This window comes from Rhinatrema bivittatum, chromosome 3 (assembly GCF_901001135.1).
Source record: "Rhinatrema bivittatum chromosome 3, aRhiBiv1.1, whole genome shotgun sequence".
NCBI lineage: Eukaryota > Metazoa > Chordata > Amphibia > Gymnophiona > Rhinatrematidae > Rhinatrema > Rhinatrema bivittatum.
In genome coordinates, this window is record NC_042617.1 from 501,313,601 (window position 1) to 501,457,779 (window position 144,179).

Genomic DNA, 144,179 nt, shown 5'->3' on the forward strand with positions numbered 1-144,179 from the left:
AAAAAAAAAAAGAGAGATATGTTGAGATTAGAGAGGTAAAAAGGACTGACAAACAAATGTATCTTCTGCATACAAATGTCCAGCAAATGGTATGCCTGCTTCTAACCAGATATAGAAAATTTGCTTGGATTCCATACCCAGAGGGAATGCTTTGCTGCCTAGTAAAGGCAGTAGCATAGAAGTATCATATTCCAGGCCCTATTAACGGACAAAACAAATGCCAAGCCGAGACAGCAGCCCAAAATAATGTATTAGCCATTGCAAACTTTACCAGCTTGCCATCATGCATGTAATAAGAAGAGGAGAGTCCACAGTGCAGGCATGTTCTGTATCTTTAACATATCTTTGTCACAATGCACATACTGTCCTGCATACCATTCCCCAACAAGGTTCAGTTGACCCTGCGCTGTAAAATTTAAGATTTAGGAGATCAAGGCACACCCCCTTCTTGTTATTAATCAATTTATGATATCCCATTTGAGCGCATGTGTCCCTCCAAATAAATTTGATGAACTAGGATTTAAGGAAAGAAACATCAGCCCTAGATAGCCAGCAGTGGATCATGTATATTCCTGTATAGTAATTTAGGAAGAATTGTCATTTTCAGAAGCGCACAGTCCCACATAAGTGATACAGGTAGGTCCTTCCGTATGTATAGCTGGGATTGCACCAGAAATACAACTTCAGTTATGTTAAAAGCAGAGCTGATGCAAGGATATTAGGCACCCTAGGTGAACCTTCTGCCTTGTGCCTGGCCCCTCCTCCCAGGTCCAAGCCCCGACTCTGACCTCATTCACTCAGACAGGCCCCCTCTCTTACATACACTTAGGTTCCTTGTCTCATTCACGCACGCACCCTTACTCAGGCTCCCTCCCTCTCTCTCACTAACACCATTGCTCTCTTGTACACAGACAATCCCTCTCACTCACACACACCCACACACAGAGGTGCCACTCAAGGCCTGCTAAGACTCTGCTTGTCTCAGCCCTGAGCAGGATGTGTGCTGCTTGCAGCCCGCCAAGTCTCTGCTGCTCGTGGTCGTGAGTGGGATGGGCTCCACTCGTGGCCCCACATGACTGCTTTTTGATGCCCCCTAATGGCTGGCGCCCTAGGCGACCGCCTAGTTCGCCTATTGGGATGCGCCACCCCTGGTTAAGAGAATATAAAAGAGTGGGATGTTGTGCTGTCCATACCCCCAGATATTTCAATTTAGAATCAACCCATTTAAATGGAAAATTGCCTTGCCACCTCCTAACAAGATCTTATATCTAAGGATAGAGTCTCAGACTTATTGAAATTAATTTTTAAGCCTGCAAAGGACTGGAATTTTGAAAATAGATCTTGAATAACCGATACGCTGTTACATGTGTCACCAACAAAAAGTAGAATATCAGCTGCAAAGAGGGATATTTATAATACTATAGAAGCCCCCTTAATTCCTCGAAATGCCTGAACCTCACGCAACTTTATTTCAGGAGACTCTTCTAGTGGTTAAGTCAATAAACAGAGAATTGCAATAATCAACAGTAGTAAATATGAAAGTCTGAACAAAAGTCTGAAAATCAGAGACTGGAAAAAAAAAAAAAGGACAAAGGTAGCGAAGCAGTCTAAATTTATAATATCCAACAGGAAGAACCTTCCACAAATGATAAGAGAAGGTTAACTGTGTATCAAAATAAAAGCCGAGATTCCGCACATTTTCCAAAAATTTAATCTTTTCCCTTTCAAATTCAAATTCATGGGGTGGGAGTATGAGCCTGGGATCCTGCAATCCAGAGAACTTCGGCTTTTGCCACATTTAAAGTTAAAGCATTTAGTGTCATCCAGCATTACTGGATTTATTCCTATATTTATATAGTTCATACTTAAAGAAGCTTTAATGACTTCCTGGCCCCCTGAAATAATAGATTATTTAGTGTTGCTCGAGCCTGACCCCATGCATGTTTAGCCTCCTCAGACAAACTAACTTGGTGTTGGGCATGTGCTAATTTAACAGCATGAGAGAATCTAAGGATTTCAGCATTTCTTATGTTATTTTGTCTAGCTACATATGCTATATAATGCGTCCCCTCTCATCACAGCTTTGCCAGAGAAGAAGGAGCCTGAGTCGAAACACTGAAAGACAGACACTCAGTTCATTTATCCTGCAGATAAGTAAGAAAATATTGGTCCTGGAACAAACTAGGACTCATCCTCCAGCTAAAAGCCCTCTGTCCAGTGTCTTCAAGATCCAAAGATACCATTGCATGATCAGAAATTGATATCATACCAATCCCCGAATCTCTCACCACAGGGAACAGCTTCTCTAAGACTAGAAAGTAGTCTAAACTGGAATAGCTCTTGTGGGGATGAGAGTAAAAAATATAATCCTGTTCACCAGGATGCAGGACCCACCAAATGTCCAATAATCCCAACTGACTATATACAAAATTTACTCCTAGCTTTTCATGATCAATTTTATCTTCTCTAGGCAGCTTGCAGTCGGAGCAGGAACCTATTACAACACTGAAATCATCTCCCATCACCAGTCGGTAATCTGGGAAGCATAGCGATTTTGATATGATACTGGTAAAGAAATCATGTGAATAGGAATTTGGAACGTAAAGGTTACCGAGTGCCAATTTCTGATTATGCCAGTGAACCAAACAGTATAATAAACCTACCTTCTGCTTTTTGCAGCTGATGCTCTATTTGGAAGGGTAGTTATCTGTGGATTAAGATCGCCATGCCTCTTTGCCAGTAAGAGAAAGTGGAAAAGTAGCTTTTCTCAATCCAATCTCTCTTCAATTTAGCATGTTCCTCATCTGACAAATGGGTCTCTTGCATATTAATAACAATATAGGCTTTCAACCTTTTAAACATATTCAGTAACTTCTTGTGCTTTATTGGCGATTGGACTCTTATCAACATTTAATGTGATAGCATTTACCTGAATCATAGAGTGTGGGAGGTCGGAGATGAGACCGTACAATTCATCGATACAGATCACAACTGACATCTCGAAGAAGCCTGGATTTCTCCCAGCCCCAATATCCAGGAGTTGATGTGAAAACAAACACAGTTATATGCACAGGTTCCCAACCCTAGCAGCTGAAAAAACCAAAGATAATATCTGTAGCACACTTCCCATGGGCTTACAAAAACACTTATAGCTACAAACAGACCATCACTACATTACAGAAACACAACAAAATATGCGGCCCCCCCCCCCCCCCCAATGCACTACAAGAACATCCAGTTCCTCCACCACTCACCCTTGGGTGTGCCTAAACAAGTTCTCCACAGAATAATTATAACAATGAACAGGATATGCCAAATACATGCATTATAAATTCCCTAAAAACATGGACTGTAGACAATGGTTGAATCGTGTCTAGTAGAGCCACTCAGACTATGCAGCCCACAATGTTACAAGTGTTGGAGATCAACTCAGATAGACACAGGAGCAAATAATTAAATGTCCCTGATGAAAGATGAAAGCAACAGTAGGCAGGCAGGTGTTAATACAGTCCCAAAAAGAAAGGGCTTCTGCCAAATCATGTCAAAAAACAGTAGGCATAGAACATTACCTCCCAAAATAATCTTGGCATCTGTATGACACTTCTCGTCCGCAAAACTGCAGGATAATGTGAAATGTGAAATGAGGGAAATAATAACAGTGATTAATCTGATCACTCCCAAAAGATGTCAGACACACTGGCCATTGGCTGCTTGTTATATACCTGGAAGCTAACAAAATATTGCAAAGTTAATGGTGATGCACATGCCAAGATTTATTATCCGTTGGCCTCATTCAATGAGGCAAGAAACACATTCACTCTTCTGTTTTATTAGTGAAAAATCTCACGCTTCCGGGTATGTCAAAGCAAATTTCACTGTCTTCTGATACAGCACTTAACAAACTGGTGCCATTTCGTTGGGCAGGGCCAAGTAATAAAAAATAATAACTTACTGCCATTGTTAAGTCAGTGATCTGGCCTTCTGGTAAGCATGCAGAATTTTTATCTTGTGGGACCAGTTAAGAATTCTTCGATCTGCCTCCTTGCGCTTTCCATTTGCTGACACGATGAATGTGCTCACAGGCAGGCCTATCGAAAGGTGCAGCAAGACCCAACTTACTCGGGAGCCATTCTTCAATTACAGCAGGTAAGTCGGCATCTGTGACCGACTCTGGAATGCCAATAATATGCAGGTTATTCCTGCAGCCACGATTTTTCTGATCATCGCACCGTTCAATAAGCTGCGTGCTCCTGGCCTGTAGCTCAGCAATTTGCAATTCTGACTGAGTCATTCTATCTTCTTGGCCAGAGATTCGCTGTTCTGCAGCTTCCAGTCTTTTGGTGTGAGCCTCCAGACTGCTTGATTTCTAGCATTGCTGCTTGGAGCTTAATAAACCATTCATCCAAGGCAGAGGATACTCTTCTGGAGATCTGTTGCAGTACTTCCTCTGACATATAAGCCATGACTTCTCCCACTCTGAGCTTACTTGCTGATCTCAAGCTGGAACGTTCAGTAAAACCATTTCACTCCATCTGCAGATCAGAACTCACAGCCCCAGTGCCATGTGACATTCTCTGTTTCTCTCCTCATGGGAAAAGATCTTAGTGCAAGTAAGCTCAGAGTGGGAGAAGTAAAATGCGCACTTAAAACGCAGGTGTAGCCACATGCCTTGGGCACCCGATGCAGTATTTAAATAAGAGGCAGTGTAAAAAAGGGCACACTAAGGGAGAGTTGTTTCATCTCTAATGTTCAAAATAGTTCCTTGCATCGGGCAACCACAATTGCAACGGGCGCTCGATGCGAGCATCTGTTTTGATCCCGTTTTTGGTTATTTTGTTAAGGCTACTGAAGTGTGTTATATTAGGCACTCCTTGCTAAGGGCATCTAAATTGTGTGGCCATAAGAGAAGTGGGTTTCTTTTGTATTAAGTCAATATACATTTATTTTCTCCAGCGCAAGCAGAAAATGAAAGAGTCGTAACGGTACTAAGGAAGAAGACACACTTATTGCAACATAGAGGACCATATTTTTTTGTTTCTCATGAGCCCTTGACTGTGAGTTGACTTTAAATTCCCCACGTTAAAAGGTGTGTGTTGGGCGCCCAATGTTTTCCTGCAGAGGGCAGGAGTAGCTAATGTCCTCAACTACCTGGATTTTACATGGGATGGGCGCTAATCGGGTACGTATTTGTTAAGCTGTGTGTTTTGGGTGCGCTAATCTCCTCTCTGCATCAGGTGCTAGTCTAGATTGCCCAAAACTCGTGTACTAGGCTGGGCGCACTTTATTGCATTGGCCTGTTATTTATTTATTTATTTATTTATTTATTTATTTATTTATTTATTTATTTGTTGAGTTTTACATACCATCATTCGGTGCAGCCATCACAACGGTTTACAAGATTCAAACAGAATACAGATAATTAAACAATTAATTGTTAGTGCTTCATTCAGTCTATGGGGGGGGGGGGGGGTGTCAATTTTCAAACAGTCGCTGACCAGCAATGATTTAGCATAGCTCTTTGTGCAGCTGTGCTGCCCGGCCAAACTTAACCGGTTAGCGTTGAAATCAGTGCAGTCCTTTGGAAAAATGTCCCCAGTACAGCCAACTTCCATGTTGTGCCCTGACATGAGAGGGGACCCTCAGGAATCGTTGATTCTGGAGAGGTGCTAGGCGAGTGGAGGAGGAGTCTGGGGAGGGGAGTGGGGGGAGAGCATTAAGGTACTGGATCAGGTATTGGGACACTTTAATTAATGTCAGGTTTGGGGGGGGAGGGGGCGGCTAAGGAGACAGCTTATTTTACGCTTCGGGATCTGGGAGGGTCTTTCCCCTTCCCAGAGATGAGACGGGATGCTTATGCACCATTTTCCATGCTTTATTTCCAGTCACAAGTGCATGCATCACCACCACACCTTGAGTACTGTGTGCAGTTCTGGTTGCCACATCTCAAAAAAAATATAGCAGAGCTAGAAAAGGTGCAGAGGAGGGCAACGAAATGATAAAGGGATAGAGCTACTCCCTTACAAAGAAAGACGAAAGAGGTTAGTGTTCTTCAGCTTGGAAAAGAGACATCTGAGAGGGAATATGATAGAGGTTTATAAAATCATGAGTGGGGTGGAATAAGTAGGAAGGAAAAGTTATTTCCTCTTTCAAATAGTAATAGGAGTAGGGGACAGTCCATCAAACAAATTGGTAGCAAATTTAAAACAAATGTAACACAAAAGCGCTGGAATATGTTGCCAGAGAACGTGGCCACAGCTTTAAAAAGGTTTGGACAAGTTCCTGAAGGATATGTCCATTAGCAATTATTAGCCAGGTGGCTTCATGGATTACCACTTCTTGCTTCTGGGAGTGACCAAAAAGGAATGTCTCTCTCCATTAGGATCTGCTGGGTACTTCCAAGATACCCAGATTGGCCACTGCAAGAAACAGGATGGTGGACTTGATGGGCCATTGGTCTGATCCAGTATGGCACTTCTTATGTTCTTAAAATTTGGACCAATGTACAGGGCCACTAGCAAGCACCTATGAAGTTTCACCTTTGAGTCTGTGTGTGTGTGTGTGTGTGTAAGCTCCATTCAATCTGTAATCAATGGCATCTATCATTTATCCCCTTTCAACTGTACTGAAAAAAGTAAGAAATAAAGCCACAATGATCTCAGCAACTACTGTAAATTAAACCTAGAAAAACTGCTGGGAAGAAAAGACAGATAGCCTATTATAGCAAGGGAGTGAGTACAGAAAATCCAGCATGATGCCATGTCAGGCCACAACTGATACAGGCAGTCAACATGCACACTTAGAGCAAATACCAGCAGTAAGAGACAGAGGTGGCTGGAAGAGACAGAGTTAGTTCGTCAGCAATCTAATTCAAATAATACACAAAGATTAGGAGCATGGAAGTGAAAATGAACTTGATCGAAGTGGACATTAGAGAAGTACATAGCTCAATTCACACCCTGGATCTGAAAATGAATATTTTTCAGGCTCAGACCAACCATGAATACCTGCAGAATATTTTTCAGGGAGAGCAAAGCAAAAATAAATAGAAATGTATTAAAACAATGACATAGAAGTGATTACAAAAACAATTAGTCCTTAAAATCTTGGGGTTGAGTAGGGAAATGACTCCCTCCCCCCTTAGCCTTCCTGTGGGCAAACATGAGATCAAAACAGAGGTTGCAAAACAGACCAGTGGTCTTGAGGTTAGAAAGCCTGTAGTTAACAAAGAGGTATAATAAACATTAACAGAGAGGTGCAATAAAAGAGTAACTTACATCACTTCTAAATACACAGACCTTGAAGATAGACCAAGGAGATCTGTACTCAAGCTAGTTGGAATTTCAGAGGGACGTGGAAGGGAACAAGTTGATGCTACTTATATAGGAGTTGCTGCAACATTTTTTTTCAGAAGGAAGTAACGCACCAAGTTTTGGATGTAGAGAGATCACATCAATCGCCTGCCTCAGCAAAGATGCCGAGACAAATTCTAATAAAGTGTTTGCAGTTTCAGGATAGTGTGAATTCTCAGGAATTGGAAACTGATATTTAAAAATTTAACCATTATAATTGTCCTGAAAGATAGTATTGAAATACAAAAGCTCCATGTTACATTGGGCTCAGTGAAATCAAGGCTACATACAGTGTTTTTCAGCAGGTTTAATCCTCCTGCTTTGGCAATGGGCATAACATCATGTCCCCAATGGGGTTGGGTGACAGGACATTAACTCTCCATTTGGAAAGGTTTTCAATCTCAGTCAAAAGATCCAGAACGGGCCATGCTCAGTTCATAGTTCAGACCCTGCATGTGGATCTTAGCCAAATTTTAAATTCAGCATTTAAAAATTGCATCATCAGGATGCAAACTCACCCAAAGTGGTGTATATTCATCAAAAAACAAGACTATGTAAGTGGGTATACAGTCAAATAAAAACAAAACTATATTGTAATATCAAGAATAAATAACAAACATAATAGGGCCATGTTATTAACTCATATATAAAAGGGACATATCATTAAATCAGAACAAAACAAAAAACAAACTCAACACAAATAAAACAACCACTCTTACATAATCAAAAATATTTACAATCCATAAAGCAGACATACAAACATTAACTAGACAAAGAGCAAATAGCTGTCATTAAAATGGCAGCACACCTTACAGCCATATTCCATGAAAGATCCAAAAGGAAACCAAGAAGATATTTTTGTTGGTTTATTTTTCTTTAGTAGAAGATTTAATCTTCTTGCATTTGCAATAGTCAGAACATCATCCCAATAGGGCCTCATGGAAGGATGCTAACCTCCATATTGTAGAGAATCTTAAAGTACAAGTTGGGACCATTGTCAGTTTATTGCTCAGATCCTACACTAGGACCTTAGCCAAAAGAGGCTGAGAAGTGGGGCTTTATAATATCTCAGTCATTATGTTACAATACCTGACCAGACTCAAGACACTACATGCATCAAAGCCATATCCCTTTATGGACCCAATAATGATTGACAATTTTTTGGATATAAGTCAGAAAAGTGAAACTGTGATCACAGCAGCTCCAGCATGCACTGTCCAGTTCACCACTCCCTGCAAGTGCAAGGGTATTAGGCGCCCTAGAAAAACCTTCCAGCCTTGTACCCCCATTTCATCACACCCTCCTCACACACAATTAAAAATTATGCATTTATGATAACATATTTTACATGAAAAAGGATATTCAAAGCATAGACTTCTGAGGTAAAAATATCACTTAAAATATGAATATTATATTTATGTGCACTGCTGTGGCGCCAGCCAAAAAATTCTGCAAAAAAGCAAGAGACACTTGGAACTCATATGATATTAGGCCTACTGTAATGCATCTTGGGCATAGGCATTACCTTCATAAACAAACAGAATTACAATGAAATAAACTTTCTGTATCAAAACAACACTAACTGCCAGCACTCAAACAGCAACAACTCTACCTATGAAAGTTAACACTGCAAATATTACACCAGGCCTAAAACATCAATACATCCCCTATTAGGAAAACAGAACAAGCCAAGCTGCTATAGATCTCTACATACAAACTACACACTATTGGAATTCCTTACTCAGTCACACATGCAAACACAGATAGATCCTCAAATACAGAATAAAGAGATCATAAAATATAAATAGAAATGAACAGGCAAAAACTGAACTGGAAACTGCAACAAACTAAATTATATATGAACTGTAACAATGAAAACACAGAAGCATTATCATTTCTCATGAAACAAAATTAGTAAAACATACCAATAAAAAGAATAATTCAAAATTAATGAATACAATAGCATTCAATAATTAAAAGGTCACATAAAATTTTCCAAACATCAATAAAATATTTCTAATAACACATCAAATAATACCCAATAATTAGAACTAATAAGAATGTTTAAAAAATTGCCTGTTATCCATATCTGGAAACTTTTAATTTCCAGAAACCCTAAAATTGTCATGGATTAGCAGGCAGAGAGGAAGTGGAGTCAATTTCCCACATACATGCTCGCTCTCTTTCTCTTCCGCATGAATACACACATGCATGCTTTCTCGCATTCTCATTCTCCCACACACATGCTCTCTCTTTCCCCCACATACATACACACCTGCTCTCTTTGTCTCCCACACACATGCTCTCTCTCTCACTCTCCCATAAACGTTCCCACACAGTCTTGCTCCCCTTTCCCCTTCTCCCCAGCACTCTTGGTCCCCTCTCCTCTCCAAGACACCCCACTTCCCAGGAGTCTTAATCCCCAACCCCTTCTCCCCCCCCCCCCTTCTCCCCCCCCCACTCTCCATCAGTCTTGATTTCCAGATGCCTATCCCATCCCAGAAACCACTCCACAGCATTCTTGCTCAACAGGCCCTTCCCTCCCAGACCTCCACTTCCCAGCAGTCATGCTCCCCAGCCTCCTATCCCCTCCCAGCCCCCGTGCTCCCCAGCCACCTATCCCCCCCCCCAGCCCCCCTACTCCCCAGCAATCTTGTTCCCCAGTCCCCAGCAATCTTGTTTCCCTACCACACCTCACACACTGCAGGTGGCAGGTGCATGATTTTCTGAATGCTGTACACCCCCGCGGGGTGCTACCACGATCTCCTTGTTCACCGTCCCTGCTCCTAAAGAATGGAAGGATTGCGGCCTTGCAGCACAGGCTGCTTCCTCCCTCCTGGTTGCTGGTGCCTGAATGACATCATCAGGTGGAGGAAGCAGCTCGCACTGCAAGGCCACGATCCTTCCATTATTCAGGAGTAGGGAGGTGAATCAGGGGATCACAGTAGCACCCCATGCCACCAATGAGGCTTCTTCCATTTTTGACTGCACCCCCATTCCGATGCCTATGAGTCAAAGAGCAGCGCAACTCTGCCAGAAGTTAGCAAGTAGCACATTTAAGACTAATCTGAGAAAATTCTTTTTCACTCAACGCTCAATTAAGCTCTGGAATTTGTTGCCAGAGGATGTGGTTAGTGCAGTTAGTGTAGCTGGGTTCAAAAAAGGTTTTGATAAGTTCTTGGAGGAGAAGTCCATTAACTGCTATTAATCAAGTTTACCTAGGGAATAGCCACTGTTATTAATTGCATCAGTAGCAAGGGATCTTCTTGGTGTTTGGGTACTTGCCAGGTTCTTGTGGCCTGGTTTGGCCTCTGTTGGAAACAGGATGCTGGGCTTGATGGACCTTTGGTCTGACCCAGCATGGCAATTTCTTATGTTCTCAATTATCAGCGTGGCCGGCGGGCCGCATTGCTTTTCTACTAACTGAGGCCCCTCATGGTGGCAGCGCTATGGCACCTTTTGGTAGCGGCTCCTTTGGCCGTGGCCATATTGGCCATAGGCATGCTACGGCTCTGAATGACAGAACCTTTGCAGAGAGCTGTGGTTCTTGCTTGCAAGCTATTAAAGATACAAAATTGGGAAATCCCAGGGCCAAGAACCCTGGGGGTCCATAGAGATAGGAAGTGAAGCATCAGCAGGAAGGTCTTTTATGGATGGATATGCTACTGTATATGCTGGATTGAATTGCAGATACTGTACTGTAGTACTACAGTACTACAAATCTGTACTACAGTACAGTACTGTACTGTAGTACAGATTTGTTATAACCTGTTGCAATGTAAACTCGTTTAATGTAAACCGCTAAAAGAAGCGATAGTTTGAGTTCCTTGTAAACCTGGGTGATATGTATTCTATACAGGAACTACCGGTCTAGAAATACTATAAATAAATAATAAATAAATAAAGTACTGTAGGCAGTTCCCTGTAGGCAGTTCCGAGTACTGTAGGCAGTTCCCTGCTTCAAAGGTCTGACAATCTAAAGGGATCTATTTATTAATCCACAGTATTTTCCCCCAGAGGGACGATGGTTTAGTAAATTTCATGGGATTATTCCCAGAGGTAACAAAAAAATGTGACAAAATGACCCCACATGATGATGGCTTCAAAACCACCATCTTTTAAAGGACCCAAGCGGCCTGAAGACTACATCCACTTTCAATAAGTAAAAACCCCTCTCTACTGAGAACCCATAGAAGGTCTATTGAGACCTCCTGTCCCACCCCTCTTACTCAAGGCACCTGGAAGGGGCCAAAGTGTAAAAACAAAAACCCTGTACCTCCAATCCCCCCTACAAATGTCCATCAGAGGTCGATTGGTGCCATTTCAGAATGGCACCATTGGACCCAGAGCCCTAGGGGCACTCCTGGACCTACTGGACTAACAAGGACTTCTTGTAAGTACTGAGGGGACTCAGGGGGTAAGAGGGGGGAATGGAGGTAGAGGGGTGAGGGGGCAACTTTTATCACATAAATGGGTGGTTTTTGGCTCTGGAAGCAGAGAAGAGCCGGCACCTTCATACTATTTTTTTTTACTCTTTACAGTTTGGCTGCTTCCAGCTGTAGCGGGTGGGGTATCAATAGTCTCGAAAGACGAGTGAGTCTGTGAGCCACATGGGCCTTTTAAGAAAGATCTCGGGCGCATCAGGATGTGTGCTAGCTCCCTCTTGAAGTGTAGCTAACTTTCGCCAAATAACATGGTTTGTGAATTTTAAAGCAAGCTGCATTGTTTGATTTGCATACTGATTCCCTATTTATGAGCTAATTTGCATGCATGCAGATCAGCTCATTTTAATATCTGCATTGTGCCTTTTTTGGGGGGTGGATTGAAAGTGGAATTTGAAATTCCATCTATTATCCCTGTGCTAAGACATTTATTGTGTGGTTAAGCCCTACCACAGCTTAGCAAATGACCTTCTAAGTTTGTACCCGAGGCAATGGAGGATGAAGTGACTCACTCAAGGTCGTAAGAAGCATAAGTAAGAGAAGTAGGATTTGAATTCTGGCTTTTATGTTTATTTATTTAATTAATTGTACTTGTTAATCACCTAACCATGAAGGCTCAAGGCAATGTACAGAGCAAAAATTACATAAAATATATAAGTATTATATAGCAACAATCAACATATATGATAATAAACCCAGACTTCATAATTACCAAAAGCTAAAAACATAAAATTAGAAAAAATTAATAAGATAACTCAAAACCCTAAAACAATAATACATTTGGAAAAGGAATGCATCATAACTGCCATTAAATTAAAATCAGGTGGTACCCTCCAAAATATAAGCACTAATCTAGAATTCCAATCAGGAGGCATTTTAAGTAAAGGCCTGATTAAAGTAAGGGGCCTTGAGGGTACACCTGAATCTCAAGTAGTCATTCTCCAGGTGCAAAGCCATAGGAAGGGAATTCCGGGACAATACATGTAAAAGCCCTAGCTTTAGTTTTGACCCATCTACCGTCCTTGGCTGGCGGAAAACATAACTGAAAACTGGCCCCTTACCTAAGGGGATGAGCTGGTACACATATTCCTTAGTTTATTGACCAGGTACTGAGGTTCACAAAATCTTTCTGAGTTCTTCGGTTGATCTATAGCCTGTATCAAAAGAGAATGACCTTCCTGAAGTCTCTTAATTGCAGCCCCAAATGAGCTGGGCCCTCCTGAACAACAGTATCCTGCAGGACCGCAGGGTCTGCCCTCTTTGATCCCCAATCCCATACACCAGATCTGGAGGAGTATCCTCTCCTTGTTCCTGGTGAAGATGACAAATCTTTTCACTAAAATTAGTTTTTCTGGGTCAATAGACTCGCTAATAGAGAAGGGATTATGCAAAAGTTCTTTTATTAAAAATAGCATTCACAGTCAAATTTTTTTTTTATATTTAGCTCATGCCTTTTTAGTGGTAGCGCAAGGAAAGTTGCATTCAGTTATAATAGGTATATTCCTGTCCCCAGAAGGCTTGCAATGTAAAGGGTTAATTTACTAAGCCACGTTATCTAGCGATAATCCACGTTAAACACGTTATCCCCATATCGTGGTGATAGCACACAATACCTCAAGTCAATGTATTTTAAAAGATTTCCTCACCCTATATGCATTAACTGCTTCTCATGCATTAGCATGGATAAAATCAACTAATGCTTGCAAAGCAGCTAATTACTAGTCAATCTAAACAAAACCAGCCACATTATTCTATTGCATTTGGAGGAGGTGTAGTTATTTTTTCCCAGGTATTTTGAGATGCTAATGCTCATTCCAAGGTACCAAGGATGCTTTTAAAAGGGTCCATTGGCCTAAAACTAACTACCCCTCCACAAATAAATCCCCTTGGGGAAGTCTAGTGAGACCCCTGCTGACCCCTCGTCTCCTTTTGAGGCAGTGAGGGCCCAAAAAGTTTTAAAAAATAGAACAAAAGCTTGCATGGTGATGCCCTATTCTGTACCCTAATTCTTCCCATTAGATGCAAAATTACCTCCTCCCTCCCCCATACTCCCATGCCAAAAACAACCCACTCACCCCCCCCAGTACCAGGACCCCGGCCCCCACCCCCAGCCCTCACCCCAACAAAAACCATAATCCCTGGGGTCTAGTGGATCTCCTTCCCCCCTCCCTTCTCAAGATAAAAAGCCCTGGGGGCCTTTGGAGCCCCCAGGGCACCCCCACCTCAAAGAAGACTCATTGATGGACCAGTGGGGGCCTGGAGCGCCTCCATGCTCTGGACTCGGTTGATGCCATTGCCCCATCACAACAACTATGACGTTATCAGGAGTTAACTCTTTCTAACATATATCTTGGTCTTCTTTACCTGCAAGAGGAACAATACCTTAAAAGAGATCATAAAATGGTCCGACCAAACCAAAGGGACAATTTCAATATTGTTAATTATCTCTGCAACACCATTAATAGGAAAAAAAGAATAGACCCAAGACATGACCCACTTGATGTACAGCTGATCAATATACAGTTTAAGATCTAATAATTGCATAACATCCAATAAATCTTGCTTAGGGCTTGGCCCTGGACCCTCTGCATCAATATTAAAATCACCAAAAATCAATATGAATGGATATTCTGCCAGCATTGAAGAAATAACTTATGACAAGTCCTCAAGAACCACATGATCATCCCAGGGAGTCCAGTAAATAAGCAGATTTGGCATATTCTTGTCCCCTAACATAAGCAATAAGCATTGAAAGCCAGAGATGCAGAAATATTATTGTTTGCTTATCATAGTAGACTCTTTCACAATCATCCCCACCCTTCCTTCCCTACCCTCTGAATGTAAGTTATGAACAAATTTGTATTAATTTGGAACTAAATCATCTTCTTTTAACCATGTTTCTGAAAGACAGAAAATATCAAATTTCCTGTCTCTAACTAATTCTGCTAATAGCTGAACTTTCCGTTTACAGGAATGAGCATTAACCAGGCCTGTATTAAGCTGATGTAATGTCTGCAAGGATCCCTTCACCTCTGTGCACTTCTTAAAAGGTAGGTTAAAATCCAGGGGATAAATGCATAGTGAGTCTCCATATGGGGTAGGGAGTACCCAGACCTCCCCCTACGAAGAATCACTGGAATGCTACAGAGGTGGCTCCTCTCCTCCTCAACAAGATGCTATCCCTTTACACATTTTCCAAATACAGCCAATTTTCAGATATTTAACACAACAAATTTAATGCACTTCAGTGCACGAATATGCTCAACGGACTACTCCCCTTTGGATCCCCCCCACCCTTTGGAGACAACATGCCTCTGGCGGCCACTGGCTCAGAAATCCTCTTGGGCAGAGTAATGATGTCCGTGGAAGGTGGAGTCATGCTCAGGGAGGCAGAATTTTACCCCAAGAGAATTTGAGAGTCAATGTCTTCAAGCCAGTGGCTCAACCAAGTTTTCCCAGGTGCAAGTGTTTCTCCCATGGGTCTCAATGAAGACGTTGAAAGGCATACATTAATTTACGTTTTTAGGGGGAGACTACAGTGCTCTTTTAAATAACATGGGAGTAGTTTATATCACCACCACCGCTGAGGGAACAAGATCCTGGTGGCAATGCTGGAAGGAGAACACGGCTGGCTTACTACCACCAGAGCCCCGAATTAGGATCAGAGAGACGCTGGCGGGGAACCACGGGAAGGGGCGCTCCCTCCCCCAACAGGTGAGAGAAGGAAGATGCCGATGCCAGCTGGCCTGCATCCACCCACCGACTGCCCCTTTGCCCACTCATCACTGCTGAGGGAACAAGATCCCGGTGGCAATGCTGGAAGGAGAACACGGCTGGCTTACTACCACCAGAGCCCCGAATTCGGAGCGGAGAGACACCGATGGAGAACTGCGGGAAGAGGTACAACAAAGGAGCTTGTCCCTTTGTGTGCCCCAATAACCTTTCCTATTAACTTAACTCACTCTAACAATGGAGCAAATAAACTTTATCAAACCCATACTTGGACAAGGCATCAACTGTGAGCTAAGAAGGCAAACACAAAAACAGAACCAAAAAAGGAATACAAACAAATCTTCCCCACAATGAGTAACAACTCTCCTACAATATCGTACGGCCTAATATTTACACTCCTACTACTGAATGTTCAGTCACTGGCAAAAAAAATCCCACTGATAAATGATCTATTAGAACATATAAATCCAACTACCTTCTGCATTGCTGAAACCTGGCTGAACGACAAAGATAATGTTCTTTTAAATCAAATTGATCATCCCAACTATGATGTCTTCCACTTCCTCAAACCTAAATGTAATGGTGGAGACCTACTAATAATTAATAAAAAAAGAATTCAAACTCACACCGTATAATGTACAGATTAACTCGCCCTATGAGGTGGCAATATAAAATCACCACAACTAATCATAGGAATGGTCTATTGCCCACCTGGAACACTTCAAAAAGATTGCTTACCCCTAATCAAACTATTTACTAAAGCATTTCCATCACCAGACTACAATAATAGTAGGAGACTTATCCGATATGTAGATAGAACACGAAGAAGTGAAATCTTTTTAGATATAATGGAAGCAGTAGGATGGTCACAATTTGTAACCAACACCACTCATAAAGCAGGACATATCCTAGATCTAATATTTGCCAACTACAATAATTACTTAGGGGTAGATTTTAAGATGTGCGTGCGGGCGTACATGTGCACACGCTATCCGGCGCGCACACATGTACGCCCAATTTTATAACATGCGCACGCAGGCACGCGCATGTTATAAAATTGGGGGTCAGCGTGCACAAGGGGATGCACAATTGTGCACCTTGCGTACACCGAGCCCCGCTGCCTTCCCCGTTCCCTACCCCCACCCCACCTTCCCTTCCCTTCCCCTACCTCCCACGCCCTTCCCCCCTACCTTTATCTTTTTTTAACTTCTGTTTCAAAACGCACTTCAGCCCTGGGGCTGAAGTGCGTTTTGAAACAGTGCGCATTCCCTGGCACAGCGGCAAATGGCTGCTGTGTCAGAGACCTCTGACAGGGGGTGGGGAATAGCTGGGCAGGCAGGGAGATGGGGTGAAGGGGGTAGGGAGAGTCAAGTAGGAGAGAGAGGGAACACAGGGAAGAGGATATGGAGGGGGTCAGGAATGCTGGGCAGGAATGTGAGTGTGAGCAGATGATTGAAAGTGAGTAATTGGGAGAAGTGAAGGATGATGGAGGCATGGAAGGGGAGAGACACGGTGCAAGAGCCATAAATCTTTAGTTTTGGGAATATGCATTTCTTCTGTCTTTGTACTTTGCTTAGTGAGGGAGGATTTGTATTTCTGTTTCTAGCTCTCCAGTTTTGCACTGCATGCAGAGTGGCTTTTTGAGGTTTCCACTCCATTTTTTGTCTCCACATTTGTAATTTGTGGTCTCTTGTTCCGTATTTGGCAAAGGTCAGATCTGTAAGTGTAATTGAGGAGAGGTATTTTACTAGTAGGTAGGGATTTGTATCAATCTTTGTTGCATTTTCTCATTCTCAATAGGACATGCATTGGTGCTGCACTGCTTTTTGAGTTCTTGGAATTAGTCTTTCAGTGGTATGGAAGGTTTCCTACATGTGCTGAATTTTTTTTCTTCAGGTTTTTAGCCCCGTGATGGTCAGGTGTTCAGTGTGTCACGCCTGTAAGCATTATCTGCCAGGTGTGTCCCAAGAGAAAAAAGGTTGAGAACCAGGCTGAGTGGTTAGCGCAGCAGGCTGAGAGCCAGGGAAGCCAACGTAGGTGACTTTAGGAAAATAACTTCACGCTTCATTGCCTCAGGTGTGAACTTAAGATTATAAGCCCTCTGGGGCCAGGGAAATACCTCCTCTACTCAAATGTAACTTGCCTTGAGCTACCAAAGGCAAAAACAAGAACTACATCTAAAAAATGAATATTGCAAAAGTGATTTTTACCAAATCAGAAAAAAAAATGTGAGTCAGAGGGCAGTTACATATTATTGCAGGGCTTTCTGGCGGGGAAAGCACTCACCATAATAAAGGGGCAGCAAGATTATTATCACGTTGTAGAGCCTTACTGACAGATCAAAATGCATAAAGTCCTCAGAGGATATGGCAGCAGCTGGGATGTTGCGCTTTTTGGATGTATAGAGAAAGGGTGATTGCTGAGAGCAAGATTATATATTTTAATCAATAACTCACAGCTTGTTTTCTAGAAATGACTACTGGGTATTTATGTGTGACGGATCTGCACACAATGAAAGACTTTTGAAAAGGCAACATAGCATTGTCAGACCATGCATCTTTTCAACTTGGTATCAGCTTCTCCCTTACAATTGCTCTCAGAACATTTCTGGTCACTGCCTTGTCTTTCAGATTTTATTTTTGGTTTATTTCTCACAGTCAATCTTTGACAGAGCTGTGGGGCATTAAAAGCAAGCTCCTGTGTGATTTATGATCCATTATCATCACTTAGTGATAAGAAGGGTAAACGAAACTCTTGTTGCATTGTGTGGAACCTAAGCAATGGCACCACGCTTGTGATGTCAGATGACCAGAAGCAATCAAACACAGGACTACTTTCTAGTCAGATTTTCTTTTGATAACTAAAGATTGCAACTCAGGTGTATTGTGTCAAAGAGGAGCAAAAGCTGCCCAATGCCCTGACCTTCTATGCTAGGCCAGCACTGGTGCTAAAACTAAACTCCGTGATGTCGCTCTAAAACTAGAGATATAATCACTTGAGTCACCTATGTCATTTTTGGCTTCCAGAGGGCAAATATTAGCCAAATATCAGGTATTTCTGATTAACCCTTATCGCAAAAGGGGATATTTGTGTGCTAGTTGACACTTTCAAACACTCAAAAAGTTATTTGCAGGGGTCCAAATAAAGATATTCAGAGTGCACAAGAATCAGAGCTTGCCTACACTCTCAGTCATGGGGCCATACTCCCCACCTCCACTCCACTCACACATGGTGATTAACCTATGTAGATAGCTTTTATTCCCCTCCCCAAGACTTCTACCCTGTTTAGGTTGACCTAGCAGCCTCCCTTTGCCCACATACCACCTATTATTTCCAAGACAAGGAAGAATGCAGAGTATATTTTCTTTTCTTTTCCTCACACTGAAAACCATGGAAGCCAGCTCCTGCCACCCTCATTCCTTTCACTCCACCTGATATTAAGGAGATAGGGACCACGATGGCCACTGCCTCAGCCTGCTGCTCAGTCACCACAGCAAGCTATGCATTTTCCCTCCCCTGAGCCCTACATCTATTCCCCTTTCTCACAACCCCTCACCATTACACACTATTGGGATCTACTCTGTGTACACAGGCACTGAGCCGCCTGCATTCACACCCATCATTCAGGCATATATGTAATTAAGCACATGTATGCCTGAATGGTGTCCTTTATCATCATAAAGGACACCATATGTCAAAGAAAAAGAGGAAGATTCTTTTTTTTTTTTTTTTTAAATTAATGATTTTATTAACTTTCAACGTAACATTGCTAGAACAATATCATTATGAATACAGAATACAGAAAAGTCCCCAATCCCCCCCCCCCCCCCCCCCCTGTCCCCACAGGCGTAGCGGAGCTGTGGCCAGTCTGCTTCAGGATCCAAAGTCAGTAGAAGTAAAGAGTGGCTTCTCATATGCATACCAGAATGTCAAAGTGTGCATTGCTTATAAAAGACACTTCACCTCTAATGCACCATGAAGGACAATTTAGTGTGATACATTAATGTGATACATTCCCACCCAAGATGCAAACATTCCCTCAGATATCTTCTGATAACTGAAAGCAATATCAAGTTACATTTGAGCAATCTAATCAAGAAATGGTTGCCAAGATTTAAGGAAAGAACACCTTCTCCCATATTTGGTGGCCGTTAACCAGGCCAGCCGGTAGTATGTATTAAGTTTATCTATAACCTCCGGTAACTGAGGCTCCTGTGCTGTCTTCCACCGTACTGCTATCAAATTACGGGCAGCTGTAAACGTATGTGAACAAAATCGCTGTTGGGTCCTATGTAGGTCATCAGGATAAACATGCAACAGGGCGAAAATAGCAGAGGCAGATAGAGTAACTTGGAATAGGGTACTTAACCAAGTGAATATGATCTCCCAAAAGGTCTGTATTTTTTGACAAGTCCACCAAATATGAAAATAAGTTCCCCTACTGCCACAGTTTCACCAGCAGGAGTCCGATGCCGCCGGATATGTCCTATGGATTCATTATTTATTTTTACTAAGAAAGCATTTACATCTTTTGCCCATTTCTGGCAGGGTGGGCCGGAATGAGGATAGGATTCTGGAGTCTCTGGGTCTTCCCTTGATTTCAAGGGTGCTTTCTTCTCTTGCTGAAGATGCAGCATGAGTTATGTCTAGGTGAGGATGATAAAGGAAAAAAAAGGGCATACGTCAGACAATACAGAAGCCAGTAGGTTCAAAGAAGGAAAGATGGTGGCACATGTAACTATATTTCCAATAGGGCCCCTTGGAATACATGTGTGCATGAATTTGCTGGTGGCATTCCTGGTCTGCAGGATTCCAGCTCTTTGGAGAGAGTGCTGCATACTCAGGGTCAAGAGGGGAGACGGCTGAGAGGGGATAGGATAGAGGTGTTTAAAATCATGAGAGGTCTAGAACAGGTAAATGTGAATCAGTTATTTACTCTTTCAAATAATAGAAGGACTAGGGGCACTCCATGAAGTTAGCATATGGCACATTTAAAACTAATCGAAGAAAGTTCTTTTTCACTCAACGCACAATTAAACTCTGGAATTTGATGCCAGAGCAAATGGTTAGTGCAGTTAGTATAGCTGTGTTTAAAAAAGGATTGGATAAGTTCTTGGAGAAGTCCATTACCTGCTATTAATTAAGTAGACTTAGAAAATAGCCACTGCTCTTACTAGCAACAGTAACATGGAATAGACTTAGTTTTTGGGTACTTGCCAGGTTCTTATGGCCTGGATTGGCCACTGTTGGAAACAGGATGCTGGGCTTGATGGACCTTGGTCTGACCCAACATGGCATGTTCTTATGTTCTTATGAGAAGAGAAGAAGTGGGAAGAAACTCAGATTCAAGAGGACTGTATTTACACCAAGGAGCAAGAACAAAGAAGGGAAAATCAGGATGCACAGAAGGGTAAAGACATCCAATGTAACCAAGAAAGACAAAGATAGTCAGGGAACATAGAAATAGCACGTCGAGTGGATCTTCGACTAACACGTCTCAGGGAGAAAGCTGAGTTCTGCCCTCCTCTGTGGGATGTTTTAGGGTAATGATTCGGTCAGTTTGTAAAGTTTCCTTGCGTTATGTTGGCGGTTTCTCTTATTTTCATGATGGCTTGTTTCAGTCAGGTTTTTGGGGGTTGGGTGGGGATGGAGAGGGGGGGGGGTATGTATGCAGGGAATGGAGTGTGTATGGTGATGTGTCTATTTAGTGTGTTTGTAATATGTCTGAGGAGAGTGGGGGGACATATATACAGGGCATAAAATGGAAAGGAGGAGTTGTTCTCTGCTTCATTATCTTGTATAGCAGACAAGGAGTTGTTTCTATATATTTACCATGTTACATTGTCTATGTATCCCTTTACAGTGGATTGTATTCTCTTCCTTTTGGTCAATAAAAATCATTTTGCAAAAAAAAAAAAAAGAAACAGCATGTGTCTTCCTACTCCATATAGGAGAGGGCGATGCCCAAAGAACATAAAAGAAACAACACCACAACACACACACACACACACACACACACACACACGCTTATAAAACAGAGAAGCACAGAAGGAGAATGTGTTAAAGTTGGACAAAATGATACACACAAACAAGACAGGAGAACACAGCAGGTGGCAGACTAGCATCAAGAGATACTTGTAGAAACACATGATTGACAATGACAGATATACTTGGCGTGGATCACCTCCACCAGCCAGAGCTGCTCCTCTAATCCCGCATACACCTGATTGTCCTTCATCAGCTGTCATGGCACTCTTGCCCCTTCTATTAAATCTACCTCTATTTGTACCTGCCTGCTGTGCTGCCACAGGTCTTATTCTATCTGTGTTTTTCCCCCCCTCTCTCCGCCACTAAGGTCTCTTTGTGTCTAACCCATGCATGCTTGAATTCTCTCACTGTTTTGACTCCTATAATCTCCATGGGAAGTCTGTTCCAGCTGTCCACCACTCTCTCAGTGAAAAAGCGTTTTCTCACATTCCTTTTCTGCTTCCCGCTCTTCCGATTCATATGATGACCCCTTGTCCTTGAACTTTGCATTCTATGGAAAATTCTTTGTGATACTTTATCGAAGCCTGCTAGATAGTTGAATGTTTGTATTATACAGAATCTTCCCTTTCCCTTCTTTTTTCTAAGGAGAACATCTTTAGCTCCTTCTTTCTCTCTGTGCATGGCTTATAGTGCAGATCATGCATCATTTTGGTGGCCCTTCTTTGAATTTTCTTTTGTAGATATGGTCTCCTGAACTGAACATAGTACTGAAGATGGGGTCTCTCCAGAAACCAATAGAGAGTTAATATTAATTATTTATTTCTTTTAGCGATACCTCTCTGTATACTATGAGGTTTCCCAAGTGCTTTGTCTGTCACAGTGCCTGGCTACCTTGAGCTAATCAGACATGACTGTTTCCTGTTTTGTGATTGCCAACTCTTCAACTCCAGACAGGTCTTTGGAGTTTTGCATCCTAAATACATATTTTGCATGTTCTTAGATTAAAATATAGTTGCTATATATTTGAGCATTTTTCCAATGTTTTAAAGTCATTTTTCATTTTTTTTAATCCCCTCTGGCACACTTTCCCTTCTAACCTTTTCCCAAGGGTTAGAAGAGGACTGGGCCTAGCATGGATCCTTGCAGATGTTAGAGTTGTGGACCCTTGTGTGGTGGTGTAGTTGACACAGCTGGACGGGCAAGCCCATATTGCCCATACCAAATGTTGGCGAATGTACCCCGGATGGGATTGGCTGGAACTTCACCTATACCAACCACCGTTCCCGCAGATTGAGCCCTTGGATTGGATGGCTGGCAGGTCTTAGGAGGATCCCTGGGGTAATGGCAAGAGAAAACATCCAGGTCCAGGCAAAGGTCGGACAGGCAGCACACAGCACAATCCAGTAGATGAACCAAGGTCAGGAATAGCCTAGTGGTTAGAACAGTGGACTATGAACCAGGAGACCAAGGTTCAAGTCCTGCTGTCACTCCTTGTGACCTTGGGCAAGTCACTTTACCCTACATTGCCTCAGGTACAAAAACTTAGATTGTAAGCCCTCTGGGGATAGAGAAATACCTACAGTACCTGAATGTAAACTGGTGTGATATCTCAATTGAGATGAATGTCGGTATATAAAAATAATAAATAAATAAATAAAATAAATAAACAAATGTAGGTCAGGTCCAAAGCAAGGGTCAGGTCCAAAAGGCAAACAGAGAAGTCCGAGGACAAGCCAAGGTAAACCAGGAAATCAAGCTAAGGGAGATAGGGCAAGACAAGAGCAAGGACAGGAACAAGGCACAATGGTAAAGGCAGGGAGTGGGCAAAGAGGACATACCAAAACACAGGACAACTGAAGAGGGCAGGAATACAGGTATAGGAGCAAGGAGAACACAGGCAGACAAGGTAAGGAAAAGCAACATGTACTGAGGAGCAGATCACTCAGGAGACCTGTTGCCGACACAAGAAACATGGGGCTGAACAGGTTTAAATAGTCAGAGGCGGGTAACATCAACCAAGAGCAACTACTGTAATTTCCCACCTAGGTGCACACACCCAAGTGCATAATATGTGCACTTGGGTGTGTGTTGCCAGGTCCCTGCTGTGGGCACATTTGTATGTGTGTAATGGTGGCATTCTGCTAGATGGAGGGAGATTGACACCAGTGAGTTGGGGAACATTGCTGAGGTCCATGGGTTTTAACAGTACCTCCCTTCCAAAGCTTCCTCCCCAAGTTCCTGGGCTTGGATTTCATGGAAGGACCAACAAAACAAGAAGGGAGGCGATCTATGAAAGCCGTAGTGGTATCAACAAACAAGATAGATGCCAAAATGTCTTTTATACGTATTTATTATGGTGGAGACGTAAAATTGCCCAAGTGGCTGCCTCAGGGGCTGACTAGTTCAAAGATTTGAACATGCATATATCATTTAATGTGCAGGTATGACAACACCAATCTATATCTATCAAAATATTGAAGTTCATACACATAGTCTCCACTCTTGTGTTTCTCAGATCTGTATCCCTTCCAGGCTATGAGGTACTGTAGCTTATTACGGAACCTCCTTGAATTAGAATTTCAGCAACCTCTTATTGCGTATCTTCTTCCATGAGGAAGACATCAGGTCGAGGCGGAGGTCTTGAAGGTCAAGAGAGGACAGCCAGCTTCAACAGGGTTACATGGAACATATTATGCATTTGAAGCTTGTGGAGTAGGTTCAATAGGCTACATTCCCCACTTGATGTACTTCTGGGAAGGGTTTGATAAACTGAAGTACAAACTAGAGGGAAGGCATGCAAAGCCTCAAGTTATGGGTGATTAACCAAGCTAAGTCCCCAGGTCGGAGCTGGGGTGCTGGCCACTGCTTCCTGTCTGCCCTTTACTTTCGAGTGTGCAGCAGCTTGTTTTAGAAGTGGGCGCATTGAATGCCATAGATCAAGTAACTCCTGCCCTTTTACATTGGCAGCTGGGCACTTTGAGATGGCTAACGGCATGGGTATCTAGGAATGCTGTCCATAGACCAGGTAAAATGGGGAGGAACCAGTAGATTTGTTGATGTGGTTATTATGACAGGCTTCTAGGATGTGGTTAAGGTAGCTAGTGTAGCTATGTTTAAAAAAGGTTTGGATAAGTTCCAGAGGAGAAGTCCATAAACTTCTATTAATCAATAGGAAATAGCCATTAGTAGCATGGGATCTATTTAATGTCTGGGTATTTGCCAGGTACTTGTGACTTGGATTGGCCACTGTTGGAAACAGGGTACTGGACTTGATGGACCTTTGGTCTGAATCAGTATGGCATATCTTATGTTCTTATGTTCTTAGGTCCAAGGAAGCAGGGAGGGTTCATTTGATCATCATCGTCTCCTGCAGGGGCTGCATTTTTTTTCATGGGGAAGAATGATGTTTCCCTCCACCCATGTATAGATTACCGTGGCCTGAATAAGATTACTAAGAAGAACCGGTACCTGCTATTCATGACGGACTTATAGGATTGACTCAGAGGGGCTCAAATTTTCACTAAATTGGACCTGCGAGGGGCATATCATTTGATCTATATCTAAGAGGGTGATGAGTGAAAAACCACCTGTAATATCCAAGACAGATAATTTGAGTATCTAGTCATGCCCTTTGGACTATGCAATGCCCCATAGTCTTTCAAATGATGGCCAATTAAATCTTTCAAAATCTTCTGCACACTAGTGGTTGTCTATTTGGATGACATCCTTGTTTTCTCCAAGACATTAAAACAGCATTCATTACAAGTGAAACAGGTCTTGTGGCATTTGCAGGAGCAACAACTCGACGCCAAGATGGAGAAATGCTCCTTCATGCAGATAGAGTTACCCTTCCTGGGTAACATCATGTCATAGACTGGGCTCTGTATGGACCGGAAAAAATTGAAAGCTATCCTAGACTGGCCTTGACTGGTGGGACTCAAAGCATTGCAGAGTTTCTTAGGCTTTGCCAATTATTACCACCAATTCATCCATGGCTACTCTTCCTTGGCTGCACCACACACAGCCTTCATGAAAAAGGGAGCAGACCCCTGTGTCTGAAATTAAGAAGTCCTGCAGGCTTTTTCACACTTAAATTCCCTTCCTAATAATTCCTAATATTCTGTTTGCTTTTATGACTGCTGCAGCACACTGAGCCGACGATTTTAAAGTATTATTCACTATGATGCCTAGATCTTTTTCCTAGGTGGTAGCTCCTAATATGAAACCTAACATCGTGTAACTACAGCAACGGTTATTATTCCCTATATGCAACACCTTGCACTTGTCCACATTAAATTTCATCTGCCATTTGGATGCCCAATCTTCCAGTCTTGCAAGGTCCTCCTGTAATGTATCACAATCCACTTGTGATTTAACTACTCTGAATAATTTTGTATCATCCGCAAATTTGATAACCTCACTCGTCGTATTCCTTTCCAGATCATTTATATATATATATATATATATATATATATATATATATATATATATATATATATATATTAAAAGCACCGGTCCAAGTACAGATCCCTGAGGCACTCCACTGTTTTCCCTTTTCCACTGAGAAAATTGACCATTTAATCCTACTCTCTGTTTCCTATCTTTTAACCAGTTTGTAATCCACGAAAGGACATCATCTCCTATCCCATGACTTTTTAGTTTTCGTAGAAACCTCTCATGAGGGACTTTGTCAAATGCCTTCTGAAAATCCAAATATACTACATCTACTGGTTCACCTTTATCCACATGTTTATTACCCCTTCAAAAAAATGAAGCAGATTTGTTAGGCAAGACTTTCCTTGGGTAAATCCATGTTGACTGTGTTCCATTAAACCATGTCTTTCTATATGCTCTACGATTTTGATCTTGAGAATAGTTTCCACTATTTTTCCTGTTGCGATATTGTGTTCAAATGTAAACCAATGGGATGTTCCCAATGACCGTCGGTATATAAAAATACTAAATAAAATAAATAAATAAATAAATAAAATAAATATTTTTCCCAGCACTGAAGTCAGGCTCACTGGTCTATAATTACCCAGATCGCCCCTGGAGCCTTTTTTAAATATTGGGGTTACATTGGCCACCCTCCAGTCTTCAGGTTGTTGCATTCGTGCCTGCTTTCGCCCTCGTTCCACCCTCTCTACCTGTGTGGCGAATCCCTCTGGGCCTGATGGACAGCTTGCTGCTGCAGCGTCTCCATGCCGCTTCTCCCTGGCATCCCTGGGCCGGCTCGACGCTGCGGATCCGCCATGTTCCTGATGACATAGGGGGCGCGCGCACCCGCACTCCAAAGTATGTACCAGCAAGGGCGCGAACCTCAGGGGCGTCTCCTGTATTGACGTCATCCGCTTCCAACATTAATGGTCTTTACTTTTGCTAACAGATCGAATTAGCAAGGACTTGCTTCGGCTGTCCAAGCTACTCTGCAACCGAAGGATTGATTGCGGGGATTCTTTGGACCGCTTCTCTCTATGCTATTCTGCCCTCTTGGACTTACCAGGGGTACCCGCTCCTCGGGGGCCCCGCTCTCTTTTCTCTATTTCAGATTACAGATAGGAACCGGTACTCACTCCTCGAGGGTCCATGTTCCTAAACCCTCTGAAGATTCTCTATTGCCTGGAAGCGATCGCAGATACGGACATTGTGAGTTACTATTTCAGAGTACAGACAGGAACCGGTACTTGCTCCTCGAGGTCCCATTTTCCTGAACACTCTGAAGATTCTCCACTGCCCAGAAGCTACCGCAGGTACAGACATTGTGAGTTACTATTTTCAGATGGCATATAGGAACCGACACTCGCTCCTTGAGGGCCCATGTTCCTGAATACTCTGAAGATTCTCTACTGCTTGGAAGCCATTACAAATATAGACATTTGTGAGTTACTATTTCAGATTACAGATAGGAACCGGTACTTGCTCCTCGAGGGCCCATGTTCCTAAACACTCTGAAGATTCTCTACTGTCTAGAAACTATTACAGATACAGACTATTGTGAATTACCACTGCTCTCTCAGAGCTTTCCCTGGAACCAGGTACTAGCTTCTCGAAGGCCTAACTCTTTCCAGCTACTGAGCTTCTCAAGACCTTGTGTGAGTTATTATCTAAGTACTGGCTATATATATAGATATCCGCATACCCTGTCTATTCACTATCTACAGTCTCTTTACAGCTCAGCAACCCTTGGGATCGCAGTTCCAGCATCTGAGGGACTTCAGCCCTGCTGGGCATATCAGCTCACTACTGCCACTTCTAGTTGTTCTACTACCTGTCTAATAAAAGAACAATCTGTGTCTGTCTCCATATTCAAGTCTAGCCGGTGGTCCCTTTCAGGATATCCTCCTGGGGGCGCTGTCATCTGCCATCGGCCCAAGGATTCACCAATTTACATTCCTGGCCAGCTGAGCACCCTCTCTAGTACTCCGCTGATACAGTTTGCCAACTCAGCAGTCTACATCATAATAGATTGCCAACTCCTTAGCAGATCTGTAACAGATTGCTGGCCCCTCCTTCTATAGGAGCCAGTTCACAACAGACTGCCAACTCCTCCTTCCATAGGAGCAGAATTCTGACAGATTGCTAACTCCTCCCCCTTGGGGGAGTAGATTCTATCAGATTGCTACTCTCATCTGCTAGCTCCTCCCATCAGCATAGCAGATCCTCAACAGATTGCTAACTCTTCCCATCTTGAGGAGCAAAGCCTAACACAGGTACAATGGATGATTTTAATGATAGGTTACAAATTTTAACTAATAGATCAGAAATTTCATTTTTTAGTTCCTTCAGTACCCTAGGATGCATACCATCCAGTTCAGGTGATTTGCTACTCTTTAGTTTATCAATCTGGCCTACTACATCCTCCAGGTTCACAGTGATTTCGTTCAGTTCGTCTGACTCATCACCCCTGAAAACCATCCCCGGAACTAGTATCTCCCCAACATCCTCATTAGTAAACACTGAAGCAAAGAATTCATTTAGTCTTTCTGCAATGGCCTCTCTGATAGGCACACAGGAGAGTTGCCATGTTGAACTAGGGTGGCCTCTCCTACCATCTCTGGGCCCGAGATTTTCCTGGCTTGTCGAGGCAGCAAATTGTGAAATGCCTGGAGCCTGTGCATTATAAGCACAAGTTTAGACAGCTACGCTGCTGGTGTTCCTCTGGAGCAAACCTTAGATAATCCACTTACATGCGTTCTTCAGGAGGATTGGGGAGCACCAAGGTCCTGGTGGTGCTATTGGCTGCTGGAAGTGGGAGGCCAAATATACCAGACATTGGGCCTATCCTCATTCCTTAGCTCTTTCTTGAAAACAGAGGTCTAGCCAGATAGCTAACCTGTTAAGGAACTTCAGAGCTTCTGGCAGGTCCTGCCTGACCAGCTCATCTTTAATAGGCTTTGATAGACCATCAAACTGTCGTCTCACCACTGTAGCTCAGAGGCCAATGTCTGGAACTGGACTGCATATTCCCTGACAGTCAGGGACCCCTGGCGGATCTGTAGAAGATCAGAGGCAGCTGACAAAGCTCATCATGGCTCGTCAGAAGTCTCGGAAAAAGTGATCCAGGTTCTCCAAAGTTGGGTCCTCCCAATAGAGGAGAGGCCCAGGCCAAGGCAGATCCTCTCAGAAAAGACAGTATGAATGTTACCTTGGTCTTGTCCATTGGAAAGAGCACTGCTTATATGGTGAAGTGCATGCAACACTAATTAATAAACCCTCCGCACATCCAGGGATCACCATGGTAACTGAGTCGAGGAGCAATCAAGGAACCGGCAGTATGGGGGATGTTGGTGCCGGCAGGCGTGAAGCTGCAGGTGGAGCTGGTTGAGTTAAGATGGCGTCCAACCAGACCGTGAGCTTTTCCCAAACCCCCATTACTTGGTCCAATGCGTTCTGTTGCTGCTGGATTCATTGTGCTATACCTGGAATGGCCTGTAGCACAGCCAATCCTTCCAGGTCCATTGCCTTGGCAAACTGGTAGAGTTGTGGACTCTTTTGCAGTGGTGCAATTGATACAGCTAAATGGGCAAGCCTTTATGGCCCACATCTACCGCTGGTAGATATACCCCAGATGGGACTGGCTGGAGCTTCAACTATACCAACCCTCGTTCCAGCAGGTTGAGCCTTTGGTTTGTATGGTCGGCAAGTCTTAGAAGGGTCCCTGGGGTAATGGCAAGAGAGAAAGTCCAAGTCTAGGTGAAGGTCAGGGCAGGCAGCAGACAGCAAAATACAGTTGATGAACCAAGGTCAGGGCAGGCAACAGACAAGCATGGGTCAGGTCTAAAGCAAAGATCATGTCAGGAGGCAAACAGAGAAGTCCAAGAAAGGCTGAGGTCAACCAGGAAGTCAAACCAAAGGAGATAGGGTTAGACAAGAGCGAGACAAGGGCAAGGACAGGAACAAGGCACAATGGAGAAGGCAAGGAGCAGGCAAGGTAGATAAACCAGAACACAGGACCACTGAAGAGGTCAGGAACACAGGAACATGAGCAAGGAGGAACACAGACAGACAAGGCAAATAAAAGCAACATGTACTGAGGAGCAGATCGCTCAGGAGACCTATTGCAAGGCTGAGCAGGTTTAAACAGCCAGAGGCGGGTGACATCATCCAAGAGCGACTGCAGTGGTTTCCCACCTAGGTGCATACATAATATGCACACTTGGCCATACGCACATGCCTTAGGCACCTGTCACCAGGACCCTGCTGTGGGCACTTAATGGTGGCATTGTTCTGGGCAGAGGGAGATGGAGGCTGGTGAGTCAGGGAAGACAGCTGAGATCCATGGGTTCTAACAGGGCTAGAGAAGCAAGGCTTACATAATCCTTTGGCACTTAGTGCTTTTCTGGTCAAGGAATCATTGTCCATAGTAACTTACCGGCTATAATTTCAGTTGTGTTTTAGCATCATGGACAGTAATCTCAAGATCTTTTCAGCCTAGTTTCTGAAAGAAAAGGCAGCTTATGAGAGTGCTGTCTCTTTGTGTATGTGTGCCTAATAACTTTTGTGTTTGATGTCCTATTTATTTATTTATTTATTAAAACTGATAATCAACCTTTCTTATCCTCCCTCACAAGAGGAGTAACTGAACTCAGGTATGTGGTGGTGGTGGCCTGGATTGCAAACTGGTTGATGGACAGAAGACAATGTGTGATGGTAAATGGAACTTACTCTGAAGAGAGAGCGGTGTTAAGCGAAGTGCCGCAAAGATCGGTATTGGGACCAATCCTGTTCAATATCTTTGTGAGTGACATTGCGGATGGGATAGAAGGTAAGGTTTGTTTTTTTTGTGGATGATACTAAGATCTGCAACAGAGTGGACACACCGGAAGGAGTGGACAGAATGAGACAGGATTTAAAGAAGCCGGAAGAGAGGTCAAAGATATGGCAGCTGAGATTCAATGCCAAGAAGTGCAGAGTCATGCATATGGGGTATGGAAATGCAAAAGAACTGTATTTGATGGGGGGTGAAGGGCTGATGTGCAGGGAGCAGGTGATAGTGTCTAACGATCTGAAGTCGGGGAAACAATGTGACAAGTTCATAGCTACAGCCAGAAGAATGCTGGGCTGCATAGAGAGAGGAATATCTAGTAAGAGAAAGGAAGTGATGATCCCCTTGTACAGGGCCTTGGTGAGGCCTCACCTGGAGTACTATGTTCATGTTATAATTAGTGAGGTTTGGGTGGATCCTTGGATACTGTGGCAGCTGACCACACCCACGGGGGGAAGTCCCATGAGGGCCACAGGTCAGGCTCAGCTTAGGACACACAAACACAGAGATTGATCTTTTACTAGACAATGTGGAGAAGCCACCAGAGATGGCAGTGGTGAGCAGTAGAAGTAGCCTGGCTGGACTAGTATCCTTCAGGCGCTGGAACAGCAACTCCTCCGGTAGCAGTGCTGTAGTAGAAAGAACTGAGAATAATGAGTACAGTGGAATATGCACCAAGCCCCAGTATGGAGACCCCAGGATAGGGAGAACAGGCCCTTGAGGAGCGAATACCTGATCCCTGAGAGCTGAGAGGCTTGAAGGTAATGTACTCACACAGCGGCTCCACGGAGGAGATGGCACTAGGGCTGGAACGGAGGCAGGCCCTCGAGGAGCAAGTACCTGTTCCAGGGAACAACTCTGAGGTGAAGATGGTAGTACTCACTGGTGTTGAAGATAGCGAATCCTTCCAGGCAGAAGAGAAGGTAGGAGCAGGCAGCAAGTCAAGGAACATGGGCCTTCGAGGAGCAAGTACCGGTTTCCTGATAGTGTCCTGAAAAGCAAGTGAGGCCCCCGAGGAGCGGGTACCCTGTTAGCGTTAAGAGTCCAATGAAAGATTGGAGAGGCAGAGTAGCTGGGTACGGAGAGCGAATCCCATCTGTAAGAATCCCCTTGCTAACTCAAAGGCTAGCAAACATTGTAGACTTTAAATATCCGGTCAGCATGAAGTCATCACAGGGGGACGCCCCTGAGGTTCACGCCAGGTAGGAAATAAGAGTGAGGGCCGCGCGGTGCGCACATCCTAAAGTACCAGCAGAGCATGGCGGGAGGCAGCGCCCAAGCCGGTCTGGGGACACCGGAGAAGACAGCAGGCAGTTGCCATGGCAGCCAGGCGTCCATCCATAGCGAGAGGAGGTGCAAAGAAAGAAAGGTAGGCGGAGTGAAGCCGTCAGGAAGGGACAGTTGCAACAGTACCCCTCTTCAAAGGGCGATCTCCTCTGCGGGTACTAGATTTTGATTTCCAAGGATGCGAGAGATGAAACTGATGGAGCATCTCTTTGTCAAGGATATTAGCCAGAGGCTCCCAGGAATTTTCTTCGGGGCCAAAACCTTCCCACGAGAGACGGTATTCCCAGGTTTTGCCTCGTTTGCGGACAACAAGGTCATTTTCTGCATTGATAGGAGATGGTTCCTGAGATTTGGAAGAGAATTCATTGATGATGAGTGGTTTCAGAAGTGAAACATGAAAAGCATTATGGATGTTCAATCCAGGTGGTAACTTCAGACTGTAGGTAATATTGCCAAGTCGTCGGAGGATTGGAAATGGTCCAACGTAGCGAGGAGCAAATTGAGAGGAGGGTAATTTCAGTCTAAGATGCTTAGTGGATAGCCAGACTTTGTCACCAGGTTGAAAGACAGGCGCTTTGGAATGATGAGTGTCATAAAACCTTTTGGCTCGATCACTCGCTTTGAGTAGCATTGCTTTCGTCTGAGTTCATAATTGATGGATTTCTTCAGCAGTGGATTGAGCTGCTGGGGATGTCACTGAGAGCTTCAGTGGAAGTGGCGGTGATGGGGAACGTCCATATACCACTTCAAATGGTGTTGATCCAGTTGATGTTGCTGGATGAAAATTAATGGCGAATTCAGCCCATGGTAACAATTCGGCCCAGTTATTCTGATGGCAGCTCACATAGGCCCGAATGAACTGTTTCAGGGTCCTATTCATCAGTTCTGTTTGGCCATTAGATTGAGGATGATAGGCAAATGTATAATCTAGAGAGATGTCGAAAAGTTTGCACAGGGCCTTCCAGAATCTTGCCGTGAACTATGATCCTCGATCCGAGACTATGTGCTTCGGTAGGCCGTGGAGGCTAAAGATATGGACTAGGAAGAGCTTCGCAAGTTCCAAGGCTGAGGGTAAGCCAGGTAGTGCCACGAAGTGGGCCATCTTGCTGAAGCGGTCGACTGTGACCCAGATGGTATTCATACCTCCAGAAAGAGGTACATCAACTACAAAATCAGTAGCGATATGCATCCAGGGCAGTTCTGGAGCTGGAAGCGGTTGCAGCAATCCCCACGGTTGGCCAGAAGTAGGTTTGTGCTTGGCACAGTTGGCACAAGATGCCACATAGGAGAGTGTATCTTCCTTGATAGTTGGCCACCAATAATACTTCTGTAGCTTCAGCAGGTTACGGCATTGACCAGGATGGCCAGCCAGCTTGGAATCATGTGCCTGATGGTCTTACCAGTGGGCACAGAATGAGTAGCCGCTAAGACAACTATGTGCTGTGGCTCTTCTGGAATATCCTCCAAGAGAAAGGAGCATGATAGGGCATCAGCTCTGGTATTCTTGTCTCCAGGGCGATATTTGAGCATGAAGTCAAAGTGGTTGAAAATAAGGACCATCTAGATTGTCTATGGTTAAGATGTTGCGCATGGCGGAGATACTCTAGATTCTTATGGTCCATAAACACGGTAATTTGATGTTGAGTGCCTTCAAGCCAAGACCACCATTCCTCAAATGCCAACTTAATAGCCAGGAGCTCTTTGTCACAGATCCCATAATTCTTCTTTGCCGGAGAGAAACGTCGTGAGAAGAAAGAGCAGGGACGTAAGGACTTGGAATCTCCAGTCTGACTCAGAACAGCCCCCACACTGACGTCAGAGGTGTCAACTTCTACGATGAATGGCTTGTTGGGGTCCGGATGACATAGGCATGGTTCCGTGGAAAAGGCAGTCTTTAAATCTTAGAATGCGGAAATGGCCTCCGCAGACCATTGGCCCCTTTCCGGATCATAGCAGTCAAGGGCACAGTTAAAGAAGAATATTTATTTATAAAGCTTTTATAGTAATTGGTGGACCCCAAAAATCGTCTCAGGGCCTTCAGGCTGGTAGGTTGGGACCAATTCTTGATACTTTTTAATTTTTGGGGATCCATCTGAAAGCCAACTTTAGACACAATGTAGCCAAGAAAAGGCGCGGAGTCTTTATGGAATTCACACTTAAATAGCTTGGTGTAGAGTTGGTGTTCTCGGAGTCTTAGTAGAACTTACTTGACGTCTTCTAGATGAGTAGACAGATTCTGCGAAAATATCAGAATGTCATCTAGGTACACTATGACACTCTTGTACAACAAATCCCACAGAATGTCATTCATCATGTTCTGGAACACAGCGGGTGCGTTGCACAGGCTGAAGGGCATTACTAAGTACTCAAAATGACCATCTCGAGGGTTGAAAGCTGTTTTCCACTCGTCACCACTGCGAATCCAGACTAAGTTGTAGGCCCCCTTCAGGTTAAGTTTCAAAAATATCTTGGCTCCCTAAAGCCGGTCAAACAGCTCTGAGATTAAAGGCAGGGGGTAACAGTCTTTAATCGTAGCTTCATTCAGACCTCGATAGTCAATACAAGGACGTAAGGTTCCGTCCTTCTTCCCCACAAAGAAGAATCCTTGAGGCAACTGCCATGACAACCTGGGCCCCAGTGGGAGAGTTCCAAAGAGGACCAGTTGAATTGAGGCTGATGCAACTGCAACCAGGGTAACCCCAGAACGATAGAGTGCATGGCCTTCTCTAACACAAAAAAGGGAATTGTCTCCGTATGGAGGGCTCCAGTGCGAAATGTCACTGGTTCGGTGCGACAAATCACATCACCGGGCAAAGGTTCTCCATGAATAGATGACAAGAGTAGTGAAGCTTCTAAAGTAACGAGGGGAATCCTCAAATGTTCCACTAGGCGTCAAAGTATAAAGTTGCCTCCTGCCCCTGAATCCACAAGGGCAAGAGTTTGGATTGTAGAAGGTCCGTAAGTCAGGGAAACTGGTAGAGAGAGAGGAGGAGAAGGCGTGGTAAGGCCTAAGGACAGTCCTCCTGCAGGACTTAGACCCATCCATTTTCTGGACGAATAGGGCATGTTGGGACATCGTGACCAGCTTGTCCACAGTACATACATAGGTCGTGCCTCTTCCGAAGTCTTCTCTCCTTTGAAGTCAAATGACTGCGACCAAGTTGCATCGGTTCTTCTCCATTGGCAACAGGTACTGCTGGAACCATCTGAAGTGCAAATTTAGCATGAGTTTCCTTCTGATCCGGTCCTTTAGTAGGCTTGAGTTCTTTCACCTTATCATGAAGCCGGTGGTCAATCCTAGTAGCCAAAGCCACTAGTTCATCCAGTGAGTCAGGTGTCTCATGAGCGGCAAGCTCGTCCTTCAAGCAGGTATTCAGACCTCTGAAGAAGAGAGTTTTCAGGCATCTAGGTTCCCAGCATAATTCTGTAGCAAGAGTCTTGAACTCTATTGCAAAATCAGCCAGTGGTCGGTTGCCTTGCTTCAGGCTCACCAGGTCAGAACCAGCAACAGTCACTCGAGCAGGATCATCAAAAATGGATTTAAATAATTCTAGAAATCTATCAATATCCTGCAGGATTAGATCCTTACGTTCCCACACCGTTGAAGCCCAAGACAAGGCCCTTCCATCAAGATAAGATAGAATATAAGTAATCTTGGCGTAGGCTGTGGGGAAGTGCACAGGCTGCAATGCAAAATGTATGCAGCATGGGTTTAGGAAACCTCTAGTTCTTTGAATCTCTCCAGAGAAACGAACTGGAGCAGCCAGAGGTACCATAGTCTTTACAGTTACTTCAGGTAACTAACCTTCATTACTGGAAGTAGCGCCTTGCATCTTCTGTGCTTGTAGCTGATGAAACGCTGAAGTGAGTTTCTCCAAAGCGTCTCGTTTAGCAATGTGCAGGGCCAGGCCAGGGACGGTCTGTAAGGCATTGAGCTGTGCCGGATCCATGAGTTAGCAGTCTGTTATAATTAGTGAGGTTTGGGTGGACCCTTGGACACTGTGGCAGCTGACCATGCCCATGGGGTGAAGTCCTGTGAGGGTCACAGGTCAGGCTCAGCTTACGACACACAAACACAGAGATTGATCTTTTATTAGACAATGTGGTGAAGCCACCAGAGGTGGCAGTGATGAGCAGCAGAAATAGCCCGGCTGGGCTAGTATCCCTCAGGAGCTGGAACAGTGACTCCTCCGGTAGCAGTGCTGTAGTGGAAAGAACTGAGAATAATGAGCATTTATTTATTTATTTATTTATTTATTTAGCGTCTTTTCTATACCGTCGCTAAGTTATATACCATCGCAAGGGTTTACATGTAGGCACATAAGTAAGTTTGGAGTAAGCGTACTATAGTACATTCTAACTGGTGCCATTACGTTTCGGTTACATTAAATCATAAAAATACGTACAAATGTTTAGTGATGTAGGTTCTGGCCAGGTGTACCTATAAGGTACTTTTACAGATAAAAAAAAAATCACATTTACTGTGTTATCTTATTACATTCATTGTGTACTCAATATGTTAAAATATTGTAATGCACATTTATGTGAATAGTGCTGTGTGCCGGTGCTCTTCTGTTTATTCCAATGTATTTTCTATTCTCCGGTCTCTTTATAAAAGGCTTGTTTAAAAATCCATGTCTTTAGACTTCTCTTGAATGTTTTGGGGTCTCTCTGTAATCTGATCTCCAAAGGCATTTTGTTCCAGAGTGTGGGTCCTGCTAAAGATAAAGCCCTCTCTCTTACCTGTGTTAGTCTCACTGTCATGACTGAGGGAATGGTTAAGAGTGGAATATGCACAAAGCCCCAGTATGGAGAACCCCAGGATAGGGAGAGCAGGCCCTTGAGGAGCAAGTGCCTGATCCCTGAGAGCTGAGAGGCTTGAAGGTAATGTACTCACACAGAGGCTCCATGTAGGAGATGGCACTAGGGCTGGAACGGAGGCAGGCCCTCGAGGAGCGAGTACCTGGTTCCAGGGAACAGCTCTGAGGTGAAGATGGTAGTACTCACTGGTGTTGAAGATAGTGAATCCTTCTAGGCAGAAGAGAAGGTAGGAGCAGGCAGCGAGTCAGGGAACATGGGCCCTCGAGGAGCGAGTACTGGTTTCCTGTTAGCGACCTGAAAAGCAAGTGAGACCCCCGAGAAGCGGGTACCCCGTTAGCGTTAAGAGTCCAATGGAAGATTGGAGCGGCAGAGTAGCTGGGTACGAAAAGTGAATCCTATCCGTAAGAATCCCCTTGCTAACTCAAAGGCTAGCAAACATTGTAGGCTTTAAATACCCGGGCAGCGTGATGTCATCACAGGGGGACGCCCCTGAGGATCACGCCAAGTAAGAAATAAGCGTGAGGGCCATGCAGTGCGCGCACCCTAAGGTACCAGCGGAGCATGGTGGGAGGCAGCGCCCAAGCCGGTCCAGGGATGGCGGAGAGGATGGCAGCCAGGCGTCCATCCATAGCGAGAGGAGGTGCAAAGAAAGAAAGGTAGGCGGAGTGAAGCCGTTGGGAAGGGAAGGTTGCAACAGTTCAGTTCTGGAGATCGTATCTCCAAAGTGACAGAGACAGGATGGAGGTGGTCCAGAGAAGGGCGATCAAAAAGGTGGAGGATCTACATAAAATGACTTATGAGGAGAGATTGAAGAACCTAAATATGTATACCCTGGAGGAGAGGAGGAGCAGGGGTGATATGATACAGACTTTCAGATACTTAAAAGGCTTTAATGATCCATGGTCAACAACAAACCTTTTCCGTAGAACTAGGGGTCACGTTTTGAAACTCCAGGGAGGAAGACTTAGAACCAATGTCAGGAAGTATTTCTTCACAGAGAAGGTGATGGATGCCTGGAATGCCCTTCCTGTGAAGGAAATGAAAGGGGCATGGGATAAACACTGTGGATCCATAAAAACTAGAGGATGGGAATGAAGAGAAAAGCCAAGGGGGTGGCTTGCTGAAATGGTAATGGCTACTACCTGGTGATTACTACCCTTACTCAATAAGCCTTCACACGGTTAATACAACTCTAACATTGCTCTCTGTATCAACAGCAAGGGGAAATGTGGAAAAGAAAATTTGCATTCAGACATCAACCAACAAAGACTGAACTACACAGACTGGGTAAACAAATAAGTATGGGGGTAGCTTGTTTATTGTGGTGGTTATTACCCTAAACCAATTAAGCCTGATACTTAACTTTGAATGCATATACAGCGTTGCTCTCTGCTTCAACGGCAGGGGGAAATGTGGAAAAGAGGATTTACATTCAGACAACATCCAACAAGGCATTGATCTGTGCAGTCTGGGTAAACAAGCATCGGGGTTACTTGATTGATGCGGCATTAAGCCTTATGCTTCACTTCACTTTTGATGCAACTCCAACATTACTCTCTGCATCAATGGCAGGGGTGGCAGTAAATTCGAATCAAACACTTACCAACAAGGACCCTGAACTTGGTGAAACAGATAAGTATGGGAATATATGTGTGGGAACTTGCTGGGCAGACTGGATGGGTCGTTTGGTCTTTTTCTGCCGTCATTTCTATGTTTCTATATGTTTCTATGTTATAGAGATGAGGCATTCAAATTGGGTTTTTTTTTCGGGGGGGGGGGGGGGGGGGGGGAATGGTGGCAGAGTATGAGAAGGGAAACCAGTTGCAACTAGTATGATGACCTCTGCCACTACTTATCACTTGACATACGCAGCTCTGCACATAAACATATAAGAAAGTCACTGTTCTGTAGAGTTTGCAATTGAGTTTGCAATCTAATCAAGACAAACATAACAGAAAAGCTGAGGCATTTAGCTCAGAAGAGGCATACCTTGCATCCTCAAGCAGCAGGAGACCTAAAGTTGTCTAGGTAGACCATCTGAGAAGGAGGAGAGGAGATTTAAAGTAGTGGAAAAGAGCATAAAAAAATGTAATCCTCAGGGAAGTTAAAATAAACCGTTTTTCAACAGTTTTGTTTGTCTGGTGTGACTGATTTGTGCTCTCTCTGCCCGATCCTTCTTTTCTTGCTTTTCACCATCTTTTTCTGTCTCCTTCCTTATTCCATCTTCTCTTTCTAAGCTTTTTTTCATTTCCTCGGTTTCTGTCTTTTGTTCCCTTCCCCTTTCCTCTATCTCAGCTGTTACATCTTGCACCTTCTCTACAACCCCGTATGTTTATGTACCTGAATAAATAGTAATGCTATAAGCCATCTTGAGTATTATTTGCAAAGGTGAGCTGAACATTCCCAATTTTTGTTATTATTTCCTCACCTCTTTCCTCTCTGCCCAATCCAGCTTCTCCCAACCAACCTGTACCCCCTAACTTTTCTCCCCTTCTTTTTCTTACCCTCGTCAGAGCCGTAGCCAGGCACATATGGCCAAATGAAAAAGTGCGCCCTCAGCCTGAACACAACATACAGCACTACGATCTTGGAGAATCCTGTTACCTGTAGGGGCTTTGATTTTTATTTTGACCCAGCAGTTTCCTCCTGCTCCTTTGGGCCTCTAGCTCAATTGGAACCAGTATGAGGATCCTAGCGCCAGGAGCCTTATTTATTTATAAAAATGTATAACCCGCTCTATCTGTAATTCTAGGCAGGGTACAAAATGACATGCATATTAAAATGTATAACCATCAAAAGGCTCACAAACAAGAAAAAGAAAAATATTTACACATCCATGCATCAATACTGCTGTTCACCGTGTTAAATTAGTTAGGCTCCTAACGTTGAAATAATGGGCATGGACAATATTTGTATCTGTATCTTATGGATAGATCAAATGATTCAGTATCATCAGATATACCCAATGTACCTAATGTAAGAGGCTGGGAAACTGCCCATGAAGTTTGTCTGAAAACCTGGGGACTAGCCGGAGCTGTGGGTGCTTGCAGATACAACGTCAACACCATAAAGTACCTGCCAGAATTTCAAAATGAAATGCCAGCATGTTGTTTGCGGTTCCACTCTCACCCTTAAAGCCTTGAGCTCCCCCTCCCCACAGTCATACCTTCCATATACAATTAAAAATTATACATTTAGAATACTTGAAAAAGGGGGGACAAGCGAAGGAGAGAGGAGTTGGCCGTTCGCTTGCTGAGGCTCCCAGGTATCGCGAACCCGGAATCGACATCTTTCCCGAGAGAACAGCTGAGTCGTGGCGAGTGACGTCAGCTGGGCGGGCCTACCTCCTATAAGACGGGGGCAGAGCAGAGCCTCGTTGGGGACAAGCGAAGAGAGAGAGGAGTTGGCCGTTCGCTTGCTGAGGCCTCCCAGGTATCGCGAACCCGGAATCGACATCTTTCCCCGAGAGAACAGCTGAGTCGCGGTGAGTGACGTCAGCTGGGCGGGCCTACCTCCTATAAGAAGGGGGGCAGAGCAGAGCCTCGTTGGGGACAAGCGAAGGAGAGAGGAGTTGGCCGTTCGCTTGCTGAGGCCTCCCAGGTATCGCGAACCCGGAATCGACATCTTTCCCCGAGAGAACAGCTGAGTCGCGGCGAGTGACGTCAGCTGGGCGGGCCTACCTCCTATAAGATCCGGGGTAGGGCGGCGCCCCGCTGCCGCTGGCGCGGCTTGGTCCGGCTTAGTCCGGGTGTCCGGTGACCGGGACATATTTTTTATTTGTTACCCCAATGGGCAGGAAAAGGAAAGCGAAAGTTGCAACTTCGTCTCCGCTGCCATATCATCGCACAGGCCCGATGGACCATCAGTGACGAGACGGATGGAAACGCCGAGTAAGGACAATATGGAAGCTTCATCTTTGGCTTCCTTAAGTCCTGGCGAAGGACAGAGATCTCCACCGCAACCGAATCCAGAACTGGTAGGAGCGGTTCATGCAGATTTAAGCTTGGTAACACAAGCAGTAATCGCACGAACTGGAAATAATGATTATGCTATTACTCAGAATGCAGAAATTAAGCTCCCAGTTGAATTGAAAGTAATATTAGTCTTAATGAAATATCTGACAATATTACACTGTTAGATCTAGGGCGGATGATATCGAGGTTGGATAGTAATGTATTGAAAATGAATAAGTCATTGTCAACGGTAATTAATAGAAATGTTGTAGTAATTGAGGAACAAGGGAGGAAAATATCTAAGTGAGAAAGAAGTAGATACCTTGATAACAAATATGCAGTTAATACAGGATTCTGGAAATGTATTTATTAAAGATAGTTTAGTAATGCATAAAGAGATGAGCATCTTGAAAATTTATATAGATTGAAAAACCTTAGGATATTGAACTTTCCCCAGACCCGTTTGTTATCGCCTTTTGAAATGCTTAAAAAGTATTTGAAAGAAATTTTACTATATGGGGAAGAGGAAATTCCAAAGGTGTCTAAAATTTATTACTTTCCAAGGAAAGTTGTAAGAAATATGGAAGAACAAAGGAATGAAGAACCTACTTCCCACAGCATAGGTATATCAACTTTCCTAGAAGAATCACTAGATGTGATTACTAATAGGGCAACTCTTTTTGTTTCATTATTGGCCGAACAAGACAAAGACACATTATTCAGAAAATTCTTTAGAAATAAAGACATTTTATTTTGTGGTAAAAAATCCAAATATTCCCTGATGTGGCTCGCGCCACTCAGGCCAGGAGAAAGTATTTCCTTACTTTGAAAAGTCGGGTGCTCGCACTTGGGGCTACCTTCTTTTAAAGTTTCCATGTATGCTACGTGACCTATCAAGGGAAGAAATTTGGATTCACTGACCCTACTCATTTGGAAACTTTTTGATTGAAAAAATCCAACCCAGATATCAGAAGAAAATGTTCAAGAAAAATGAAATAAACTCCCTCTCCCTAAAATGGATTTATCCCAAGAATACCCAGTAATGGGCATAGCTTTGGAAAGTTGATATATGTATTGATTTATTCATACATTGTATTCTTGTTGTCCTTCATTTTATGGGAATGTGATATAAATAATGGAGATATGGTTTGTAATTACTTAATGAGGTGGTGATGATTTGTACCACATTTTTCTTGTATTTTCATGGTTAACTACTGTAGAAAATAATAAAGTTTAAATAAAAAAAAAAAAAGAATACTTGAAAAAGAACATTCAAAATATAGTCTTCTGAATAAAAATATCACTAACGTATTATTATATTTACATGCACTGTTGTGGTGTCAACCAGAAAAGCAAAAAAGATGCTTGGAACCCATATGGTAATACATCTATGGTAACGTGTGCTGGGTGTGTGCTTGGTCCCGAGAATGCCATGAGTAAACTAAATTACAATAACAATATAGTAAATCTCTTATACCTGAACAGAACTAAAAGCTACCACAAACATTAACCTACCTATGAAAAGATGACACTGTAAATATTACATCAGGTCTTAGGACACCAATACATCTCCTTTTAGGAAAATGGAATAAGCCAGGCGTTTATAGATCACTACACAGAAACTAAAAGCTAGCAGAATCCCCCACCTCAGTCACACATGCAGAACATAGACCTTCAAACATAAAATAATGAGATCATAAAGTATAAATAGAAAAGGGCAGACAAAAAGCGAACTGGAAACCACAACAAGCCATACTCTGCATGCAGTGCAACAATGGAAAAATAGAAACCACACCATGTCTCATAAAGTATCAAATAAAATCAAGAAATATAAAACAATCATAATAATAAAACCATATCAATAAAAAGAATAAATATTTCAAAACAGATGATAAATAAAACATTGAATAATGAAAAACTCATAAAACTTTTCCAAATGCCAATAAAACATTTCAAAACAGCAGACACATCAATAATAAAAACAAATAAGGATTTTTTTTTTTTTTTTTTAATCACTTGCTTTCCATACCTGGCAACTTTTAAATTCCAGATGCCCTGAGATTGTTAATGATTAACAGGGAGAGAGTAGAGGGATTGTTGTGCAAAAATGTTTTCTTCTCTCTCCCATACTCAATCTCACACACACACACACACACACACACACACACACACACACAATTTCTGCCATGTTCAATCACACCCACACCCTTTCTCTCTGCCATGCTCAATCACATTCACACCCATACTCTGCCATGCTCAATCACATCCACATTCACTCTCTGCAATGCTCAGTCACACCTACACACTTGCTCTCGCTCTCTCTCACTTGTTTCCCCCCTCTGGAAGCAGAAGGAGCAGCAGCCTCCTCCCTCAGCCCCACGGTTCACCAGACTCCTCTTTCTAGCGTCAGGGCTGTGCTGCACCTGCTCCTGCTTCAGACTTAGAGAAGGCCGATGCTGTATCTTCTAGCTGGTGGGCGGTTCTGCTCCTCCTGTGCCTGACTGCCAAGAGAAGAGGGGAAGATGATTCTTTTTCTTGCTGAACCACAGGCTGTGTTGCTCCTTAGTGTGCGGGGCAAAGGAGGCTGATGCTTCTCGTGGCCCTGTGTGCCGCCGCTCTAACTGGCACTTGGGGGGAAGGGAGGCCAAGGCATCTTCTTCAAGCCGGCGGGAGCCCTGCTTTTCCTGCTCCCAAAGATTCATCTCATGATCGCGGACCGCACTGTTCCAGACTGCAGAGGGAGGGGATCCTGCTCAGGCCGCCTCCATTGGGCATCAGCATTGATATTTTTGTCCCAATTTCCCCGCTCCCTCTTAAAGGATGGCTCTGAGGGGAGAAGGGACAACAGAAGCAGCATTTCATTCTCTCTCCCCCCCTCCTCCCCCCCCATGGCAGCAAACCTCTGGGCTGTATCGGGAGGAGGGGCGCCAGCTTTTCCACAACATTCAGGCCAATTCAGTAAAAGTTGCGCGACGGGGGGGGAAGAAGATGCAAATGAGGGCCCGTGTAAAAAGAGGCGCTAGGGACTCTAGCGCATCCCTAGCGCCTCCTTTTTGACAGGAGCGGCAGCTGTCAGTGGGTTTGACAGCCGACGCTCAATTTTTCCAGCGTCGGTTCTCGAGCCCACTGACAGCCATGGGTTTGGAAAACAGACGCTGGCATAATTGAGCGTCCGTCTTCTGACCCGCAGGCCATGGGCACATTTAAAAAAAAATTTTTAATTTAAAATTTTTTTTTATTTTTGGGTCAGAAAAGCAGTTTTTATTTTTATTTTTGGTGTACAGAAAAGCAGTTTTTTCTGCTTTTCTGTACACTTCCCCGGTGCTGGCCGAAATTAGTGCCTGCCTTTGGCAGGCATTAATTTCTGAAAATAAAATGTGCGGCTTCCCTGCACATTTTGAGGTAGATCTTAAAACAGTACTCGCGCGTGTACTTTTGTTGGCGCAACTGGCGCCAACAAAAGTACGCCGGATTTTATAAGATACGCGTGTAGCTGTGTATATCTTATAAAATCCTGGGTTGGAGGGCGCAAGGTTGCGCAAAATCGGCAGCCTGCGCGCACTGAGCCGCGCAGCCTGCCTCCGTTCCCTCTGAGGCCGCTCCGAAATTGGAGCGGCGTCGGAGGGAACTTTCCTTCCGCGTCCGCCCACCTTCCCCTCCCTTCCCCTATCTACCCCACCCCCCAGCCCTACCTATATCCCCCTCCTACCTTTTGTTGTGCAAGTTACGCCTGCTTGAAGCAGGCGTAATTTGCCCGCGCCGCCTCGGCATCCCCCGGCACAGGCCGCAGTGCCGGGGGACTCGGGACCGCCCCCCGCCTGCCCCCGAACCATCGCCAAGCCCCCGGACCCGCCCCAGACCACCCCCTGATCCCGGACATGCCTCCAGGACATGCCCCCTGACTGCTGACACGCCCCAGACACGCCCCCTCCCGGGGCTTTGCACGTGCCGGCGGCCTATGCAAAATAGGCGCGCCGGCACGCAGGGCTTTTAAAATCTAGCCCTTTGCTTTCTGTATCGCGCGGGAATGTCTAATAGGCCCATCAACATGCATTTGCATGTTGCGGGCTCTATTAGTTTTGGAGGGGTTGGCCGCGCGTTTTCGACGCACTATTACCCCTTACAGTATAACGGCTAGCAGTGCGCTCCACCAGAGCACACTGTACTGTATTGGCCCGATTGTGTGCGAGCATGGCACCTTAGGATGGATGGCGCCTATGGCCGTGGCCATTTCGGCCATAAGCTCGCTACAGCTCTGCCCCTTGTTGCTTCCTTCTCTGTCCTCTCTCCTCTCTCTTGGATTCCTTCCATTTTCCCAGGCTTCTCTCCCTCTTCCGCTTCCTTCCTGCCTCCCCTCTTTTACCCTGCTTTTTCTCTCTTCTTTCTTGTCCCTTCCCAACCCTCCCCGTGCTGTTTCTCTTTCCCAAATTGTTGTGTTCATCATCGGACTGGAGGAGGAGGTGAGCTGCTGCCTGTAGGTGGTAGAGCACATTAATGTTACTGCTGGTGAGGAAGGGATGGTTGAGAGATAGTAGGAAACTGAGCGGTGCAAGGGGGCATTGAGTGAGAGAGAGAGGGAGATTGCTGGGGATGAGGTAGAGTTTGAGTGGGAGACTGCTGGGAATGAAGGGAGGGATGAGTGAGAGAGAGGAGACTGCTGGGGACAGGATGGGAGACTGAGATAAAGGAGGGGGAAGTTGAGAGAGTTCTCAGCCACGGGCTCTTCCTTTACTTCCCGCTGCCCACACCCATTGTCTGGTGATGCCTAGATCCAGGCCTGGATTTGTCAATAGGCACACTAGGCCTGTGCCCAGGCAGCAGAAATCTGTTGGGGGGGAGGGAGCAAGCTGGTTGAACATTTGCTACCTTCCAATAAAAAAAAATTATAATGTATACTAATAAATATAGTGTAAAAGTACTTTTCATAATGTAATATAAAAGATGGAAAGTTTGCCAATTTGCTTCAGAATGTTTACATTTTTGCCACAGGATCTACCCCTGAACTGCCACAGGAAACTAGGGGGGGGGGGGGCACTGTGCCTTTGGCCTGCTCCCTGTTGTTCAACGTTGGGAGGGAAAAGGGAGATAATGGAGGGGGGGGGGGTGTGTGGTGACAGCACCAACAGTGCCTAGGGACGTCAAAAGCCTAAATCCGTCACTGCCTAGATCCAAATGTCAAGGCCTACTGTGATGAAAAATGTGTTTGCTGATTAGTTAAAGCTGCTGTTTGTTTTTAGCTTAACATAATGCAAAGCTGGCTCTGTTTAAGAGCCTAAAAGCAATTGAACCATGGCTGCTGGTTTTCCTTTCTCCCCACCCCCATACCTGCTACTGTTGAGCCACACTAAGGAATTGGGGGGGGGGGGGGGGGGGGGAGAACAGCACAAGGGTTATCAGTGAGGTATGGGTGGGAAAACAATAGGATGGGAAATACCTGGAGCAAAGCAGAGCTTTACAAGGAGCAGAGAAGTTAGGTGACTTGTTTACAAGATTGCTGCTGGAAGTGAACATCAGAAGGTGAGTGTGATGCTGGTGCAGGGGGGGAGATTGAATGTATTTTTAATGCAGGGAAAAAAAAAAAAAGGTTTCATGGCTTAAGCAGGATCAACAGTAGTAAGAGAATTTAACCGAAACAACAGTGAAAAACTTATTGCCTTGCAAGTGCATTATAACTTTGTAAAAGGACTTTTCCTACCAAATGAACCCTGCAAGGAGTAGTGTGCTCCCTACAGTGGCACGTGTCCTCTGTGTTCCTGCAGTGGCTTCTGTCCTCTCTGTACAGTGGCTGCAGAAGGACTGGTCACACAGCAGAGTGCACAGGAGTTCCCTGGGAGTACAATACCAATAGCAATAATTCATAAATAGAGCAGGAGCCATGTCCTCCTTTCAATAATATTGAAATACATAGATCAGTAGCACAGATGCACTTTCAGAATGACATCATATAGCTAGAATTTGGCAAAGCAGTAAGGGCAGTGTCTACCCATAGTTTTCTAAATTGTCACTAATTTTAGTATTACACCGGCATCACATCTGGTTAGAAGTCTATTGTAAGTTCCTTTATTATTTAGGTAGAGTTGTTGTTTTGTTTTTTTTTAATATAAAAAGCCCCTGCGTGCAATGATGTAAAACCAGGACTGGATCAACCTATCCTGAAAATCTGGAGCTTGTTGGCAGCCCTACAGTGTGCGGTTAATATGACCTCAGAATGTACAAGAACACCCAGCAGGAGGGCGCTGCCAACAGCAGAAAACTGCCCTGCCTCCTCCAGCCCTTTTTATCTCTTCCCTTGGAAGACATCAAGCAACGAGCTGGCTTTTCAGTATTGCAGCCGCTCATGGCCTGCCCCTACCACTCTGGCTCAACCTCTCTGTTGGGCTACATGGTAGCAGGCCAGTAGTTGTAGCTCAGAGCAGCATATGCTGCTGTTGCTCGAGCAGCAGCCTCTGTTCCACTGGTCAGCTCAGCAGTGTGATGCCACCTCCTGGTATTGACACCCTGTGCAAATGCACAGTTTGCACACCCAGTCATAACCACCCTGTGTCTCTCCCATTCTTCCTTCTCCCCTCCCGCACATGGAATCCCTCCCCAGTCTTGATTGGTATTGGGGGATTCCAGCCTCCCCCCCGCCCCCCCCGCTTCATCAACTTACCTTTTTTGTGCTGCTCCATTCTTGCTTTCTGACCCTGCAGGTCTTATGCTGATCTTATGAGATAGCTTGAAATATGAGACTGGAGAAATCTACCGAATTCAGCTTTATTAACAGATACTGTCCTGTAAGGTTAGTTTTAATAAACTGGGCAAAGATTTCAAGCAAACATCTTACATTTTCTCTTCCTCTCTTGGAGTAGCATGTGATGCCATACAGGGGTGACCTCAGGGGAGTGCAGAGCCAGGGGCAAATCAACCACAGCGGGGTTCTGGAATGCTGATGTATATGGCTCCACCTTCGAGCTGACAGGAAATTGTATTGTATTGTATTGTATTGGGGATGGAGCTACCATGAAGGTACGGGCCCCCTAAATGTAGGGCCTAGGGTAGTCACCTTTATTCACCCCCCCTAAGGACAGCCCTGATGCCATAATGCCTTTGAGGAACATGAATTATTGTCAATGCTATAACAGAGAATAAAAACACTATAGGTTTGAATAAGTTCCACAAAATCTTAAAATAATCACTATTTGCCATAGCATGTGTGGTTATGTTTTTCAATGCTATCAGTCACTGAAAGGAATGAGGAGGGGGAAGAAAGGTTAAAGCATTGCAGGGAACCTTTGGTTTCCTTAACTAAAAGGAGTGTATCAATTGATTGGGGAGGATCTGTGTAGAAATAAGTGAGAGAGGTTTGGGTTTTGCTCCCCCATGTGGGAACAGTAAATGGTGTGTCCTGGCTGTTTATCATCCCAAAGCACCATCTATCCTCATGGATTTTTAGGTAGCCTTTCAAGGAAACAGGAGCTCTCTGCCTTCTGTCTTACAATCTTCTCCTAAGTTATGGGAAGGAAGTAAGGAAGTCTTCATCTGTTGACTCATCTATCCAGCTGTTAAGCTTGCTTTGGACTCTTTTTTAAGTCAATTTTTGAGAATTCCCTGTGAGAGCCACCCCCCTTGTTGCAGTGGATTGCGACGTCCCTGTGTTGAAGGCTGGATTTGGGGTAAGGAAGATCTGCAGTGCACTGTCTCTCCTTCAGAGGATAGACCTGACAGTGGCCTGATACAGAGGAAGAATATTTTGAAGTAACTGTCTTTTGCACTGTCTCCACTGTCTCCACTCTTCCTAATTCTTGCTTGATTTTTCCCCCCTTTTTGGGTTGAAAGACTTTTTTTGTTCTACTGGGAGCTGATGACTCTTGGTACCCGGGACTCAGTAACCAAACCATTGGGTGTGTGGAGTCTAAGAAACAGAAGAGGAGAGAAGTTCATCTGAGGGAAGGAAAGTAAAGGAATAAAAAAAAAAAGGAAACAAGAACTTTGTTGCTGCTGTGTGGAGCATTACAGAAAGGGAGAGAGAGTGAGGTGCCCAGCAGGCGCTGCATGAGGAGTTATAGTATTTCAAGAGGATTCCGGAAGAGCATTAAATCAGGGACCAAGTTCTGATAAAACGATTGGGTGTGATTTCTGACCTCCCTCAGTGGGAAGTGCTGGGGCAATAAATTGGGAGTTAAAGGAAGACTGAACAAACTTCAGTTTGATAAATCAGAGATCATTGGAGTAATTGGGAAAAATGAATTCTGTGTATGTAGATGTGCTTCCAGAGGAAAGCAGAGACCTTGCAAAAGAAATGGAGTCACAAGTTTATTAAATCTTTCTGCTGTCTTATTATTTATTGACTTGAACCAAGAAAGAAACTGAAGCTGTAAATGTTGTTCAGTCATCTAATCAACTATCGGTAAAGAAGTTGGAAATCACCATTCTTCTCATAGGTGTTTATTGGGTGCAGAGACAGTGTTAATTATCAGTGCTGTGGACAGAGGAGGGAGAAAGGGCTCGTCTTGCAAAAAGCAGGTTGTAAGAACAATTGTTGGTCCCCACATTGGATTCTTGGGACTCGGAGAGTAAAGCTATCTGGCGGGATGAAGGGGAGACTGAGAGACATTATAGGAGTGTAGTCTAGACAGGGTCCGTCTTTTTCCTATGTGTCCCTAGGTGCAAGTAAAAGGATCTGTCCCGCCCAGGTGCTACGGCATAAAGAAGTGGTGTGCAATACAAAGTAATAAATAGAAACATTTGTCCAGTAAAAAAATGCACGATTACAGAAGAGTAATACTGAACGTGATTAGCGTATAGCTGAGGGATGAGATACATAAACTATTTCATTTCAATAGGGCGCTCAGAGGATACCTTAAAGAAGAAAAGAGGCACCCAAGCATCACAGTTTACACAGCGACATCGGGGGTCATGCTGGTGATATCAGCAAAAGGTACAAAGAGAACATGCAGATGGAATTCTGATGGGTGATCTTGTAATCTCCCTGATGTGAATGTCCTCAGAGAAGCCTGGAACTCAGCATTTTAATTTTTATATTTTGGGGATGTAAAGGGAGGAGCTAATATCTAGGGGAAGCCCTTAGGCATACCCATTGAACCTATTAAAGGGGCATGAGGTTGGATGTCCTATATTAAAGGGACATTTCAACCAGGGTCAGCAGTGCTGCTTGCTGATTTGGGTGGTAGTGATTTGCTTAGACCGAATAGGAAAGAGCTGATATTAAGGATTAAACAAGAACTGGTCTTCACAAAGATCCTGTGGAGTCCAACATCATCCTCATCATTTTGTCCTGCTTTGTCATTTCTTGTGCACAGAAAGATACACAAGAAATGACAAAGCAGTAAGAAGGAGCAATTACAAATATTCAGCAACTGAACATAGGATTTTCTCAAGCTTCAGGGGGGATTGACAGACTTGATGGCGCACATCCAACAGAGCAAGGCTGTGGCATATTTAACTTGGCCTGGCAGTCAGCAACAGAAGGCGGTGAAGTCAAGGTTTCTTGATCGGTCCTCATGGTGCATCCTCACCAGCTGAGCAGGCAGCTGTGGAAGGCGTTCAGGCCCTGAGGACTTCAGAGGCCACCTGTGAGTTGATGTGAAACAAGAGGAGTGGGGGCCAAAAGGGAGAGGCAGCATTCCTGGATGGGAATGACTTCTACTCATGAGGAAAAGAGGAATGCAGTCATTCAAAGGGCATCTCAGCCCTGGAATGAGAGGACAGTAATAGGACGTCCTCAAACTACAAATGGAATGGGAATTTAATACTGACGAAATAGTTGATTTTTTTTTTTTTATCAGTGAGCTATGATTCTAACCTGTGCTTGAGCTCTGTAATTTAATAGAAAAATGTGAAACAAATCTAAATTCAATCTAATCTAAATGTTATGTTATGCTAATAAAGCTATGATCTGCATTTTCAACTTAAAATTAATGTTTTCTGCTTTCATAGCATGGTGACTGAGCAGGATGAGAGCCAGCAAGGAGTTGGGGGGAGGGGAATAAAAAGGGAGGCAGTGCAGAGTGTCAAACTTATGCGACCTTTCAAGAACTGATTAAAAAACAGCGATGTTCAGCCAGCCCAGATAGATCACTGCAAGTGCTGTGCACTGCCATGTACAAGATCTGGGTTCTGTTGCCAAATTTGGTTTCTGTTTCTTGAGCAAACCAGTGCTGGGGATGGTACAGAGGCAGTGGCACCTGGGGAGAGAGAGTCTCAGTCATTGCACAGCAGTGACACCGAGTGGACAAACTCTGGGTGCACGCTTTTTATTTTATTTATTTAAAAGTTTTTATTACCTCCCCTTCCAAAAGACGTTCATAGCAGGGCACAATAAAACATACACAGCTAGTAAAACAATAATAAAAGACAAAATAAAATGATAAATATCTTCGTGGTACCAAGATGCCACAGATACAATTACAATAATAATAGCAAGGGCTTTAGCCAAGGCAAAATAATAAAGGCGGCTATTACAAGTGTTGAGGAGGCCAGAGTGATACATGAAGAGTATTGTTTGATGGTATCATTCATTGGGGAAGGCCATAGTGAACAGGCATGTTTTAGTAATTTCTTGAAATCTTTGCCATCTTGGGCCAGATGAATGTGCCTGGGCAAAGAGTTCTAGAAGGTGGGGTCATAGTTGGAGAAGGAGCACTACTCTGGGAGAGGGAATATACAATAGATATTGACCAGAGGAGCGCAATGAACGTGATGGAGAATGAGTCCTTAAGGTGGACTCAATCCAGGGGGAGGAAGCATTATAGAGATGATTGTGTATAATAATGGCGGTTTTATGTTGCATGTAACCAGTGTAACGATTTGAGAAAAGGCATAATATGATCTCTGATGTGTGTTCCTGTGAGTAAAACAAGCTACTGAATTTTGTATTATTTGGAGAGGATGTATTGTTGAAAGGGGCAAACCAGCAAAGAGTGAGCTGCAGTAATCAATTCCAGAGAGAAGTAAGGCCTGAAGAATGGTACGAAAATTGGCTGGTTCAAGAAGGTGTTTGAGATGGCATAATAGCTTTAATTTACAAAACGACTCTGTATGACTGATTATACCTGGAGTATTATTGATATTTTTGGATCAATATATATTCCAAGGTCGTGTACCATACTTGAGTGCTGGCATACTGAGTTCTGGAACGAGTTGTGGTCTTTGTCCCTGCTAGAGGATTCTTCTTGCCATGGCTCAACTAGATGTGGGAAGGCTATAAAATGAGGGGTGAGAGAGGGAAAAAAACCTGGGTAGACCAAAAGATGCTGGCTTCAACTGAGCTGGAAACCCAAAGCAGGAGGAGGAAACTACCCACCAAAAATACCCCAACAACAAAAACACCACATCTATCATCATTGTACTGTGGCAGTGACCCTCAGTGTGAGCTGCATCCATAATGGCCATTGAATTTCACACTATTTCTTATCGTCAACTGATATATTAGAATTAGGCTCCAACCTATATGGAGCAGAGGGGCGGGGTGGGTGCTATAGGGGGAGCAGCAGCACCATCACCAGCATGTCTGGAGCAGCTGGGGAAGTGGAAAACAGAAAGCTCATTGGGGTTAACATGAGTGTGAGTTATTCATGTTTTGGTGATTAAATCTTTCAACTTTGCTTCCTATATCCTATTTGTATATCATCCTGCGCTCTACATGGGATACCTGCTCTGTCGTCAGGCTGGCTGCAGGGATTGGTTCTTGGATGGATGGTGCTTGCCGTGGCGGCTTCTGTTCAGGTGAATCCCTTGGGGGTATTTATAACAGAACTAATAGCAAGGGAGAGCCTTCTGCTTTGCCAGTAAATACCTTGGGGGCTCCTCAACATTTGATTTGTAAGAAAGTATCTTCAATTTATATCATAGCAACAGATCATGACCCTATTATGCCCCTGACAGCACCCTTTCATTATAGTTTATGTAGACGAGAATAAGGAAGTTGTACAAATATTCCAATGATAATATTAAATTATAATTTTTTACCTCCTCTGATTATTTTACTGTTAAACGGTTGATAAGAATGTTACCCTTTCGTTCCATGTAAACCGATTTGATATGACTCCCGTCATGAAGGTCGGTATATAAAAGAATTAAATAAAATAAATAAATAATTAGTAATCACTTTATTGATTATAGACAAATAGATCATGCAAATTTTTTGGTGTACTTAAATTAAAATATGTTTGAACAAATGAAATTGCAGTGTGAAGCAATGTCCACTAGTATATTATGCAGCTATTAAAATGAAAGAAAAAATATTTCTTTTAAAATCTTTTCATTCTTGCAGCTTGGCTTATTGGATACAAATTTAGCCACTGTCCAAAATGAAATTGTGAACCGCCATAATGCCTTAAGAAGATCCGTGAATCCAACTGCTAGCAATATGCTAAGGATGGTATGAGAAATTATTATTTTATTGTGTTTCATAAAGCACCATAAGTTTATATAACACAGTGTATCAACAAGAGGAAGCATAGGGAAACCAGCAAAAATTGTAGCAATATGGTGCCAAAAATCAAGTTAGCCACTAGAGCACAGTATGCAGGGCTGAAGAGGGACAGGATACAAGCAGGAGTGATAAGAAGACTGGGGAAATTCTTCCTTACGAAGAGCAAATGGTACAAGAAGGACAAGAAATGTTCTGGAGAATGGAACATTATCCAACCCTATATATACTGAGGTCCACAAAGAACAATCCAGTGAGCAGGAAAGCTATACGGGTAAATTCAATGGAGCACACCCAGATAAGGCTTCCGCTAGCACAGGTACTTTTCCCACTAAACTTTTTGGGCTAATTTTGTCCGGGCAGCACTGAATATCAGCAGTCAACGTGAAAATGCTCCCCAGAAATGCAGGTAACGAGCTGCCTGGACAAAATTTAGCTGGGGAGCCAGGGAAAAATATTCAGATCTTGTAATTTTGCCTGGATAACTCTAAAAGTTACCCAGACAAACTCTTTGAATATTGACCTTACTATTTACCGGTAATTCATTTTATATTTAAAACAAGGTAGAGGCAATTATTAAGGAAATAGCATAGATACCAGGATGCCTATTTCAGCCCATCAAATTTCCTAGCCATCAAGCTAGTCTCCAGCTACTGTAGTGGGAGGAAAAAAAATCTAGAAACTTGCCATATCTGTGCCCTGAGCCATCATCCTAATCTGATAGTTTACTGCATGCAAATTGTCATAAATTACAAAAATTCCCTATATATAAATATAGGCTCATACAGATATTGAAAGACACATACAAACACACACACACACACATATATATTCTTATATGAATCTATATAGTCTGTTTCTGTAGATCTATATTACATTCTCTTTATCACTAATGTAGACCTTGCTTGGTAGGTGGGGTTCTAATCCCCATGTGAGTTAGGTTCTTAAATAATCTCACTTGAACAGATGGTGAATTGACTGTTTATTAAAAAAAAAATTATAGACTGCAATATCTGATGATCCATGAGATGCATAAAAGGAACAATCATACAGTCACATTAAAACATACCACAATAATACAAATAACGCCCTGCAACTGACTCATAATAACATAAAACATTGTGACAGATCCAAGCAGAAATGTTATAACGCATGACAGACTCAAAATTAAAGCTGCAACCCCTAGTGAAGCTGGAAGGGCTGACTAGACCCCCCTGGCAGGCTCCACTATAAAGCTCAGAATCTGGACTTACCAACAGATGACTATTGGTTTCTTCTCTTTCCGTAGGCAATAAAACTCTTACTCCAAGAAGTTCAGGCTGAAACTTTAGTGGCGATTCCGCAAGTTCTGTTTTATTTACAAGACTTTTAGATAGTGACCAAACCCAACCCACTGGCAGCTCACAGTGAATGGTAAAAGCATCCTCTTACAAAAGATGATCCCAGCATTGCATACACAGTTTCTGGCAGTTTTTGTTTCTGGAGGACTATAACACTCCTGTGGGATAGAAGAGTGGTGGAGCTGATGCCCCTGTCTCTCTGAGCTGAGTTTTATGCCAGTTACCCAGTTTTAGCATAACATAGGTCTTACTCACAGTTTTCTGTTACCAGAAATTGTTCCCAAAAGGGGGGAAAAAAATCCTCTAAGTTGGTGCTGCATTTTCCTCCTATGGGTAAGGTGGAAAGCCCAGTCTGAGAGGGAGGTGGATGGAAAGAGGATTTTTTTTCATCACTTTTTGGGAGCTCATCCTGGAGCCTGTTTACTAGGGCATGGCAGTATTTCAGCAGGGAAAACTACTCGGGGCTTTCCTAAACTTTAGCACAGAGTACCGCCGCTTGATGAATCATGCAGTACTTTTCCAGATGTTGCTGCGGTCGAGAATGTCATGCGTTCCCAGCTGCAGCCACACTCAGTAGCCATCCTCCCATTCCAAGGCTGCCATTTTAAGAGTCAGCTGGCACCAGTTTGAAAAATGGCACCGGTGGGACAGAAACAATTGGGGTTCATTTCTGCCCCCACAAGACCACCAGCATTTCAAGTAGAGCTTTTGAGGTTGGGGGAGGGGGCAGACCTTCTTACCAGGGGAGGGGGCTAACAGCCCTAAACTTCAATTTTTTTTTTTTTACCGGGTGAAGGCATATGGTGGGGGGGGGGGGGGGGGGGGCGCCATGGTCCCACTAGATCCCCAGGAACCTTTTTTTTTTTTTACACAGGAATGGAGGGGGTTCTGGTGCTATGTGGCCCCTTTAAAGTCCAACCCCAGGAGCCTAGTATTCCGATGCACCTCTTGAGTTATAATTAACTTTCAGTGAATAACGCGACTTGTAAACTTTAACACAATCTGTGTTATTCAATTTGCACGGTAATGAGTTCCTTTGCATGCAGTGTAGTTCATTGGCATTCCTGCGTTGTACCGGGATTTGTGAGCCATACATTATTTCTGCACTATGAGTGTTTTCTTTACCGCACACTAACGTGCTAGTGCAGCTTAATAGGCCCCCAAGTTACCCCTTTCAGCTTCCTCCTGCAGACTTTTACCTCTCTAGCAGGCCGATACAGTAAGGACGCGGTAGAAAAAGTGCGGCAGTGCCGGGCGCCCGCTCGTTTGCCGCACGCACAGTTCGGATCACCTACCGCTCGATACAGTATTTAAATGGCATGCAAATGCAAGCCGCGTCCAAAGCGCGTCCAAGAAGCGTCCATGAAGCACAAACCATTTTACTGTATAGAGCACTATACAGCGCCTATACAGTATCCTGGGTGCGCTGGTACCTGTCATTAGCCGGCCTAAACTCTTGCCTGCCCAACCTAAAATCCAACGCACCAGGAAAGCCACGCTTCAGGATCGGGCAAACTTTCCCCCAGCCCCTGCTCACCTGCCCTGGCCGCGTCCATGGGTGTCGGTCTCCGGAGCAGCCCCAGTCCTCTCTCCCCTCCTCCCGGGGGCAGCCGGCGGCGAGAGCGAGAGCGGCTTCAGCAGCCCGGGGCGGATTGGGCGCTCCCCATTCGAGGCGGCGATGACCTCGGACGTCCAGCCGGGCGCTCAGGTCACGGTGTGCGTTCATGCACCTTTGCTGCCATGAGCGCATGCCGTGACCTCGGACGTCCAGCCGGGCGCTCAGGTCACGGCGTGTGCTCATTCACCATCGCCGGCGAGGGCTGCTGGAAGCCGCCTCGCATGGGGAGCGCCCGATCCGCCCCGGGCTGCTGAAGCCGCTCTCGCTCTCGCCGCCGGCTGCCCCCGGGAGGAGGGGAGAGAGGACTGGGGCTGCTCCGGAGACCGGCACCCATGGACGCGGCCAGGGCAGGTGAGCGGGGGCTGGGGGAAAGTTTGCCCGATCCTGGCTCCTCTAAAGGTCTTGTCCCGGGGGTGAGGGGGTCGTTTGCCCGTGAAATTTCGTCTCTCTGACGTGACGCTCCACACTAACGCAGGGGTAAGGGTAGGCGGTAAATTAACAGGTTAAACACGCGGCAAAACTGCAGGTTAAAAAGGCAATAATCGGGGCGCACGTTACTGTATGGGAGGGAATAGCTAATCCGATCGTTTACATCTCATATACATGCCGTGGGCGGAAAGGGTTACCCGTTGATTTAAAGAAGCGGTAAGGATGGGTTAAAAGGGATAGTTAATCGCGGGTTGGACTAACGCGGCCAAATTGTGAGTAGAAAGCGGGTTAGAAGCAGGGAAACCGCGGCCGCGCTTTACTGTATCGGCCTGTAGAGGTCTTTCACTAACACATAGAAAGGTTCTACCACGCTATTACTCTGAGTGTTAAAGAAATACCCACTCTGTTACAAGGCACGGAGCAGCGGATCACAATGTGCCACAAGGTTACACTAACATACATAGCAGATTAGGCAGAAGTGACCCTACGAGTTCATTATGTTCAGCAGGGTTTACCCTTGCAAAGACTTTCTTTTCATTAGATATTTTTCCTGTTACATGTTTAATGTACTTATTTTATGTATGTTCTCTTTTGTGGCTGATATGTTTATTTTATAATCCTGCATGTTGTGTGTGTGTGTATGGGGGTGGGGGTAAGGTGTGGGAAGGGACTCAGTGGCAGATGCTGCGTGCTGATCTGCAGAAGAGCTGGCTTTGATTCTGGAGTCAGGTTTTGGGGACCCTGGTCTTGGGGGCACGGCAGGGCAGGGGATCCCAGTCTTCCTGCAACAGTGTCATGCAATGGCAAAGCCTCAGGCTCCGTGTTTATTTATTTATTTATAATAATTTTCAAATAATTCATTACATAAATATCTTCCATTTCAAATACACCATTTGAAATTCATATTTCAATTTCTTCACTTCAACATGAAAAAGAAAACCTATTTAACAATATTCATGTTTCAAAAATATTTATGTTGAAATGGAAACATTCTTAAAAAGAAAAAAATTTTTGTAAATTTTCCATCAGGAGTATTAAATACAAACATCTGAGAATCAAAGTATAAGAAAAATAATTGGAGATTTTAAACCAGAAAATTTTTTTTTTTTTTTCAATTTTAAGGTACATTTCCCAGTATATATATTTTTTTTTTGCCTGACTCCTAGGCTACCACTGGGGAGGAGGTGATTGGTTCTCTGGCTACGATGAATTGAGTCAGATGTTCCACATGATTAAAGCAAAACGATTCATTACCTCTCTTAATTAAACATCTACATGGATATTTCAAAAGAAAAGAAAAACCTAAAGTAGTTACTCTGGGTTTTAATAATAGGAATTCTCTACGCTTACTATGAGTAGCTGGTGCTAGATCAGGGAAGATTTTAACATCTTGTCCCATATAAGCAAGAGGAAACTTTTGGAAGTAGTGTTTCATTAGCTTAGTAATATCACCAGTAGTGACAAAAGATACAATTAGAGTATTCCTGTCTAAAACCTGTAGGGTTGAATCTTCCAAAAAACCAGTTAGGTTATCTGGAACGGTTATTACTGGATCCGAGGATCTCTTTTTTTTACAAAGAAACATGTATTAATATTAGGCATTTCATTTTCTGTAAATCCTAATATCTCAGACAGGAATCTCTTTAAAGATGTAAGAATAGTTTCACCTAAAATTTTTGGAAAATTAATAATCCTGACATTTAAATGTCTAGCATTATTTTCTAAATATTCTACACGTTTAGAACATACAAGATAGTCACTAATCAACTTATTTTTCACTAATTTTACTTCTTCCATATTTTTCTCAATTACATCCACTCTAGTAGAAAGACCAGTAACTTGATTCTGTATAGTAGAAACTTGTTGTTGTAAATTAGAAGCTACGTTATCAAGTTTCCCTTCCAACCTGTTCACCGTAGCATTCAAGCCGCTCACCAAGTCCCAGATAGCAGCCAATGTTACAGTCTCTGGCCGTGTTGTTAATGGCCGTTCTTCCACGGGGATATCGAGTTGAGGAGGTCGAAGTTGTGGACCTACTAAGGGCACTGAGGGTTCCCCTATTTCAAGAGGATCCTCCTCAGTTCCTTTTACTCCCGATACCAAAACGGAGGTTACTCCCTCAGGTACAATCTTTTGCTCCACATCTTCAGTGGGCAGAGATTCAGTTCCTCCGCTTGTTCCGCGTTGGAAGGGAGACAAACGGTAGACAGGACTGAGAGATGCCTCTTCCTGGGAAGCTCCTTGCTCTCCTTGCAAGAGGCCTCCAATGGACTCCTCGGCATTATCTTTTTTTAACTGGGACATAAAGCGGTCTATCTCTAATTGCATTAGGGGAGGCAGGGGTTCTGAGGGAAACACCCTTACCTTACCTTTTCTCTTAGCAGGCATTTTTTCAACAAGCAACAAACAGATATGAGATAGACGCTTTAAATAGTACCTGTTTCCTTTGATCTCAGTGAAGGGGCTCAGACGCGGGGTTTCTTCCTCTTTCCGACTTAATCCGGACTAAGCCGGACAAAGCCATGCGCACCCCTTAGGTGCGCACGGCTTTGGTGACGCACCAGCGGCGAAGATGCGCCGCCGCCGCGGCGTTCTTATGGTTCACGGCTCCTCCCCCTCACAGCGGCAAGGGCGGGTAGTTGGTCCGGTCCCGGAAGAGGGACCCAGCGGTCTGGTCTCCGGCTCTCAGACGCCGCCGCGGCGTTCTTATGGCTCACGGCTCCTCCCCCTCACAGCGGCAAGGGCGGGTAGTTGGTCCGGTCCCGGAAGAGGGACCCAGCGGTCTGGTCTCCGGCTCTCAGATGCCGCCGCGGCGTTCTTATGGCTCACGGCTCCTCCCCCTCACAGCGGCAAGGGCGGGTAGTTGGTCCGGTCCCGGAAGAGGGACCCAGCGGTCTGGTCTCCGGCTCTCAGACGCCGCCGCGGCGTTCTTATGGTTCACGGCTCCTCCCCCTCACAGCGGCAAGGGCGGGTAGTTGGTCCGGTCCCGGAAGAGGGACCCAGCGGTCTGGTCTCCAGCTCTCAGACGCCGCCGCGGCGTTCTTATGGCTCACGGCTCCTCCCCCTCACAGCGGCAAGGGCGGGTAGTTGGTCCGGTCCCGGAAGAGGGACCCAGCGGTCTGGTCTCCGGCTCTCAGACGCCGCCGCGGCGTTCTTATGGCTCACGGCTCCTCCCCCTCACAGCGGCAAGAGCGGGTAGTTGGTCCAGTCCCGGAAGAGGGACCCAGCGGTCTGGTCTCCGGCTCTCAGACGCCGCCGCGGCGTTCTTATGGCTCACGGCTCCTCCCCCTCACAGCGGCAAGGGCGGGTAGTTGGTCCGGTCCCAGAAGAGGGACCCAGCGGTCTGGTCTCCGGCTCTCAGATCCCGCCGCGGCGTTCTTATGGCTCACGGCTCCTCCCCCTCACAGCGGCAAGGGCGGGTAGTTGGTCCGGTCCCGGAAGAGGGACCCAGCGGTCTGGTCTCCCCAGGCTCCATGTTTTACTCCTAAAACTACTCAGGCTTCTTTTCTTATCCCAGTTCCTGCTTCCCCTGTTTTATTGTAACTTTCTTGCTTCTCTCCACCTGTTAAATGTTAGGTTTTTTTTCACTCCCCTTGTTACTTGTAAACCGGCATGATGTGATTCTATCATGAATGCCGGTATAAAAAAAAGCTTTAAATAAATAAATAAATGTCAGCTGGGTTTCCAAAGAAGCAATGTTTTTATTGCTGGGTAGACTTGGGAGGAGATATAAAATAGGGAACCCTGCCTCCCCCCCAAAAAAAGTTCCAGGTGGTTGTGAATGAAGGCTTGTGACACTGTAGTGCACCAGTCGTCCGTTTCAAAGGAAATGGAAACTCAGAACTGCAGGAGGAACCTGTCCGGCCAAAAATAAATGCAATAAAATCCTGCACATGGTTACCACAAATGATTATACGGAGCAACATTTTCATGTTTCCCTGTATTTTCTAACCACAACTGAGCTCCAAAATTCTCTTCTGCCACAGGCATGCAGCTCTGTCAGTTTCCAGACAGCAAAGCGTTAACACAAAGAGAGAAACCTCCAAACATATCTATGCAATCATTCCTTCATGCTAGGCCCCTGCCTATCTGGCTGCAATCTTCAAGAAAATTTGTGACTTTCCACAGCATGGCTTGGTGTGATGACATAAAGAGGGTAAACTTTCTCTTAACGGGGCAAAAAGGAAACCAGTTAAACTGCATGTCATTAAATTGAGCAGCTGCAGTTCCTGCAAACAGGTAGATTGTCAGCCTCAAAGCTTTCCTAGTTTTTTTTAGATAGGAAAGCAATAAAAACAAATGGCGCATGGAGAATGTATGCTATCCCTGACTAATCTCCCTATAATTTCTGCCATTTCTGGAAGGATGCTGACATCTTGTGGCCATGAGGAAGACTTTCATTCTCTTTCCTGGATATAATTTTACCCTTGTAATGTTTATTTAGAGGTCCATATTCAGTAGGCCAGTTAGTGACTATCCCGCTGAATATACCAGCCTAAATTAATCAAGCTACCTCTAGCCAGATAACTAAAAATCTATCCAGCTGTTTGATATATCCAGACTTTTTCAGTTTTCCGGCCTTGTGTAGCCGGATAGCATGCTACCTAACTGGATCTCATTAAAAGATATTTGGCTAAGTAGTGCTGTCATCACCCATGAACATAAGGTATCAGCGGGTCAATTCCTTTCCTCCACACCCCAAAGCCTAATAGTAAGGCCCTGTCAGGCCGTGCTCTTCTAGCCCCTCCCTGTAAAATGACGTAGGAAGCAGCTGGCATTGTATGCTGACCGCTGACCCGATTTGATTCTCATTTAGAAATAGAATTGGGCTTCCTCCCTGCCTTTTCCCCACCCACCCACCTACAAGAAAACGTAATGGTGCCTGCCCTCCCCCCCTCCTCCTGCTCCTCTCCATCTCCTCCAATACCTTTGGGAGCGGGGTAGAGAGTTCCTCGCTCCTGGCTCGCATAAAAAAGGTATTGGAGGATGGGGGGCAGGTGCCACTATTCTTTCTTGTGGGTGGGGGGTAGGCAGCCCAATTATATTTCTAAGTGACCATACAATGCTGGCCCCTTCCTAAGTCGTTAAAAAGTTTGTGTGTATGTGTGTGTGTGTGGGGGGGGGGGGGGGCTAGAACAGCACAGTTTAACAGGGCCTTACTGTGAGGGGATTAACCCGCAGATTTATTTATTTATTTATTTATTTATTTATTTCAGATTTTTATATACCGGCATTCGAGACAGCAGTCACATCATGCTGGTTCACATAAAACAGGGGTGCATAGTAAACATAAACTATAACAATGGTGCGGAAAAGGCAGTTACATATAACAGGGTGAAAAGAACTTGGCGGAGAAGGAAGAGAAAGGACAGGTTATTAATTCACACAAGTAAACGATAGAAGATATGGTTCACCATGGTATATGTGGAGATAAGGGGTGGCGTGGAGGTGATAGTTCAATTGGCGTCCGGGAATGCTTGTATGAATATCCAGGTCTTTAGTCTTTTTTTGAAGGTTGAGATGCATGGTTCTATTCTGAGATTTGGGGGGATGGAGTTCCATAACGGTGGAATAGCTGTAGAGAACGCCCGGTCTCTTAGTGTGCTGTGTCTGGTAGATTTGGACGGTGGTACCTGTAGCGATCCCTTGTATGCATCTCTTGTCGGTCTTGACGAATTATGTAGTCGGAGCGGGATCTGTAGGTCAATGGGAGCCAGTAGGTGGATGTTTTTGTATGTGGTAAGAATGGCCTTGTATATTATTCTAAAGTGTATAGGTAGCCAATGGAGGCTCTTTAGGATGGGGGTTATGTGGTCCCTTCTCCTGGTATTTGTCAGTATTCGTGCAGCTGCATTTTGCACCATCTGAAGTGGTTTGATGTATGAAGCGGGAAGGCCAAGTAGGATGGTGTTACAATAGTCTAATTTTGAGAAAATGATTATGTTATAACATAACATAACATAACATAATTATGTTATAACATAAATGATTATGTTACCTTATGTTCTTGGGTGATGACCACGCTACACAGCTGAATATCTTCTAAAGTTATCCGGTTAACTAGCACACTGGGGCCAGTGTAATACAGTGCGCTCAACCGAGCCACTGTATAACCCGCAGTCAGATGCGGGTTGAATAGGCACTAATGAATCCCCTAATGCAATAAGGGGATTAGCGCCTATTCAATGTGCATCCAACACGGAGTCAATCTAATAGCGCTCATCACATGCAAATGCATTTGAAGGAGGCTATTAGGTATTCACTCCCGATGCAAAAAAAAAAAAAATGTGCCTCTGAGATGCACATTTAGCAATCAGCTATTAACGCCTGCCTGGATCAGGCGTTAATAACCGAGCGCATTTAAAACAAGTACAGAAAAGCAGAAAAAACTGCTTATCTGTACTTCCTCCTACTTAATAGAAGGAAAAACAGAAAGAAGTTTAAAAAAAAAACAAAAACACTTGACGGTCGGTGCAGGAAATGGATGCTCAACTGACAAGCGTCCATTTCCTGAACCCCCGGCGTTGATTTTCCTAACCAGCAGACGGCCGAGTTAGGGAAACCGATCAGGTTCTCGTTAGCAAGAAGGCGCTAGTGGCTGACTGTTCAGCGCCTGTTTTGTACGCACATTTATTGCATTGGCCCCATTATTTGGCCACACAAGGCTGGATAACTTGGAAGCAGGTCTAACATTATCCTGCTAACTTAGCCAGATATACCCAATATTCGCTTAGGTTAGCCAGATATCTTTGCCCCCCCTGAAAAGGCCCCAAAATGCCCCTTTTTATCTGGCTAAATTATAGCCGGATAACTACTTATCTACCTATAATTGAATTATCTGTCTAAATGACAGTCACAAAAATAAAAGTCAACAAATATAAACAAAAGAATATGGAGTAGATTTTATACATTTACGCGCGCGCATACTTTTGTTCGTGCACCATCTTATCTTATAAAATCCGGGGTCGGCGCACACTGCCTGTTCCCTCCGCCTCCCCTCACCTTCCCCTCTCTTCCCCTACCTAACCCACCCCCCCCCGGCCCTATCTAAACCCCCCCCTACCTTTGTTGGCAGATTTACGCCTGCTGAAAGCAGGTGTAATTCTGCGCCAGTGGGCTGCTGGCGCGCCATCACCCGACCCGGGGGCTGGTCCGGAGGCCTCTACCACACCCCCGGGCCGGCGCCATGCCCCCGGTCCCACCCCGAACCGCCCCCCGGACACGCCCCCTCCCGCCCCTTTTACGAAGCCCCGGGACTTACGCGCATCCCGGGGCTATGAGCGCGCTGGCGGCCTATGCAAATAGGCGCGCTGGCGCGCGAGTGCCCTGCGCGCATAAATCCGTCCGGATTTACACCGCAGGGCTTTTAAAATCCGGCCCACTATCAGGTCGATACAGTAACGTTCAGTTAAAGATTCCCCGTCTGTAACGTGTTGGGAGCGCACAATACAGACGAGTAAGGCGGTCCAGCAATACAGTCTCCAGTTTCACGCGTCCTTAGCGCTTCCTAAAATAAACACATAACCCTTTCCGCACCCAGCATGTAAATGAACGAAAAAGCTGTATAATGAAGGAATTAGCTATTCCCCTCCGATACTATAACGGGCGCTGATATTATCTCCTCAGTAACCCGCTGTTCTGCCGCGGCCTTAACGTGCTAGTTTACCGCCTCCCCCTAGTAGGTGTTAGTGTAGTGTAGTGTAGTGTAAAAAATTGCTTACCTGCCCTGGTCCCCGGTCCAGCCGTCCGGTGTAGCCTCAGTCCGGTCTCCTGCAGCCCCGTCCGGTCCCCTCCTCCCGAAGCAAAAAAAAACAAAAAACCGAAAAAGTAGCAAGGCTCGGGCCTGCTACGGTAGTCCCTTCTCCCTTCCTCCCGATTTCGCGGGTAAGCAGCAGCAGCAGCGGGGGGGGGGGGGGGGGCAGCGGGATCCGGGGGCAGCAGCGGCAGCGGGGGGGCAGCGGGATCCGGGGGCAGCAGCGGCAGCGGGGGGGGGGGGGGGGGGGGGCAGCAAAGAAGCAAAAAAAGCGGCATCCGGGATCTGGGGGCAGCAGTGGAATTGATGCCCGTGCGATTTTGGCGCTCATGCCATGAGCGCCAAAATCGCACGGCCATTCATCCAGGCAGAGGGAGCCGACGGCGAACGACCTCCGGCTCCCTCTGCCTGGATGAACGCACGGCCCCCGCCGGAATGAATGCCCGTGCGATTTTGGCGCTCATGCCATGAGCGCCAAAATCGCACGGGCATTCATCCAGCCGGACATGCGCCCACCCATCCAGGCAGCGGCGGGAGCCGGACACGCGCCCACCCGCCCCCCGGGATCTGAAGCCATCAGCAGGATCGTAGCTCCCCCCGACGAAGACGAAGATGGCCGCCTGCACGGGGGAAAGCGTGCAATTGGCCGCTGAAGACGTGACGTCACATCCCGTGACGCCAAACGTCGTGACGTCACGTCTTCAGCGGCCAATTGCACGCTTTCCCGTGCAGGCGGCCATCTTCGTCTTCATCGGGAGGAGCTACGATCTTGTTCCTGATGGCTTCAGAAAAGTAAGTTACTTTTGCGACTTACTTTTGGGATCTTGACAGATCCCAAAAGTAAGTCGCTTTTGGAAAAAACCAAAATTGTCGCTTTTGGAAAAAAAAAAAAATTGCTTTTGGTTTTTTTTTTCTTCTCTGCCGCCGCTGCTGCCGCCTACCCGCCCGATCGAACACGCGCCTTTGGTTTTTTTTTTTTGCTTCGCCGCTGTGTCCCACCTCCTCCCGGAGCAAGGCTGCTTTCGCGCCCTGCTCCGGGAGGAGGAGAGACACAGCAAGAAGTAAGTCGCTTCGCCGCTTCCCTCCTCCCGGTGCCTGTCATTCCAAATGTCATTTGAAATGACATTTGAAATGACAGGTACCAGCGCACCCAGGATACTGTATAGGCGCTGTATTAAGCGCCTATACAGTAAAATGGGTTGCGCGGGCATAACCCTTCCCTATCGCTTCACAGCCGCGGCATGCATTTGCATGCAATTAGAGGAGAGTATCGGGGACTTAGTGAAGAGAACTATGCGTGCGGGGAGGAAGGGTGCGTCTGACACTGCCGCACTGTTTCTACCGCGGCCTTACTGTATCGACCTGTATATAAGGTAATACCTTTTAATAGACTCACTTAATACATTTCTTGACTAGCTTTCAAGAGTTAATATTTTCTTCTTCAGGTCAGTTTGTCCAATAAAAAAGTATCACCTGATATATATATTTTTTGTTTTTATTTGTTAACCTTTATTCAAGTGGATTAACACGGCAGCCAGACTGCTCTATTTAGTAGCCAGTAAATCTGATGGGATGTTTTTTTACATTCTCTCTCGTTTTCTTCTTTCTTTCCTCCCCTTCTCTGTAACATCGGAGGGAAGCAGATAATTGAGCAAGCATATTTATTAGTTTCATTATTTTTTAACCGATCCCATGATCTAATATTAATTTTGATACTCATCAGCTTTAGCTTTCAGTGACTTCTGCTTGGATCCTGGGAGAAATCATTGATCTCCTGACCTGAAAATATTTTACTACATTTTGCATTTTCTTTCTTTCCATGGTTCCATTTCTTTTTACCAATGTTTTTCCCCATATACCTCTTATCTCTTAATATATTCCTAAAATATACGGCCAGTCCTCGTCTGACTTTCTCTTAAGGGGATTTGAAGTTGGATACAAATGCATTCCAGTATGGTTGAAAGCAGTCCCTGTGGCAGTTTTAAACTGTATACTAGACTCGCTGAATTATTTACCTGTATGTAGCTGGTGCCTTTCATTGGTAGCTCAAGGCAAGTTTTATTCCGATGCAGCAGGTTAGGTAATGACCGCAGGCTCCTTTCCAGGGATTGGCCCTCGGCCTTAGTGGCGTGCGCCGTGCACTTCCATATGGAGGACTTGGGGTTTCATTCCCAGCCCAAGCCTCATCAAACCCGTCCCACCCCTCCACCCCATTCCTTCCAGGGCCAGGGGTGAGGAAGTCTTGGATGTAGGGCCTGCAATTGCAGGGCTTCAGATGGAGACCTGGTGAAGGGTCCTTGGCCAAGGACTTTCACTGCAATGACTCAGCTATGTGAATTTGGAAGGAGAATACAAAACAGGAGAAAAACTGGCAGATGAGAGTGAAGATGCATGGTGTGTCATCGCTCAACAGAAGCCAACAAATACTCAACCCCCATCCTTAAATCCCTTCAGACTATATTGTTAACCATCATTACCGTGACACCTACAAAGAATAGGAGAAAACTGATCGAAAAAAGGGTGGAGGCCAGAAATAATAATCAAGAAAGGAAGAAGAGTGCAATTAGTAACTCTAGTCTAAGTATCAGGGCTGGTGCTGGCTTTTTTGCTACCCTGTGTGAGCAATTATTGTGCTGCCCCCCCTCCCCCACACACACCACCACACTTCATTCAGTCTCTATCTCAGGCCTGCCAAAAAACGCCCAGCTCCTTCCAGCAACCTAAACTTTAAAAACTACCCCCAAGTCTTCACCCCCTCCCCCGGGACCCATTGCTGGTGCAAGAGTGTTAGATGCCCTAGGCAGATCTTATACCCTTGCACCCCTGCCTCCTGCTCTCTCCACGTACACATTTAAAAATTATGCATTTATAATATCATGTTTTACATGAAAAAGCATATTCAAAGGACAGTCTTCTGAGGTCATTAGTATTTGCATGCAATTCCTTGATGCCAACCAGAAATCCCTAAAAAAAAAAAAAGACACTTGGAACATTACAGTATTAGGACTACACCCGACCCTCAGAAAGCCATGAGTAAATTACAGTTAAAATATAATAAACCTCCCACACCAAAACAGCTCTAACTGCCAGCACTTAAAAAAGTAACAACCCTACACCAGGCCCTAAAACGCCAACGCACCTCCTTTTAGGAAAACAGAAGAAACCAAGTTGCTTTGGATATCTACACACTAGCAGAATACCCTTCCTCGATCATACATGCAGAACACAGGCAGACCCTCGCCAAATACAGGAAAAGAAACCATAAAGTACAAATAGAAACATGCAGGGAAAAACTGAATAGGAAAACCGCAACAAGTCAGACTCTATGCAGTGCAACAATGAAAAACAGAAACCATCACCAATGCTCAGATATTAAATAATAAAATCAAGAAATATAATAAATCCATTATATACATACTAATAAGAAATATTTCAAAACAGCTGGTGAATGGAAGATCCAATAATTAAAAATTCATAAACAATTTGTTTTAAATTTCTCAAACACCAATAAAATATTTCAAAACAGCAGACACAACAAACAGCATCCAAAAATTTAAACTAATAAGGATAAAATAATTCAAGCTCTCCATACCTGGAAACCTTTGATTTCTAGTGTAGAATAGTGCACTGCATATATCCTGCACATATGTAGTTATAGCACTATGAAGCACTGATCACTGAACTTGCCAGAGAATCATCCAGCACAGATGACATCATTCCTGGAAGGATGGAACTAAGTTTGTTATTCTAACTGATAAGAAGAGGCCTGTGGCCTATAAGTAAGAGCAAGCTAAAGTACACATGTTAAAACATATATTGATTGGCTATTAAAGGTAAAGGGTGTGGATTATGCAGATGACTGATAATAGCAGACCCCAGACCCTTTATAAGCTGATGCACATGTTAAGATCTCTGAGCAGATTTTAAACAGACCTTGTACACCTTTGCTTGTACTAAATTCTCTCTGTATTTTTCTGCTCCTAGAGGAATTATCCGCCTTCCTCTATATAATTACCTGTATTAATAAACCCCTTTCTTTATTACCGTCTGAAGCTGGTATTTATTCTGTAATTAGACACAGGGTTCGCCCCTCTTTTAACACTAGTCACTCTGAGATTGTCATGGATTAGTGAGAGAGGGATGCATAAACTTTCTCCTCTCTCTCTCTCTCAGATATATATCTATACATACATACATATGCTCTTTCCTTCTTACACGCACATGTTCCCTCTTACATCACATGCTCACATGCACATGCTTCCTCTTTCTCACACACATTCTCTCTCACATACATGCTCACAGATGCTCCCTCCTACATATACATGTTCATACACTCACACACGTTCCCTCTTACATACACATTCACACACACACACACACACACACACACACACACAAGATCCCTCTCTTTCTCACATATACATGCTCAGATACAAATACATGCTCATAAATGCACACACATGCTCAGACAAACACACAAAGACAACACCTTATGCTTCAATACCTCAAACTTTCCTGATATAAACTGAAGAATTTACTGCTCAGAAGGACTTACTACTATTTAGACCTCTTATTCCATCATCCCTAGAGCTTGCATCTGTCTCAGTGCTCTCTCTCTCTCTCACACACACACCCACCCATACACACACACACACACGCTTCCACTTTTACACACATGCCTCCTCTCACATGCACATGCTCTGACACCCACATATACTCCGCTTCTGCTCAGACACACACACACACACACACACACACACACACCCACACCCATACATGCTCAGACAGACATACACAGGTTTCCTCATGCTCATACATACACCAAGGCCTCTTCCAGGAGCCCTGGCCTTCAACGTCTGCCGTGGGGCAGGTTGGGAGCTGCCTCTTGCTTGTTTTACCCTTCTGGCCGCCTAGGAGGTTGGGAACTATGTGGTAGGATGTCTGCTCTCACTTGACCAATGAAAGATTGATGTGTGCTTATATATAAATGGGCTTTTGAGACACCTTTACCATAATCATGATGGAATATCTGTAGCCTCAACCTGCAATTTGTTGCATAATATCTGATCCAGCTCATTGACTGTCATCCCCTTCCAAATGATACCATGGCAAGGTTGTGATAAGAAGCACTTGTCAGCAATGTCACCTATTTGCACAGCATCATGGAGAACATGTTCCTCTATATTTTACTATCAAAATGCCTAATTTCTGTTGTGCTCAAAGAGAGAGTAGATGATAAAGTCCAGGACCTCATTCACATATGAGCTAAGTGATCCTTCTATTGTCACACAAAAATGATATTTATATTCCACTTTTTGCAGCACTTCAAAGTGGATCACATTCAGGTACCATAGGTATTTCCCTATCCCCAGAGGGCTTACAATCTAAGTTTGTACCTAAGGTAATGGAGGGTAAAGTGACTTGCTCAAGGTCACAAGGAGTGATAGCAGGACTTGAACCTTGGTCTTCTGGTTTGTAGCCCACTGCTCTAACCACTAGATTACTCCTCCATGCTGCACTATGATAGCTGTAACCCCATTTATCTTCCCATCCCCTTATTCCTACTCCCTTTAAAATTGTTTGATGTGTGCTATGCAGTGTAGAGGTAACACACAAACATAGGATTATAGAAGTATAGCAGGAAAAGAGTAGCTGGCCTGTCTGCTTAATTATTTCCATTGATATTGCTAAGGTCATTTTTCCAGCTGCCAGCCAGCTGCAGATTTCTCTCCTCATTCAGGACAGTTTTTGCCAGCTACCTCATTTGTAAGAAAAGAAACGCACCCGCTGACCACTCCAAAACCGACTATTGTAATTCCCTCCTCCTTGGTCTACCGAACAACGCCATCCAACCCATTCAAATATTACAAAACACAACAGCCCGGATTTTAACCAACTCACGTAGAAATGACCATATCACACCAGTATTAAAAGACTTACACTGGCTCCCAATTGCATCACGCATCCAATATAAGGCTCTCTCCCTTGTCCACAAGGCTTTATACAATCCTGAAATGAACTGGTTCAACGAATCCTTCCGCCTCCACCAATCCAACAGGCCCATCAGACACCAACATCTCGCCTCCATGCCTACACCCACCCCCAAACATTACAAACTTACCTCCACGAGAGCCCGAGCGCTCTCTACCCTTTGGAACACTATGCCTGTCGAACTACGACAAGAAGAATGCACAAAAACATTCAAACGGAAGCTGAAGACCTGGCTCTTTACCAAGGCATACACCTAATTTCCTCTCTTTCCCCTCTCATCCCCACCTACCCTCCTCCCCTTTCTTCACCCCCACCTTTAGGTACTTCCTCGCCCCTTTTCTGCTCAGCCGTCCTACATGCCCCTTATCTCTTAGCTCGCTTACTCCTTTAACCCCCCTCCACCCCTCCTTCCCTCTTATCCGCCTCCACCCCCTCCCCATCCCCTCCCCTCCCTCTTCCAACTCTACACAATTGTCCTTTTAGGACATTGCTATTTTTATGAATACTTTGTATATATTGATACTATATATATATATTTGTAAATTTTTGTAAATTTTGCTCATTACGTTTTGTTTGATTTTCTCCCGCCCTTATCTCCCCCCCTCATTTGTTCTTATGTTAACTCGTTATATCTGTTTGATGTAAATCGCATCCTCATTTGTTTATATGTTACTTCGTTATATCTGTTCGATGTAAAACGCCTTCCCAGGCGCCAATTTCAGTTACACTGTAAACCGATGTGATATCCCTGATGAACGTCGGTATATAAAAATTTTAAATAAATAAATAAATAAAATAAATTTAGAGGTCAATTGGGCATGGTAATGGGTTTGGGGGCTCAGTTGGTGGGTTGTGCTGTGTCTGGGGATGTGTTAGGAGTTGGGGCTAAAAGGATGGATAGGCTGAGTTAGAGGTGCATTAGGGAGTTAGGGACTAACAGGCCGATAAAGCTCCAACGGAAGGGTAAAAAAAGTAAAAAAGAAAAAGAAAAAAAATTTGAAGTCGACCGCCGGCTGTCGGGTCGAAAACCGGATGCATAATTTTGCTGGTGTCCAGTTTCCGAGCCTGTGGCTGTCAGCGGGCTCAAGAACCGACGCCGGCAAAATTGAGCGTCGGCTGTCAAACCCGTTGACAGCCGCTGCTCCGGGTCAAAAGGAGGCACTAGGGATGCGCTAGTGTCCCTAGCGCCTCCTTTTGCCCGTTTCTACTGCCAGCCCTAATTTAAATACTGCATCATGCGCACAGGCTAGTGGCCTGTGCGTGTCGGGAGAGGGACTTTACTGAATCGGCCTGTTAGTGGGCAGAGAATCTAGAGTAGTTGTGAAGCTCTCTCTGGTTGAGGATTCTGATGTGAGGGCTCCAGAATCAGGTTTCCTGGGTAAAGTGACCCTAGTCTTAGGCTCCCCTAACCAGAGATCTTAGATCGGAAGTAAACTATCTTTTTGGGCAGTAGTTAAAGAATCAGCACTAAGAGGTCTACTGTGAAAGCCTAGCTGGCTAGCTAAGTTAGCTGGGATAGTCAGTGGTATGGCTGTGCCAATAAATATACCTGAAATCGTTTAAAGTTAGCCAGATAAATTTATCTGGATAACTTTACACCTGCTATCAAGCAGGTCTAACTTATCCAGCTATCTTAGGCCTGGATTCACCACTCTATTGCAGAATGATGAATCCAGCGAAAATGGGGGGGGGGCGGACCTGAGAAGCCGGCAGCCTTCGCACCACCGCGGTGTTTTCGCTGCTGGTTTTCGCACCAAATAGCACCACCGTGAAAGGTGGTGATATTGGATGCGCTAATGGCGACAATAACGTTGCTTACCTTATCACCGCCCCGATGATGCTGCCAAGTCTGCCTCCTCACCACCCCGATTCCTCCCCTCGCCGCCCCGACTCCTCCCCTCGCTGCCCCGACTCCGCCCCCAGCATGCTATCGCACGTGATAAGCATTTGAAAATGACCCCCTTAATCGGATAAGTCTGAACATTGGCACTTATCTAACTACGGTAGCCAGATAAATATCACCCCCGTTTTATTGTAACTTTTTTCTTCCATGCACTTGTTTTACTTTTTAATGTATACTCTTATGTTATTAGTTATTTACGATATAATGTATTTCTCACCCCTTGTTTTATGTAAACCGACATGATACGAACTCCGTGAATGCCGGTATAGAAAAAATACAAATAAATAAATAAATAAAATCACCTACCTCTTAGCCGGCAAACTACTTAAGCCGGTTAAGCAGCTATCCAACTAAGTGGTGGGCACTCAGCACAACTGGAGATTTAATCGCTGCCACTTAGCCAGATAGATTACCAATTATCTGGCTTAATGGCGCTGAATATCGAGGCCAAAAATCTTAGCACACCTTTTTAGCCTCGTAATCAGAACCAGTGTCTGGGACTAGATTTTAATTTACCTCTTGCAGAGAGAAAATCCTAGTAAAACAGGATTCGGGTGAAGTTTTAAAGCAGCAGATTCTATATAGGCAAAATGGTGTAAATAGGAAAAAAAACAAACAAACCCTCACACATCAGAAATTAAAATGGCAGAGTAGATTAACCAGCAAGAGATTTACAAAGGTTGCAATCACTTAGCAGATTAAAGAGAACAATCAAGTCCCTCTGTTAGAGGCAGCAGACAGAGCAGTGTTTTGTTAAGGAAACCTTAAATATTTGTTTAAACCTGTGGATAAGATATAAATAACCAGTAAAATGACTTATCTGTTGAAATGGATACATGTATGAAAAATGCATTAAGATTATTTTTTGCAAACATTGAGCAATTAGAGCTTGAATATTTCACATTTTGAATTACCAGAGTAATTATAAATAATTATTTTCACAAAGGAATGGAACAATCAAGCAGCATCAAATGCTGAAAAGTGGATTAAGAAGTGCATTGTGTCCAACAGTCCTAGGGAGGAAAGGAAAACTGACAGTAAGTGAAATATTCTCTTAACTTTTCTTCAGATTGCTTTATCACTGACCATTCGAGGGCCGGGTTACGACCAAGCTTCTTACTTACCTTCTCTATATATAATTCTCAAAGGTCCATCTGTTCATCATGTATTGTTTGGGAACTCCTAGATAGAATTACGGCACGAAATTTGGAGGATCATTGGTTATAGCCTGAAAAAAATGTAAATCATGGAAGAGTGGTATGGAGTTGGGTCTAGGGGCAATTTTCCCTCTAGTATTTTCCCCATCGACAACAACAAATAAGAATTTGAAAATGCCACCAGATAGACCAATGAAAAAGAAAGTTCAGTCCAATTACAGCTGCCAGGAAAAGGAAAAGAAGACAGAGATCAAAGAATGTCGAAAGTGAAAGGAAAAGCAAAGAAATGCAGCTGACTGCAGAGCAATCAAAATCTCCGGGGAGGTTATATCGAAGCCAATTGGACTTCTCCTTAACTGTGACTCTGTATCCAGCCATTTCTGGAGTGAGTACCATGGCTTGCACTAGACCAGTGATAATGAACCTCAGTTATTGAAATGTGGATATCTGAATGTGATGAAATTAATTTTAACATCTCATGGTGCTCTGTCCAGGATCTGATGGCTTGAAGTGAAACAACAAGCCTTTGCTGGTGAGATATTTTCGGTCGCGCTATGTGTTGTGAAGAAAATTGAGCAGGATGTTTGGACTGAACTGGAGTGTGCCATGTGTTAGCTGAAGTGCACGAACATGTGTATTGCAATAGAACAAATGAGAGGAAGGTCACCCAGGACCTATCCCCCCCCCCCCCCACCAGACTTCAAGATCTAATGAAATTAGGGTGATACAGGTTATACCTACACATGCAAATAGGGACGGTAACTTTTAAACGCGTGCATGGGCGAACTTATACTGCGTGTGTGTGAACACACGGCCGGATACGAGGCAATTTTACATCCTCTGCGCACATTCGCATGCATGTAATAAAATAGCCCTGGTGCATGTACGTGTGTTCCTAATTTTAAGCTTGTATGCGCACAGCCAAGTAATATCAGGTTTTAACCGCGTGAGGGAATTTTACAGCAGGCGCACGTCCATGCCATGAACAGTTTCACCAGTTTGTCCACCAGTTTGCCCAGCGTAAAACTAGATCCTAACACCCCCCCCCCCCCCCCCAGTTCTTTAGCTTGCATGCCACCCAGTTAACCTAGACCCTTCAAACACTTCATAGATGCCTGGAAATAGTTTTATTAAGATTTACACCTCCTCCGTAGCAGAAGTAAATGTGTGCTCACCTATACCTGGGCACGCGTCCTGATGCGTAGGTACTTGCACGAAGATCTCTTGGCCCTGCTCCAAAATGCCCACGTGCTGCCCATATTCCGTCCCTTTTCTCCCAAAGCGAGATATTTGCGCATTGGGACTTGTGCACGCATGTGGGCGGTTTTAAAAATCGGGTGGACGCACACCTGCCCTACATGCCCGCCTAACCCCCTATTTTGGCATTCGCCCAGCTTTTAAAATTCACCTTAAAGATCTCAGAAGAGAAACAAATGGGTACAGAAGCACATAGAGTTGTCTCTGCAAACGAAGAGTGCAGAAGAGAAGTAAAACAAAGATATATAAGAGCATGAGACCCCCGTTACAACTGATTATTTGGTTTTCAGAAAAAGGTTAACAAACAGGAAGGTGGTATGCTCAGGAGAGGTTGTTAAGGCTTCTAGGCAGGGGTCTTCACTAGATTGGGGCTAGTATTTTATTATTTTAGTTGTGTTTAGGTTTTATTTCACCATTGCTTTATATTAATTGTTTTAACATAACTCACTTTGTGTACTAGCTTGTAGATACCCTGGAAGGGAGGAGTCCATTAGACAACTCCACCGCCTCCAAAAAACATGGTCAATGGCCACATACTAGAGCCAATGTGATAAGACCCACTTTGAAATTGGCACTATTTTTTTGCTCACATTTTTTTCAGCGCATGCGTCAAAAACAGGCAGGAGGAGTGTGCTAATGAGATATACACAGAAAGTCCGCACAGAAACAATTACATGATCCATTATGCGCGTGAAATCACATGCTCAATGCCCTATGTGGCAACGCGCGCGGAAAACCCGCTGGTGTGTGGCGACCCGCGATTGATGATTACTGGGGTGAAAGCCTTTCCCTTTCAGGACAGTTAAGTGATCTGGGAGTGGGACTGAAATTTGGACTCCTCCTCAAATCTGCCTCCTCTCAGGAGCATGGATAAAATCCTTAATATTTCACTGCATCATTCCTGTTTTCTGGTTCTCGTATTTTTCTGTTTTAGATTTTTTCTGTGGTGAAAATCTATTCTTCACAACATATCCTGCCCCCTGGTCAGACGTCATGGAAAGGTGGTTTAATGAGAGTTCTAATTTCATTTATGGAACTGGCGCTAAGGAAGAAGGTTTGCAGATTGAGGGTTATACTCAGGTATGAATCGTCATCACGGGATGCACAGACGTGAGCGCAGGTAGCAGTCTATGGGACCGGATTTACTAAGGCTTTTCTGGGTCTATGGGGAAAAATGCGTAGTAACTGAGGCCGATAAGTTTGTAAAAGGGAAAGCGCTTTATAAAGACGTCCGTTGCTGCAAAAATGCTTCATGATGTTCGGGAGCAATTTTAAGACTGTGCGGGGAAGAGTAAAGTCTGCAGGTATATTTTACCTTCAGGCTCTATGTCGATTTTCAAAGGGAAAAGCTCCCTTTGAAGATTGAATCAGAAAACGTGCCTGCACAATCTTGCATCTGCCACCTGTGCGGGCAGCTTTTCGGGCAAAATGTATGCAATTTCTTTTTCAAACTTAAAAGTATACATGTAAATTCTGATTTCATCCAATATTTGCCCCCAGACCTCTCTGTATGCGCACACGTTTACATGCATGAGGCTTTGCCACATAAATGCCTTTGAAAATTTATTTAGAAACTTTTATATACCGGTATTAGTGGGGACATCATACCGGTTTACATTTGAACAAAAGACTTGAAAGTACATATTAACAGGGTAAAAGAAAAAACATGGAGGGGGTTAACCAGAGGCAGTGTGGAAGCGAAAGATTAAAATAAATAAGAACAAAAAACATAACATAGCAATATAGTAATATAGTTAAATCCTTAACATAAGGAATATGCGATGACCATGAGGTGGTGCAAGGGTATTGAGGGGTATACTATTCTGGATAGGCTTGACCTCCAGTTACTTGCTGCTTAACCTCTCATACCAAAAGAATGCCATCACTGAATTTATATAGGCACATGTTTGTTTGTAAGCAAATGGTTACTCTGGCCAGCCCTCAAACCGCAAGCAAATAGATATATCACGAAACAAGCTGCTCCTGACAGATTGCTCTTGGAGTCCATTAATAACGATGTACAGACCCATTTCCAGCATACACTATCTGCTCTTTTGTTCACATATTTCTAAATTTTCTCTATATTCTAATCACCCAGACTATTGTTGATTTCATATATATATGATGTTATATTATCTGTTTTTTTAATGCATATTAGTTTATGTTTGTTATTTTCTTCCCTGCCCTGAACTTTGGAGGGCGCAGGTTAGAAATATTTTAAATAACTAAATAACGAGGCTGTTCATCACGTGTAATATATGCTGTGTATGAGATTCAGTGCAATATACTGTATCACTATCCTCAATCTCTCTTCCTGCCTCGCAGAATTTAATGTGCCTTTTCCTTATCTCCCTACAGGCGGTTTGGTACAATTCTCACCAGATTGGATGTGCGGCGTTTCGCTGTTTGAACAACACATATCAGTACTTCTACGCTTGTCACTACTGTCCTCCGTATGTATTCACTGTGGATTCTGTTTTAGCAAACAGTAAAGATATCTTCACATCACAATGTCCTGACAATTTGTAGGCCTGCTGCTAAGGAGGAGTCTTAAATGAGTAGCTGGCATTGCTTTGATTTGACTTGGTAAAAGATGAGAACCATATAGTACATGCTGTATACTGTGGTATTCAAAGTCATTCTCAACTGTCCTTTGTACATACTTTGTTGTTTTTCCACCTTGGTTTAAAGTTCAAACTTTCAGAATCTTTCCTGTAAAATCAGAGGGAATTCTGAGTTAAAAAAAAAAGAACTGGGGCTGACCTAACAACAAGAAGTTTTACCCAGAGCGAAAAGAGCCCAGGGGAGGTGAGAAGGAGAGGATCTGAGGGGAGAGCCGAGGGAGGAACACCATCCTCGCCTTCAACACCCCCTACACCCCAAGATCCCAGAGCCTGCTTCTTCCCCCTCTGCATCCCCCTCCCCCCCCATATCCCAGACCCTCCCTCACCTCACCTCCTCTTCTCCTTTCTCATCTCTCATCCTGATCTTCCCTCCTTCTTCTTTTCCACCCCATCTCCAATCCTCCCTCTCCTATCTTCCTTTTCTTTCCCCTCCCCCTCCCCCTCCTTCTCATCTCCCCATTCCTGATTCTCCTCTTTCTCTCCTCTGCCACATGGCTATCTGAAATTCCTCATCCATAAAACTCTCAAAAGAACTTGCCTCATTTACTAAGTAATGTTCCCATAGACACAGAATGGGAGAAAAGCCTTAATAAATTAGGCCCTTAATGAATTATTCAAACACAAAGCAAGGTTGAAAAACAACTTTATTTTTATGATGCAAAATTAACTTACATTATATAATATGCAAATAATTAAAAATCTATGCAAACATACAGCATAATTGCTACAGAATGTAAGAAACTTTGCCACAGAATTTTCTTTCTGCAGAATCCACCCCAAGCTGCCGCTGGAAATTGAGGGCTGTGACTAATGTTTATGCACTTGTACCTGGCAGAAAAGGTTTTGGGTTCTAAATATTGATCTGCATAGGCAATAACGCTGGAGGACAACTCTCACTGAAATTTCCTGCACATGAGTCTGCAACGCTTTCTCTGTAGGCTTCAAATCTGATCTATTGCTTTTTAACATGAACTCAAATCTATTTCAAACTTTCTGTGAAAGTTTAGTGAGGAACATTCTTTAAGTTACTTCTTTTGAAACAAGTGGACAAAGCCTAGACATTAGAAAAAACTAAATTCCAAAACATTGTAGGGATCCTTTTCGTCCTCTACTAGAATAAAGCTAGAAGAATATACAATTGTGTGGGGAGAGACTTAGTGCTAATATCGTGGGTTGAGCTCCCCCATGTGGAACCTGGTAAATGGTAGGTCCCAGTGGCTCCGCCTCTCTCAAGCAGGGTGCCATGGAACCCTGGGATTCCTCGAGAGGTCGCTAGAGGTTCCACGAGAGATCATGACTGAAAAAACAAACATTTTTTGAACTTTGCACGCTAGCCTGCCATTCAGAGGAAAGCAATCAACGTATTGCTGCAATTTTCAACTTCTTACATGCGTGGGCAAGGTTCTTCTTGTTTAACAAGTATAAAGAGTAAGGACAGAAATCACCTCATTTCAGCTGTAGAAGAAATCCGAGTGCGCTTATCTCATATTCGACACAGAATTAAGTATATGTGCAGCAACAAACAAGCACAGGTTCCATGTTAAAGAAGTACACTTCAGTCTTTATTATTAGTTTCAGAAGTAACACCTTTTCTGCATATATTGGCCTATAAAAGAGGCCAAGAGTTTTTACAATTTATGGAGGGGGACCTATACAAACAGAGGAGGCTGACAAGTTGCCAAAATAAAAAGATCTCCAGAAAAATCTCCTTCCTTACTCAAAGGAGCACAGACAATTAGTATTGGATTATTATTATCAGCAATTTACTGAGCACGCTATTGTACCATGAGCTGTAGATATAAGAATTTTTATGAAGGGGTTCCCTGAGACCCCAAAATGATTTCAAGGGTTCCTCCATGTTAAAAAAGTTGAGAGAGGCTGTTCTGGCTTATGACACCTTGGCACCATATTACCTTGTGGATTCCCCTTGAAAATTGTGATACATTACAGGAGGACTTTGCAAGACTGGAAGATTGGGCATCCAAATGGCAGATGAAATTTAATGTGGACAAGTGCAAGGTGTTGCACATTGGGAAAAATAAGCCCTTGCTGTAGTTACACGATGTTAGGTTCCATATTAGGAACTACCACCCAGGAAAAATATCTAGGCATCATAGTGGATAATACTTTAAAATCGTCAGCTCAGTGTGCTGCAGCAGTCAAAAAAGCAAACAGAATGTTAGGAATTATTAGGAAGGGAATGGTGAATAAAACGGAAAATGTCATAATGCCTCTGTATCGCTCCATGATGAGACCGCACCTTGAATACTGTGTACAATTCTGGTCACCGCATCTCAAAAAAGATATAGTTGCAATGGAGAAGGTACAGAGAAGGGCAACCAAAATGATAAAGGGGGTGGAACAGCTCCCCTATGAGGAAAGGCTGAAGAGGTTAGGGTTGTTCAGTTTGGAGAAGAGACGGCTGAGGGGGGATATGATAGAGGTCTTTAAGATCATGACAGGTCTTGAACGAGTAGGTGTGAATCGGTTATTTACACTTTCAGATAATAGAAAAACTAGGGGGAATTCCATGAAGTTAACAAGTAGCACATTTAAGACTAATCGGAGAAAATTCTTTTTCACTCAACGCACAATTAAGCTCTGGAATTTGTTGTCAGAGGATGTGATCAGTGCAGTTAGTGTAGCTGGGTTCAAAAAAGGTTTGGATAAGTTCTTGGAGTAGAATCCATTAACTGCTACTAATCAAGTTTACTTAGGGAATATCCATTGCTATTAATTGCATCAGTAGCATGGGATCTTCTTGGTGTTTGGGTAATTGCCAGGTTCTTGTGGCCTGGTTTGGCCTCTGTTGGAAACAGGATGCTGGACTTGATGGACCCTTGGTTGCCCCAGCATGGCAATTTCTTATGTTCTTACATATATATGTATAGGGTAGCTGAACAACTTTCAGACTGGAGATAATTCAGACAGGGTAACAAAGTGGATTAGAATCCAAAATGTCCGATCAAAAACTTTATTGAGACGTATTTCCTTCTAGCAAGCCCGACTCAGGCCGAGTTTCGCCCCCACATTGGGCCTGCCTCAGGGACTGTATATAGTCAATCTTAAGGATCAGTCTCGTATGCCAGATTATATCTTATGGTCTTTTCATGTATCACCATTGCTGCACGGAGACAGTCTGTGCAGCAGACTGTTTCTGATCGGACATTTTGGCTTCTAATCCACTTTGTTGCCCTCACGGCTTTTTTAGATAGCCTTCCTTGTTGTTTCTTTGACAATTCAGACAGAACTCCAGCCTGTCTTCTTAAAGATTCTAACTTTATTCTTTATAACAAACAGCAAACAAACAAACAAACAAACAAACATGTAGACTGCTTACGTCCAGCAGTGTACTCTTGCTATTACCTTATAACAGAGAGAGTTCAGGAGCTGGCTCCTCCTGGACACACAGGGCCTCCTGCTCCCAGCTGGACTCACCCTCTTCACCTGCTCAGCTAGGGTCCCTCCCATGGAGTTCTCTCTCTCTATCTCTCTCTGTAGGATTTAAGGTGGACTAGGCTAGATGTCTGGTCCCATACAGTTTAAAGGGGGTGTAGGGCCACCCCTTCTGTGCTGTTCTCTAATTTTTCTATTGAATAACTTATGCTCCGTGGAGATTTTTTGATTTGGATGACAGTTTCTTTCCACTATCTCAATCCATCTTAAAGACTTTAATTAATTTATTTAAATTGGAGTTCCCAGTGATTTGGGACTCGATTAAACTATTTTGATTTCCACCTTTCTATAAACTGGTAGAGGTAGATAGGGCTGAGATCACCAGGATCTAAGGAGAGGATGACTTCCATCCATCCTAAGGAGAGGATGAAGGAGACAGGGGAGAAAGGAGTTGAACTGGATCCCAGTCAGGCCCTGCACATATACAGAAGAAGAGGAGAAAAGGAGCTACATGTATCTTCATAATACTGAAACAGGAGAGAACGAGAAGGACTTGTGCCTTTCAGGTACAGTGAGGAAACTAAGGAGTTCCAAGGAGAAAACTGCAAGGAGGAGGTAGGAGATAAAATTGACGATGCAACATAAATTCAATTTTTGATATGTCAAACTACATTGGGAGGGAAACCACTAACTTGCCCTATATCCAATGGGAGGGAAGATATAAATCATTTTAAGAAGTGACAAATTACTGTAATATCAAGGACTTGTGAGAGACTATAAGAAGTCAATGGCTTAAAGAATCACATCAATTGGCTTTAAGTTACGGTGGTATGTGCAGAGTGTCAAGACAGCCTCTTTCCCTATGCTGGAGATCTCGGGGAACCCTTTCTGAGAGCTAGACACCATCTGAGGCACTTACCACTGGGTCCATCGAGGCGGTGGGGGGGGGGCATCAAGTTGTGGCGGTGTGCAGTGTGCTGGTGCACCTCTTCCCTATCTTCAGGATATCGGAGAGGAAAGAATGAAAAAATAATTGCATCCTTCTTTATATCCATTTTGACAATTGGCCCAGGGATTTATATAGGTCCAGAATTCCTAGATAGTATTGAGCCTTCATTTGATTGTTGCATGAATACATTTTATTTTTCTGGAGACAGCTAGAAGTCTGCCAGTCAGCTTGGGACCATTTAGTTTTGTCCCTAAGCAGGTTTGTCGATTGACGACTGAGCCTATAAGTGGGCCACCCTGCTAGGGAAGGTTAGTAACCCTTGGAGAGCACTGAGCACTTTAAACTTGCTGCACGTATACACTTTGTTTCCCCTGGTAGCAGTTGTAAGTTTGCCAGTTAACCTGGTGATCGATTAGTCTTGCCCCCATGTAGGATTGCCACTGTTACTGTATCTCGATGGCTACAATCGATTGAGCCTATGAACGGTCCCTTGGACAGCACTGAGTACTTTATGTTTGCTGCAGGAATGCACCTTATTTTGTTGGGCAGCAGTTGAAGTGTGTTGGTCAGCTTGGGACTTATTAGTCCCTCCCCCAAGCAGGAGCACTGAAGTTACTGTTCCAATGATGATCCATAAATGGGCTGCTTTGCTGGTGGGCCTGCCAGAGAGGGATTGCTAGCAAATTGCCATTGGTAAAGGGCATGGCCTTTTACGCATCCCTCTGTGCAAACCTCGGGGTGAAGTTTGGGGGATGCTTAGTTGTTAAGATGATAGAAATCATTATTTGCTGCTTTTTTATTTATTTGATTTTTATCATGATTTCCCAGATCCCGGTACTTAGTGGGGTGGGGAGATATGGGAGGGCTGAGTCGGGGAGGATGAGGGAGGGTCAACATGGGATCTGTGTTTCAAATTTGTATATGAGCAAAACTTAGATCCTGGATTACAGTTATTAATTGCATATTATGTTAATGTTCAATCTGTTAAGGCAAAAAGGGATTTGATTTTTACTTTTTAAATGAAAAAACAACTAAATATTTTATTTTTATCAAAGACTTGGCATTCGCAAGCTGATATCATCATCTTGAATCAGGTGTTGCGGTCTCCACCGCTTCCCCTCCTTTAGCTCTGAACAGGACTCATCTCTGCTGCTGGAAATGCCGCGTTCCGCATGCCCGGGACGCATACGGCTCTGCTAGTTCCTCGTGGCGGCCGCCATTGCTTGCCCGTCTCCCCACTGCCTCGCGCACGCGTGAGGACGCACACTATGTACGCACAGTTCCCGGAAGTCTGGCCCCGCCTGTGCTAATTATACCACGCCCGTAGCCTGATATAACCGGCGTCCAGACGCCTACTCTTTGCCTTGCAACGAGGTTCACCGCTGCCTAGTAGTTCTGAGTTGCGCTTCGTCTGTTCCTCGTTCCTGACTGACCTTTGGATTGCCTTTGACTTCGCTTCAGCCTGCCGCCTGCCTCCGACCTTGGTCCGTTCCTGACTTCGCTTCAGCCTGCTTCAGTTCACAGCCAGCTACAGACTCCATTCCAGTCTACAGTCTGTTCCGGTTTACAGCCAGCTACAGGCTCCATTCCAATCTACAGCCTGCTTCAGTTCCCAGCCAGCCACAGACTCCATTCCAGGCTACAGCCTGCTCCAGTTCACAGCCAGCTACAGACTCCGTTCCAGTCTTCAGCCGGTACCCGCTTCAGCACTCTACGAACCCTGCCTCACAGTCTGGCTTACTACAGGTATCGCTGCTGCCCGCTGTCCAGTCATCAGCTGGCCCTCGACCTGCACTGCCAGCCTAGAGATTGTTCTCTCTTTTGACTTTTCTTCTACACCCTCTGCCCAGGCTTGTCTGCCATTGACTCTGAGCTATAACCCAAGTCCCAAGGTTCCAGGACCCTACGGGCTCCTCCTGGGGGGCTCCTGGTTCCCGGGTGAACACCACCAGCCTGTGGCTCCACCTCCCGGCCTACCCGGTCACCCTGGGTAGTCCGGCCCAAGGGTCCACCATCCTGCCTGCAGCACCCAACTGCAACATCAGGCATGCCCACCGGGTTATAGGTGGTTTGTGCATGACAGAGAAAATCGTAGGGGGGGAGGAGTCATGTTTATTATAGGGATAATTTGGATATTCTGGAAACATCTCATAAGATGGAAAAAGGGAGTGAAAGTGTGGTGGCTCTCATAGGGGAAAGGACAATTGGGTTAATAATATATAGACCCCCAGGACGTGAAGGGACGTAGATAGCGGACATGGTGGATTTTATTGCCTTGCTACACTTAATCTACCCCAGACTGTTAGTGATAGGGGAATTTAATGTGAGAGCTGATAATGGGGGTGAAGACCTAGGTAGGGATTTTTTATATGCTATATAATCTACTGGACTGTCGCAGTTCATTTCTAGCTCAACACATTGAGGAGGCCATATTTTGGACCTCTTGCTAGTTCCTTCAGAATTTGGTACACAATAAGGGATATGCAAGTAGATGACATAATTTAGTCTGACCATTATATGAGTTTATTTACCTTTACTAGAGTGAACACCCTAGGGAAGGGTTTGGTGAAAGGTATTAATCGTACCACTAGGGGTGAGATTGTCTTGGATTTATTTAGGAAGGAATGGGAAGAGGAATGGGAAGAGGGTCAGCAGCTGAACCCTAAGGGGCGGATTTTCAGAGCCCTGCTCGCCTAAATCCGCCTAAATCTGGGCGGATTTAAGCGAGCAGGGCCCTGTGCGCCGGTGCGCCTATGTTCAATAGGCCTACCGGAGCGCGCAGACCCCAGGACTCGCGTAAGTCCCGGGGTTTTCCGAGGGGGCGGGCCCGATCCGTGCGGCGTTTTCGGGGCGGGCCGTAGCGTTTCGGGGGCGGGCCCGGGGGCATGGTTACGGCCCGGGGCGGTCCGGGGGCGTGGCCGCGCCCTCTGGACCTGCCCCCAGGTTGCGTCCCGGCGCGCTAGCGGCCCGCTGGCGTGCGGGGATTTATGTCTCCCTCCGGGAGGCGTAAATCCCCCGACAAAGGTAAGGGGGATTTAGACAGGGCCGGGCGGGTGGGTTAGGTAGAGGAAGAGAGGGGAAGGTGAGGGGGGAAGGTGAGGTGAGGGGAGGGTGTTAGAGAATTCCCTCCGAGGCCGCTCCGATTTCGGAGCGGCCTCGGAGGGAATGGAGGTAGGCTGCGCGGCTCGGCGCGCGCCAGCTATACGGAATCGATAGCCTTGCGCGCGCCGATCCCGGATTTTAGCGGATACGTGCGGCTATGCGCATATCTACTAAAATCCAGCGTACTTTTGTTTGCGCCTGATGCGCCAACAAAAGTACGCCAAATCGCGCAATTTGAAAATCTACCCCTAAATGCTCAGGGTTCAGCTGCTGACCATGTAGAATTATTAGAAACTACATTAAGGAAGATCTTAGATAAAATTTCCCCAGAAAAAACTGTGTATCTCCCAAATCTACGGAACTAGGTTCCGTGGTATTCCTTAGTTTTGGTAAGGAAAATAGAGAGATGCAAATAGATGAAAGAAAGTGGCATAAGACAAAAAGGGATTACAATAGGAAGCAATATGCTTTAATTAGACAGCAATATAGACAGGAATTTGAAAAGTAACATAGACAGTACAATAGGAAACAGTTGCAGGTCTCCCTGAATCGCCCTCCAGCTTTGTTTGATCTAATTTCTTGATTAACAGAGCAAGTGGATGTTAGTGATAATGGGGGTAATTTTCAAAAGGAGTTACGCGCATAAATGTAACTACTATTGTAGCAATTTTCAAACGCTATTTACTCACGTAAAGTGCATTTATGTGAGTAAATCCTATGGACAATTCAATGGCATATATTGTAGCAATTTTCAAAAACCCACTTACTCGAGTAAAGTGCATTTACTCGAATAAAGCCCAGTTTTACTCAAGTAAATGCTTTTAAAAATCAGGCCCTTTGTGCAGAAATTAGATTGTAAAAGTTTTGCATCTTAATGTTCAGGCAAATTATGTAAAATTGAGGCTGAATTACAGTTGGCCTCTCAGATTGAGGAAAATGAAATCTTGCTGCAAGAAGATCTTTTCTGGTGTGAGTTTGTGTCAGTGACGCCCCTAGAGGTAGAGGAAGGATTGATATTATTAAACACTTCCTTTAGCCCTTTGGATGTGTGTCTGCTATAGATTCTTGAGAATTTGGGAGAAGATATGATTAGAAGTATTACTGATGGAATAAATAGTTCCATGATAGAAGGATTGCTACTGGCTCAGTTTAAAAAGGGAATTGTTCGACCTGTTGATGAGCCAAGTAATTATTGCCCTATCTCAGTGCTTCCCTCATTAGGGAAAGTATTAGAGAGGGCTGTATTAAATCAGTTGAATGATTACTTTGAAAGTAATAATATATTACACCAGAGTGGTTTTTGAAGGGGCAAGGAACTGAAATATTATTGTTATCAGTTTCCGATTATATGTTGAGATATTTAGATGTGAAACATGCAGTTTTGGTTGTTCTACTCGATGTGTCTTCGGCTTTTGATTCTTTATTCCACTGTATCTTAAAACAAATGAGAGAGATGGGGATAGTAGGCATAGTGTCATTGGTTCAGCTCTTTTTTGGAAGGGTGGTTTCAACAGGTATGGGTGGGAGAAGATTATTCTCCCTGGAGTTTGGTCTCTTCAGGGCTGCCCCAGGGCTCATGATTGTCCCCAGTATTGTTTAATTTGTATTTGCTTCCCCTTTGCTGACTGCTGCAGGCACTGGGGGTCTATTTTATGGTATATGCAGAGGACATCCAGTTTGTTTTTTCAATTGAGGGGTCTATTGAGGATACAGTTAAGTTCATTTAACGGGTGTTCAATGAAATAAAAGTCTGGATGGGTAAGAATTGATTATTTTTAAATGTATCTGAGGTCTTGCGTATTACAAGAGACATTGGATATAATATGCCCTTGCAGCTGGTTTTAGGAAGGGGGTGTGCCTTCCGTTTCGAATATGATAGGGGACTTGGGTGTGCACCTGGATACAGAATTTTCTTTTAGGCCTCAGCTGCAGACAGTGGTAAGAGCAGGGTTCTTTAAACTTAGGAAATTGTGGTGTTTGTAATATGTGTTAGATAGGAATGATTTTAGGACCATTATACAAGCCTTTGTATTTTCTACCTTAGCCTATTGTAACACTTTATATGTAGGTTTACCCAAGTGTTATTTGCAAGCTTTACAGTTAGTTCTGAATGCAGCTGCTCATCTCCTATCTAGGATCCCCTTAAGAGACCATCTTACCCCAGTATTGAGATCATTTCATTGGCTCTCCATTACTCAGAGAGTTAAATTTGTTGATTACTTTAACATTTAAAGTGTTACATGAGGAGGGTCCAGTGTATTTGAAAAATAATTTCCTGGTATAGACCCCAGCAGGCATTAAGGTCAGAAGGTACGTCGTTGTTAAATGTGCCAGAGCTCAGAAAGGCTAAGTTACAAGAGACAAGGAATAAAGCCTTTTCATAGGCAGCCCCAGACCTTGGAATGAGCTCCCAGTAAGCATCCGGTGGATGTAAGATTATAAATTGTTTCAAAAGCAGGTTAAGGCCCATCTGTTTAAGGAAGCTTTCAATTAATTTAATTTTAAATATGCTGTAGCTAATTTTAATTTTGTATTTTGTATTGTTTTTATGTTGTTTGTTTATGATTATGCATGTTTTGTGGAAACTGCCCAGAACAGTTGATTGGTAACTGGGTGGGATAGAAATTTTATAAATAAATATTAAAAGACTTGCAACATCTTAAAAGAGAATACATCAACTGTAAAGAACTTTATGTCATCAATAACAATTTTGTCAGTAAAAAGAAATGTTGGAAACCAACACAACTCTCAAGTGTTTCATTGAGTTGTGACTTAATTGCTTATCAGTGCTGCGATCATCACTGCTCTAATCAAGTACTTAAAATTGGGACTGAAAGCTAGCAGTGTGAGCCCTTTGAAAATGATCTTTCCTCTATGCAGGAAACCCTGTATCTGGTGATAAAGTCACAGTGTCCTTCTAAATAGAAATATGAGATATGGCCTCTGAAACTGTTATTCGGCTTTAACCATAGGGCCAGATTTTCAAAGGGGTACGCGCGTAGATACGCGCATACCCCTGAAAACCTGGCCCAAACTCCCCCTGCGCGCGCCGAGCCTATGTTGAGTAGGCTCGGCGGCGAGCGCAAGCCCCGAGACGCGCGTAAGTCCTGGGGCTTTCCTGGGGGGGGGCGTGTCGCGGCCGGCGCGTCATCGGGGGCATTCCGGGGGCGTGGCCGCGGCCTCCGGACCAGCCCCCAGACCGGACCATGGCGGCCAGCCCAGCACGCACAAGTTACATCTGCCTCGAGCAGGCGTAACTTGTGCAACAAAGGTAGGGGGGTATAGATAGGGCTGGCGGGTGGGTTAGGGAGGGGAAGGGAGGGGAAGGTGCCGGGGTGTGGAAGGAAAGTTCCCTCCAAGGCGTTCCGGGGGTGTGGCCGCGGCCTCCAGACCAGCCCCCAGACTGGACCATGGCGGTCCGTTCCCTCCGAGGCCGCTCCGATTTCGGAGCGGCCTCGGAGGGAACGGAGGCAGGTTGCGCGGCTCGGCGCGTGCAGGCTGCCAATTTTGCACAGCCTTGCGCGCGCCGATCCCAGACTTTAACAGATACGCGCGGCTACGCGCATATCTATTAAAATCCCGCGTACTCTTGTTTGCGCCTGGTGCGCCAAAAGTACACGCGGGTGCAGATTTATAAAATCTACCCCTATGTATTTATTTATTTGAGTGTTTTATATACCGTCATTCCATGTGAGAATCACTAGATCATAACGGTGTACAGGTTTAACACTCACAGACGAAGGGCGAGTTACTAAGGCAGGCTTATTACAGGTAAACATTCAAGGTAAACATTCCAAATCTAAGGGGGTACTTCAAAGACAGACATAAAAGATTCATTTGTAATCATTATGGGGGGGAGGAGAATATGGGACATAGTTGGTTCTCAGAGTGAGGGGGAATTGGTTATATCAGTCAGAGAGTAGGCATTATTGAATAGCCAAGTTTTCAGTTCTTTCTTAAATTTCTTAATGTTGGTTATTCGAAGATTCTCTGGCATTGAGTTCCATAGCATTGGGCCTGCAATTGATATTGCTCTGTCTCTCGTTTGCCTTAGATGAGAATTTTTTATGGTCAGGATTTCTAGCAGGCCTTTGTTCTGAGATCTAAGCGCTCGTGTGGGAATATGTGGACTAAATTTTATTTTCATCAAATCATTGTTTGGAGTCAAGTTGTCTGACTTTGAATGCAAAGTTCTATGTTTGTGTAGGGACCATTTAGATTCCCCACTAATTAAATTTATCCTTTCTTTACAGGCCATGTTTTTTGTGAAGTGTTAGGTTTGGTCTGTTCTTAAGAGCACTCCCTGGTGAGGTTGCCGGAACGGGTTGATTTTAGAAGGCGTAGTGTATTGTAGTGGTGAGGGGGCGATCAGCTTTAGTTTTTCTCTATACCGCAAACCTACAGATAAGAACACTCTACTTCGATTTGAGAGTTGTCATCCGTACCATTTGAGATCAAACTTGCCTTATGGTCAATTTTTGCGGCTTAGAAGGTTATGCTCTGATGTGTTAGATTACAAATTGAAAGCTAAACAATTAATGTTTAATTTTCAACAGCGGGGTTACCCTGAAAAAATTATTAAAAAGGCGTACAAACGTGCTAGGTGGATAAATCGTGACCTTTTATTTTTGCCATCTCAAGACAGGTCGTCACCTGCAAACACTACATGTGTACTTCCTTATTCTTCTCAGATTTATTTGGTTCAGAATATTATTAAGAAGTACTGGCATGTGCTTAGTTTGCATGCAGCATTACAGCACGTTCCTCGTTTTGCATTCAAGCGCAATAAAAACCTAAGAGATTTGATGGTTTGTTCTGATCTCTCTGATGAATTTTTAAGAGTTGACGCTGACAGTGCAGAGCCTAAGGGTCATTTTCCTTGCAAAAAGTGTAGCGTCTGCAGTCAATCATTTTCAGGAGAGGTTCTTCCTTTTTTTGCTAAAGGAAAATTTGAATTCAAATCGCACACAGACTGTCAATCTAAAGGAGTAATTTATGGTTTATGGTGTCCTTGCCCTCTATTATATATTGGGAAAACCAAACGCAATTTAAAAACCCGTATAATTGAACATAAGAGTGCCATTGCGAGACAACGGGTGGAAGCGCCTGTTGTGCAACATTGTCTACAGCATTGTCATTCATTTGATACATTGCGATTTGCGGTTATTGAACAGCTGGCACCTAGCAATAGAGGGGGTGATTTTGATAACTATCTCCTACGGAGAGAACAGAAATGGATATATTACTTCAACACCGTAGTCCCTAAAGGATTAAATCGAGAAATCGATTGGTCTGTGTTTTGAGCAAGATTGACCTGACGGAGCAATGCAAGATAAGTTCATAGGAAGTAGTTATTCCTTTGGACCCATGTAATGTGGGATTTGTAGTTTTTTTCAACGTTTTGTAGCTATGGCTTCCGGTGACGTCAATGACGTCAATGACGTATAAGAGCTTTAAAAGGTTGTGATATCAAGAGCAAGTTATAGACGCTGTGCGCCATTTTTGAAATTATAGGTGGAGACAGAGTCTGTCCGGGTAAGTTTTCTTTAGCGATATGCAGCAGTGTGAATTACTCTGTGACTGGATATAGTGTTAGACGGTTGTGGGTTTCTTATAGCTGAAGACAGGTGCACTTTTAATATGTTTTGTTTGTTTTTAGAAGTGATTGAAGAATGTTGGCCGTTTGATGCAAAAGAATTATAGAAAAAACATCCCCTGAAGAAGATTGTTTTCTACAATCGAAACATGATTCATGTCGGGATTCTATTAATAGAGATTTGACAAAGCATGGGCTAAGTATTCCTCTCTCAAAAAAATTTTTTTGAAAAAGTTTCTTCAATTTTTAAGTGTGGTGGGAAATATATTTTTTGTTTTCACATTCAAACCTTTTTTAGGGTAATTTTGGCAAAGATATAGTGGTAAAAAGTAAGAGATCGTAATAAAGGTTAATACCAATATGGGCAAATGACGATAGATGATTATATATCATTCTGCTTTGTAAGCTGATTAAGGCTTGCGGCCCATTGCGAGGCGAGAGGCCGCGGATTGAAATTTCAAAGCAAAGATCGTTTATGATATTGTCATTTGCCTTTATTCAGTTGAAGGTTTGTGGATTGGACTGTTGATCCTTTTCCCTCTCTTTCTGTTTCTGGATTATATTAGAGAGGTGGTCTGCTTCTTTGTTTGTTGATTAGCAATTTAAATATGTCATCTTTGGGAATGTGCATTCTTATATTTTTGTATTTTGCTCTTTAAGTATTCCACTGTTCAGACATTTTAGTTTCTCAGGCTTTCTATTTTGGCTTTATCTACATGTTTCTGTTTCTAATTTATAGTCTCTTATTTCTATATTAGGTAAGGGTCGGTCTCAGTTTTGCCTGTTTGTGACAGAAACGAGTATTTCTAGCATATAGTTTCTCTGTAGTAGTAGTCCAGCCTGTTCAGTTATTCCCGTAGGTGATGTATTAATGTTCTAGGGCCTGGTGTAGTATTTGCATTGCTGCTTTTTCATAAGGTTGCTGTTTGAATCCTGAGAGTCAGTGCTGTGATTGTTTGGCAAGGTTCCAGATGCCTCTTTCTTTGCAAGAGTTTGTTACTTCACAAAATAGCAGTGGAGGGTTATTTTTTGCTGAGATTAAACCAGAATTTGAATTTTTTTTTTCATGTTACTTGTAATGTGACTTGCCCTAGCTCTGCGCTGCACCTGTTCTGATGATTAATTATATTTTACTGTATTTATGAAGATTTCTGGGTTTCTGCAAAGATGGTTCATGAAAGAATACATTAATTTTTGTTTTATTATATGATTGGATTTGATTGTTTTCTATACTTGAAATAATTGAAGTAAATTATTTTAAAGTTTCATACATGACACAATAATGGCTGTTGCAAACTACTTAGAAAGCCATTCTAGGGTGCAGTATATGGCATTATTTATCAGTAAGAAAACAACTAGTAGACCTGCATGCCTTGTGCCCACCTATGTTAACCTTGTGCCCACCCAAAAAATCAATTCTGGCTACGCCACTGGTGTGCAAGCGGAGTAGCTGCAGACCTGTCAGGGGTCTGTAGACCAGGGCTTCCCAAACCTGTCCTAGGGACCCCACAGCCAGTCGGGTTCTCAGGATATCCACAATGAATATGCATGAGATAGATTTGCATACACCATGTCTCATGCATATTCATTGTGGATAACCTGAAAATCCAACTGGCTGTGAGGTCTCCAGGACAGGTTTGGGACGCCCTGCTGTATGTTCTTTCTCAATTTTGGAGAGCCAGGCAGCAAAAAGCAAGTCTAAAACTTTCCATTCCTGTTTTTCTTCTCAAAAGTCCCAAGGGCCATGGACAGGAGAAGGCGAAAGTTTCCCCATCTGCGGATGACATCTCTTGCTCTTGGGGCTTTACGAGGGAGAAAAGAATCCTAGCCTGGATTGAGAGAGGTTCAGAAAGGATCTGGAAACCAGCTGTGATTTTCTTTGAGGCATTGGCACGATTTAACAATGGCTTCAGTGGTGAAAAGTCAGGAACGTTTGCAAATTGCCAGACACATTCATGGGTTTGCTGCAAATTGTTGCTGGTCTGAAAGAGTCAGCGCGCGGCAGTTCGGCTCAAACACGCATCCCTGGGGTATCCAGTCTGCTCATGTGCGTTGGATTCAGTGACTATAATCTGCCTGTGCCACCTGCCCATGCTCCCAGCCATTGTGAAAGATCACCAGCCTCCTAAGATGGCATTCCAGGAAACATTTCTGATAGAGATACATTGCACTGAATCTGAGTGACGTAGCCCCCAAGCCTCATTGTCCATGTTTGTTTTCAATATTGGAATTTGTTGTCAGCAAAAGATGATCTATGCCTTTATAATTTACTTTTGCAATCATTCTAGGGGGAATTACATAAACTCAATGAAAGAACCTTACAAGAGAGGACAGCCATGTGGAGATTGCCCTCATCACTGCGACAATAAATTATGCAGTAAGTGTGTGCAGCAATGTTAATTGCAAAGTTATCTGTATGACTGGGTAATTGAGCTTTGGGCAGGGCAATTTTCAAAGTTAATTTGCAAAGTACAATAGTGCTGTACCTGCAGAAATGGCCAGTTTGAAATTCCCCCTCTCCCTCAGGAGGCAGAAAAAGGAACAGGTTTAGGTCAGGCGAGGGATTTCATTTTGAAAGCCTTGCGCATTATTTCTCTGGGGGGAATTCTGCACTTGCTTTAATGAAGGTACAAAAGTCGGCAGGCTTCCCACAGCTGCTCAAATTTTCTAAAGAAAACTCCACAGAGAAACAGAATATGATGGCAGATATGGCCCATCTAGTTTTCCCAGTCTCTTTCCTGGTGCAAAATCATAGACTCCAGTTGATCTCTCTGTCTTACTCATCACATCATTGCAACTAGGGATCCTCTGTCCTTATGCTATACTTTATTGAATTATGTTAATTATGTTGCTGTTTTTTGCCTCCCAAGGGAGACCATTCCATGCATTCACTGGTCTTTTCCATGAAGAGTTATTTTCTATTGTTGCCTCTGAGTCTATCCCCTTGGCCTCTTGTGGCCTTTTTATTTCTAGAGCATTCTTTCCTCTAAAAAAAGTTTGCTTTTGGTTCATTATTTATGTTTTAAAGAAATTTAAATGTCTCTTTCATATACCTCTGTCTTGCCTCTCTTCTAGGGTACATAAATTTAGGTACTTAAGACTCATCTCATAGACGTTTGGAACAGACTCTTCAAAATTCTTTCCCTGGAGTGCATCCACTCTTTCTATATCCTTTCAGAGGTACAACCTCCAGAACTGGACACACAGTTCTAGAAGATATCTCATCAATGACGTGTAGGCATTATCGCAGCCTTACAACTTTTTTTTACTAGTTATGCCTCTTCCTCTGCACCCTAACTTCCCTCTGGTTCTCGCCAGCCCAAGATGCCTCTCTTCATTGGTGCACATTATTATCTTATCCCCCATTGTATACTGCCTCCTCAGATTTCTGCCACCCAAAAGCATGGTTTGGCATTTTTTTGCATTTAATTTTACCTGCTAAGCCAAGCACCCCTTCAGCTTTCTTAGATCACTTCTCATTTTGTCTACTTCCTCAGGGTATCCAATCTGTTGTAGATCTTAGTGTCATCTAAAGAAAGGGAATTGTTGTTTCCAACCTTGCCATGATATCACTCACAAAGAATATCAAAGAGAACCGGCACCAAGACTAATCCCTGAGGCACTCCACTAATTACCCTTCTTTCCTCACAACAAGTTCCATTTATCACCACCCTGTGTTGTCTATCACTCACTTTCTAACCCTTTCCACTACTTGGGAACGCACGCCCAGGCTGCTGAGTTTATTTATGAGCCTCCTATGTGGGACAGTATCAAATGTTTTGCTGAAATCCAAGTATACCACATCTTCCATAATCCATCTAATTCTCTGGTCTGCCAGTCAAAGAAATTGTTCAGGTTAGTCTGACACAATCTCTTTGGAATGGAAAACTTAAAAACTTTATAAATGCTCACAGGACCATATATTGCAGAGCCTGTCTTGGAATTTAGTAATTACTGGCAATAATATCCTCTTGCAGATCATGGGATCTTCATAGGTGATCTCTAAAAATGACATTAAGCTATGCAGTTGTTTAATAACAGGTTCCTACAGCGGTGCACTCTGTGGTTGTGATGTCACTTACTTTCCTAGGTTTCTGCTGCATGTTGGGGCATAGGTTCAGAGGGAATCAATCTCCTGCCCCCTCTTCCCTTTCTGCTAAGCCATCAGTGCTCATGGTGGCAAGCAATGCTGCCAGCCGGCTCCAGGATTCCTGGCTTTGCTCCACTATCTGCATGGACTTGTAGTCGTGTTTTTCTTAGCGACCTCAGTGGGGACAGCAGAAATGCAAATCTATGCGGGCAGTGTGGCAAAACTAGGACCGGATTAGCCTGCTCTGAAAAAATGGAGCCAGTTGACAACCCACATGGAAAGGGTGTCTCATTAGTGATTGTTTTTTCTGTGAGAAGTATTTCCAGATATAATTATTAACAACTACCTCTTTAACATTTTAATCATGTTTTCTATTCTCTTGCAGCCAACCCATGTCCATATCAGGATTTTTGCACAAGAAACAGAGCGCTGTGTATATATAAAAGCTTCAGAGACAACTGCTTGGCTACCTGCAACTGTCTTACTGAAATCATTTAGAAGCTTTTTTCAGTTAAAGATGGAAGACTATTAATATGAATACATTATCAGCTATTATTTCATGGACTTATCATAGAGTTGATATTGTTTACAACATAAATTCAAATTGCCACATGTCTGAAATTCTGCACGATGATACTACTTCAATAAGTTCTAATGAATGAAGGTTCTCTTCAGTGCTTCATTGTCATCTTTTACGGTTTCTTTCTTCTGCTGTCTAATGTGTCAATGGATTCACATTTATGGTTAATAGAAGTTTGGGATGGAGTGAAATAAAAAGAGAATCACAGAAATGGCCTGGCAAAAATAAGTCTATTTTTAATACACATACACAGAGAAAAAAATATCTATAAGAATTAGAAGTGCCTTGCTGGGTCAGAGCAAAGGCCCATGGAGCCCAACATCCAGTCTCAGACAGTGGCCAGTGCATGTCCTTAGGAAATACCTCATGTATTGCAAAAATAGATTTATCAAATAATCAATGACAACTGACTTTTGGACCGATGATTATACAAGATCCTACTGGTCTCCTTTGAACATTGTTATTTTCTAAAACTAAAGGGGTAGATTTTAAAAAAGAGCGCGATCGCGTACTTTTGTTCGCGCAGCAGGCGCAAACAAAAGTACACTGGATTTTATAAGATACGCGCATAGCCGCGCGTATCTTATAAAATCCTGGATCGGCGCGCGCAAGGCTGCCGATTTTGGGCAGCCTGCCTCCGTTCCCTCCGAGGCCGCTCTGAAATTGGAGCGGCCTCGGAGGGAACTTTCTTTCGCCCTCCCCTCACCTTCCCCTCCCTTCCCCTACCTAACCCACCCCCCCGGCCCTATCTAAACCCCCCCTTACCTTTGTCCCTCGATTTATGCCTGCTAGAAGCAGACGTAAATCTAAGCGCGCCAGTGGACTGCTGGCGTGCCGTCATCCAACCCGGGGGCTGGTCCGGAGGCCTCGACCATGCCCCCGGGCCGGCGCCACGCCCCCGGTCCCGCCCCTGAAACGCCGCATCCTGCCCCTGAAACGCCGCGTCATTTGGCCCCGCCCCCAACACGCCCCCTTTAAAAAAACCCGGGACAGCTCTGTGCATGCCGGCGGCCTATGCAAAATAGGTGCGCCGGTGCGCGAGGGCCCTGCTCGCGTAAATCCGCCCGGATTTACGCGAGCAGGGCATTTAAAATCCGCCCGAAAGGGTGGTATGATGGTCCCAGTGATGTCAATTGTTGCTGATTATTTGATAAATCTGTTTTTGCAATACGTGTTTGATTTTGAACAGATAGTTTCGTTTTGCTACACATATTGGGCTCATTAGATTGTGCTTAGGAAATACCTGGCAGATCCAAAGTATAGAGTCAATTCCTTGTTGCTCTGTCATTCCCTCGAGGCCATCTGACTAATGATTGTTTCTGAACCTTTCTGCCAGGAGCTTGTCAAACCCCTTTCAAACGCAGGTATGCTAGAGGCCTCTTATCAACAAATTCCACAGCTTGACTGTGCGCTGAGTGAAAAAAAAAATACTTTCTTTTATTTTAAATCTGCTACCTGTTAATTTCATTGAGTGTCCACTAGTCCTTGCACTATTTGTAAGGGTAGATAATCATTCCCTATTTACTGTTCCTCCCTTCTCATGATGTTCTAAAGATCTCTCTCCAAGGTGAAGAGCCCTAACCTGCCTAGCCTGGATCCATAAGTTCCATCCTCTTTATCATTGCTGTTGTCCTTCTCTGTAGCTTTTCTTTTTCCTTTTTTTTTTTAAGATTGAGGGACCAGAACTGCACACAATACTTAAGGTGCAGGGAACAGGTTCCCAAACCTGTCCTGGTGGACCTCCAGCCAGTCAAATTTTCAGGATATCTACAATGAATATGCATAAGATAAAATTCACAAGCCGTGGAGGCAGTGGATGCAAATTTATCTCATGCATATTCATTGTGGATAGATTGAAAACCCGACTGGCTGGGGGTCCTCCAGGACAGATTTGGGAACCACCGATTTACACAAAGGCATTATGATACTTTCACTTTTATTCTCCATTCTCCATTTTCGACTGCCACCACACACTGAGCTAAAGATTTCAATGTATTGTCCACAATGACTCCAAGGTGTTTTTCCTGAGTGGTGACTCCTAATAAATGTACCTATAGTTAGGATTCTTTTTCCTTATATGGATTAGTTTGCTTTCTAGATGTCCAGATACTTAGGCTGTTTTACCAGCTAAAATGCCTTTGAATATTATCCTTTTTTTTGAAGTAATGTGCACAGTGGTCGTGTGGGGGTATATTTTATATTATGTCATAAAACACTCTACACGCAATCTGGCAGAGCAAAACTTAATTTACTAACTTAGGCCTGGATTTTCTATTCTCGCAAAGAATGGTGAATCCCGGCGATAACGGGGAGCGAGAGGGCAAAGGGGTGGGGGGGGGGGTGGGCCTGCGAAAGCCGGCAGCGATTGCACCACCGTGTTTTGAGTATAAGAGTCTAGCCTAGTGCTGTGGCTCCTCACGGGGCTCCTCCCCGTGGGCGTGGTCATCGCCACAGCACCCAAAGATCCACCAAAACACACGTAATCACAACACCTGCTCCATGACTTCTTTGATCTGCTCTGTCTACTCTAGCCTCACCCCTGCCCCTTCTGTTTCCAACACAGTGTTTGGGAGGGGAAGAGCTGGAGCAGTTAGCAATAGACCGGGCACTGGTCAATAGAGTCAATGAGGCAAAAACCTGTGTAATCATGCATAGCAAAGCCCCAGTACCACCCTCAAAATTGTTGTGCTCTGGGTGATAGCCTAGTTTGCCTAATGGAACAGCCAGCCCTGATCAAAGCAAAAAATTAATTTCGTTTTTATGCTATGGCCTTATCTACCCTGAGTACCCTTTTTATAATTCAGTCATCCAATTGCCCAACTAAATCCCTCCTAGGTTTCTTATTTTTAACATACTTAAAATGAGCTTTACAGAGCTGTACAGACACTGGTCCACCAACCCCGCTGGAGATATGTTTTGAATTGTTTAGGCTTTAAATTATACTTCTTTTGCTAATCATGTTTTGAAGTTCATTCCATTGGTTTCTCTGTAAGTTTTCAGTTTTTAACTACTGTTTCAATGTATCCGCCCCTGAGGCGACAGTTCAGTTCTCTGTAAACCGGTGTGATATGTATTCTATACAGGAACACCGGTATATAAAAATTAAAAATAAATAAATAAAATTGTTTTTTTAATTCGTTTTTGCCTCTTTGGCAAATCTCTCTTTAAATTTTCTCTTGGTCTGTTTTATTAATGTTTTATGTCTAATTTGCCAGTGCTTATGCATTTTCCTATTTTCTTTAGGTCTTACTTTCCATTTTCTAAAGGATACCATTTTGATTTTAATTGCCTCTTTCACAGCACTATTTATCCAGATTGGCAGATGCTTGTTCTTCTTTTGACCTTTTTTAATTTCTGAAATACATTTTATTTGGGCTTCCAAGATGGCATTTTTAAACAGTCTCCATGCTTGCATCTGCTCATTTTAATACAAAAATAGAAAAATCCAGGAAAACAGTTCTTCACACTGTATTCAAATACTAGATAGCCTCAATCAGTCAGAAGAGAAAAAAATCAAATCACACAAGAAGTCAATTTCTCAGGCTGTTTGAGTAACAAGGGCAGGAATTAGGACCTCCTCTGTTCCCTATAGACTTCCTCTGCCTTAGGACCCTGCTTGGAAATCCTTTTCTCCCATTTAGAAAAGAAGTACTCCTGTTCCTTGTCGCAATAAAAAATGTTTTGGGAAATAAAAGAAAAGAAGTACTCAAATACTTTGTTGAACAAGGCAGCAAGGACAGGTGTCTGTCCCCAAGACCTGGGAATATTCAGCCTTCTAGGCACTGCTCTCAGAGACCCCCTGGAACTCACTCCAACTGTCTGAAGGAAAGAAACTCACTCTCCAAAGGGAAAGGAAACACAAAATACCCTTCCCCTTCCAGGAGCCCTGGAGAGCAACAGCCCCATACTGCCTCTCCCTTACTCCTCTGGCCAGTGATTCCCTTGGGGAGACACCTATGTACATTTTAGACAGAGACGCTCCCTTTTTAGGATGGACAAGTGAATGTAGCCCCTGTGCCAATGCCCCTGGGGTGCGCTGGAGGTACTCACCCAGCGTGGGGTATATACTGTCTCTCAGGGGGCAGGCTGGGGACAGGATCTCCTGTTAGGCCAAACTGACCGAAGACACATTTATAAAAATTCCACTCTCCACAAGTCTCTTGTGCTCCCAAAATAGATAACTTTATTATAACAAGAAATGATAGCCAAAACAGATTTGTAGTTCATCCAGAATCATAATCACACCACTTAGCCATTATGTTCAAATCACATAAAGACAGTCCCAAATGCTCTCTTCTTTTTCAAAGGTATTCTTTGGGCTGTGGGTTACTTTCCGAGTCTTTAAAAACCCCGGTTCATCTCCCCTGTGGTCAGTTTTTGTAGAGGTTATTCCCCACGCGCACAAGGCCAAGTACACCTTTTCACAGCTTCTGATTTTCTTCACTTTTTCCCACAGAAGCAAGGGGGGGGGGGCATGCTATATTATAATTAGGGGGTCACGACCTTAGCACCTCCTTGCTAACGCAACCCCACGGTTACCGGCGGTCTGCCGGTTTTGAAAACCGATGCCGAGCAAATCCGATGCTGAGCGATAAATGTGCTTCTCAGACGCACATTTATTTTTTTGCATTGGAGTGAATGAGTAATAGCCTCATTCACATGCATTTGCATGTGATGAGCTCTATCCCATTCACTCCGCGTGGGATGCAAGTTAAATAGGCGCTAATCCCCCTAGTGCATTAGGGGGTGGATTAGTGCCTATTTAACCCGCGTCCGACTTCACTGTATTGCATCGGCCCCTCTGTGTCTCCAAATAATCCTTGACTTCTGCAGCACTTCTCAAAATCCAAGCAGATGGTACTCTCAGCTGATCTTTCACACTTATAGTCCACTTGCATACTTCCAACAATGCTTTTTTCTGGGTGAAGCACCAGTTGTTTCCCTTTCTTCCTCTTGTGGACTGGATCCTCCAGACACTCACCTCGAATTCCTTCCTCAGTGACTGTCCCCTTTCACAGGCCACACACTCAGATTTATACCAGACATAAAACTTCAACCATTGGTCCAACTTCATACTTACTACACACTCACAATGCACACACCTCTACTGGGCTGTCTTAGAATCCTATGTGGAATTTTCCCAGGTCAGGAAATAGGAAAAACTTTTAGCCTTTATAAAAAATCATACTCTGAACATCCTCTAAGAAGAAGGACTACACACAAGTGTACTCCCACCAATATCCTTTGCTCAGACTTGCCCAGCTCGGAACTTCCCCAAATTTAAAGATTTTTCAACTTTTTTTAACTCTCAAACACAGTAAAGCATCAGTCCATAGAATACATAGTCCCTCAAAAATAAAGGACCAGATCAGCACATACAAGTAAAATCAATCCAACAATCACTCTACACACTGGGAACCTCTCTCACTGCTAGAATATTCCTCACTTTTGTTGTGCCAGGAGGTGGACCCTTGGCCTAGTGCAGGATTGGTAGGCTCCCTGGTCAGACCCAGAGAGCGCCTGCCACCAGGAGGTGGAGCACAAGAGGAGACAGAGGCTGACTGGAGCTTGCCGATAGCAACCCTAGGTACCCCTGGGTTGAGCCCTTGGGAACCCGGGCCGCCTGGTCTTAGGTGGGCCTCGCAGGATCTCCTTGATAGGAAGTTCAGGGGTATGCCCACCATGATCAAGGGTGCGTGGTCGATACTCAGGCCGGAAGTCATGACTCCTCGCTTCAGCCCCCTCTTACAGCCCAAATTTCTCATGCTAGAGACTTCGGAGTAATTCTTGACAATCGCTTAAATTTAAAGAAATACATTAACAACACAACAAAGGATGGCTTCTACAAACTGCAAGTCCTAAAAAGGCTTAAACCCCTACTGTTTTTCCATGACTTCAGGACTGTCCTCCAAGCCACGCTCTTTGCCAAGATTGACTACTGCAACACTCTTCTTCTGGGGCTTCCACTCTCATCCACAAAACCATTGCAGATGCTCCAGAATGCAGCAGCTAGAGTCTTGTCCAATACAAACCGCAGAGATCACATCTCCCCCATCTTAAAGAACCTACATTGGCTGCCAATAAATTATTGAATCTTACACAAATCCCTTACCATAATCCACAAAACGATCCACAAGCAACAACCGTTGGACCTCCAATTCCCCCTCAAACTTCATTCCTCATCCAGGCCCATCAGAGAATCATATAAAGGATCTCTCCATGTACCTCCTAACAAAACTTCACGCCACACCGCAACCAAAGAAAGAGCTTTCTCTATAGCGGGACCCAATATTTGGAACAATTTACCGCCAGACCTCAGACAGGAACCCTGCCTACAAACATTTCGAAAAAGACTTAAAACCTGGCTATTTAGCCAAGCTTTCCCTTAATCTATTCAATTTCAGAACTCCACATCTCAAGCCTACTGGACAACTTACTTAGTGATACCTTTTATCACAATGGTTATTCCTCTGTCCTTCTCTTTCTTCTTCTCCCAAGTTCGATCTCCTTGTTATATGTAACTTTATTACCTCCTCTGATTATTTTACTGTTAAATGGTTGATAAGAATGTTTACCCCCTTGTTACATGTAAACCGATTTGATATGATACCTGTCATGAAGGTCGGTATATAAAAGAATTAAATAAATAAATAAATAAGTCCTGGATGCCTGAGAAGGCTAGAAGAGGGTCTCTGAATGTATAGCAAGGATCAAGGCCAGATTCAAGGAAGCGTGGTCAGCTAATGTGAGGGTCAGAGCAAGTAATCAGTCCGAGGATGGTCAGGCAAAGCAGAGGTCAGTTACCAGTAGTCAGTCCATGGGTGGTCAGTCAAAGCAGAGGTCAAGTTCCAGGAGGCAGTCAGATGAGGTCGAGTTCAGGCAGAGGTCAGTTCCAGGCAGCGTGCAGATGTGGTTGGTAATCAGGCAGGAGGTCAGTTCCAGGCAGTGTGCAGACGTGGTCGATAATCAGGCAGAAGGTCAGAGGCAGGCAGCGTGCAGACATGGTCGGTAATCAGGCAGAAGGTCAGAGGCAGGCAGCGATCAAACGTAGTCAAGGGAAGCCGAGGTCAGTACCAAGAAGACAGTCTGAAAGGTACTACCTGGGGAGACGAGGAGACAGAAGGACGCTGGAACAGATGGACACTGGAACAGGAGGATGCTGGAATGGAAGGACACTGGAACAGATGGACACTGGAACAGAAGGCTGCTACAATGGAAGGACACTGGAACTCTCTAAAACAGTGGTTTTCAACCTTTTTTCTGTCGGGACACACCTGACAGATGGTTCTCACATGCGTGACACACTGACCCATGATCGTCACGGGGCTAGATGTAAAAGTACAGTTTGCATCCACGGGAACCCCCCTGACCCACAATAATGGATGTAAAGCAGAATTATGACATTCCCCATACAATTCACCCTACAAAAAAGATATTCTGGTTCTGGTGTACTTGTGGGCTGCTCAGCTGTCAAGAATGGGTGTCTGTGGGTCACAGGTCTTGTCCTACCTGAGCCCACTGTAAATCTCATTTTCTTTGACTTTTGGTGTTTATGTGATAATGGGGAATTAATTCCCGAATAATGTAAAGTGGGTGAGGCTTTCTTTATTGAAGCTAATTCATCTTTAACTTCAGCCAGCTCCTTTTTGAAGGAAGAGAGTTCTGCACAAATGGGGCAAGCCCTAAGTTTCCAGATGATTTCTCTCAGAATAAAGGCTCCACAATAGTTACATTGGATAGTCCTCATTTTGGTAAATCAATTTGATGGATAACACCTAAGGAAATATCAATTTACTAATTCATCTTGTTGCCAATTATATTTTAGGCAGATATTTACATGTACTGCTGCGGTGCCAAACAGAAAACTCTGCAAAAAAGACACTTGGAACTCCTATAGAATTTGTAATGGAACCTGAGAAAGCCATGAATAAACAGAATTGCCATTACAATATAGTAAAACTCTCATTCCAAAACAATCCTAACTGCCAGCACTCAAATAGTAACAAATTTATCTGTGAAAAGGCAACACTGCAAATATTACACCAGTGTTGCGTTCGTGCCTGTTCTCGCCCTTGCTCCACCCTCTCTACCTTAGTGGCGACTCCCTTCGGGTCTGACGGACAGATGCTGCAGCGGCTTCTCCTCGCCGTACTTCTTGGAATCCCCAGGCTGGCCTGACGCTGCAGATCTGCCATGTTCCTGATGATATAAGGGCACGCGCACGCTCCAGAGTTTGTACCGACAAGGGCACGAACCTCGGGGGCGTCCCCCCGTAGTGACGTCAACCGCTTCCAGCTTAAAAGGTCTTTGTTTGCAACTATGAATCGAGTTAGCAAGGGGTTTGATTACGGGGATCATTCCAACCCGCTTCATCCTCCGCTGCTCTGCCTCCACCACCTTACCTAGGGGTGCCCGCTCCTCGGGGGCCCCGCTCTCTCTTCTTGATTTCATATTGCTAAGACGGGATCCGGTACTCGCTCCACGAGGGCCTACGTCCCTGAATGCTCAGAAGACTCCTTACTACCTGGAAGAGATCGCAGACGTGAACACAGTGAGTTCTATTACAGATAGGAACCGGTACTCGCTCCACGAGGGCCTATGTTCCTAAATCCTTTTTCAACTCTCTTCTATATCAGAAGCTATCATATACCTATATCTTGTGCACTACTATTATAGATTGCAGATAGGAACCGGTACTCGCTCCACAAGGGCCTATGTTCCTAAACCCTCCAAGACTCTCTTCTATTCCATAAGCCATCTCATACACAGATATTGTGAGTTCTCATTCCAGACTGCATAAAGGAACCAGCACTCGCCTACGGCTCCTGTTCCTGAATATACTGAAGACTCTGTTGCATAGAAGCCATTACAGATATCTACAACTGTGAGTGTATCATCTACTACTGGTTATGTATTCAGCATACCCTGTCTACTCACTACCTATAGTCTCTCTCTACAGCTCAGCAACCCAGAGACCGCAATTCCAGTATCAGAAGGATTTCAGCCCTGCCGGGCACATCAGCTCACTACTGCCACCTCTGGTGGTTCTACTTCCTGTCTAATAAAGAACTATCTGTGTTTGTCTCCATACTCCAGCCTAGCCAGTGGTCCCTCTCAGGATATCCTCCTGGGGGCGCTGTCATCTGCCATCAGCCTTGGGATTCACCAATTCACCTCAAGTGTCATTCCTTACACTACTAGAGCGGTATTGTACGACTGCCACTCTGTGGGAAGCCAACCCACCACAGATCATTAACTCTGCCTACAGAGTATTACAATTGTTAGCTCTTCCCCTTGGCAGGGTGACCTATAACAGATTGCTAACTCCCTTGCGGACTCATAACAGATTGCCACTCCTAGCAGCAAGGATTGATAACAGATTGTTAACTCCTCCCTCTCCAGGAGGAGATCCATAACAGACTACTAACTCCTCCCCCTACAGGAGGAGCTCGATAACAGATTGCTTTCTCTGAGCAGCAGAATTATAAAAGATCTCTACTCCTCCCCTCTGGAGGAGCAGATCTACCACAGGTTGCTAACTCCTCCCCTCTGGAGGAGCAGATCGATGACAACCAGGCCCTAGAACACTAATACCCCTCCTATAAAAAAAATAGAATAAGCCAGGCTACTATAGGTCCCTTCACAGAAACTACATGCCAGCAAAATAGCTCATCTCATCACATATGCAGAACACAGACAGACCCTGACCAAATACAGAATAAAGAGACCAGAAAGCCTAAATAGAAACATGCTGAGAAGAACTAAACTGGAGCCCACAACAAGCCAATCTCTATATGCAGAGCAACAAAAGAAACACAGAAACATTACTATTCTTCATAATACGTTAAATAATAAAATCAAGAAATATAAAACATCATAATAGTAAAATCATATTCATAAAAAAAACATCATATTCATTAAAAAAAACCTAACTTACCCACCTCAGACCCAGCAAACTTTAGACCCATAGCAAACCTCCCGTTGATTGCCAGAGTTATGGAGAAAGTTGTAAACAAACAACTTACAGAATATCTTGACGAAAACAACATCCTCACCTCAAACCAATTTGGCTTTCGCAAGTCTATGAATACCGAATCATTATTAACATCATTATCAGACACTATCATTTTCAACCTAGAAAAGGGCCAACCTTGCCTCCTCGCTCTCCTTGATCTTTCATCAGCGTTTGATACCGTTAACCACTCATGCCTCCTGCAACGCCTAATAGACATTGGCATTACAGGAGTAGTTTTTAACTGGTTGAAATCATTTTTGGAGAACAGAACATACAAGGTCAAGATAAATAACAAAGAGTCCCACACCATCGAATCCAAAAGGGGGCTACCACAAGGATCATCCCTCTCCCCGACTCTTTTCAATATTTATCTACTCCCACTTTGTCAACTTCTCACTAACCTTAAGCTAAGACATTACCTATACGCGGATGATATTCAAATCCTCATCCCTATAGAAGATTCCATATACAAAGCTATATCATTCTGGAATAAATGTCTGTCAGCTATCAACAATCTACTCACCAGCCTCAACTTGGTTCTAAATAAAAACAAAACTGAAATCCTCATTATAACTCCGGAAAACTATACCCCTTCCTCACATTCTAACACTAATCAACATCCGGTCACCACAGGGCTCTCCACCACACAACAAGTTAGAGATCTGGGAGTCATCATAGACAACAGACTCAGTCTCAACAAATTCGTCAACAACACAACAAAAGAATGTTTCTTTAAACTTCAAACATTAAAGAAACTCAAACCTCTCCTCCTATACAGAGACTTCCGCATGGTTTTACAAGCCATCATACTCCCAAAGCTGGATTATTGTAACTCTCTCCTCCTAGGCCTTCCAGCATGCACCATCAAACCACTTCAGATGGTCCTGAACGCCTCTGCAAGAATTCTATCAAATGCCAAAAAGAGAGATCATATCACCCCAATTCTCCACCATCTCCACTGGCTTCCAATTAAATACAGGATCCAGTTCAAGTCTTTAATGATGATACATAAGGCCTTACACAACATCGCACCTCTCAACCTAACATTCCAAATTCAATTACACACATCTGTGAAACCAACCAGAAGCGCCTATCAGAACAGACTAATCACACAACCTGTGAAATCCGTTCTGAGGAAACGTGCATTATCCACAGCAGGCCCTTCACTTTGGAACTCGCTCCCTCCAGACCTTCGTTTAGAACCATGCCACTCTACATTTAAAGGGAAACTTAAGACTTGGCTTTTCAAACAAGCTTTCCCCTAGAGCCAAGAACACGAAGAAAAGTCTTTTCAAGCCCACAACGAGTTATTCAGATCTATTTTTTTCTTCCTTTGTTAATCAGAAATTTACACATGCTGACTTCAATGTAAAACTTATTACTTTGTTTTTGTTCAATATAAAACTTCTTTTATTCTGTTCTATGTAAACCGCTATTTGTAGCGATAGTTACTGTTCTTTGTGAACCGGGGTGATATGTATATTATACAGGAACCTCCGGTATATAAATTAATTTAAATAAATAAATAAAAATAATAAATATTTCACATCAGTTAGGGGTCCATTTTAAAAGGAGCGCACACATGTTCATGTGCGCGTGGTTCCCAGTGTGTGCACATGGACGCACCAATTTTATAACATGCATGCGCCAGCACACACATGTTATAAAATCCGATGGCCATGCGCAAATGCATGCCAAATTTTAAAATCCGCAGAGCGGACTGGGAGGGAACTTTCCTACACCTAACTCTATCCTTCCTTCCTCTTCCCCTCTCCTCCCCGGCCCCTAAACCTACTCTAACTATCCCTAATTTTTTTATTTTAATATTTACTGCTCCTCCAGAGCAGAAGTAATCTGCATATGCCAGCTGGCTTCCAGGGATAGCAGCTAATGGTGCTGTCCTGGCCTGCCCCGCCCATCCCTGTCCAGATCTCGACCCCCGGGCTGCCCCTTTTCCCCTGGTTGGCACTTTTGTGCGTACCAGGATTTACGCGCATTTCTGGGCCTGTTGTAAAATGTGCGAGGCACTTGCATGGCCCAGCCACGAATAAACCCTGAAATTTACGCGCGTAGCCCTTTTAAAATCGGGGCTATAATGAATAGAATATCCAAAATTTCCCAAACACCAATAAAATATTTTTTAAAAATCCAATAGTTAAAAAATGTTCTAACATTTATCAAAGAAACTACAAAATATTTCAAAACAGCAAAAACATCAAATTACACCCAATAATTAAAACTAATAAGGATTAAAAAAAATATCCTGCTCTCTATACCTGTAATCTTTTGATTTCTAGTCACCCTGAGATTATCGTGGATTTGGGTAGGTAAAGCCGAACAAACTTTATCTTCTCTCTCTCATATACACTCAATAACACATTCATTCCCTCCCTGTCTCATATATAGAAACATAGAAACATAGAAATGACGGCAGAAGAAGACCAAATGGCCCATCCAGTCTGCCCAGCAAGCTTCACACATTTTTTCTCTCATACTTATCTAAATGCCTATGCTTGCACACATACACTTTCTCTTTCATATTCACAGACTCTCTCTCCCTCACAGACAGATATGTATATATACATGCTTGTGAGAGCACACACACATATACATATACACACACAGGCTCTTACATAGACAGGCACAGGCTCTCACACAGACACACACGCACATACATGCTGTTCTGGATTAGACTGCGGAGTTAGCAATCTGTTCAGGATTTGCTAGGGAGTTAGCAATCTGTTCTGGATTTGCTAGGGAGTTAGCAATCTGTTGTAAATCTGATGCTTGATGGGAGGAGCAGTCAGATAGGAGGAGCAATCTATAGAGAAAGCTCTATGTAGCGGGTTCCTGGAGAGGGAGGAGTCAGCAATCTTGTAGTGTCTCAGATCATCTTGCTAAGGAGTAGCAATCTGTAATGAATCTGATATAGTTGTGGGTGGATCCCTGGGCTGATGGCAGATGACTCCGCCCTCGGGAGGATACCCCGGCTAGGCTGGAGTATGGAGACAGACACACATTAGTTCTTTTATTAAACAGTTTTAGAAACCACCAGAGGTGGCAGTAGTGAGCTGATGCCCGGCAGGGCTGTAGTCCCTCAGGTACTGGAAAAACAATCCCAGGATGGCTGAGCTGTTGAGAAACTGTAGAAAATGAGTAGGCAGAGTAGGCAGAGTTCATGAACAGAACTAGATGACAAAGCTCACGTAAGGTATCAAGTACGCTCAGCAGCTGGAAAGGATTAGGCCCTCAAGGAGCGAGTACCTGGTTCCAGGGAAAGCTCTGAGAGAGCGATGGTAACTCACAATTGTTTGTAGCGGTGCTAGCTTCCAGGCAGTAGAGAATCTTCAGAGTTTTCCAGGAACATGGGCCCTCGAGGAGCGAGTACCAGTTCCTATCTGTAATCTGAAAATAAAGAAAAGAGCGAGCCCCCGAGGAGCGGGTACCTCTGGTAAGTCCGAGGAGGCAGAGTAGCTTAGACGAATCCTTGCTCACTCAGTTTGTTAGTGTTTTCACAGACCATTAAATATTGGAAGCAGATGATGTCATCTCAGGGGGACGCCCCGGAGATTCGCGCCCTTGCTGGTACAAGAATCGGGACGCGCGCGCACGCCCTAGGCATCAGGACAAGATGGCGGAGTTGCAGCGTCATGCTGGTCTGGGAATGCCGGAGGGAGGCGGCATGGAGACACCGCGGCAGCCAGCCGTCCATCAGACCCGGAGGGAGTCGCCACAGAGGTAAAGAGGGCGGAGTGAGGGCATCGAGCAGTGACGGACGCAACACATGCACACAGGCTTTCACACAGACACATGCATGCGACTCTCACATAGACACACAAATACACACAGGCCTCACGCAGACACTCACATGCATACAGGCTGTCAATCAGCCACACACACACACAAGCTTTCACACAGACACACACATACAAGATGTTACATGCGCACACACACACACACACACACACACACAGGCTGGCACACAGACACACCCAGGCTCTTACACAAACATACACATATATGGCCTCCTGTTCTCTTTGGACCTGGAGGGATGAGCTCCACCATGGCCCACAGACTCCTCTTCTCTTCAGGCCATGGTGGGATGAGCCCCACCATGGCCCTCTGGCCTTCCTGCTCTTGGAGGGGGGGGGGGGGGTGTTAGAGCTGAAGCTGTGCATGTCGGCGCCCAAGCTGCAAATTACAGAGAACACTGTGGTGATGTGGTACTTCCTTATTTTTGGCCACCGGCAGGTTGAACTCTGTCAGCGGCCCACAGCCTCTCTTCCTTTTCAGCCACTGGCAGGTTTGGCTCTGCTGGTGGCCCTGTAGCCTCTCTTGTTGCCACTGCCCTCCCGGATGTGTCGCCCCATGCAAAGGCATATTATGCACACCTGCTCATGTCGGGCCTGCTTACCTGGGGGCGGGGGGGGTGGGGGTGGGGAATGTTCTGCAAGGATATGAGAGGGAGGATAAGGGAGGAAAGCTGTGGGAACAAAGATAGAGAGGCAATAGCTAACTGAAAACAGAGGATGGAAGGGAAGAAGGCATAAGAGCTTGCAGGGGATGGAGAGAAAAGACAGAGAGGAAATGTGGTTTGAAGAAGTTTCTGGGAGGACACATCCATAAATAGTTATTAGCCAGACAGACTGGTTTCTCCAGCTCCCCATTCGATGGAGAATTAAATTCAAACTTGCCATGCTTGTTCATTAACTATTAAATAATGCCCCATCACCATGGAATACATCAGTTTTACATTTCTACAATCCCATGCGCACCGTAAGGTCCACCCACCAGGGCCTACTGGAGGTTTTCTCATTGCACTCTACCTACTTGACTGAGACACGAGAACAGGCTTTTCCCATTGACCGTTCTCTTTCTTGGAACCCTTTACCTGAGCAAATACAGTCTATAACAGAGACGCGAGCATTCAAGAAGCCATTGAAAACTCCTGTCCCATCTCGCCTTCAGCTCAGAAGTTTAACTTGTTCATGTGCAGACTGCGGATCCGGCACTTATAGCCACACTATTGTCTGCATTTTTTTCATCGCTTGTTTGTGTTTGATATTCTGAACGCTTTACTTTTTTCCCTGCCGCGAACTTTAGAGAGTGTGGGCTACAAATCATTTAAAATAATAAATAATTATTATTGGAAAGAGCCACATGGAAGAGACTTTCCTACTGGGATTTACTAGGTACTTCCAGGTGACCCATGCTGGCCTCTGCTGGAGACAGGATGCTGGGCTCGATAGACCGCTGGTCGGATCCAGCGAGGCACTTCTTATGTTCTAAAACAATGGGGAATGGAGGCAGAAGAGAGGAAATTAAGCAACTTGTTTTTTTAGAAGGAGAGACTGGATGTAGTGAGAAAGGTTGGGATAAATGGGAAGTGGGAGAAAAAGAAAAGAAAGCAGATTAGCAGTACATGCGCAGAGGCACATTTCCCTATATTAACCTCTCCCACATCCCTTCCCCCCAGTTTAGCGGCAGAAATATTTTTTTTCTTGGCTGTGAAGTCCCCAAGAAGGGCTTCTTCTTGCCCATGACCTAAGGCTCCTCTTTTTCTGGGATCAGTCATGACTGTAACTTGCTGGTGGAAGTGATGACTTACCAGAACATGTGTGCCGGGCTCCATATTTGCAGAACAAACTGATCCAGTCCTGTTTTTACTCCTCTCCCTGCATGGACATGTAGTCAGACTATTCCTGGGGGAATTCTGCACTACTGTGGAGCACAGAATTTGCCAGAATTCCCCCTGTGCAGAATTTCAATTTTTGGCGCATAATTTGGAGAAGGCAGGCCACGAGCGAAGCCCATCTCGCTCTCGGTAAAGATGTCACAAGCCCAGTGGCCCACAAGCACAGCCCATCCTGCTCACAGCAAAAATGTTACAGGCCTGGCGGCCACGAGCAAATCCCATCCCACTCATGGCGAAGATGAGTGAGGCCCGGCAGCCATGAATGGAGTCCACCCACTTGTGGCAAAAACGAGTGAGGCCCAGTGAGAGAAGTCTGCATGCAGAGGAGATGTGTGTGTGAGAGACAGGGAGTCAGTGTGCAAGGGTGTGTGTGTGTGTGCGTGTGTGTATGTGTGAATGTGAATGTGAAGAGAAATTGTGAGGAACTGTGTATATGAGTGAGAGACCGGGAACTGGTGTGTGTGTGTGTATGAGGGAGTGAGGGTGCGTTTGTTTGTGAGAGAGAAAGCCTGTGTCAGGGTGTGTGGGTGTGTGTAAAAGAAGGAGCCTGTGTTCAGGAGTATGTGAGAGAGAGAAAGGTAGGCTGTGTGAGGGTTACGTGTGCAAGAAAGAGAGGGAGCCTATGTGAGGGGTGTGTGAGCGAGAGGGAGCCTTTGTGAAGGGACAGATGTGTGCAAGAGAGAGAGGGATCCTGTGTGAGGGGATGTGTGTGAGGGGCAATATGAGAGAGGGGTCAAGCTCTGGGATGCAGGGTTGGGGAGTGAAGATAGAATAGAAGGGGTTGAGCCTAGAGTGGAAAGAAAAAGAGGGTGAAGGGTGGAGAGGGCAAATTAAAGGGGTCTGGCCAGGGGAGTAGGGAGAGCGGGTGGAAGGGACACTCTTACAGTGTACTTCTAGGGAAATTCTGCTCAAAATATTTAAAACTCTGCATCTTTGAGTAATAACGTTTTAAATTAATTACTCAGAGTGTGATGTTTATTTTGTTATATTGACCAATATAAAGTATGCAGAATTTTGCAGATTTTTACATTTTTGTCCGCAGACTTCTCCTAGGAGTAATAGTCTTTACTTTTCTTAAGGAAATCAATAGGGACACCAGAACTGCCCATCCATGGAGGCAGTGAAATAAAAACAGGACTGGATCAACCTATCTTGAAAATCATTTGGCAACCCTATGTGTGCCTTGCCCAACTTGGTCCAGGACCAGTGGGGGTCGGTGGCTCTGGGCACCTCAGTCACTCCTTGCTGTCACTGTTGGCCCGCCAGTAGCCCCAGCACCTCTGCCCTCGCTCACTGCGCATCTCCTTCCGTGAAAGGCTGTCCTTTTCCCCATCTCCTACTGATCCTTGCGACTCCTGTTTTGACTGGCTAATGTGATGAATGCACAGACACATGCACATGGACAGATGGACACGGTCTCCACAATAGGCACTCTCACTTTTTTTTTGCAAGGAATAGAAAAAGGGAGAACTCCTGAAATGGAGAAAGAAACATAAAAGAATAGAAGAAAATATCCAGACATAGGTAGAAAAAGTTGGAAAACTTTAAATTTTTTTTTTTTGCAAGGAAATTCTCTCTTGTGAATATTAATTGGAGAACATGGTCTGCAAATATAGGCAAATAAGCCGCCAGATGGCCTCGGAGCCTTGAAAACTGTGCAGCAGTATTTGTGCAGCGGCAGCCAGAGAGCACTGGAGGCCTGGACTGTATCGGCGTTCTCTCTAGAACATATCCCCAGTGTTTACCCAGCACAGTTCTTCATGCTGGTGAATCTCCAGTGGTAAACTTCACTGAGCGCCAACAGATTGCAGCTGTCCAAGACAGCCCGAGATCTGCTTCCAAAACAGTTCTTTCACCTACCCACAGAGTGAGAAAGGCCCTTCTAAAAACAAAGGCCCTTATGATTTGGATGCAGCTTTTCTGTTTTGTTAGGGGGATGGATATTGCGCACACACGCACACACACAAAATTACAGAAATAAGAGGCAATTTGGACTCTTAGTATATTTTCCCCTTTAATTTAATTATAGCGATGATCATTTTTCCCTGCCAGCCTGATCCTGAAGGGAAAAAGCTAGCCAGGGGTCAGCAGCCATTATGGAACTAGATCACTTAGGAGATCACCCGTCCATCTCAGGATAAGCTGCCGTCCAGACTGACAGGCAGTGGAAAGGGCCTCCCGTTTTTTTTCGCCCTTTGAAGTCAGAGCTGTGAAGTTTTGCAGAGCCGGGTCTTTTTGCCAAAGTAATCAAGCTCTGGCTCGCCCCGAGTGCTTCCCTCCTCCGGAGCACGTAAAGCTGCGTGGGGCCGACCCAGCGAATGGGTCACAGATGATGTCATGTGTTTTTGGTGCCGGCGAGGAGAAAGCTCTGACTGAGGGTGAGACCGTCTGCCTACCCCAGCCTGGCGCCAGGCACAACTGCAAGCCTTCTTTTCACAGCCCCTGCACCTTATCACACAAAATGACATCTGCAGGATTGCCGTAGCCCTGGCAGGAGTGGCAGAGATGGGGTGAGAGACACGTACAGGCTGTCGTGTGTATACGATGCTTGTAGGAACGTAAGCGTTTGAGCCCGGATGTGAGCTGAGGAAACAAAGGAAAATACCATAAATCTGGAGCAAGCAAATGGAAATTCAAAAAGGAGGGGGAGAGCGAGCACAAGCAAGTGAAAAAGCTATAAGAAAAAAGTTGCGTGTGTTAGGATTTTTAAGATGTACACATTGCTATACTGTATCTATTAAAAATAGGGAAAATCTACCATCACCTAGTGAGACAGGAAAAAGTCATCTCAGACGCTAATATCTACTGCTTCTGAAAACTCCAGCTAACATAACATTCAAAGTTAGGAGTGCTTCCTTAAAGTCCACTTTTTTTTTCCAATGTAAATCTATGCAATATGATGGAATCCTATGACATTGAGCCAGAGAAGGCACTACATATGCACTACAACACTGCATCCAGGAGTAATGTACTATGCATTATCCCTTCTTCCAGCTCCGGTTATTGGACTATGGCCCTCAGTAGGCTGTAGATTAAATGGATGCGGACTAACAGATGTTACAGTTGTCCCTTAGAGGTGAGCCTGGGTTTCTACCTAGAACAGAAGCAGTAGCTAAAGAGTCCAACAAAAAATGTAAAAATTCAAACCAGAAATGTATTATCATCCACTACATACAGTCTAACTGGTTCAAACAGAATAGAAGAGGAGCATAAAAAAAATCAAAATGTATAAATTGAGCCAGGTCATGGAATCTGGTAGAATGGAGTTGACCCAATTTCCATCCCAAGGTAAGGGAGGAAGCATCTTCCAGACAGAACACAGCAGCTACATAATAGAGAAAACCACACTTCTGTCAAGAAGGGACATTCAAATAACCATAACTTCCTGAAAGGGAGCAATTTCAGGAACCTGTACTAATAAATGACTCACAATTCTACTTAAATCCAAAATTCCAGAATCACGCATGCTGAGGAACATCTTGATCCCGCCATCTGCTGGGAGCCCTCTGGCAGAAGTCTCTTCACAGGGATCCAGAAAGTGAAGGGCTGGCCAAAAGCTAACCACTTCTGAAAGATCCTATACCAGCCTCACCTCTACCTCTCTCTCTCTGCCATACTTCAGAAACACAGTATCCACTATCTCTGCTGATCCCGCTGCCCTTTCTGGAATATTGCTTATCATTTTTTCTTCCCAGGGCCCTTAGCTGGTGAATTGCAGCAGAGCTACTGAGAACATTTTAAACTGGGGCCCCTCAACTCAAGTCCTCAAGGGCTGCAAACAGATATGATTTTCAGAATAACCAAAATATACAAATTAGCCTGTGTTTTGGACCAAATGCATGCAAACGTAACAGAAATATACATTGTGATCATGCTGAAAACCAGGCCTCTTTGTGGCCCTGGAGGTCCAGAGCTGAGGACCTCTGTTCTAAACACCAGAATGGTTCATGGATCCACCTACTCAGACCCAGGGCCCCTCTCAGCTTTAATACTCAAGTCACACCCTTACTCAGTAACTAGAAAAGTGCAGATGACGATTCTCAACACAGTTCTGTTCCAGTTAAGAGTTCCGTTAACAGAAGTTCTATGGGCAACCTAATACCAGTAAAATCATAATGACATTTTTTAAAAACTTTTTATTTATCTACTTATAACAATACTACAAAGCCAAACATAAACCTTTTACAGCAACACAGGAGAAACTCAATATAAGGCTCTATTCACCAACTATAACTCCACAATATTCTCTCTCTAAAACAGACTACAAAGCAAGAGGGGAAAACAAAATCTCAAGTGAGTTTAACAAAGACACAAGCAAGAAAGAAAGGCATTAGCATGAGAAAAGAAAATCCTGCAATACTTACAAAGCATTTATTCCAGAACCTAACTATGGGATGTAACGATAACAACCGTTTCTTGGATTCCAAAAAAGCTTTTAACTGTTCCGGAAGGAAAAAAAAAATAAGATTCATTCTGAAATTTTATGAAACCTACCTCAAAAGCAGGGCCGGTGGAAGCACTAGGCGACTGCCTAGGTTGCCACAGGTTTGGGGGCGGCCCAGCAGCCACCTACTGCTTCCATCAAACCTGCCCTGAATTGTGAAGAAAACATTGTCCTGACTCCCAACAATGGTGGCAGCTCCAGGACCCGGGCGATTGGACCTCCTTCTTCCAGCCCTCGGGGACTGGAAGAGGAAATGTGTTGTGGGCCCGCACGGGCAGGAAGAAGGATGCCCATTCGTTGCAACTGGCAAGAGCGGGCCCGGAAGAAAAGACAGAGAGGGTCACCCATCGCAGCATCGGCCAGGCTGCGCGGCTGAAGTGGGGCAGCATCAGCCGGGTCACGCGGCTGAACAGAGGCAGCATTGGCCGGACCACGCAGCCAAGGAGAGGCAGCATGGCTGGCCACGCAGATGACAAGAGAAAGCATCGACCGGGCCGCACAGCAGAAAAGAGAAGCAGCAGCAGAGACAGCCTGTGTGGTCAAGGACAGGAGCTATGTCTGCTCAACAAGGAAGAGAGTGGAGGTCTCCTGATGCCATGGAAGTCCAAGAAGAAAGTTGCTGCTGATGCCTGCATCTAGGAGGGAGAGAGAAAAAAAGAGTGTATACGTGTGAGCATGCACCAGAACATTATTTTATTTTTATTTTCTATTTATTCAATTTTACAATAATTTCAAGAACCACTTGAATTGAAAAATACATACTTTGCAGCCTTAAACAACAACAAAACAAAAAAAAAAAAGTAACAATTAGGACAAATAATTCTCCTGTAAAATTAAATATTACACTAAAATTTTTAGGAAAAAGGAAAAAATCAGCTACAGAGCATTTAAATCAAACCCTCAAACATGGGTCCAATATGTACACAATCTCAGGAAATATTACATAAAAAAAAAAGGAAATTAAGATAAAGGGGTAGCAGTACAATTCTTTTGATAGACAAGTTACACTTTTAGGAGTGCACATTCAATTTATACAAATAGAGGGCACCACTTTATCCTTCTTACTGGTTATAAAGGAAATTAATTGAGAGGGTTGAAGAAAAATATAGGAATTGCCCTGAAATTTAATCAGGCATTTACAGGGAAATTTCAACAAAAATAACCCTCCCAGTTCCAAAATCTGAGGTTTCAGAAGAAGGAATTGTTGTCATCTCCTCTGCGTCGCTCTCGCAAGATCGGGGAAAATCTGGAGTCTACAGCCAAGAAAAGATTCAGTACGGTGGGAAAAATATTTTTTAAAAATCCACTCCCTATCACATTCCATAAAAAATACCACAATTAAAGTGGATGGTGTGGCAATATTTTCATCAGACTGCTCAAGAATTGCAGATATATCCAGATTTGGAGTTTCTCTGGATTGCAAAATCTGAAAATTGTCAGAGTCAATTCCAGTTTTTTTCATCGGTGGGGTAAAGTATACTTTTGAGACAATTGGAAGAGTTTCTTCTGTTATTTTTAGGACTTCCATCATGTATCTTCACCAGAGTTCCTTAGGAGTCAGGTAAGGTACCTTAGGGAAGTTTATACATCTCAAGTTTCTTGCCCTTGCCTGATTTTCCAAACTCTCTATTCTCTGCTGAATAACTTTATTTTCCTTAATAATATTACATTGTATATCCTTGAAAGTTTCCAGTTTTACCTCCAAAGATTGTAACTTTTGAATATTTTCTGCCACTTCCTTTTCAGTAGTTGCCATTCTCACTTCCAGCCTTCCCACTTTATTAACTGTGGTTATTATTTGGCGAGATATATTATTGTTAGTCTCTCTTATTGCTTCCCATATAGACTCAAGGGTAAAAGTTAACGGCCTTACCAGCTCACAGGTTAACCCGATTCCTTACAAGTCTGCAAAGGTTTGTTCTGGCGTCTCCCTTCCTTGCAATTGCTGTGCCGCTTCATGTGAAACTGCTTCCAACTCCCGGTCCAGTTGGCGTTGCGCTGAAACTCTTCCTCCCGTCAACTTGTGCTCCGGAGAAGTCTCCCAGGAGGCGCTCATCTCCAGAGCCTCCGGTTCCTCCCGAATTTCGACGGTTTGTCTCTGCGCTGGATTCTTGGGCGGGTATCTATCTTCCGGCGAGGATAGAATTATTTGCTCAGGGACGGCTTCGGACGCTTCCTCCCTCCGAACGTCGTCTAGCGAGCTCATCGCTGGGCACTCTGCTCCCCGGAGCAGATGAGCGTCCATTGGAGCGATGACCGCAGGAGTCGAGGAGGGCTCCAGAGCTGACCGCTCCCTCGCTCTCTTTTTGCGGCCGGAAGGTGGCATCAGGAAAAGTTTCGAGGTAAAGTGAAGAGAGACGCTCATATGCGTCTTATCTCGGCGCCATCTTGGCAGAACATTATTTTAAATTGTGTATGGGGAGGTGGGGAAGAGGGCGCTAGGCTGTAAGGTTTGCCTAGGGTGCCTAATACCCTTGCACCAAACTTGCTCAAAAGGAAGGCTGCACGCTCAGCACAGACCTCTTGATGCAAGGCCAAAAAGCCTTTCCTTCTCTCCTTGGTTGCCTTTGCAAGATCAGGAAAAATTCTGATCACCTGACCCATAAATTGAGTATTTAATAAAAAAAAAAAAAAAAAGACATAATGACACTTTTAAGCAAAAATAAAACGATCTTCTCTTAAGCACCTCTCAGCACGGGTGAAGATGCCTGCATGACATCTTAAAGAGGAACACTATACCTTTGATGTAGCATGCAGTATCCTGGGTTCTCAACAGTGATTTTATTGAGGGCATGGGAAGGCCCTATAAAACAAAATACAAATAGTGGCTTTAGTCACCCATCCTCTTTCCTCTCTTGCTCCCTCTCAGTTCTTGAGGGGAGGGGGACTTAGCATTAATGTAGCTAGGACTTCTCCTAGTGACTTTTCCAGCATGGCAGAAGCTGAAAGATATCTCAGAACGAGGCATTCTGGCATTAGAATGTTTAGGGGGACTATCAACTGGAATGTCAAAATCCCTGCTCAACATCAAAGCAGAAAGCCCACTGGAAAGTGCAAAGGTTGGTGCATTTGAAACGTCGACATAAAGGTATTAACAAATTCCACTGCATCGTGTTTTCCATTTTAACTGACAATGAGGGCAAATTTCCAAGCCATAAGGGTGTGAGTAAATAGCCGTTTACGATTGCAAATTCATTGTCAAGCTAGAAGCCACCCTCCCTCCGTATAGCTCAAACAGGCCGATACAGTACAGTGCACTCCAGCGGGATAACAGTGCGCTCCAGCGGAGCGCACTGTTAGCCCGAGTTTGGACGCGCTAGCTTTACCCCTTATTCAGTAAGGAGGTCGAAAACGCGCGTCCAAACCCCCCAAAACTAATAGCGTCCGCAACATACAAATGCATGTTGATGGCCCTATTAGTTATTCCCGCGCGATTCAGTAAATAAAATGTGCAGCCAAGCTGCACATTTTACTTTCAGAAATTAGCGCCTACCCTATCATGGTGATATTAAGTCGGAGGTCCCAAAAGTTAAAAATAATTAAAAATAAAAAAATACAAATTTAAAATCGGCCCACGGCTCAAAAACCAGACGCTCAATTTTGCCGGCGTCCAGTTTCCGAACCCGTGGCTGTCAGCGGGTTTGAGAATCGACGCCGGAAAAATTGAGCGTCGGCTGTCAAACTCGCTGACAGCCGCCCCTTTTTACCGCAGGCCCTCATTTAAATACTGAATCGCACGCATGCTTGCCCGCTCTCCCACGACTTTTACTGAATCAGCCTGAAAGTTAGTGCACTGTTCCGCCACGTGGGAAGTACAGGAAACTCTCCCAGAGGCATGTTTCGGTCAGGGGAGGAGCACAACCCTGACAATCAGTGCAAAGGGCAGAAGAAGCCAGGGCTGAGTATCATCCAAGACCCGGCAATGTTTTCCTGCTTTGCCGAGGCACAGAGAGCGAGAGATTGCAAATGCTTAAAACTCTTCACATCTACAGAGTCTGCATCAGTATTCAAAGAGAAAGCCCACGTGCACCCTCACTTTGAAAGTTGCCATAGGTGCAACGTGCACACAGAGGTTTGCATCTCCTTTTTGTGCAGGTCTTTTTTTTTTTTTTTAAGAAAAATAATGCTCATAGAGTTGAAAATACAACATACACATGTCCTTTTCCTCCTGTGACCTAAACATGCCCCTGGGAACTCTTTCTGTAAAGGTGGCTAAAAGTTTGTGAACACAATGTCTAATGCAGAATGCACGTACATTAAGGAGGGCACTCCATCCAAAAACAAATGGCTGTGTTTCCTAATTATGTTAGTTACTGCACAATTACAAAGTCCCACTGACTTTGCAATGCTTGGTAGCAGCATAAGTAATCATAAGTTGAGTGTCATTAATTGCTGGACAATACTATCAAAATGTACCACCAGAATTTGTTGTGTCTCATAGGCATATATCAGGATAGTAAGAGGACCCTTTTTTTGAAAATGGGACCCCCTGGTGTTTACTCCTGATTTGCTCAGGAATCAGAGTGGAAGGGAATGGCTCTAACTAAAATCTTGGTCTGACCCAGTACGGCAGTTCTTATGTTAGCCTAGTGGATATGCTTGATTTCTTTGAAAAAATCTGTATCATGATGTAACTTTGTAGAATTATAAGCTCTACAGAACATGTGCCTTGATTTCCCCCAAACTGTGTTTTGAATTCTTAAGCTCAAAATTAAAGGGGCGAGAGAGAAAGAGACAGAGAGGGCCTGGGGTTCTGGTCTGCATCTCATGAGACCATCGGTCGATGGCTTCTGATGGAAAGCTGGTGAAATGATACTCCCACTGCCACTAGCTTTGAAAAGGCAGCATTGCCTATGGCAATAAAGGGGAAAATAATAACATAATAGCATAATCATTGCACTGCCTGGCCAGAAGCTTTTCCAAACATTTACTTAGCTCAAATTAAAGAGAAAAATTTCCAGCAGCAGGTTTCTGTATAATATTTCTGATCAGTGTTAAGTGATGTATGGCTATCATCATATCTATAACTTTGAGGCATCTGAGTCATAGAGGAAAGTGCTATAAGGAGAATGCTCCTCAGATTTTTAATGCCAAGGTATCCCTTCATGTAGTGCTTAGATAATAGATGTTATGTCTGAACACAAGAACATAAGAATATAAGAAGTTGCCATACTGGGTCAGACCAAGGGTCCATCAAGCCCAGCATCCTGTTTCCAACAGAGGCCAAAACCAGGCCACAAGTACCTGACAAGTACCCAAAAACTAAGTATATCCCACGCTCTTGATGCTAGTAATAGCAGTGGCTATTTTCTAAGTCATCTTGATTAATAGCAGGTAATGGACTTCTCCTCCAAGAACTTATCCAAATCTTTTTTAAACCCAGCTACATTAACTGCTCTAACCACATCCCATGCAACAAATTCCAGAGTTTAATTGTGCATTGAGTGACAAAGAATTTTCTCCAATTTGTTTTAAATGAGCTACTTGCTAACTTTATGGAGTGCCCTCCTAGTCTTTCTATTATCCGAAAGATTAAATAACTGAGTCACATTTACCCATTCTAGTTCTCTAATGTCAGGGGTATGACAAGACAGAGTGACAGCAAAACCCCCAAGTGTAGCATCATAGTAAGCAGCAAGGCATTGTGTCAGCAAGATCCTCAAGGTTTAGAATCAGAGGTATGCAGCAAGACAGAGTGACAGAAAGACCCCCAAGGTGGTACAGCAGGGTTGTGGCAGCAAAACAGTGTGGCAACAAGACCCTTAAGATATAGCATCAGGGGTATGGCACCAAGGCACAGTGGCAGCAAGACCTCCAAAGTATAGCATTAGGGGTATGGCAGCAAGGCAGCATGACAACAAAACTCCCAAAGTATAGCATCAGGGGTATGGCAGCAAGGCAGCATGACAACAAAACTCCCAAAGTATAGCATCAGGGGTATGGCAGCAAGGCAGATTGCCTGCAAGACCCCCAATGTGGTACATCAGTGGAATAGCAAGGCAGAGTGCTTATAAGATGCCCAAAATGGTTTATTTTGGATACGACAGCAAGATAGACTGACAGCAAGATCCTATTTTTGCAGATTGTTGGCCGGGCTCTGTGCAGGATACCATGTGTACAGGGATGAAAACCAGTTTTTCATTCCATTTTCTATATCTTCACATATTAGTTTTGGCCTAGTCTCCATGAGGGCCATATTCAGTGCCACTTAACCAAATAAGTTTCAATTTAATCATCTAAGTAGTGGCGGCTGAATATCTGCTCAGGATCAACGGCCACCACTAGCTGGATAACTACCTATCTAAATAATTAGCCAGCTAATTGGAAGGCAGGACAAGGGCATAATGGAGGAATTGAGTTAGCCAGACACGTTATATGACTAACTCTGATATTCAGAGTTAGCTGGATAACTTATCCAGCTAAGTCTGGTTGTCCCATAGACCTGGTATATTCAGCAGTGTGCCCGTGCCACTGAATATACAGGTTAAGTTAGCTGGATAGGTTTATCCGGCTAACTAGCTAATCCACATAGCGGCTGAATATGGCCTCCAAATGCCTCTCTGTCATTAAACAATGGCTTAGGCATAATGGCCTAACTCTGAATTTGAGCAAAACAGAGGTGATGGTGTTGTAGAGGTCCAGTGTGACCAATAACAATATTACAGGTCTGGAAATTCCATAAATTTTTTAGTTTGAAAATATGAAAGTTCCAATGGTCACCCAGGTGCAAAACCCAGTGATTATTCTAGATAGACATCTCTCAATGTCATCTCATATTGCTGATATAATTAAAACTGATTACTATAAACTTTGCTTGTTTAAACTGTTAAGAAATCTACTTGCTAAAACAGTAATTTATTTTATTTTATAAAAAGCAATAATAAGATTTACATTAACGTGTGGCATAAACAGACAACAAATCAGCTGCTGCTTCTGCTGTTTCCCAGTCCAACAAGCATTGGCTCATTCTGAGTTCAATTAGTAGGCAAGTGTGTCTGTACACAAGTTTGAAATTAGATGAAAGTCTATGAATTTAGCATAACCTCCCCTCATGTCCTCTCTGTGAAGGGGGAGCTCCAGGTGGGGGTTTGTGCACTTGGACAATACAGTCTCAACACGCTGGATGGCGCTCCACTTTACTGAAATAGATTGTGACAGTCTGGCAGACAGTTCATTTACCTGAAGATGAATCTGTTTCTTCCATTTGCACAATCACAAGCTGCACAAATGGGATTCCCCTGCTTCTCCATTGCAGGATCTCCTAACGGGCAAGTTTTGGGAACTCCTGTCTCTATTAGGGCATGCCTTGCTATGTGACTTCCAACTGCTCTTCTCCTTAGCAGGACAGCCTCCTTTCCTCTTCTCTAAGTATGAATACCATGTGGGTATCAACTCTTCTTGTCCCCATTGGGTAGCGCCATCTTAGAACTGGACCATATTGACAGGAAGAGTTAAAATTAAACTCCTCCTCTGAAGAAATCACAGTGAGCAGCTGTGTGGTTTCCAGATCCCTTCTGGCAAACCAACTGGAATTCTCTCACTTCAGCCTAGGCCTCTTCCTCACCCTGAAAACCATAAGAGCAACAGCTATCAATCCACACTAGGGAACCTCTCACGCCTTGTCAGAAATAGAAAGCTTTATACTTGCTTTCCACTCCTAAGCTCTCCAACATAGTGAAAGAGCCTACAGATCCCTGATTTAGGTCAACAGCTACTTCCTTGCACCAACAGACCCCATGCTGTCTATGCACCTCCTGCAACAGGGAGAGAGACACTCTAGGAGGTCTCTGTACAGTTTACAGCACAATCCATTCTGGCAACCTCCCAAAGGGATCAAACTTCTCCTTACTATACCAAACTATGTCCTGATCAAAGGGGAGACATTCATTTAGTGAATAATCAAAGGAGCCTCTACGTTAGTCTCTAATTTTTACCTACCAATTGGTAAGAACGAAATCTAACTGGACCTATAACTTGGGCAAACTTAGGAGGTCATTTTCAAAGGAGTTACGCATGTAAATGTTACATACTATTGTAGCAATTTTCAAAAGCCATTTACCCTCGTTAAGTGTACTTAACGCAGGTGAATCCTATTGCCAATTCAATGGCATGTGATGTAGCAATTTTCAAAAGCCCACTTACAAGCATAAAATATTACGATCCTGCCCGCGAGCAGGCCCTCCACTCACCGGCCAGACGCCGACAACTCCGGGGCCTTGCTCTACGTGGCTGAGTGCCGCCGACGTTCCTCTTCGCGGCTTGTTAAGACGCTGCAGCTGACTCTGCCTTCGCAATGGGGAAGACACTCCTGGGATCCCTCCAAGCAGCAGGAAGCCACCGTTGCCTCCATCTTTGTGGCCTGAGCACCGCCGCTGGGATACTTCTTCACGACAGAAAGCTGCCTTTGGCCTTGCTCCATTATGGCTGGGTAGCCGCTGATGCTTCTTCACCTTCGGGCTCCTCTAGGTGTGGACACGTGCCTCTTCATGCTATTTAAAGGGCCAGTGGCAGGAAAAGCCTGCGGCCCCACCGAATGATGTCATCACCTTGCTTCTTAGTCCAGCTTTATAAAAGGGCTCAGTTTCACTTCTTCAGGGCCTTCGAATCAAGTTCCATGGTCATCCATGTTCCTCTTCTCCGGTCAAGATATTCCGTGGTCTGCTCCTGTTCAGATAGTTCTGTGTTCCATGTTCTTCACATTCAGGGTCTCCTTTGTCTGATGTTCCTGGTCTTGTTCCTCGTCAGAGCTCCTTTGTCATATGTTCCTCATCCAGAAGTCCTGATGTTCCTCGTCCAGAAGTCCTGATGTTCCTGGTCCAGAAACTCCTGATGTTCCATGCTCTGTGTTCCAGATATCCCTGATGTTCCATGTTCGGTCCTGGACCTCATGTCTTCGCCTTCGGCTCTTCGTCCTGCTTCCAGGTTCCTTGCTTGTCTACCTTTCTTGGCGTGCCACCGTCATGGTCCATGACCAGCCCATGGTGGGCTGTGTAGGGCGCTTCGTGGCGCAAGACCTACCTTCATGTCTGCAGCGCAAGCCTCCGGAAGGCTCCTATTTTTAATGCTAAGCTCCAAGTCTTGAATCCTGTCCCGGTCTTTGGAGTACCTTGTGTCTGCTTTCGTCCATGCCCAAGACTCTGCCAGAACCTGCTTCGCTTCAGCATGGTCCATGACCAGCCACAGGTGGCAATGTAGGGTGCGCCTCGGTTCAGGCCTCTCCTGAATCTTTGACATGTTTTCGGTCTCAAGTTCCACCGCTTCGCCTAGAGTCTGCTTCGCTTCCGGCGTGCTCCACGACCAGCCATGGGTGGATGTATAGGGCACGCTGCGATGCAGTACTCACCCACTACTACTGCCTGAATCTTTGCCTGAGACTCCCAAGTGCCTGAATCCATGTCTGAGTCTTCCAAGTATCCTGCGTCTTCCAGGTATCCTGAGTCTTGTGTGAGTCCTTCAAGTATCCTGAGTCTTGTCTGAGTCCTCCATGTATCCTGAGTCTTCGTCCAAGTCCTCCAAGTATCCTGGGTCTTTGTCCGAGTCTTCCAAGTTCCATGTAACCTCGTCTGAGTCCTCCAAGTATCCTGCATCTTCGTCTGAGTCTTCTAGTTCCAAGTTCCATGTCTCGTCTTGTTCCTGCCCTCAGCCTCCGTCTGGCCTCACGTACTCGTCGTTCCCAAGCAGTGGGTCTGGAAGGGCTACTGAGTGACTGGAGGGCTACTCCTGAGACCAGCATTGCGGTGCTGGGTCTCATTGGTGCGTGTAGGTCCACTGGAGGGCTGAGCCTGCCTTGTTCCAGTTCCTGGTGTTCCTTGCCTTGTTTCCGGTCCAGCCTTGTTCCTGCTCCGCCCGTGCCTGTACACACTCACCTCCCACGGTGAGTCTTGGGGCTCTTCCCTGGTCCAAGGGCTCACAATTTCCCTGGAGCAGGCGACCGAGTCCTGTTGCGAAAACAGAGGCGTGAAGGCCCCGCGGTCGCAACATAAAATGCATTTACATTCATAAAATCCAGTTTTAAAGCAAGTAAATCCTTTTAAAAACTACCCCCAATTGTTTTAATTATGTTTTCCTGAAAAAAATGTAAACAAACCAGCATAAGTGTTAAAACCATTTGCATAATCCAAACTCATCTGACTTCTTGTTCAATCTTTTCACATGCCTTCCTTTTTTGGTCCCTTGGTGGTTCTGTTTAAAAGAGAGGAAACTAGTGGGCTAGAGAAAGAGACAGAGAAAGGCGTAAGCAAAAGAAACAGGAATATTATTAGAGAAAGAACAGGACATATGCATGTCCTAGGACTATGTTCTATAGCAAAACAAACTCTGATATCTCAAGTCCAGTCCACAGAGAAATGAGAGGAGCTTCCGCTTGAGACAACTCACGGGACCCTGATAGGTCTTTCGTTTTTTTTTCTCCCATTTTTAGTTTTTCCATCACTCACTCTGTTCATTCTTTTCTCTTTCCTAATCTCTATCACTTCAGTCTGTCTTCCTACTTTTCTCTCTCCTATCCCTCCCCCATTTCATCCCTTTCCTGGCATACCAGACAATGACATATCAGACCTCATGCTTTTGGCCTGCAGATGTCACTATCATTTAAAAATTACCTGGCACTGATATATCTGGGAAAACTCATAAACATTTTGCACAGAAGTATTGAATTGAATAAAGACGTTTAGTGGTGCATTTCCTGAGGAGAGTTCTGTGCACAGATTAGGATATGCCAATATTTACTGGTGTCAACTCAGTAACAGGAACACCAAACAGCCTCCACTACCAGGCACTCTGTTAAGTAACGCAACATCCTGCAAAAAATCATACTTAGCATATATGTAGCAAATCTGCCATGCCAAAACAGCACTAACTCCCTGAACTTTAAATCCAATGTTCCCTAGAACACTAGTACATCTCCTATTGGCAGGTACGTATTGGAAAATGGAGCAAGTTGGACTGCTATTGATCCTCACACAGAACCTACACACTAGCAAAATATCTCACCTTGATCACAAATGCAGAGAACTTCACCAAATGGAGAATAATCATAGACTAGAAATAGCAACATGCAGGTAAGAGTTATTTACCCTTTCAAATGGTATTAGGTCTATAGGGAACACTCCATGATATTAAAGAAATAGCACATATAAAACAAATCAGAGGATATAGTGAAAGCAGTAGCGTGGTTTCCTGGAGGAAAATTCCATAAACCATTATTAGTCATGTAGCCACTGCTTGTCCCTGGTTATGAAAAAGAAGGATTAGATCTATTATTTGAAATCCTGCCAGATACTCATGATCTGGATGGTCACTATTAGACCAACAACACAAAGCGGAAGATGATTTCATATTGCCAGAAGCAAAGAAGGTGAAATGAGACCAGTCATCTAAGATGAAGGGAATCCTTTATTTAAATGACAAACTTCAAATTTAAAATGCCCTTGCCCGATTGAGGCCGAATTTCGCCCCAATTCTGGGCTGCGTCAGGGGATTATAGGTCTGACCCAGTGTGGCATTTCATATGCTCTTAAAATGCCTTCACTACCTTGGAAACAGTTGATACTCCAGAAGGAGCATCTGAAAATGTATCAGAGTTGAAGAAAAATACCCACTGTATGCAAAAATTGCGAAGGCTTTTTCAAAAGATTTTTGCTGGGAGATTTTATTATCAAAAGCATTAACTTGGATGCACAATTGGAAGGAACCCAAAGAGTCAAATGCCTATTGGAATCCTCAGCTAGTAGGAATACAAACCAGATTCTTAGTACTTTCAGAGAAGGGATTTTGACGTCAATGTGAAAGTCCATTTGGGGACCAATGACATGGCTAGAAATGGAGTCAAGTTAGTACAATGGAAGATCCAGATTTTAGGGGGTAGGCTTAGGCACCTGCTAAGATCATAACTCAAAAAATGCTGTCACCTGTTTGCGGTAAGAGTGAAAAAAAAATGCTCTGTCACATTGTGACTTCAATTTGAGGCTATAACCTAGTGCAAAGAAGGATTAGATGTGTAAAGGGGCTATAGTCCTTGCACTGAGTCTATACTCCCCCAGCAGAGGACATATTGAGAATGGTAGTGAGTGCTATGGCATTCCCCTCTAGAAGTGGGCACAATGAGCAATCCATAGATTGGTCCAGATAATATTCTGGTCAGAAGATTAGAAGGAGACAAAAAGGAAGCAAGTCTCTTGTCTCTGATGAAAGGCTAGAGCTGAGTATGACAGAAGTCCAGTTTCTCATCTCTCTGCAGAAGTTTGGAGTTTGGGGAAGGAGGAAAGTGGTATGCAAGAGAAAGATGAAAGAACTAGAGAATTTAGTATCAACATAGGTCTTTGGGAGTCAGGGAGCCCAGCATCTGTTCAAAAGAGCTTAAAACCCCAGTAAAAAGAGTGAGGGGATCCCAGGAAGATGTAACAGCAGAGATTAACAACCCTCTTGATACATCTCCATACCTGCTTGTGGATTCTAAATGTTTAAAGACTGTACCATTCGCAACATTTTGATGTGAACTGTTTTAGTAAAGACCTAATTTTGGAACACCATACCTTATATCAAGTGTCTCTTTGGTGTATATCTTGAGCCCTGAAGGAAATCCTTCCCCCCTATTGGAGGATCCATTCCAGGGATTATGCTTTGTTATTATTACGCCCATCGGTCGCAGATGGCTGCAACCGCTCTTGCTCACCTCTTTCTTTACAGCATTAACTCCGTTGGGTAGACTTGCGGCCTCCGCCAGCTATTGCCGGCCTGCCTACCACTCCCAGGCCTCACTGGACGGCATGGATGCTGATGATCGCCATCTTGCCCTTGGAATCCCTTAGGCGCACACGTGCGCACGGGCCAATCTTAAGCACGTCATGGCGGGAACCTCAGGGGCGTCCCCTCTGGATGATGTCATTCCACCAGGATACTTAAGCTGGCTGCCCTGCCTACCGACGACTTGGCAACGAGTTCCCTCATTGCTGAATCCGCTTCGCTCACTACGGACTTCCCGGTCCTGTTGCTGACTCTTCGGCATGAGATGCTCTGGGTACCCGCTCCTCGGGGGCCCTTTCCTCGTCTCTGGCTATCCACTCCTCGGAGGGCCTAATGCCTTGGACTGCTACCTGCCCCGTTCCCCAGGGCTTCTCTTGGAACCTTCACTACTGTGATTACCTCCGCTCTGCGGACCATTACCATACCATCTCTAGTGAGGAACACTCATCGGTGTACCCCGTGCTGGGACCACTACCATACCATCTCTAGTGAGGAATCCTCATCGGTGTACTCCACTCTGCAGACCGCTACCGTACCATATCTAGTGAGGAACCCTCATCGGTGTACCCCGAGCTGCAGGCCACTACCGTATCACCTCTACTGAGGAACCCCCACTGGCGTACCCTGCTCCATGGAACACTACTGTATTATCTCTACTGAGGAACCTCATCGGTGTATCCCGCTCTGCAGACCATTGCCGTATCTTCACTACAGAGGTATTCCCTTGGGTATACCCCACTGCAATGACTCTGAGACTTTCTCTTGCACTCCCCGCCTCTCTATCTCCTAATAAAGACCCTAATCTATAGCTGTGTCTGACGTCACTGAGACCTCGCCTCCCGACGGTGAGGCTCACAGGGCTCCTCCCTGTGGGCGGTTCCATCCCTCACCTCAGCCCAGGGGCCCACATACCTACAAATCTTAACAGTTATTGAGTGTGCATTCCAATTAAAGGTGTATCTGGATGGGGGTGGTTGTGGCTACAGATATATTGGGGCCAGGAGCTATATGGTCAACTACATCTTTCTGTATGAGGAAAAAGGATACTAAGTGAGTAATTCATATTGCACATTGATGGTTGTTTATAGGGTGGGCTTAACCACTAGGTAAACTAGGCATCACCTAGGATGGCAGCTTCAGGACGGGGGATACCAAAGAACAGCTGCAGTCACAGAAAAACAGTAGTGCGGTTTTGGCATGGCAGATTTGCTATGTAGGTTCTGAGTGTCTTTTTTGCAGGGTTTTGTGTCAGTAATGTAGGGATTTTGTGTCTCTTACTGAGATGACACTAGAATTTTGATTTATTTTTTGGTATGGTGAGTAAGAGAAGCAAATAAAAAAGAATTGGAAAAACACACACCAATAATGGAAGATAAGGCAAGGCGATATGAAATGACAACTCTAAATTGTCTAAATGCAAATCTATAGATAGAATTTTAATAATGGCAAACAACCTCCAAATCTTGAATATAAGCGCTCAGAGTCCGTCCGTCCCCCAACCTGGACCCATGTTTTACACAAGCTGCGTCAGGAGTGTTACGATCCCCCCTGTTGCTGCGCTACAGGTGGTCTCTCACCTTCCACCAGAGGCCGCTCCGAAGCCAGGGCCTCGCCTGTGTTCCATCCGGGACTTGCTCCAGGGCCTGAGAGGCCTAGCTGTTCCTGTGGCTTGCTTGGCTGTTTGGACTTCCTGGTTTCCAGCCACGCCCGTTTTCCTAGGGGCTGGCCCGCAGCTCTCTACCCCAATTATAGGGCCAGCGAGGGGCGGTCCTGGCAAACTCCTCCCAGGGAGTTGCCTCAACCTCCAGTATATAAGGACTTTCTTGTCACTTGCAACGGGCCTCCGGATCGGGCTGTACAGTCGTCTGTAACCTTGCCGATCCAGGTCCTCCGTGATCGCCTATGCCTTGATGGGTCCCTGTCCAGTGTCTCTGCCTTGATGTCTGTTCTGGATGTGCCATGATATGTGTTCCTGATGTCCTGATCCAGTTCCGCTTGTTCTGCCCTATGTCCTGTCTGGCTCCTGAGCCTTCTGGCCTGTTGGGCCTTGGAGTGGCCAACAGGTGGGATTCTTCCCTGCGCTCTGGAGCTTCCCTGCCTGCCAGCCGAAGGGGCTTCGGATGTCAGTATCCCAGCATCGGAGTTCCTGCTCGCCTGGATCTTCCCTGCACCCTCCTTTCCTCAGCGTGGTCCGCGACCAGCCTTCCTGGGCTGTGTAGGGCGCGTCTGGGACGGGGTGGTCCACAACTCAGTCCCGTGGGTGGGCTGAGTAGGGCGCCCTGATGGACAGTGCCATGTTTCCTTCCAGCCTTGTCTGCAATGTCTGCACCTGCCTTGTCTACGATGTCTTCAGTGTAAAGGACTCTGTCTGCCCTCGCCTCTGTCCGGCCTGCTGCCCATTGCCGTTCCCAGCGGCAGGTCCGAAAGGGCCGGGAACAGTCTGAGGACCGTTCATCAGTCAACTTCCCAGTGTTGGCTACCATGGGCGTGCAGGTCCGGCTGAGGGTCGGACTCCCTGCTTTTGTACCCGCCTGGCTCCCCATGCCTGCTCAGCTCACCTCCCACGGTGTGGCTTTGGGCTCCTCCTTGAGTCCTGCCGTGGCCCAAGGGCTCACCACCCGCTGGAGACGACTGCGCCCGCGCGCGCTCGTAACAAGGAGGGACTAAGATCTGAAATCCAAAGATCGCATGTAAATACAGAACAGCGAGAACATAAGCAAAGAGCGAAAAGGAAAAAAAAGAAGAAATATATGTATAGCAATATATGTACAGCAAGGTGTTGCATATAGGGAAAAATAACCCTTGCTGTAGTTACACGATGTTAGGTTCCATATTAGGAGCTACCACCCAAAAAAGAGATCTAGGCATCATAGTAGATAATGCATTGAAATCGTCGGCTCAGTGTGCTGCAGCAGTCAAAAAAGCAAATAGAATGTTAGGAATTATTAGGAAGGGAATGGTTAATAGAACGGAAAATGTCATAATGCCTCTGTATCGCTCCATGGTGAGACCGCACCTTGAATACTGTGTACAATTCTGGTTGCCGCATCTCAAAAAAGATATAGTTGCAATGGAGAAAGTACAGAGAAGGGCAACCAAAATGATAAAGGGGATGGAACAGCTCCCCTATGAGGAAAGGCTGAAGAGGTTGGGGCTTTTCAGCTTGGAGAAGAGACGGCTGAGGGGGGATATCATAGAGGTCTTTAAGATCATGAGAGGTCTTGAACGAGTAGATGTGACTCAGTTATTTACACTTTCGAATAATAGAAGGACCAGGGGGCATTCCATGAAGTTAGCAAGTAGCACATTTAAGACTAATCGGAGAAAATTCTTTTTCACTCAACGCACAATAAATCTCTGGAATTTGTTGCCAGAGGATGTGGTTAGTGCAGTTAGTGTAGCTGGGTTCAAAAAAGGTTTGGATAAGTTCTTGGAAGAGAAGTCCATTAACTGCTATTAATCAAGTTTACTTAGGGAATAGCCACTGCTATTAATTGCATCAGTAGCATGGGATCTTCTAGGTGTTTGGGTAATTGCCAGGTTCTTGTGGCCTGGTTTGGCCTCTGTTGGAAACAGGATGCTGGGCTTGATGGACCCTTGGTCTGACCCAGCATGGCAATTTCTTATGTTCTTATGTATACACAGCTTACCAATAATTCACAACTGACAAAGTTAACGTACATTTTACATTTAAATATATTAACAGCAAACATGAAAAAACCCCCCAGGTCTTTGTGTATTTAAATAGAAAACAAATGGCGCTAAAAGGATCACATGTCTCAAAATAGCCAATCTCAGAAAAGAAGCATACACAGTGGCACCAAAAAACTGTTTCAAAACAACCAATCCAAAACTAGGTAAGCTTATAGATATTAGCCCTCCTCTTTATTTATAGACTGAATAAAGGGGCCATCCAGTTCCCAGGGCTAGCTTTTTAACATCCCGGACCTCTAATTCCTTCTGCTATCACATAACAGTAGCCGCTGGGATGCTGAGGTTCCACCAGTAGGAAGGAGGTATAAACCTCCAGGGTCCTTGGTGCGGTGTGGAGGTGGGAGATTCTAAAACATAGCTATTCACTCTCAAACACCCTCTCAATTACAGCTCAGAGGGACTCACTTTAGAAGGCTTTAGGACAGATTACCCATGGATAAACACTGCTACCAGATGGGTAGTGGGATTCAACAAAGAAACAGGGCTCATGCCAGAATGGAAAAAATCAGCAGCATAAAAAGAAGAATCACAATTCCAAGGGCTGCACTTTCTTTATCCATGGTGCACCTCCTTCTAGCTTTCCTCCTCTGATCTGAATCCCTGTCCAATATGCCCTCTCCTTGAAGGGTGAGAAAATTCTCCTCTTCCACAATCAAAGGCAGGGGGGTCAAAAAATGGAACAAAACTCTCCTTCCTCCGAAATGGGTTTCAAAAACCTTCTTCAAATCCAGCTGTCTCTGTCCCCACTGTTAACTGGACGCAGGGGTAAGATGATTGGAAAATCAGCTCCTCCAGAAAAGGGGAAATGGCCCTCCTGTTGAGAACAGGTCAAAATCTCAAAAAAATCCTCAATTAATTCTCCAAGAAAACTCTCAACTTGGTGAGCCGTGTGGCCTACCCAGGAAGGCTTCCTCCAAGCACCTTCCTCCTAAACCTCCCTCTCTGCAAAACAAAATGGTCTCCTTTTATAAAGAGACTTATGCCCATTCCAAAAAGGGGATGGCCAAATGATGGATGAAGAAACAAGAATGCAAAAATCTTCCAAAGGTTAGAGAAAGGGGAAAAAACATTTAGGAAAGGGTGAAGCTCCCATGACATCTGTTTAGCTTTTTTATTCTTCTTTCTAGCTCCCCTTAACATCCCTTTCTATCTCGCTTTCTCAGTCTTCCCTCACTTTTTTCTCTCTCCTTGCCTCATCTTCCCCCTAAGGATAGGTCTGGCACATTTCTTTCAACATGATGGTTGCTGAAAGTTATGCTGGCCTAGTTGGACTCTGATTGCAAGTGTAACCCTTAAAGTTCAATTTTCTTTATGACTCCTTGTGTCTGAAACCTGCACTTTGATTCCCAACCCAGTATCAGAAATGAATCCACACGCTCTTTAGTGAGTAACAGTTTTATCTTTACTGGAATGAATGACTGAAATAAATCTGTTCACTTCCTAAGCATCTGCATTTGTCATATAAACACATGTATATAGTACAAGAGAAAACTCAACTTTGTCATAAACTCATGTTAAGTATTTCAACCAGAATCAGCATGTGATATATCACCCGACCTTAAGCAGTCTCTGAACAAGCAAAGTCCCAGATTGTATCCTACTGTGTGTCCATTTGAATTTAGAGCTGAAGAGGGCGTCAGTACTGCTGCTTCAACTGCCAAATCCACAATACAGCAGCCTCTATCCAAAAGAAGAGCTTCAAATCCTGACAGGGCACAGTTCAACTACTCCCAAGTCGTCCACAGCAGGGTTCCAGAAAAGAGAACCTTAATCAGCACAGATAATATTTATTAGTTCAGAGCAGGGCAGGAACTCTGTTCAAGCTGAGCAGTGATCTGTTCGCACACGCTCAATCAATCCAATTTTTATAAATCTCTTTAGGTAAAGTAAAAAACAACTTCAATACATCTCAAAACAATGTTAACTAACATAAATACATTACACATGAATACAATTATAGAGGGCTGCTCACCTTAATCAGCACAGATAATATTTATTAGTTCAGAGCAGGGCAGGAACTCTGTTCAAGCTGAGCAGTGATCTGTTCGCACACGCTCAATACAATCAAATTTTGAATCTCCTTTCCCCCCCTCAGCTCTTAAAGAGACAGCACTCTATTGTCAGTCTTTTCATGTCACAATGATGATTCAACATTTCTCTGCCCTAGTTCCTAGAGGTATGTTACACAAGTAGTGGAAATCTTAGGCTCTAGCCAGTCCTACTTCTTTCCCTCAGGCTGGTAGCCAGACAGCAGCCATTCCTAGCCAGATATCCTAATTCACTCCTCTGTAGCCTGTTTCAGAGGAGTTAGATAGCCTGCTGTATAGGCATCTTATCCTAACCATGAACTACTGTATCTTATACTAGCTTGTATTTTGTTATCACATTTATGCCTAGGGGGATAGGTCAAGTGAACAGGACCAGTGCAAGGGTCTGTAGCGCTCTAGACACACCAATGATGGCCCCCCACACACACACACACACATACACCCTCACCCTGAGTTGAATGCGCTCTCTGTCAGTGCTACATATTGTTATGGCTTGTAGATGTGTGGGCCCTCGGCTGAGGTGAGAGATGGTACCGCCCACAGAGAGGCCCTGTGAGCCTCACCGTCTGGAGGCGCGGTCTCAGCGGACGACAGACACAGCTGTGGAATAGAGTCTTTATTATAAAAGTAGAAAGGGCACAGCCCGCGGAGCAGGGGGTGCAGAAGGAGGAGATAAGTTCTAAGAAGGGGTACACCCAAAGGGAATACCTCAGACGTGAATATCTGGTAATGGTCCACAGAGTGGGGTATACCGAAGTAGTCTCTCCAAAGTGGTGATGCGGTAGTGGCCTGCAGCGCAGGGTACACCGAGGGATTCCTCACTCAGAGAAGATGTAGTAGTGGCCCGAGTACGGGTACACCGGCAAGGAACCTGTAGCGATTACGTGGCAATGACCTGCAGCACAGGGTACACCGAGGTGGCTCCTTACAAGTGTTGGCACGGTAGTGGCCCGGGGTACACCGGAGAGGGTCTCACAATAAAGTTGGTTCAGTAGTAGTCCGTGGAGTCACGGTACTCACAGACTGCAGTCCAAGGCAGAAGGCCCTCCGAGGAGCGGATAGCCAGAGACGAGGAAGAGCCCCCGAGGAGTGGGTACCCGGAGCGTCTCACGCCGAAGTGCAGGAACTGGAACAGGAAGTCTGTACATGAGAAGCGGATTCAGCAATGAGGGAACTCCTTGCTAACTCGTTGATAGGCAGGGCCAGGCAGCTTAAGTACAGCAGAGTGTAGACGTCATCCGGAGGGGTCGCCCCAAGGTTCTCGCCATGACGTGCTTAATACTGGCCCGCGCGCCTAAGTGATCCCATGAGCAAGATGGCGGTTGGCAGCACCCACGCTGCCCCGGGAACGCCAGGGAGGTCGGTGGTAGCTGGTGGAGGCCGCCACTTTCCCCAATGATGTCAGGGCTGCATAAAAAGAGGTGAGCATTAGTGGTCGCAGCCGTCTGCGACCGACGGGCGTAAAACATATATAGAAATATGGTCTCTCTTGCTCTCACTCTCGTCATGCAAAGCTAGCGAGTGCTCCATGACTTGCATTTTTTTTTTTTGGAACATGCCGCCCTCGCACACTGCCACCTAGTCCCGCCTAATGGTTGCGCCGGCCCTGCAAGTGAACAGAGCACTGGACTATGATTCAGGGAAAAGCGTGCAACATTAGTTCAAGACTTCCCTCTTAAACTGACTCCATGTGATCTAGGGCAAGTCGCTGTCTCTCGCTCTGCCCTGGTACCACTTTGAAAAGAAAGCATATAACTTAATCCAGCTCTGCCAGTCAACAGATTTTTAAAATGTTTTATCCTGACAAAATTAAGCTCCGAATCACACGGCTCAAGTCTGGTTTGAAGTGAAAGCTGTCAGGCTATTTCACTGTCCAGATCTAAATTTCCTTATCAGTGACTCCCATACAGTGGAAATGAGATATTCCTGACAACTTTTTTTCCAGTAGGCGCCTTATCATCTCTGTGAAAAGAGCAAAGAGAGAGAGAGTGAACAAAACAAGGGAGCTGGTCCCCCACCCTTCCCGAAATGCAGCCTCTGGAGTTACCTGAGAGGGAAATGAGCACGGCCATGTGATTTAAGAGACTGACTTCATAGATGAATGCCTCATCCTTCCAGGTTTTTAAAGCAGCAGAAATAGCTACACTATTATGCTGCCTGTTTTAGACTCTGTTGTTTCCTCTCTTGGTTTTATTTATACTTTACTTTTCTTAAGATAGTTTATTTATTTGATTTACTTGCTTTTTTTTTTTTGTATAGCCAAACCTCAAACTCCGATTTTACATAGCGCTCTAAACCACAATGCCTCACAACAAATTACATACAGGTTCAATGAGTTCCTTCCTCAAAGACCTTACAGTCTAAAGGTAGCTGAGGCAAAAGTGACATAAACACCCCTGTTTACAAAGGTGCATTAGCATGGTAACACAGAAAACATGCATATACAGGCCCCATTAGAAATAATGGCAGCTGCAGTAAATAAGACACATTTTCACACATTACCCAGTAATGCACTTTATGAATAGAACTGAAAGGGACTTGCCTAAGTTCATGAGGAGTAAAAAACATAAGAAATGCCATACTGAGTCAGTCCAAATGGCCATCATGCCCAGCATTCTCTCTCCAACAGTGGCCAATCCGGTAGGATTCCAAAGAAGAGATCCAAACCTACTTGCTCATAATCAAGGATAAGCAGTGGCTTTCCTAAGCCTACATGGCTAATATTGGTTTATGGATTTTTCTCCAGGAACTTGTCTAAACCCTTTTAAAACTCAGCTATGGTAACTGCTTTCACCACATCCTCTGGCAACAAATTCCACAGTTTAATTGTGTACTGAATGATTTGTTTTAATTGTACTACCTATTATCTTCATGGAGTGTCTCCTTAGTCCTACTATTATTTGAAAAGATAAATAATCACTTCCCATTTTCCTGTTCCACCCTACTCAAGATTTTATAGACCTCTCAGCCATCTCTTCTCCAGGCTGAAAAACCCTAACCTATTTAGACTTTCTTTATAGAGGAGCTCTTCCACCTTCTTTCTTTTTTTTATGTATTTAGAGGTTTTGTATACCATTGTTCCATGTGAAAATCACTAGATCACCACAGTTTATAGCACTGACATTCACAAGTTATATACCACATATCACAAATGAGTGATTCTAGCAATATCATTACAGTAGTATCATTCACAGTTATTAGTGACTAGATAGAGAGGAATGATCCAATTAGGATCATTCTGGGTGCCTTTTTCTATCTTTTCTAATTCCAGTCAGGGCCGGTGCAAGGGGATTAGGCACCTTCTGCCTTGCACACACCCCGCCTCCCCCCCCCCCCCCCCCGGTCATGGCCCCGACTCCTTCCTCACAGTTTTTTGGGCCGTGAGCGGCAGCAAAGAGGAATGGAGCTTCGAATCTCCACTCCACTTTGCTGCCACCGCTCGTAGCCGCACATGGCTCGAGCCCCCTAATGGTTGGCACCCTAGGCCCAGGCCTAGCTCGCCTAATGCTTCTGCCAGCCCTGGTTCCAGTATATCTTTTTTTTAAGATGGGAGTGACCAGAACTGCACACAATACTCAAGGCCAATACAGAGGCATTATGATATGCTCTGTTTTATGTTCCATTCTTTTCCTAATAAAACCTAGCATTCTATTTGCTTTCTTTATGCCCTGCATCGGGCCAAGGATTTCAATATACTGTCCACAATGACTCCAAGATCCTTTTTCTTGGTGGTGATGCATAAAATGGAATCCAGCTTCAAGGTAACTTTAGCTGGATATATTCAGTAGAAGATTTATCTGGGTATGTTCTGCTAAATAACTACTCATCAGCTTACTGAATATGGACTTCATAGGGACATAAATATTTCAAATCTACTTTATCAACAAAAATTGTGTGCACTACACGTCTTCTTTCTTATTTGACTTGCTAAGTACTTTTATCTCAGGTTTATAAGTTAGTTTATCTGATTTCCTGCTCCTCTAGGCAAGCAAACCGACGAGATGTTCCCAACGTTCGTCGGTATATAAAAGATATTAAATAAATAAATAAATAAATAAATAAATAAATATACATGGTCAGTATGGGTCAGCATGGAACCATTTTCCTTTTTTTTTTCATTTCACTTGATATTTCATTTCATTTCATTTATTAGAAATGAAATAAATACCATGGTGAAAAGGAAAAAAAAACAGAAAGGAAGGCCTTCCCCCTGCCAATAAACTCAGCACTGACATTTTAAAAGTAAACCTTTCATAACCACTGGGCCTTCACGTATCTCACAACTCTCCCTGAAAGCCACTTACCCCAGTAGTCCAAATGGTTCAGGAACAATCCCCAATTGCTTGTCTCCTGCTCTGCTGGGTCTGTTTCCAAAATGGTACAGGCTTGCACCATTTAGTTGTATGGCCATATGCTGTAATGCTGTACAACAAAAAAACAGAGAGAGAGAGAGAGTGAGAAGCAGCAGAGACAGACCAGAGAGACAGCAAAGAGACAGGAGATACAGAGTGTTGCTAGAAATTAAAAGGGTTTTGTAGCCACTGCCGTGAAGACCCACATAGTATGGAGTATGAGACGGGGCAGAGGGCTGGCCACCTATGTTAATCTTGCGTCTCCCCTCAAAAATTCATTTCTGGCTGTGCCCCTGCTGGGAGAAGAGGGTGTTTCAATTTTTAAATGCAGCAAGGCTGGTTGGGGTTTTTTTTCTAAATTGAAAGGAAATTTTAAAACCCCTGAATTTCTGCAGAGGGTTCTTTTGGTTTCGTTTTCAGATTAGGCAACATTTGTCATTGCATTTTTCATTTCATGAGAAAACGAATGCACATCAGTGATGGTCAACAAAGACACTGGTGGGCCATTGAAGTTTCAGTCATTCCTGAGTTCTGTCACAACAACTTCCCACATTGTCCTCCTGCCATTTAGCTCCACTCTTATACAGGAACACGCCTTTCCCTCCACCACAAACGAACGCTACATTTCATCACTGGCAGTGATATACAAGAAAACTGGGTTTACATTTTATTAACGTGTGCATGGTCGTTAGTAGGCAGAAACTGTTTTAGGGAGAAAGAAAATGAATTAGCTTCTGCAGAGAATATTTATATTACTCTTTAGACTTTCATATCAGCTTCAGAAATCCATGTAATAAAAGCTGCCAGATATGGACATCTGGTTTTATGAATGTTGGCATTTCTGCGGTAGCTGAAATCACTGTAAGTCTGGCTTCAGGCCCAACAGCCCAGATACGGATGTTGTATTTGTAACCGAGTGCAGCTGATTGCATGGTATCACTTAATTAGCAGGCAGATGATGAGATCCCTGGCACCAGCCATGAAGCACAAGGCTTCTGAGAACTAAGACATTTGTACAGTAGCAATAATGAATGTGATGCACCGGCCTCCAGCAAACAGTAGATGTCACAGTTCCCACATTTATTATACAGGTCTGGTTGTGACCGGTCCTTCAGTTGCTGGGTGGCCCCAGAGGAGGTAATTTGCTGATCTTCTGAGAGCATTCCCAATGACAAATAGAGACACAATTAGGAGGAAATGACTGATGCTGAAGGTAGATGTGGTGCAAGAAAAATGTTCTCACACTTCCATCTGTAAAAGGGTCAGAACGACCACTGAAGGAAACTGAGAAGCCCATTTACACATGGAGTTCTTCACTTGGCTTTACATAAGTGACCACAAATTAGAAATAGAAATGTGCAGACAAAAACTGGACTGTACAAATTACAAAGATATCCAAGGTCCGCATCTTCCAAAGCTGAAAGAGAAAATCAAAGATTTCTCACAAAAGAATGAGCAAAAAAAACAACAACTCTGTATAATCCTCGGGGACTGTGGCTCAATGTAGCAGCAAAATGTTTGGTATCCTGACATCAGTCCTGAAACATAATCTGACCAGAGACAATACTAACATTTCCAGAATCCTGGAATTGTTTTTATTATTGACCTTTTCTGTACTTTGTAATTTTATTGTACTGTTATTACTGTTATATATATGTTTTCTCTTCTTTTATGTTTTAACCACTTTGAGACTAATATTCAAAGAGATTTGGCTGGGTAAAGAGAGTTACCCAACTAAGAGGGACATTTTCAAAAGGGATCGCATGAGATACCTAGATCGGGGTGGGTTCTGGGCGGCATCCGCACCGGAAGGGGAGGAGTCGGGGAGGCACCTGGGCAGATGCCACAAAGACGTCGCTGAAGGCGAAAAGGTAAGGGCCCTTTTTGCCGCCAGTTTCGCGCCCAATAGCACCACCATTTACGATGGCGCTATTGGGTGCAAAAGCCGGCAACGATTGCACCTCGGAGGTATGATCGCTGCCGGCTTTCGCAGCCCCCCCCCCCCCCCCCCGCTTCGCCACCCCACCCCCCATCACCGCCAGATTTTCTAAGGTCTGCGACCTTAGAAAATCCAGGCCTAAACCCCTGCAGGTGAGACCTGCCCTCTCCTCAGCAGGTAAATATACACATGGGTATGCTTTCCTGTGGTAAAACAGATGCAAAGTCAGCCACTGTTATTTGTACTATTTGCCATCTCAAATTTTCCAAGGCAACATGTGGGGAGTTTGACTTTGAAAATTATATTGTAGGTTCATGGTACAAACTAGTACCAGTTTGGGTCATGCCTTTCTACAGTGACCAGACTATATCCAATGTGTGTTACAACAGCAGTAAAATATATCATCACAATAATACATCACACTAAAACAAAAATACATATACATAATCATAATTAAAAAATCAATATATCATTGTACCCTCCCAATTAAAGCTAAAGTCCCAAAGGTTTAGCCATTACCTCTCCAGAAGGACAGGAAACCACTAAAGCTCACAACTTCTCCTATCAATCTAAACCCACATTAAACCAAATCACCCCAGCACATCAACCACAGAGTCATACAACCTAACAACTCCCAAACAACTAAAGGATGGTTAGAATATTATCACGCCCCATCTCCCCTCATCACCTTATAAGGAAGCTCCGCAGACCACTTCTTTTTGGATCGTCCCTTGGGAAGTCAACAACCTCTGGAGGCCATAGTGTCTTTTTCAGGCCCCCGGAGCTAAGGCTGACATTGGAGGAGACTGAGTCACTCCAGGTGGGCAGAGCTATGCCAGGGCAGCTCTCCTCAGCTCTTCCTAAAGATTCTTGTGAGGGAGAGCTCCAAGAAGGGCACTAAGTGTCTCAAGCTGCCCTACTGCTCCCTCTAGAGTGTGCTGGTCTGTCTAGGGGTCATGGTATCTTTTTCCAAGATTCTGATGCCCGGACTGACGTCAGTGAGGGTAGAGTCATCCAATCTATTTTCTGCCTTGAATAGTTGCCAGATAGACCCTTGTATGACTTGTTATTCAGGAAAAGGCAAATATCTGCCATTATTCATCTAAGAAAGTTTGAAAACTGCAGGAGCAAATTGACTTCTTTAAATCTAGTTTTCTTTGGAGTACCCAAGTTTGGCTAAATATTTATTGTTGGTAATAATCTAGAAAATAATATAATCCTATTGGACTTAATTTCATTACATGACGTAAACTCTGGGCTGATAGTCCTGTATAAAGGCCCCAAGGATCCACACCTCAAACCAGTTCTCACAATCAAATCTTCCCATGTTTTTAAATTATCTGAGTGTCCATGATTCCCTAAGCAGGGGGAGAAGAAAGATCTTCTAGGCCCAAAGAATTGCTTTGTCCTACATCCCCAGTTAACAGATTATGTAAACTGCACTGATGATCTCTGTGACGTTTAAACTGCAGTAATGAGTACACTGGAAGCTAAGTTGGTTTCCAACAAGATCTTTACTGAAGTATGGCACAATTAATGAAATGATTACAGCTTTGTTTTCCCCAATCACAATGTTACACATTTATGTCAATAAATTTATGATCTCTTTTACTCCTTCAAAGATGGTGACTGCAAGAGCCAACCTTTCCAGTCTTTTATTTACTTCTTCTCCCTTCTCCCTTCTCTCATGGTCTAGAGCAAGTTAATAGCTTCCCTCCCATGCGTTTGGTAGTTTGAGTTCTAGTCCAATGTTAATGTCTTCAAATAGACAATCACTTATCTCCTACCTGTCTAGAGGTTATGCTTCCATCTCCTTGATTTTTTCTTAGTACTTGAATGGTACCAGTGGGACTCTTTCTTTCCACCATCATCTGTAGATGTAAGTTAACTTTTGTGGGGATTCATAATGCCTCCTCCCCTCCTCTCTTCTTCTTCCTTTGAACATCCATAAGTCATCCCTCCTCAAGGATCCAGATGATCCAAGGCTCCTTCTCAAAGAAGGAAACCTCTCCTTTGGGTTTCAGAACAAAAAGACTGAGCTCCTAGATGATGGGAAACCCGATAAATTCAAAGGAAACACAAGGAGGGTAGAAAAACTCCCATCTCAGATAAAAAGAAAACTTTCTATAATAATGGTCCTCACTTAGAGGAAAGGTCTCTGAATCCATAATCTGACTCAGGACTCAACCCGTGGGTCTTCAGAAGCTTTACCCCTCAACCAGAAGAAAGAAAACCAAGGACAGCCATGAAATGCTGCCCCTAGGGAAGGTAACTAAAAACTGTGGATAAAGGTGAGCCAGTAGATGTGGTGTATTTGGATTTTTAGAAGGCGTTTGACAAAGTTCCCCATAAGAGACTCCTAAGAAAATTAAAAAGTCATGGGATAGGAGGCGATGTCCTTTCGTGGATTACAAACTGGTTAAAAGACAGGAAGCAGAGAGTAGGATTAAATGGTCAGTTTTCTCAGTGGAGTGCTTCAGGGATTTGTGCTTGGACTGGAACTTCTTAATATATTTAATATATTTATAAATGATTTGGAAAGGGGAACAATGAGTGAGCTGATCAAATATGCAGATGACAAAAAATTATTCAGAGTTGTTAAATCAGTAGTGGATTGTGATAAATTGCAGGAGGACCTTGTGAGCTTAGAAGACTGGGCATCCAAATGGCAGATTAAATTTAATGTGGACAAGTGCAAAGTGATATATAAAGGGAAAAACAACCCATGCTGTAGTTATACAATGTTAGGTTTCATATTAGGAGTTACCTACCATCCAGGAAAAAGATTTATGAGTCATAGTGCACAATATTTTGAAATCGTCGGCTCAGTATGGTGCAGTGGAGAAAAAAGCAAAAAGGATGTTAGGAATTATTAAGAAAGAAATGATAAATAAAATGGAGAATGTCATAATGCCTCTGTATCGCTCCATGGTGAGACCGCACCTTGAATATTGTGTGCAATTCTGTCGTACTGGAAGGTTCAGAGAAGGGCGACCAAAATGATAAAGGGGATGGAACGGCTCCCCTATGAGGAAAGGCTAAAGAGGTTAGGGCTGTTCACCTTGGAGAAGAGACAGCTGAAGTGGGATATGATAGAGGTCTATAAAATCAAGAGAAGACTAGAATGGGGCATGTGAATCAGTTATTTACTCTTTCTGATAATATAAGGACTAGGGGGCATGCCATGAAGTGAGCAAGTAGCACATTTAAAACAAATCAGAGAAAATTATTTTTCACTCAATGCACAATTAAGCTCTGGAATTCATTCACAGAGGATGTGGTAAAGGCAGTTAGTTTAGCTGGGTTCAAAAAAGGTTTAGACAAGTTCATAAACTGATATTAATCAAGTTGATTTAGGGAATAGCCACTGCTTATTACTGTCATTAGTAGCATGGGATCTATTTAATGTTTGGGTATTTGCCAGGTACTTGTATCCTGGATTGGCCACTGTTGGAAACAGGATGCTGGGCTTGATGGATCCTCATTCTGACCCAATACGGCAACTTCTTATGTTCTTATGTTCTCATGTTCTCCACAACGTAAAATGGTGGCAAGTGTTCGCATAACATAGGAGTTCACCATTTACCATCTTCCACATAGGGGAGCCAACCACTCACACCACTCTTCTGTGCCTCTCCACACAGGAATTAGAACAGTCCTTTCTTGTAGAGGCCTTCTAAGTCTCTACATACAGTACTGTGATTTATGTCTTAGTTCATTTGGCAACACAGAAATAAAAGTCATTAAAAACGTTGCAGGTAGAACCCCACTATTAAACAAATTTAATATACCTCCAATTGCATTCATGATATACATTTTGACCTCTCAAAAGCTAATTTGAAATATATTGTTAGTCCAACAATGAGGTATCTCACAACTTTTTTGTTGACCTTTATTTCTCTTTACAGTTGTAAGGGACCTCTTAAATCCCTCACTATCTAAATTGCCCCTAGCAGTAAACCCTGGCAATGATCTAGTAGTTTATTTATTTATTTTAAAGCATTTGCAGGGGCTGATCTACAAATCTCAGCAGCTGACAAGAGAAGGTGGCGTGAGCTGGTTTCGCGCTGCCGACGTTAACATGGGCACAAGTGGCAGGGAGCGCAGGCGGGGAGGGGGAGATGAGGGTAACCAATGGCAGTGGCAACAATCTTGAATTGCTGCCTTGCCATT

At 44.3% G+C, this 144,179-nt stretch overlaps 1 protein-coding gene across 1 annotated transcript; it reads left to right on the plus strand.

Moving 5' to 3' along the window:
* The first annotated feature begins 14,759 nt into the window (after positions 1–14,759).
* On the plus strand, positions 14,760–95,534 carry LOC115088845 (cysteine-rich venom protein-like). Its single transcript, XM_029597030.1, has 9 exons — positions 14,760–14,841; positions 49,663–49,757; positions 52,506–52,564; positions 53,112–53,219; positions 73,251–73,341; positions 75,653–75,798; positions 77,077–77,171; positions 92,674–92,762; positions 94,861–95,534. Exons 2-9 carry the CDS (start codon positions 49,736–49,738, stop codon positions 94,971–94,973), a joined length of 723 nt encoding a protein of 240 aa, XP_029452890.1. The 5' UTR covers positions 14,760–14,841; positions 49,663–49,735; the 3' UTR covers positions 94,974–95,534.
* The last annotated feature ends 48,645 nt before the right edge of the window (positions 95,535–144,179 follow it).

Bases quoted from the DNA above. Each gene is read 5' to 3' on its own strand.
- LOC115088845 (XM_029597030.1), top strand. From the start codon at position 49,736: ATGCTGGTGATATCAGCAAAAG. The intron at 75,799-77,076 runs GTATGAATCGTC...ATCTCCCTACAG, and splicing joins AGATTGAGGGTTATACTCAG to GCGGTTTGGTACAATTCTCA. The intron at 92,763-94,860 runs GTAAGTGTGTGC...ATTCTCTTGCAG, and splicing joins CTGCGACAATAAATTATGCA to CCAACCCATGTCCATATCAG.